Source organism: Rattus rattus, chromosome 14, assembly GCF_011064425.1.
Source record: "Rattus rattus isolate New Zealand chromosome 14, Rrattus_CSIRO_v1, whole genome shotgun sequence".
Taxonomy (NCBI): Eukaryota; Metazoa; Chordata; class Mammalia; order Rodentia; family Muridae; genus Rattus; species Rattus rattus.
Genome location: NC_046167.1, coordinates 78,430,203 through 78,565,178, shown reverse-complemented (window position 1 = coordinate 78,565,178; position 134,976 = coordinate 78,430,203). Strand labels below are relative to the sequence as shown.

Below are 134,976 nucleotides of genomic sequence, written 5' to 3'. Positions count from 1 at the left end.
CATAAGTAAAAAAACAATCTGATTGCTAGTCCTACAGTCGGAGCTGTAAGAACCCTGGACCATCTGTGCCTGACTCACTCCTCCCTCCCTTATATCCTCTGTGGGCCGGACTGCCCTGTCAGCAATGCACCAGCCAAGAGAGAAGTTATTTTTTACTATTAAAACTGCTTATCAACTGTTGCAGGATATTTGACCACACTGAACTCTGAGATTATGTTGTTTACTGGGGGAAAAACTGTTTCTAGTTGTGGTGTGGTTCAGCCTTATCACACACCTTTAATCCCAAACAATGAAGGTAAAGTTAGTTTGTGGAAGGAAACACTGTGTTTGAAAATGATACCTAATTGAGGGGTAGACAAAGTGACAAATCAGGGGAAGATTCAACAGGATATGCCCAACACTCAGGAGAAGAGAGAGAAAAAGAGGCTACTTAAGAGAGAGCGGCACCGAGAGAGAAAAAAGAAGTTTGGCAGGGAAAATTTTACACAGGCAGATTGAAGAGAGAACAAGCTAGACACAGGCGAAGACAGAATGATCCAGAGAATGAGAAGGAGCCAGAAGGTTGGAATAGATTGCCAGAGATAGTTTGAAGCAAAGAGAGAATCCAGAGTGAATCGGTCGGCTTGGAGAAGAGTTTGGGCCAGAGCAGCTGAGTTGAACCAGCCAGCCAGAGTACAGAAAGAGTGAGCTTATTCTGCAGTCAGTCTCAGAGGCAGGAAACATCTAGGCTTAGATAAGATTGTACTGAGGCTGCAAGCTTCCAGCACTAGGCCTAGGTGAGCAGACAGAGGCAGTAAACCTGGCACAGGACAAATACCAAGAGGTGAATCAAGTTACATGTATAGCCTTGCTTCCCCTTGGTTCCTCTGTAATTACATTTACAATTAATTTTCCAAGTCAGAAACAAGTCAGACTGCAATCTGATGCAACTGGCATGAACTGGTCTGACCTCTCTCTGGTGGTTCAGAACTCTGCTCTATGCACAGTAACATCCCTGAGGTCACCTATGCTGACTAGTTTTATGTCAACTTGACACAAACTAGAGTCACCTGAGTATCTGGAACCTCAACTGAGAAAACGTCTCTATAAAATAGGACTGTGGGGAAGGCTGTAGGGCTTTTTCTTAATTAGTGATTGATAAGGGGAAACACAGCCCACTGTGGGTGGGCCCATTCCTAGGCTGGTGGTCCTGGATGCTATAAGGGAGCAGGCTGAGCAGTGTAGTAAGCAGCGCTCCTCCATGGCCTCTGCATCAACTACTATCTCCAGGTTTCTGCCCTGTTTTCTCATGCCCTGACTGCCTTCCAGGATAAACTGTGGTATAGAAGTGTAAGCCAAATAGCCCGTCCTTTCCTCCTCAAGTTACTTCTCTCACGGTGTTTCACTGTTGCAGTAGGGATCCTGAGACAGCACCCCTGGGAGATTCTGCTCATGCCATGTCCAGACTTACGAGTTTCTGACCTCAGGGACAGTCTCCTTGAAGGTGGGTTCGGATAGCGGATAGAATGGCTCTTCTCTGTGGATAAATGCTTTCTTCCTTGAGTGGATTTCCACCATGGCAAAGGAACGTGAGCAAGGCCGGAAGGCCCACACGCCTGGTACTGAGGGAACCAAGCTGCGGTCTCAAAGTCAGCTGCACTTCTATTTTGGCGTCCAGGCACTAGCACGGATTTATGCAACTCTGAAATAGGAAGTCTACTTGGAAAGAGAGCTTTCAGAAAGAAGTGGAGCCAGAACTTCTTGATATCAACAAAGCTGTTGACGAAAAGCCTTCAGTATGAAGAAAGTAAAGCCGAGGGTTTCATGGAAGGGTCAACTTGCATAGACGCTTTAAAACGCAGCGAGAGCTCGTGTTCAGAGTGGTTTTCTGCTCAGAAAGATCATTTTGTATTACAATGGAATCAATTACTCAACCGTATCTTGAAACTTTGCTTAAAGATTATCTCTCCCAAATAAAAATGTTATAGTTTGGTTAATCAGAATATTTGAGTCTTTCGTCTAAATTATTGCTGGGTCTTTGCAAATATGTAAACAAGGATACTTGCTAAGGGGCCAACAGTTAAGAGAGTACTGTTAAAAGCGTTTAAGGATACTTTTGTGCTGTGACTTCTTTTTAAGATTTAGAACATAAAATTATCTTAAAGAATTCTGTTAAAAGTATGGCTTACTCCTAATATCAACAAAACTTTTTAAAATTAAGCTTACATCTTTAGAGATGGCTGAATGGTTTTCACCATAATAGAAAAATTAAGTGTAAATATGATGTCATCGTTATAGAAAAGGTCAATCGATACCTGTAGCTCCCTTAATACATCTTTTACCTGTTACAGGATGATTGATCACACTGTAAACCTCGAGATTATGTCATTTACTACAAAAACTAAATGAACAAAAAGGGCCTCTTTCTAGTGGTGTGACTCAGCCTCAGCGCACGCTGTTGATCCAAGAGCTCTCTGCTGGAATACTGCCAACAGGGTTAATAAAGTCAACCAGGGGTCAACAGGTGGAATGAGTAACCAGTCGACAGGAAGTGAGCATAGAATTTCTTTTTAAAGCCTGTAAGTAAGGGGGAGTCAGGAGGGTGGATAGATGCCCACGAGGGAGAAGGGAGAGACATTCAGTTCGAAGGAGGTTTTTTGAGACAGCATGAGAAAGGGGAATTTTCTAGGACTTCGGCTGAGGAGGAAGGCCAGCTGGGGGCTTTCTCTGTCTCTCAGCAAGCAGGCTTTCAGCATCCCAGCATCTGACTCCAGAGTCTTCATTGGTAACATCAAATGACTGAGAGTTTGATTAAAAACATTTACCCTTATTTAAATTTCTGCAGAAAACACTGATAGACTTAAAGCTGCTATTGTTAGTGTTAGCAATGCCTCTGGGCTCTGCCAACAGCCACCTAGCAACAGCGGCCATCTTTACTTGCCAGGTACAAGCCAGGAGCAAGGTGTAGAAGAAGGCCATGCTCTTCTGCTCTCTCTCTCTCTCTCTCTCTCTCTCTCTCTCTCTCTCTCTCTCTCTCTCTCTCTCATATTCTCTCCCTGCTCCTTCTTTACTCTCCCCCTCTGTTGCTTCCTGTTCCTGTCCTGCCCTTCCTCTCTTCTCTCCCCCTTCTCTCTGTCTCTACCCCTTTCCAGATCCCCTTCCCTTCCCCCAATAAAGCTCCTTTCATACTAGGCCTGTTCTAAGCCTAATTTTTCTCAGCATAGGCCCACCTAGATGCTCGCTCTCACCGTATTATACCATCATTTAAAAAAAAATATCCTTCGTACATTTATTCATTTTTGCAGAGTGCTTATTCTATTAATAGTTTTATTTGTTTAACTTTTTGAGACAGGTTCTAATGTAGTCCAGGCTGGCCTTGAACTTACTCAGTAGGCAGGATGACCTTAAACTGCTTCCACCTGCCAAGCAATGTGATTCCATACGTGCTAGCACACTAGGCTTCTTACATATTACTGGTACATACATCAGAGACAGTACACATGGTCATCCATTGGTATATACATCAGAGACAGTGCAGGTGGAAGGCAAACGTCACAGTGATGAAATGTTGACCTCTGTTGGCATTCATTAATATTAACCAGAAGTTTATGTCACAGCATTACTTTGCACTGTCACAGGTCACAGGCACACACATAACTTACTAACATACAGGACAGATCGTGATATCATAAACTATTCCTGAAGAAAAATAAAGGGCAGGTGGCTTGTGAGGTTGGAATGCAAGTGCTTTCTGAAGACTTGAAAAAGGGAAGGGATACATAGATGGATGATGGATGGACGAATGGATGATGAACAGATGGATGGATGATGAACAGATGGATGGATGATGAATGGATGATGGGTGGATGATGGATGGATGGATGGATGAGGGATGGATGTGTCCTGGCCCACAGGAATTTCATCGGAGACCCGAGAAAGGGAAGTGGGATGGATGGGACAAGAGGCATGAGAAATGAAGACAAGACAGTATTCTGATCAAGTCTCATTTAATCAAGTAAAAAGCACTTGCTTATAAGTAGAAAAATCACACAACACAAACTGGTTGTCAGGGTAACAATAAACATATGTCACATCAGAAACCAATGGCATAAGTTTTGATTTCCCAAAACTTTACCTACAATAAATTTCAATTTTCTGAAGCTTCTAACTAACAATAGAGTGAAATTCATTCTAGTGTAGAAGCAAGCTATCAGGAAGTCTTTAGTATTCTTGGCTGGTGGTAACCCCCACGTGTGCTACTTGGAAACAAGGGCCCATGAAGTGGACAACACATAGCTCAGGCAAAGAAAGGCATAAGCAGGCCAGGTGGCCCCTGACATGAATGATGGGTGGATGACAGATGGATGAATAATGGATGGACAGATGGATGAATGATGGATGGATAGATGATGGATGGACAGGTGGATGGATGGATGATGGATGGATGGATGGATTGACAGAAAGGAAAGAAACCTAACAACCTACATGGACTTCTGATGATGGTATAGTTTATATACATATAATCTGGTACACAGATTAATGTAACATGGTTTTAATATGTTGTTTTCTGTAACCCAGCATATAAACTTGCCTGTTTAATATGCATTAATATATAAATAATACAATCATATATTAGATAAATAATATATTATATATTATAAACATATTAATAAATAATATATTGTATAACTATATAATACATGAGCATATTCAAACCACCACTATATATATAAATAGAAACTTGCTGCTGTTGTTTCAGTGAATCACAAAGTGTACCTTTTACTTTGGGAGGAAAGGAAAGGAACATTGCAGTCATTGCATACAGAAAAAAATTACTCCAAATCAAGTCTTCTTTCCTTTTTTCAACAAGTTAGTTACATTGTTTCATTTTTTAGCACTAACAAATAAATTACTGGCAAGTCAGTCAGCCCTATCAACTTGGGACATGAAATTCTAATTATGTGGAGAGAAGAGTAAATATTTCAATATTGAATTTCAAATTTAGAGCAGTTATATGATTTGACTAAATTGTTCAAAGTAATTAGGAGCTGCCAGGCTTAGTGGCAAATGCTTGTAATGCTAGCATGTGAGCAGCTGAGACAAGAGAACTAGTTCAAGTTTGTGGACAGCCTGGGTTACTTAATGATGGAAACTGTCTCAACATCAAGACAGAAATAGACATTTCAATAGGGGTCAGGATAGAGAATACAAAGTAACAAATAGATGTGTTTCCCATTTTAAGGAGAAAAAAACTGGCAGGGCAACTTAAACCTTTGAAGCTAAATCCACCTGCCCATCACTCCTGTCCAAGATAAAAATTTCAACTTTTAAAGTCACCCTCTATATTAGTTACTTTTTATTGCTTTGAGAAACACCAATAACAATGTATAATTGAAGATGTTTATTTTGGCTTATAGTCCCAGAGAGAAACAGAGTCTATAAAGGCAGGGAAGACATAGCAGCAGGCAGGGCCATGGCCTCCGGAATAGGAAGCCGAGAAACCACACCACCAGCCACAAACACAAAGCAGAGAGCAATCTGCAAGTGAGGCCAGGCATGAATTCTTAAAAGTCCACCTCCGGTGATGTACCTCCGCCCCTAAAGTTTCCACAATTGCACCAAAAAGCACTAGCAAACAAGGACTTGGTGAGTCAATGGGGATGCTTCTCATTCAAATACCACACCTCCATTGCTTCCCTGAATATCGAACTGACCCATAATCACACATACATGCACACTCAAACAGCTTGCTGGTTACAATACCGGGAAGATAAAAAAGCAACCTGGGATTCTGGCTGGGTTACAAAGTGCTCACCATACAGGGGCCTGTGTTTGGTATGCAGAACCATGTAAGTTGAATGTGGTGCCAGGGTGGCAGACACAGACAGACCCTAAGGGGTCAAGTTCTGGGCCAAGTGAAAAACTATCTCAAAACAAGATGGATTGCTCTAGAGCAGGGGTTCTCAACCTGTGGGTCAGTATCCTTTGGAGTTGCATATCATGTCACCTGTATATCAGATATTTACATTAAGATTCTCTTTTTAAAGACACACACACACACACACACACACACACACACACACACACATTGTAGCTGTCTTCAGACACACCAGAAGAGGGCATCAGACTCTATTTACAGATGGTTGTGAGCCACCATGTGGTTGCTGGGAATTGAACTCAAGGCCTCTGGAAGAGCAGTCAGTGCTCTTAACCACTGAACCATCTCTCCAGCCCCCTACATTAAGATTCTTAATAGTAGCAAAATTACAGTTACCAAGTATCAACACAATAATTTTCTGGTTGGTGGGGATCACATCAACATGAAGAACTGTATTAAAGGGTCACAGTGCTAGGAAGGTTCAGAAAGGCTGTTCTAGAAGGAACAACACACAAGGCTGATTTCTGGCCTTACACACCCGATCACACAGTACAAATTTCACACAAGTCAGTGACAAGCATGGCCTCAGATCTGATTTAAGTCATTGTCATACTTAACATCATAACAGATACCTTTGTCCGCTCATGTGTGCAGTATGTGCCATGGTCAGAGATGTTATCCTCGAAGCCAAACTTTAAATAGATTGTTGCGATGCTGCTGTCTGTTGTGCAGCTTGACCATATCTGCAATGAACTAAAACCCAAAGGGTTGGACACACCTATGAAGGATTTCTTTCTTAATTAAATCACTTCAAGTGGGAAGACCCACTTCTGATCCGGATCTTTGGGGTGAGAAGATCCACCTCTATCTGGGCCACACCTCCTGCTGGCAGCCTATCTAAAGGACATGGAAGGAGCGAACTTGCTCTCACACTCACTGGCAAGTCCATTCCTTCACTGGCATTTGAGCCTACTTCTTCAGGATTCCAGAGTCTACTGAAGGTCATCTGAGACATCCGGCCTTGTTGTCTTAGTTAGGGTTTACTGCTGTGAACAGACACCTTGACCAAGGCAACTCTTATAAGGACAACATTTAATTGAGGCTGGCTTACAGGTTCAGAGGTTCAGTCCATTATCGTCAAGGCAGGAGCATGGCAGCATCCAGGCAGGCATGGTGCAGGAGGAGCTGAGAGTTCTACATTTTCATCTGAAGGCTGCTAGGGGAAGACTGGCTTCCAGGCAGCTAGGATGAGGGTCTTAAAGGCCCACACCCACAGTGACACACCTACTCCAACAAGGACACACCTCCTAATAATGTCACTCCCTGAGCCAAGAATATACAAACCATGACACTTGTGAACTAAATAACTACTGGATTCTTGGCACCACTATTGGTAAACAGTCGCTGTTGGACTAGCTGGACCACAGCCTCTAAGTCACTCTACTATATCCCTTTTTGATAGATAGACAGACAGATAGATAGACAGACAGACAGACAGACAGATAGATAGAGACAGGCAGGCAGGCAGATAGACAGACATACAGACATTCTATCAATTCTCTTCCTCTGGAGAACCTTGACTAAATACAATTTTATTAAGTAATTTCTATTTTTAGAAGATTTTGTTATTTTTAGTTATATGTATGTGTGTGGGCCTGTGTGTGGGTGTGCACATGTGTGTACAGGTGCCATGGAGACCACAGAGTATGCTATAAGGAGGCATCAGATGCCCTGGAATGGGAGTCACAAGCAGTTATTTATTAACTGCTCGACACGGGATCCAAGCTCGGAGCTCTGCAAGAACAGCATGCTTTGCCATCTGAGTCATCTCTGGCCCCTAACTTTTAATTTTTTTCCTAATTTAATTGCTCAAAAATATCTTGTCTTATTCTCTCATTTCCTCTGTTGAAGAACATGTAATTCACTGGACCCTCGAGCTAAATCAGAACTTTCAAGACTGATTCCAGGCAGGCAGTCTCTGCAAATTAACATAAAAAGCAAAAATAGGAAAACATTATACATATAAGTATATATGTACATACAAACATACAAACATACATACATACATACATACATACATACATACATACATACATACATACAAACATATTTATGTTGGCTGGCACCCCACAACAATATAAAGTCACTTTAGAAATGAATTCTGGGCTGACAGCATATGCAATCCCGATATCCGTATGGACTGGGGAACACGCTTTGTATGCTCTGCAGAAAAGTTCAGAGTCGGCACTGGCTCACATGTAATGGGGGAAGAAGGTTTGAAACAGCTTTTGCTGTTGCTCTGTTCTTGCCTTGGTGGTTGGGGTGGCCCCTCTTTAGTGACTTCAAGTCACCAAGGCCAAGCTGAGTCTAGGATTCAAATGGCAGTTGAGACCCCTGTGATGTGCTCCCTGGGGACAGTAGCCTCTAGCCCTTGCTTCTGTTTCTTTGTGTGGTTTCTTGCAACTTCCTGGGAGCTCATTCTCCTATTCTTCAATGGGAGCCAAACCCTCAGAATAATTACACAAACTGGAGTGTTACTATAATCAAACACACACTATGGCCATTTTAATTGTTAAAAGATAGCTATAGGCATTTATTTTTTGAGGATCTAAACTCTTAGGAAGGTGGAGACACTGTCTCAAAAAATTAATAAATTAATAGTAAAATACAGTGCATTGGCGTGTGCTGGCTTTGGAGAAATTCAACTGTGGTTCTAAATATGAAAAATACATGGACTAAAGGCTTTTGGAGATTTAGCACAGGAGCCTCCCACATGTTAGACATCACCATGGAGCTTATCTCAGGCTCCCCCAGGCGCTGGTCTAAGAGACTGAGGTGAAGGTGTTCTGTGGGTATCAGAACTCCGCTGTTCTTCAGAAGGACCTGAAACCATGGCAGCGGACATGCCCAGGGATTTGTGGGTACCAGGATGCTTGATGCCACGTGGAGTCACTGCATGATTAGACTGCAGGGTTAGTGAACATGACGAGGGATTTTCCCATCATTCCTGGGAGAGAAAGAGAATTACTAATGTCGACTTAAGGCTGCTTTTCTGGGGTTCGCTGAGTGTTCGTGAGTAAATGTCCTTTATGGCGTTTTGAATCATGACCTTCAGCTTTAAGGAATTTTTTTTCCTGACTTTTAATACAAACTGGATTGACTCTAAAAGTCACAAGATTGAAGGGTTCTAAGAACCCATCCAGTGGCATGTGGCTACATCCCTGCACATCTGAACACAGGCCTCATGTTCCCCAAGACCCACCGTTCTAAAATGCCAGTCAGACACTTGGTGCAGGTGGGTATCGGAGGGCCCTTGCTCCACAGATAGGATGATTGGGGAAGAAGTCTTCCTTTCCTTTTGGGAGCTTGTGGGAGAAATGAGGATGGCCTGGTACCTTTCCGATTAGGAAGAGATCTATGTAGTGAGAACTTTTGTTTCTTTGAAAACCCAGTTATGTTATGTGAATGCCTTTGTTTCAGTCCCAGGAGTGGGATACAGGTTGCTTCAGATTACACACAACTGCTATGATTTGTCTTGTGTCCTAGGAGGGGTGGGATTTTTGCCAGCTGCTGACAGTTTACGCTTGGAGTCCTGAGGACTCTTTACAGCGTGTAAATGCTGGAGCCCCTAGAGGGACTGCTGCCGCTCCCCCTGCTGTTTCCATTGCTGTTTTGTGATTGCTGGTTGCAGATATTCTGACAAGGAAGATTGGACTTGCCTCAAGGAAATCAGTGTCCCTAATCAGCAGGAAGCGGTCTGAAGAGGTGTATGCCCCCGTTCCCTTCTAGCCTTCTTTCTCTCCTACCTAGTGTTGTGGTGTTGAAAGGGATCGGAGTAGAATGAGGATTGGAAGGCTGGTAGATATAGGAACCCAATAAAGTAGCCCAAAAGTATGCCTACAGATGTAACCTAACGCGAGCAAATGGTAAGGCATAAGCCTCATGATTCTGTACTTTACGGCTATTCAATAGTGAAGTGAATGAAGAAATGAGTCAACTAAGGGTTAGGGTTTTTTTTTTTTTTTTTTTTTTTTACTTATTTATTTATTTTATTGGTGAGTAGATTGTCACTGTCTTCAGACACACCAGAAGAGGGCATCGGATACCATTACAGATGGTTGTGAGCCACCATGTGGCTGCTGGGAATTGAACTCAGGACCTCTGGAAGAGCAGTCGGTGCTCTTAACCACTGAGCCAACTCTCCAGACCAAGGGTTAGTGTGTTTAAAATTAATGTTATTCATGTACTGTGACAGGACATGATACATATGTTACATATGCACTGTGATAGTAATAACATTTTCTTTGTTTCTTTTCTTCTCTTTGAAACAGGGTTTCACTATGTAGACCTGGATGTCCTGGATTTGGTCTGTAGACCAGGCCCGCCTCAAACTTCCAGAGATCTGCCTACCTCTGCCTCCTCGGTGCTGGGAATTAAAGGCCCTTGTCACAGTGCCTAGTCTTGTTTATTTCTTAACTCCTTTCTTTCAAACAAACAAAAGAAGTCTGTGGGGTTTTTTTCCTTTGTTTTGTCCTTGGTTGGTTGGTTGGTTTTTTGAGGGGTGGTGATTAGGCATGCAGAGAGAGATATTTTTAACAACACAGCCTGTCTAAGATGCTAATATTTACACTGTGCACTAAAGAGAGAACCTACTATTTACTCAGTGAAATATTCATTTTAAGGTAAACGATTTCAAGGTTCTTAGGCTCACAGGTTTGCCTTGCTAATGTAAATTACTCCTTCAAGGACAAAAGAGCTTTAAAAACTTACTTTCCAAATTGTGCAACTTCTATTGATTTAAAGATAAAATTTCCCTCCTGTTGAAGCAACTCCAGTTTTCTAGACACACATTTTCTGTCTGGTCTCCGCTAGCTTTTGATAGCTACATTTCTGAGACACAGAAGGGGCTGCTGCAGCATTTGCATGAGAATATTGGGCCCTCCCCCAAATTAAACTAGTATGAAAGGCTGAATAGTTTTGCTGGAAGAGAAGACTATACCTTCCACATTTCCACTCCACTGTTTAAGTAGTTGTGAGCTGATTTTGTTGTTGGTTTGTTTCTTGAGACACCTAGCTATCCTGGAACTCATTCTGTAGACCAGGCTGGCATAGAACCCACAGAGATCTGCCTGCCTCTGCTGCTTTTGTATGTAAGTACTCTTAATAATAAAACCATGTTAATTATGTTTTTTTCTACTTTTTTTTTTTTTTTTTTTTTTTTTTTTGTGACAGGATTTCATGTCTGGCCCTCGTGGGCCTAGAACTCACTGTGTAGACCAGGCTGGCCCCCAACTTAACACAGCTCCTCCTACCTCCTCTGAGTCCTGTGTGCTGGGATTAAAGATGTGCCCAGCATTCTGGCGAGAGCTGCTATCTTTTTAATTTACGAACTTTGTTTCTCATTATCCATATGTGTGTATCAGGAGGAGTATGTGCTTGTGTGTGCAGGTCCCATGGAGGCCAGAAGAGGGCATCAGATAGTGTGGAGCTGGAAGTACAGGTGGCATGGGTACTGAAAACCAGACCTTAGCAAGAGCAGTGGGTCTTCTCTCCAGCCCAAACTAGGTTTCATAAATCAATATTTTATTGTAATAGTAACATCGTAGAAAGGAACGTGTCCCAGAAAGAAATGGAGACGGTACCATCATGCAGGCAAAGGCTTTGTTACTGTGGTAGCAACCCCTGCTTGTTCTAAAGGCAAGCTTCAGGCTGTCCAAGGATAAGAGTCTGTCCCTCATAGAGTAGGGAGAAAGAGGTGCACTGCTGGGGTTTGAATTAAGGTTGTGTGAGGATATAGTAAACTGTGACATAGGCGTGGGAACACACAATGTTTATATTTCTCAGGAAGAAATTTGGAATGCTAACAAGTGTGGAAAGAAACACAGGCATGCTGGTGACCTTCTTCAGGTTCTAGACAATAGTTAGGGTAAATGTCGTCACATCTCAGACGTTTTTCTGAAGAAAAATACCATTGTTGGGCTTTATACAACCTTGAACATGCCATCTGTGACACAGGATTCCCACTGACATGGTAACTCTGTTATCAAAGGATGTCTAATAACTAAAAGGCGCCTTGTCACGTCCACTGTACTTGAGTCCTGGGCCACCTCGAGTCTCCTGGTTTTCCTCTTCAGCTTTTCTGGACTAATCAGGAGAAGCAACTTGGCCAACCTCTTGCAGGACTAGGCAACTAACTGGCTGAAGGTTGGCTGCTGTCTACCCACCTAGACCCAGTTCTGCTGTGGCAGGTGTTAGACAGTCCCGCAGACATTTCTAGCTAAGATATTCTGGAAGAGCACTAGGTCTAGTTAGTCCCCTAAAGGCCCTGACAGATATAGCCTGCCTCTGTTTACAAGTTGCTGTCTGCCAGAGCCTATTCCCAGAAGGAGTGGTCACGGTGGTGGTCTTGGCTCTTTGAGGAGCTGATGGAGACAGGGTGTAGCCTGTATATATATTCTGGGCTAATCAGGAGAAGCAACTTATGATATATATATATATATATATAAAAATATAATGTATTCCTATTTAACAATACAATTGAGTATGGGTCCCATTTGTTTGTACTCAAGTATATTATAAACATAATGGGCACGGAGCTTGAAGTGTTGGGGGGTTTTTCTTTGTGTGTGTGTGTGTGTGTGTGTGTGTGTGTGTGTGTGTGTGTGTATGTGTGCAGTGTGTGTGTGTGTGTGTGCACTGTGTGTTTACATGCTGATTTCTGTACCCAGAGATCTGGTTGCAATTCTGACTTTAGCTGATTGGTCAATAAGGAGCTAAACAGCCAATATCCGGGCATGAGAGGAAAAGGCTCTTGGGAGCAGGGCATATATATATATATATATATATATATATATATATATATATATATATGAGCATGTATGTGTGAGAGGTGAGAGAGAGAGGGAGAGGGAGAGAGAGATGGAGAGAGAGAGATGGAAGGGGGGGTACTGTCCTCTCGGGTGGTGACTGAGGGAGCTGCCATGGGCACACGGATGAAGAAGGAAGACATGAGACTAAGATGATAGGTAATGGGCCACATGGCTGGGAAGCAGGCCAGACCAGCATAGTCAGGTTAGAACCACATAGAACCTACCCTACTACAGTACCTGAAGCTTTTGATAATATCAAGGTGTGGCCTTGCTAGAGTAGGTGTGGCTTTGCTGGGGTGGGTGTGGCCTTGCTGGAGTAGGTGTGGCTTTGCTGGAGTGGGTGTGGCATTGCTGGAGTGGGTGTGGCCTTGCTGGAGTAGGTGTGACTTTACTGGAGTAGGTGTGTCACTGTGGGCGGGCTTTGAGGTCTCAGAAGCTAAAGCCTAGGCTCAGTGAGTGGCTCTTGGATTTCCTGCTGCCTGTGCATCAAGGTGTAGAACTCTCAGCTACTCTCCAGCACTGTGTCTGCCACTGTGCCACCATGCTTGTCCACAGTGATAACAGACAAAACCTGTGAACTGTAAGTTATGTATTAACATCATTTTGTTTTATTATTTTATTAATTAAATATTATTAAATAATTTAAATAAAATTAAATATTTAGAAGAGTTTAACTTCACTTCACAACAATAGAGACCCTAACTAAGACAGCCCATATAAAGAGCAAACATGAATTTATACAGTGAGGATTTGGGGTACAGAAAGCCCCAAGTAACTATGTGTTGTAGACCTAGACACAGTCATGTAAAAAAACTCTTAAGATCTCCAGTTCACGGGACATTGGCAGAGCTGAGTCCCTGGATGGGCCAGGGTGAAGAGGGGTGACAAAGCTCTCCTCATGAGGCCAGGTATGACCATCAGTGTGTGTGAACACTAGAAGCTTCAGCTTCCTTCTCCTAGGTGTCTAGGCCTCCTGTGAGGCTAGCTAGCCCCTCCCCGGTGCTGTACCATAAACGCATGGAGGCTCCGGGTTGCAGCAGGTTGGAAAACTCCCAGCTGCTCCCAGCTTTACTGCGTGTGCCCATGCATCCATTCTTTCTCCACCTCCTCCCGGCTCCGAGCCAGGGTTCTAAGACTCAAGCCACTGGGTCATGACATAGGGGTCTCATACAAGCCCCTTCGTTTGGTTCAATTTATTCTGAAATATATAATTTTATATCTTATCCGTGCTGACAGTCATTAGAAGGGTGTCCCAAATCCTTAATGCCCAAAGGACTGCATTTAAGGAAACCTAAAACATTTTTTCCTCATCTTTGCTGAACAATTGTGAAATGCAGATGCTAAAACACGATAGCAGCTTTAAAAAAAAAAAAACAAAAAACACTCAAGCTCATTCAGTGAGTCTTTAAAGTGACAGCTTCATAGCAGTCTTTTCATCCATATATGTTTAAAGTGGGGCCCACAACTGTTAAATATTCCCTGAATGTGACAAAGTGAAGTACTAAACCCCACTCTTGTATGGAGCCAAGTAAACTAGACAAGAAGTACTTAACTATGGACGTTCAAAACATTGAAGGAGTCGTGCGTTATGTCATCTTGCAGTTCATAAAACTCTTGACTCTTACAACCCTGCAAGGGACATGGTCTGTCCCTTGCTGGACTTGGGTGCAGGAGAGTCCTAGGCAGGAGAATCACAAGTTCAAGGATAGACTGGCCTACACAGTAAAACCATGTCTGAAAGTAAAAAAGTAAAAAGACTGGAGATGCAGCTGAGTGATGGACACGGCACAGGTGAGGCTGTGCCCATTTACAGAGGGGCACCGCACAGGTGAGGCTGTGCCCATTCACAGCGCACCAAAATTACAAAGTTTAATAAGTAAGAACACTGGGATGTAGTGTGTTCAGACACAATCACAAAAACCAGGTATCTTTTCAATGTGGAGGAGTGAAAATGTTAATCTCTGTAAGAGACACAAGGGCAGAGGGAATGGGAGGAAGAAAAAGTACACAATACAGTTGAAGAGATGGGCAGAAAGAGGGACTCGACAACAGCTACTCCAAAAGGATCAGGTCATTTGCAGGACACATCTGCACCACTGCACACTCAAGAACTCACAGAAGCATATCTAGAGATGGAGGGCAGGCTGAGGCTAACACAGGAATGTATGCTTAAAAAGCACAAGATCTGACTTCTTCCCAGTTTCGTGGAGTTCCCTTTGCCTCTGATCAATCCACTGAGAAGACTGAAAGGTGAAGTGAGTAGAGGGAGTTATGGCAAGATCTGGCATGGATGACAAAAGGATAGTCCCAACTAAACAGTACCTCATGCAAAAGAGAGTTCAGCAAAATGTCAAAATGGAATTCAGATTTGCCCCCCCTCACGTCCCAGATTTGTTCCACTACTCAACAGCTGGCAACTGGCAGAGTCTGAGAGCAGGGCTGGGTGGTAAAGCTCTAGGAAGCTCACTAAAGCTGGGCAGTGTCCAGTTTGCACAGCCGTCCATGAAGGCCCTGGGTTATAGACACTCCTCTCTGAAACTAAACCAGCTCATGGAAAACGGCCCAGACAAATCCAGTGATGTCAGCATTTGACAAGTCCCTGCTAGGAACACATTTGAAAGCCAATGGTCAGGACTAGAGCAACCCCTACTATGAAAGAGACGAAAATACAGTTGGCCCAGCATAAACAGGGACTCCACAGCCATGGATCCAGCTAAGAATTGAAAAAATCCACAAAAATATTTTGAACATGCATAGAATATTGGAGTGATCCCTCCCAAAACAATACAACAAACTTTCAGAAGACATTTACATTGTAACAGTTAATGTATTATCTAGAGGTGGGAAACTATAAAGGAGGGAGGTAGAGATTTATCTTAGTGTAGAACACTTGTCTCTAGATTAAATCCCCAGGGAAACACACACACACACACACACACACACACACACACACACACACACACACGCAACATGCACATGGACACATGGCTTTATGTCCTCTTATTTTAAAAAGATCTATTTAGGTGTCTACTTGAGTGTACCGTACCTGTAGCTGGTGTCCTTCTGGGCCAGACTTACAGGTGGCTGTGCTGGCCCCAGTGGGTCCTGGGGACGTAATGGAATAGGAAGGAAGCACTCTTAACCTATAATCCATCTCTTCAGTACCCACCCCCCATGAATCTTTATAAAATTAGTGTTTGCCGTGCCATTATATACAGTACTGAACACGTCAGATGAACCCTGTTCACATTTTTCTAAGTTTCTTCTGGAGTCTCAAAAAAATCGTTAAATCAGGATCTACAATTACGTGGAGGCTGAGGATATAGCCCAATGATAGATTATTGCTTGTGGACTCTTAGTGTTAGGTCTCAAACCTGGGACAAATGCTAACTGAAGTGCCTATTTAACCTATAATAAGTGGACCTGAATGCTAAATTTCTCCTAGAATCCCAATCTTCTACCTTGTAGAAGCTATGGCTGGCATACCTGGCCCCCTTCCCTAAAGTTCTCCAGCACAGGGGCTGGGCTGCACTTCCCCCAGCTGCCCTTCTCAGCCATTTTGGATACCTGGTTCTTCTCTTCTTTCCCTTCTGGCCCTTTGGTCTCCTGGCTCGCCCCTCTTTTCTCCCTGATCTCACGTGGGCTGGCTCAGGGACGCTCCTGTGGCTATGCTGTCCTCCATATCTACAATAAACCTTCTACACCATACTTAGGACCAGTCATGTCCTTCTTAAATTTATTTTATTTCTCATTAATCCAGGGCCTGGGTTCCTTTCCTAATTCCACCCACACCCACACCAAATCTACTTGATGTCTGGTTTATTAAGAAAAAACTAAAACATTCGAGTTTGGAAGAAAATTGCTAGCTCGATGGGAATGTTTTATTATTCTTTCCTTTACAAAGTCCTTGCTCTCTAAATGCAAAACATAAATACAGTTTGCACAACCACAAAGCAGCAACATGGCGGGCTACTCTACCCCCTCCTCCAGCGCCGCCGGAAGCTCCACCCCTCCCTTCACCCTTGAGTCAACTTTCAGAGTTTCCCTGGAAGCCGTGCCGGATGAGGCAGGCTGCAAGACCCAGGCCCCGCCTCTCTCGGGTCCCGCCCACGGCCCGGTCTCGGCCGGAGGGGAGGAAAATGGAGCACGGCTTCCGGTCTCGCGATGTGTTATAATCCCGCGAGAAGAGAGGACGCTCCTCCCCCCGGAAACGGCGGCCTAGGTGAGAGAGGGGGCGTGGCCGATGAGCGGACTCCGGAGAGTCTGGGGGGCGGGGACGCGCGCCCAGGGCTCACGCATGCGTGCACGCGGCTGGCGGGGCGGGGCTGAGAGGGGAGGAGGGGGCGGCGGCGGCGGTGGCGGCGGAGGTAGTGGTGTCGGTGTCTTTAGCTTCACGGCGCGAACGGTGCGTGCTGGCGCGGATGGTCGTGGGGAAGTACCTGGGGTGACCTGTGCGGGGCTGGCACGGTCCCGCCGCCCGCTGTGGCGGATATCAGGGAGCGGGCACTGGCGGCCGGTTCCTCGCCGCGCCTCGGGTCGGAGCCCGGGGCGCGCGCCGCGATGTCGGGCTGTGCCCGTGTCGCCCGGGCGACGAGGGTCGCCTGGTGCCGGTTCCCCGCGAGGCACGGCGTAGACGGGTTCCCGCCTCGGCCGCGTTCGCTGCACGGGCCAGGGTGTGCGGACGCGCCTGCAGGGCGAGGCCAGGCCCGGGTCCTGCGAAGCCCGCTGGGTGAGGGATCCTAGGCTGCTGCTGAGCAGAGAGGGTTTGCCCTGGTTCCCGGAAGCCCGTGTTGACAGCCGGGGTCTCTGGAGTGGAGTCTTGGGCTGGGATGCTTGAAGATCTCTGAACTAGTTGGAAGAAGCTGGGAGTCTTGGCAGGTGCGATCGGTTTAACGTGAGGTCTGATTGCACAAAGCTAGGTGGTTTGTTTTGTATGCTTTTGTTTGTTTTGTTTTTGTTTGTTTTGTTTTTGCAGGATTCAAAGGAGTTCTGCCTACAGAGTTTAGGATGTCTTTCACCCAACACTTGGGGCAGTTTTGCAGCTCCTGTCCCAGTCAAAGCTATATCCTCTGCCTCACACCAGTGTTCACTTTACAGGCATAATGGTTATGAAAGCCGCAGTAGATGATGACGCTTCGGGATGGGAGCTCAATGTCCCTGAGAAAATGGAAAAAAGTAGCACAAGCTGGGTGGACATAACCCAGGACTTTGAAGATGCTTGTCGAGGTGAGTTTGAATTTTGGGGGCTTTTGGTTCAAAGCCCGGGGCAGGATAAAGTAAAACCAAAATAGTGTCTTCTCAACTTTGACTTAATAACAGCGACAACAAAAAGCAAGACAGTCTTGTGACTTTATCAGATTTATGGTAGTTTTGTTTTTGAGAAAGTCTCCCGTAGCCCAGGCTAAGAAGGGATTTTGTGTTGTGGAGGATGACCTTGAATTTCCTGTTCCTCTTGGATACAGATTACAAGCCAGGAGTACAGTGTCAGGCTCAGTGTTGATAACCGTCCTGTACTCTGCTCTGTGTTTTTACTCTTGGTTTAGAGCAGATGTATATTGGGTAAAACTTTAGTACAGATGTTGAAGTTTTTTTAAGAAAGATTTTTATTTATGTATTTGTACATTGTGTGAGGGTGCACACGATTGTGTGCACGTGGATGCCAAAATAAGGCATTAAATCCCTTGGAGATGTAGTTATAGGCCTTTTCAGGAATCCTGGCTTATGCTGGGATTTGAACTCTGGTCCTCATGATTGTGTGCCAAATGCGCTTTGAGCCATCCTACCAGCTCTATCTTTCCAGCTCCAGGACACGGTTGTCTCCTGAAGTCTTCTAACTTGAACAGGTTAGGTAATCCATGACAGCAGGTATAGTAGTGCCCGTTTTTAATCCCAATGAGACAGAGGCAGAGGCAGAGGCAGAGGCAGAGGCAGAGGCAGGTGCATCTCTGAATTCAGGGCCAGCCTGATCTATACAGTAAGTTCCAGAACAGCTAGGGCTGTACAGTGAGAGTGAGACCAAAAAATAAAAAGGAGGAAGAAAGGAAAGAAGGCAGGTAACGTGACAATAATGCCCTCCTGTACAAATACTTTATTGGGCAAAAGAATTTTTGTGCGTTTGAGATTTAAAATTGGTGATATCCTGTTATTCTCTTAAGATTCTTGGTGACTTCCCATTGGGAGTAGCATAAGGCAGACTCCTCCATCATGGTTTCCTAAGCTCTGCTTACTGCTGACGTCAGCTTCCTGCCATTGCCCTGTCTTTTCCAGTCCTCTTACTCCCAAGGACCTGTGTGAACTGAGCACCCCCCCCCCCATTTCGAGTTACTTTGTATCAGACCACATGTATCACTTTTGTACTTTATGTATCATTCCTGTAGCTGTAAGCAGATGGCCTGGAGCGTCATGGTCGGCTTTACCTGCCATGACATAAGCTTGATAATGGCAGAGACCATGTGTACAACTGTAGAATGAAGAGCTGTGTGTGGCACGCAGTAGGTCCCATGGTTGGTAATAACTGGGCTTAGTGGCACAACTTGGTAGTGCCATTAGAAGTCCTAGCTACTTGGGTGTTTGAGTGAGGAGAATCATTTGAAGCTGAGAAGCTCAAGACCGTTCTGAGAAACGTAGACTTCCCTCTACAATAAGCACTCTCCTCAATAAATGTTTAGAGAAGTGATATACATGAACATGTTTATAGTTTAAGAGAGAGACTGGGGGCTGGAGGGATGGCTCAGCAGTTAAGGGCACTGACTGCTCTTCCAGAGGTCCTGAGGGGTGAGGATCGAGGGAAGGGGTAGGATGGGGTGATGATCCAGAGAAGGGGAAGGGAAGAGTAGTAAGTTCGGACGGGAAGGCACTCACTCCTGATCCACCTGCTGGCCAGCCAGGTCTTTGGGAATAACAAGGTGGCTTTGAATACTGCTTTGAAGGAGAGGAGTGAAGACTTGGCATGGTACCTGGTAGAAAGGAAGCCAGCCAGGATAGAAACCATGTGCCTCTGTCCCTTTGACAGTTCATTCTACATGTCCACTTAACGTTTGTCTCGGTGAGGTGTGGAAGAAGCTTGGGCGAAGTCTCCCCTCTACGTCTGCTGTTCTGTATGTCTACCAGGAGGAGAGCTGTGTCATGTGGTAGTTTTTATGCTCAAATGTTCGGGTGAATAAATGGTTCACGTCTGTCATTGTGTGCTTTTTGTTTTTTTAAGTAATCTATATTGGAGGGTTGTTATCATGGACCTAAGTGGGGAAGGGGGTTGTATCTTTAAAGAAAAGCTTCCTTTCTGTAAGTGAAGATGAGGAAATGACCGTAGATTGAGGTAAGCCATTTGAGCCAGAGCTCCTTGAGGATTTGGTGTTTTCGTGATCCTGAATAATTCTGCTTGGCTACATACAGAACAGTTTAGGTGAGAATCTTCAGTGCCGTTGTTTTTGTTTTGTGGGTTCGAGCTTGTTTTATGGACAGTGGGAAAGGTTTTGAACCTGAGAGTGAGAATGTATTTTTCTTGATGTTTATAATTTAAAATTAGCATACAGATAACAAGTTTCCTTATCTCATTTTCGTATATACTCTTCCTCTCTCCCCCTTCTCCTTATACCCCAAGTTCTTCTCTGTACTATCCTGTCACTTAATCCTGTCACCCTCCACACCTCCTTCCTTCAGAGCCTTTTTCTGCCTTTTTGTGGGTTCTTTACTCTTCCATGACCTCCACTTGCTTCCACATAAATACACTTATTAAAGTTACAACCTAGGATCCCCATGTGAAACAGTACTCATGGTATTTGTCTTTCTGAGCCTGAGTTACCTCACACAATTTATTTTCTACTTTCATCCATTTCCCTATAAATTTCATTTTTCTTTATGGCTGGGCAAAACTCCACCGTGTGTATATATCACATTTTCACTGTTTGCTCATCTGTTGTGGACATCTATGCTGCACCATTCATTCCGTTGCTGTGGGAGTGAGTTGTCTCTAGTGAGACAAGACCTTCCAGTTTTATGCCCATATTCGTGCAGAAGGGTAGTGTGGAGGTTCTAGATTGCTTTATTTATGTATTTTATTTATTTATGAGAACCTCTCGATGGTTTCCATAATGCGATGCAGTGTTCAGTCTACCAACAGTGAGCGAAGGGCCCTGATTCCTTCAGTCTGACTAGAGTGATGCATGTGCAGAGCAGTTTAATTCCATTTCCTAGCTGATTAAGGGTGCTGAGCATTTCTTGTACCATTATTGACTACCAGGGTTTCTTTTCAGAATGGTCTGTTCAGTTCATTAGCCCATTTGTTGTCTGACATTTTATTCTTTTGGTATTTAATTTTTGGAGTTCTTTATTTCTAGATATTAGCCTGTCTGAAGAATAATTAGGAAGAGTTTTCTCTCCTTTCATTGGCTGTGTTCCCTCTGTCGATGGTGTCTTCGCCCATTCTGAGGCTCTCTTTTGTGTGGTTGCTGTGCTAGTCAGGTGGTTTTTACCTGTGCCAAGATCTGGGGTGTCTGCCCCTAACAGTTTTAGTGTTGCACATTTTGCAGTAAGCTCTTCAATCTACTTTGAATTGGGTTTTGTACTAGTTGAGAGATAAGCATTCAATTTCTTTCTTTTGCAAATAGTTGATTCGGCCAATGTCATTACTACATAAGATACTTTTTTCAGTGTATGTTTTGACACCTTTGTTAAAAGTTAGGAAGCCACAGCTGCAGCTCTATCTGTAAGCCAGGCTGGCCTCGAAATCAGATCCTCCTGCCTCTGCCGTTTACTTGGATTAAAGGCATGCCACCAGCCTCTCTGCCTGCTTTCTTAACAGCACCAGCTCCCCAGGGTGCGACTGCCTATGCCAAGCATTTCTGCAGGCCCAGACCTGTTTGTGAAGGTTTGAGTGCAAATGGATGATGCATTTGTGTTGTTGTAAAAATATTAAAAAAAAAAAAAAAAAAGTAAGGCTGTCTTTTACCTCATTAGGTTGAGCACCGAGGTGTCCCAAGATATCTGCTGGATATTTTGGCAGAAACACATCACAACTCTGAGGTGGCCCAATGTCTCCAGTCACCTCACACTTTCCTACACTCAGACCGTCACATAAAAGAACACACAACACAGTAACCTTTGGCCCAATTGATAAGATATAATTGCCCACCTAGACATAAGAGCCCAATACACAGCCATCTCTTAAGACCATTAATAACAACCTGTAAATACACAGAGCGTTATCTTAATGTCAGCTTCCATTGTTGTCCCTCGGCTCCTCTCTCTCTCCCTCCTGTCTCTTTCTCCTTTCTGTTCCAGTCTCCTCCTCTTCCTTCAAACTTCTCTCCCGCCCATCCTTCCTTCTCATCCAATGACAGGCCTCCTTCTATCCTGTACCCGTCCCTCACCTGTATTTTACAAATTCAATGGGGAGAAGGTTCTGGTGAAGTCACCTGAGTCCTGAGCACATGACTAGGCATGTGGAATTAGCATCAAAATACAGATAACTCCAGGGCAATCTACAACTCATTTGAATGGTTGTTTCCAGTTGGTGGATGGTTTAGGAAGGATTAGGAGGTGTGGCCTTGGAAGGAGTTGTATCCCTGGAATGGGCTTTGAGGATTCAAAAACTCCCAGTTTAATGCATCATTTTTATGTTACCTTGGTCATGGTGTCTGTTGACTAGTTTAATATTAACATGACACAAACTAGAGTCAGCAGGGAGGAGGGAACCTCAGGTGAGAAGATGCCTTCATGAGATCAGGTTTTAGGAAGCCTGCAGTAGCTAAGACATGTCAGTCTTGTTCTGACATTATTGAAAGGTGAATTTAGTCGTCGTATTCTGTTGATTTCTTAATTATTATTCTAGCATGCTCATTCTTCTCCGGCCTTGTAAATAGCTGTTTTTCTTTTGAGCCTAAAGGATTCCTTCAGGTATCTTCTCTAAAGTTGTCTGGGAGGTTTTAAATTCCTTTAGTATGTTTTTATTACAATAAAAGGTTTTTCTTTCTCCTTTCTATAACACAGAAAGCATAGTAGACTGTTAGTAATTTGGGCTGGTGGCTGTCGTTCAGATCTTAAAACTCATCTTTCCAGACTCTCCTGGCTCTTAAACCCTCATGTGATAAGCCTGCTCTTTGTGGGGCCAGCATTTATGTGTGATGTGGTGCTTCTCTCTCGACACTTTGAATATAATTCCTTTGCTCTGTATACTTAGAGTTTCAGGTTCTTTTCTGGTCTCGTCTTTTTTGGTGTTCTGTGTTAGATATGGATTAGTGTATCTTTTCCTAACTGGACAGTTTTGGTCCTCTGCAAGAGCACATGTGAACTCCCACATGTCAGAGTATACACAGGGAGGTCAGAGTGTATGTTGTGGGAGGAATTGGTTTTCTTCATCACATGGGACCTAGGGATGGGACTGAGGTCGTCAGGCTTGGCAGCAGGCACTTCCACCACTGAGCCAGCTCACTGGCCTGTTTTGGTTTTTGTTTGTTTGTTTGGTTGGTTGGTTGGTTTTTTTTTTAAATAACTGTTAGGATCCTTTTCAAAATATTTTATACGTTTTTATAATGAGATTTTATTTTTCTATGCTCAGAAACGGTAGATTTCAACTTTTAAAATGTCATACATCTCAGAAGAGTCACTTGTACTTTCTTCTATTTACTACTTGTAAAAGTCACATTTGTGTTTTTGTGGGGTGTGTGTGTGTCTGTGTACAGATTGCAGGAATCAATTCCCTCCTCCTACCATGTGGGTCCTGGGGATTGAACTCGGGTCATCAGGCTTGGCAGCAAATGCCTTCCTTGCTGTCCAGTTCCTCCACTGATATTCTCTTCTCTGATCCACTCTGTCTGTCGGTGAGCTTCTTGTTTACTGTATTGTGGTTTTCATTCCCACTGTTTCAGATTGGTTTTTCTACAGTAGTTCAGTATCTCTCTGCTGAACTCCCGGGTCACATTCTTCATCTCCTTCCTTCCTTCCTTCCTTCCTTCCTTCCTTCCTTCCTTCCTTCCTTCCTCCTTCCATTTGTGGTTTGAATATTCTCCAAGTCATCTTTGAGTCCCCTAGGGTTTTATCCAGCTCACTCTTACTGGGTGCCATTACTGTGGGGTTGGAATTTTTGGAGGAGCTATGTAAACTATGACTGTTAGAATTGAGGAGTAAAGAGAAAGGGGATAAGGATGACAGAGAGAGAAAGAAAGTGTGTGATGTGCATAGTAAAGTGGGAAAAGAACAGCTCTAATACTGAGTAAGGTGCAAACAAGAAAACCGACATGAGAAACATGTGATCCGGACCAGCAAGTTGTTCTTTAGTGACAGGGTTCTGAGATCAGAAGATAAAGAAAATAAAGTAGCTAGGAAAGTTGGACTTACTAAGTATAGCATCTGACACACAGTTTCCAGGGGGACAATTGGACAAAGTCAGCAGGAAGGTAATCAGGCAGTGTGACCCAGAGGGAGCACAGGATATCTCAGTCAGGTGGGCCACATTTCTAGGGCTCCTTGAGACTAATGACCACACCCCTCAAAGAGTTTCCAGGATCCAAAACCATAGCTGCCCAAAGCCCTGTCTCCAACGTGTTCCTGGTATTAGACAAGGAGCCAAGTTCCTCCTCATATATCACGGCTTCAGGAAAAGTCCTGGCCTGGCCTAGCCCTCAATACACATGCAAGAGTGAGATGAAGTCCTAGAGAAAAGAAGTAGGAAGGGTTCTTAGGACACAGTTGCACTGATGAGAAAGGTAAGGCTCTTTGATCCCTCCAGCCCCAGCAGGCTCACTGGTGCAGAGTGGAGGGTCAGGAGTGGAACCTTTGTCTATAGCCTCCTCCTTTCCTGTGCTCCTGGAGTGTGGAACAGGAGACTTGTGGGTCTTTCCTGGTAGTTCCTGTAGAGCCCTACACCCCACCAAGTCTTCTTCTGGTCACTGGGTCTGAAGGTTCGAGGAGCCGCGGGTGCTTCCTTTGTAGTTTCTCCTGCTTTTCCTTGGAAGTTTCCACTTTATCTACACCCCACCCGGCCCCACCAGCTTCACTGCTCACCTTGGATATTCCAGAATAAAAAATAAAGAGAGCATTTAAACTTAACAACATGGTCTAGTGGTGGTTCCTGCCTTCTATCTGAACATGGAAAGCACGTAGGCTGCTTTAGAAGCATTGTCAGTCTTACCTGCATTTCACTGGTTTGGGGTGCTATATGAAGGTTGGATTTAGGCCATCTCTGGTTCATTTTAAAACTGAAGTTTGGGGCTGGAGAGATGACTCAATGTTAAGAGCACTGACTGCTCTTTCAGAGGTCCTGAGTTCAAATCCCAGCAACCACATGGTGGCTCACAACCATCTATAAATGAGATCTGATGCCCTCTTCTGGTGTGTCTGAAGACAGTCACAGTCTATGTATGTATGTATGTATCTATCTTAAAAAACAAGCCTGAGGTTTGAAGATGTTGTCTCTTTCCCCTCCCAAAACCCCAGTTGGCCTCTCAGATGCCATCTCTCCCTCCCCTCTTTTGTACTGGGGTGGAGCCCCATCCCATGCATGCTGGGTGATTGCTTTACCACTGACCTTAATCTCCAGCCCATGAACACTAAGTGGATTAGCAGTTTACTCAAAGTGTTTTGTACACTGAATCTTGTGATGTGACTTTGACATTGTTCCTGTACCAGCAAAGGTTAGATGATGGCCCTGTGTGGTTTAGAAACAAGTGAGGTAGCAGTTGTTTCTGTGACAAAGTTAGCCCAGTGTGGTGAAATATTCTAGTATCTTTAAAAATGATTTTTAAGTCTGTAATTCTTACTGGACTATTAAGATGGTTGTTTGCTTGCTAATTGTCAGTCTTGTGGGTTTTTTGGGTTTTTGACCCACTTCATAATGTTCTTGAGAGCCTCACTATGATAATTGAGTGGCTAGCCAATCCTTAGAAAATGATTTTTAAAGCATGTTTCCTCTTAGTCTTGAAACTTAATTGTGCTATTAAAGTACCTCTTCTCTTTGCTTCTTTTAGAGCTGAAGTTGGGAGAACTGCTTCACGATAAGCTGTGAGTATTTGTATAGTAATAGGGTAAGACTAGAATCTTTTTTCCTTGGGTAGAACATTCTTTGAAGTCCAAGTAAATTTATGTTTCAAATGAGTTATAAATACAGTTTCTATTTCAGTTTGGGTGAGCTATCTTGAGTCACTGACTTGGATAAGATATGAAACTTCAGACTGTCAGGACCCTTTTATGAAGATGGACAAGCTGAGCATGGGAATTTTGAAGAAGGCTATCAGTTGTATGTCTAGTGTGGTGGATTTATCAATGACTTAGTGCTGGTGTGGAATAAAATTGAAGATCTCCAAGCAAAACAAAGGAAAGGAAGTACTGGCCTATATTTACACCTCACTATGCTCCTGTAGACACGCTGTGCCCAGGCTACTTTGTGGTTAGGACAACATAATCTCAAATCTTGGAAAGTGAATAGCTGTAGACACTGTTTGCTGGAGGAGCGAGGAGAAGCTGAAATTGGCTCTTAAAGCCTTAGTGTGTTCAGAATCATCTAGAAAGCGTCAGAGATGCCTGGCTGGATCTAGTTTCATCTAAGTGAGCCGGCTTGAGACAGTCAGAATCTCCAGCAGCTTCCCAGGTCACACAGTTGCCTGCTGGTCCACATGAGGAGCCTTGGCCAGTTCTGCAGCTGCTTTTTCTCTGTAGCTCTGTAGATATCAAAGGAGAGGTTTCGTTTGCTTATTGTGCAGGTTTAGAACTTTAATCTGATTTAAACATTTGGATTTTCCTATGGGATAAGTGGTTTTTCTCAAAAGCATTGGCTGGTGGTTTCCGTTAGTGTGAAATTACTTCTTTTTGCTTATTTCCCACAGAACCTGTTCCTAGAGTGTCCCCCTAGTCTGTGCACTTTAGAATGTATTCATCCATTCTCACTGCACTATTTGGCAGTCATGAAGCCATATTGTTAGATACTGTCGTTGTTGAGACACTCTTGCATGCTTGAGTGCTTTCCCGTTCGTGAAACAGCACCATGGTAGCCCATGCTTTCAGGCTCTGGTCGTGTCGTCTTTGTTCACTGGAAGCAGGCTGCCAGGGTGTCTTTTGTTTCTATTTTTCAAGACAGGTTTACTGTGTGTAGCCTGGTGGTTGTAGAGCTTGCCCCGTGGAACTCAGAGATCTGCCTGCCTCATAAAGGTGTGCACCACTGCCCAGCTTGTCACCATATCTTAAACTGAATATAACATTAGCACTGTGGCCAGGGGTCTGTCTTCAAGAAGTTTATTTTCTTTTAGAATTTGGATTGAATGCAAGCTCTTAACACTGCGTTACATCCCCAGTCCTTAAAGCTCTCTTTCTCTTTTTTTTAAAGATTTATTTATATATTTTATATATATAAGTACACTGTTGCTGTCTTCAGACACACTAGAAGAGGGCATCAGATCCCATTACAGATGGTTGTGAGCCACCATGTGGTTGCTGGGATTTGAACTCAGGACCTCTGGAAGAGCAGTCAGTGCTTTTAACTGCTGAGCCATCTCTCCAGCCCATCGCAGTAATTTCTAATCAGTTTTCAGTGTGTGATAATTATCTTTGTCCATGGTAAACAACCAGAAGTTCTGGATTGTTTTGCACTATGTAATTGCTAAATTTTGAACTACATAAATCAATTATCATTAAACTATGAAGAAATGGAGCCAGAAGAGGGAAGATGGGTCGTTTGGTAAAGCGTTTGCTTTGTAAACATGAGGACCTGGGTTTACTCTTCAGAACCAGAACCCTGTAAAATCCTTGCATGAATTTGTAGTCTTAAAATGGGGAGGCAGAGACAAGGGGGTGACTGGGATTGTCGGCCATTCAGTTTCATTGGTGAGCTCCAGGCCAAGGAGCGATGTCTCTCAGGATCACTTATGCACATGCAGGCATGCATGGGTGTATAAATATGCATACACACGAATGTGCATAACATGTATGTTACACAAGCATTAATACATACAAAAACATACATGGAAAATGAAAAAAGTTGCACATAACCTTCTGAAAATCAAAGGAAGTTGTTTAAGGAATTCCTGTTGTTTGACAGGAGTGGCCGGTCCATGTACTGTTGAGGGCGGTGTCAGAGTCTGAAGAGCACAGGACAGTTTGTACAGTAAGGTAGTGAGATTTCGTGCTGATGATTAATTGAAACAGTTTTAGAAAATCATACACATAATACAGATAAATACATGGGATACTGTAGTTGCTAAACATTCTGCGATAATGTTTGTACAGCTGTAGAGATCTGTGTTCAAAAGTAGCTTGTGGGCTCATGTACTTGTAGGTTTGGTCTGTTTGAAGCCATGTCTGCTATTGAAATGATGGATCCCAAGATGGATGCCGGGATGATCGGGAACCAAGTGAATAGAAAAGTTCTCAATTTTGAACAAGCCGTCAAGGTAGTCATTGTATTTTTTGTGTGTCTCTGGCTTTTAAGAAAATACCTGTATTTAATGTTATAATGTGCTTAATACCAAAATTACAAGGCTGTTGTGCTGTATTTTTACAAGGGTCTCAGAAGAATCAGCATCAAAAGCAGGCATGATGGGACACTCATTGTCTCAGCCCTTAGGAGTGAGGTGGGAGGGTCAGGAGGCCAGCCTCAGTTACACTGACTTTGAGATCACACTGGGGTTCGTGAGACCTTGTTTTGGTTTGATTTTGTTATAATATTTAGTTATCAGTATCAATGAAAACCTAGAAATTAATGATGTGAGGTCCTCATAATAAACTTGCTCTAAGTTGTCCATTTGTGTATTCTTTGAATTCATTTTGAAAGTATTTGAGTTTATGTTCAGGGTGCTTAACTCAGACTACATTTTCTACTGTTATATACTAAGATGCTGAGGTAGGCGAATTGCTGTAGTGTCTAAGTTACAGAGTGAAGCTGCTTCAACCAGAGAACAAAAAGTACATGAAATAAATAAACAACACTAGTTTTGAGCCAGTAGGTAGCATATGCCTGTCATTCCAATGTGGGCTGTGTAATTTCAACTGTGCTTTAGAAATGCTTAGTCATTTGGCCTCCCTCCCCCTTCCTTCCTTGAGACGCATTGGAATTGAACTTGCTTTGTCTCTCATTAGGACTGTGAAGTCCTCTCCTGACTCCACAGGGCTGGGCTGGGTTGCTGTAGACTTGAGCACCACCGAGCACCACCGAGCACCGCAGATAGCTAGGAGAATCTTGCCTTTACCATAAAGAAAAGGCCTTGATTGCTTCCAATATTGATTTTTCTTATTCACGATGTAAGGCATAGATCAGTAAGGATCCATTTAAGATATGCGGTTTCTTCACCTGTGTACTAGAGTAAGCGTGTCAGAGTAATATGTCGACGTGCAGGCCTGTAAGCTCAGCTCTTGCGAGGTTGAAGCAATAGGATTGGTCCCCGGTCACTCTGGGCTCCAGTGCAGCCAGAGCAAGAAATGGGATTTTGTTCCTAAGAACAAAACGTTAAGTTGGTGTTTTGGTTTTATCAGATAGGTAAGTTAGTGTTTTCTTTGGATTATTGTTATTATTGTTATTGTTACTATTTTTAACACCTAATTTTTTTTTTTCCGGAGCTGGGGACCGAACCCAGGGCCTTGTGCTTGCTAGGCAAGCGCTCTACCGCTGAGCTAAATCCCCAACCCCTTTAACACCTAATTTTAAACTCGAAAACAAAACTATACACACAGCTTGCTTTATTTAACTTTGTGTTGTTTGTCCTCTCCTTCTTAGGATGGCACCATTAAAATTAAAGACCTCAGCTTGCCTGAACTGATAGGAATAATGGATACCTGTTTTTGCTGTTTGGTAAGAAATAAAACGAGACTGTTGGTTCACTAAACTGCGGCCTACCTGAGTCTTTGAATTAAAGTGTGTGCACCGTGGTGAACATGAAACAGGGCAGTGCCAGCCCTCAGAAAGCAGACATAACATTCACAGGCTAATAAGCCTCGGGAAAGCACAGCCCATCTTCTGCCTGTTCTGCTAAGGGGTGCTTTGTTTCTGTGAGGAGAAGATTGCAGCCATTATCCACAGCACCTGCCTTGTTTGCAGGTTGCCAAGAGAAATTGTCGTAAGGCTCCCTGAGGTGAGCACAGCGGAGCAAAGGGAAGTGTAGACTGGCTTTGGAGATGTGCTTGCTGCCCTCCAATAAAAGTCATGAACTGGCTGTCCTCTCTACAGAGTATTCTAGTGATTTCTCTGTGCTGGATATGTTTCTAGGCAGGGTTGTTTAATATTAAAGAAAAATCGTAACTTTTTGTAGGACTTGTTGATTTACCATTGTGCACACACTGGTAGTGGAATTTCAGCTGCACTTGCACCTGACTGTAGACCAGGACTCTTCATATTTGAGGTTCCAGCATTTTATTATATTGCCTAAGGCTACATTGCTGACAGAGACACAGCCAGAGTTTTCTATCTAGAAAAGATTTATTGCCTTTTAGCAATATACTATTCCTAAAGGAGTACAGAAAGTCAGGAAGGATCGCCAGGAATAAATTTCATTGTGGAACTGTTTGCTTTTGAATGCTACATAGTTCTCTACTTTGATTAAACACTAAGATGTTGTAGACTGGAATATTAGGCTTAAGAATGCTTCTCATAGATGGTGAAGCACTTGCAATGCAGACGGAGCACTGTAGTTTGAGATCTGAACTATGGGACCTGTAGAGCACTAGCTGCACGCTTCCTGCTTTAGAGCATTTAGTGAAAGCAAGTTCTTAGTTCTGTCTTCTGTGACCTCCTTTTTGATGATCTTTTCGATCTTATGATTAATTATACATATATGATCTAGGACTCACTGGCTCAGTTTAGACTTTGCAAATCCTGTATCCTACCCTCTCTCAACAGATCACATGGCTCGAAGGCCATTCCTTGGCACAGACGGTATTTACATGCCTTTACATTCATAATCCAGACTTCATAGAAGACCCTGCCATGAAAGCTTTTGCTCTGGGAATCTTGAAGATCTGTGACATTGCAAGGGAAAAAGTCAACAAAGCTGCTGTTTTTGAGGAGGTGAGGAGTGCAGGTGCTCCTTGGTCTTTTTTTACTCTGCTGTAGATGAATGGCTTGTGATACATTTTCTGGTCCACATGTGTAACTGAGGAATAGTTATCTTAAAAATTGCTTTTGCCATGTGTTGCACATGTCTGCAGTCCAACCTCAGAATGCAGAAGCAGAAAGGGCCAGCCTGGGCTATACAGTGAGCTGCTGTTGGAGGAGAACATTGCTGCCTCTGGTGGCAACACCTGTACGTTCCAACTGTGGGGAAGCTAAAGCAAGGGGAATCTCAAAGCTGATGTAAATACTGACAGTATATCAGCTGCATTGCAGCTCTCCTCAGGAAAGCTTTCATTCTCTGCTCCTGTTCACGTTCACTCAGTCACTTCCTTCTGGCCGCATAACGTAAAAAAGGCCAAGTTTACGGGAGGGTCAGGAAATAGCAATGTGCAGTGTAAGGTAGGAGTGCAGGCTTCCTCCTATCTGTTCTGGGTATCCCAAGGAAGTGGAGGGGAAGACTTCTCGTAAGAAATTAGGGAGCGAGTCCAGCAGTTAGAGAGTGTGCTGTTCTCATAGAGAATTGGATTGCTTCTCCAACACCCACATCAGGCTCATACCACCTATACTCATGCACACACAGAAATAATTTGTGAACTGCTTGGTTTTAGATGGTTTTCTTTTCTGTAATTATTCCTGCTTTGTTTAGCTCCTATACTGTATGTGCTGTGTTGCTGTAGAATTATTAAAAAAAACAAAAAAACAAAAAACAAAACAAGACCAAAAAACTGTCTTTTTTACCCTCACTAGGTCCGGCACCGTGGTGCCCCAAGATATCCTCATCTCAGTCAGCAAAGCGTCTCACCCACTTTGCTCCATCCCACATCATACTGCCAAAGGCTTCTCTCTGATCCTGGCAACAGTCTCTCTACTCATCTAGTTCCCAAGGCAGGTTGCCACCATGCCAGAAATATATATCCCAATTATGTAGTGGACTAGTGTCTCCAGCCACCACATACTCTCTTGAAATTAAATCGCCACATGAAAGAACACACGACCAATAACCTCTGATCCAATTGATAAGATATAATTTGCTCATCTCGACACACAAAGCCCTGTACACATTCATCCCTTAAGAATATTCATAACAGAGGTTGGGGATTTAGCTCAGTGGTAGAGCGCTTGCCTAGCAAGCGCAAGGCCCTGGGTTCGGTCCTCAGCTCCGAAAAAAAAAAAAAAAAGAATATTCATAACAACCTGTAAATGTGCAGAGAGGAATCTTAACATCTGCCTCCATATTCTCTTGGCTGCTTCTCCCCTCCACGCTTTAGTCTCCTCCTCAAAAACTTTTCTCCCACCCATCCTGCCTTCTCATCCAATGACAGGCCTCATTCTATCTTGTACCTGTCTTCCCCTGCGTGATGACATCATCCTACAGTGCTAATATGTATTTCTGTACTGTATGTGCTACACTGTATGTACTATATGTACCACACTGTATATCCTTTAATGACACTGTATGTACTACATTGTATGTGCTACACTGTATGTGCTGTGTGCTACACTCTGCTGTATGTGCTATACTGTATGCGCTGTGTGCTACACTGTATGTGCTGTGTGTGCTACACTGTATGTGCCCTGTGCTACACTGTATGTGTTGTGTGCTACACTGTATGTGCCGTATGTACTACACTGTATGTGCTGTGTGTGCCACTGTATGAACTGTATATACTACACTGTATGTGCCATGTGTTCTACACTGTATGTGCTATGTGTGCTACACTGTATGAACTATATATACTACACTATGTGCTGTGTGTACTACACTGTATGTGCTATGTGTTTTACACTGTATGTGCTGTGTGCTATACTGTATGAGCTATATGTGCTACACTGTATGTGCTGTGTGCACTTCTGTACTGATGAGCTATATGTGCTAGCTCCTGTGAGCTTTGAAATCTCCCCTAAAGCCTGGTCTTTTCCTCAGTTCATTCTTCGTGTTATCATCAACTGTTTTCCTAGAAAAAAGATTACCTGGTCATGATCTCGCTGTTTCAAAAGTACATTAAATGAAGTAATAATACTTGTACATAGCTAACAAGTTACAGAGCTCATTGGACTTAGAGGGAGTAGTCTTTGCTCTTTGTTTACCATTCTTCAAGAATAGTTCTAGAAGGCTTTTTATGTGATGGAAATATTCTGATTTTTAGGTTCAACAGTTTCACATTTTAGCATCACTGTACGAATGCATTATTCTGTTGCATTATTCTGTTGCCCTAGATAGCGATTTATTTGGGGGAGGTCATTATTGAGTGCCAAACAGGTTATGGCTGTCAGTATTAATGACAGGTAAGTCCACATATATCCTACACTTTTCATACAAAGATTTGTTTTTCTTTGTTAGGTGATAGCTGAGTTAGGGTTTCATCACTATGAAGAGACACCATGACTGTGGCAACTCTTTGAAAGGAAAGCATTTAATTGGGGCTGGCTTACAGTTTCAGAGGGTTGGTCCATTATCACGGCAGGAAACATGGCAGCAAACAGGCAGACACAGTGCTGCAGAGGAGCAGAGGCCATATCTAGACCCACAGGCAGCAGGAAGACAGAGTGACACTGGCCTGGCTTAGATTTCCCAAACCCCAAACCTACCCACTGTAACAGGCTTCCTCGAGCAAGGCCACACCTCCTAATAGTGCTGCTCCCAGTGCGTCTGTAGGGGTCATTTCCACTCAGACTACCACGGGCAATAACTTTATTCATTTGCTTAGGTTTCTGAGCAGTCTGGGATCTACTTTACTGTCCGGTGACAGGTAAAGTCAGTCATTCTCATGTTTTTGCATGGGAAGTTGGATTTTTTTTTTTCTTTCTGTGAGGTTGGTTGTTTCCTAGGTGATTGCACAGTTGTCACTGCTCTCCTTCTTCTTCTTCCCCCTTTCTCTGGAGAATTCTGAGGACTCTGTGCTCTTTGTTCCGCCCTTGTTATCTAGATCCTGTGCCCATAGGGTTTGTAGTGAGAGTTTTGGTTTCTTTAAAAACATAGAAACATAAGAAATTGTTTTCATTTGAATACCCAGTGTGGGATGTAGGGCTTCTTCAGATTGTCCACAGCAGTCGTCTATGATATGCTTCTTGCTCTAGCAGGGGTCTGATTTTGACAGCTCACAGATAGTTTCTGTGATTGTATGACGTGGAAATCTGGGCACTCTTCAAGGGCATATAAATGCTAGAACCCTGAGAGGCATTGTGGGTTGTTGGGTGGATGCTGTTGGTTTCGGTTTGTTAAGTAGTCGTGCGCAAAGAAGAAACAACATGAAGAACTTAGATAACCTAATAGCAAAGACAAACTCACCTCCAGGATCTCAACACCCCGAACAGTAGCATCAGCCCCGTTCCCTTCCTACTCTCTCATACCTGATTTAGGGGGTTGAAAGGGTGGAATAAGCGTGGAAAAAATAGGAACCCACACAGTAGCCAAAAGTCGGGTTACATTTGTTGTTACTTTATTGCTTGGCCGAGAGAAGCATCTCTAGTTTGGGAAGAAGCTCCCTGAGGTTTGCATGGTGTGAAGTGTTGTCTCCCAGGGTGCTGCTAACCGTGATGGCAGACAGATTAGACAGTAGAGATGGCATGCATGCCCCTGGTGATTCCAGAGTTTTATGTTTTACAGGCTTCAGAAGCGAAAGTTTTGCTTGTTGGCTAACATTCCTTAGACGGCTGTGTGCTAGTGATCAGTGCTGTTAGTGAGAGCCTCTCTTCTGATGCTGCCGTACCTGCCTACTTAGACAACTGTGTCCTTTAGAGCCATGTCGTTTGATTTTCATTCAGGACTGAGTCATTGGTCATGTCAAGTTTTTACTATTATTACCCTCTTGCCCTTTTATTTAAATTCCATCTTTTCATAAGGTGAATGGAGGAAAACAAATTTATACTAGCAATCTCTGCTTCCAGTTCATGACTGTGAACTTGCGGTGAACCCTGATACTGTCTAGAGATCATGGCCTTTCACTGCTTCTTCACCCCGACTCTCCCCAGATGGCCAGTGCGTTCCTGTCTTCACTGTAAGCACGACTCCACACGTTTCCTCCGCCCTGAAAGGTTTCATCTTCTGGTGGTCTGGACACCATGCTTTCATCTTGTGTTCTGCTGTGTCCTCTTGTATACTAAAGGATGTGTGTATTCATGAGCCATTGTGTTCTAATTGAAGATAGATTTAATTTTCATGCAGTATACTCAGATCAGGGTTTCCCTTCATCATCTCCTCCCCAATCCTACCCTGTACTCACCCTTTCAACTATAAGCCGCCTTTCTCTCTTTAGAAAACAATTTAAAAAAGACAGACAGAGCAGCAGCAACAACAAAAACAGTAGAACAAACACAAAATCAGAAAACATACTAAATAAAAGATAAATAAAATTTTTTTTAAAGTGGCCCAGACAAAGCATTATGAGACCAAACATCTCCAAAAATACTAGGTTTGTGTTGATCATCTACTGTTAGGCATGGAGCCTCCCTTAAAGTGTGGTTTGTATTCCTAGTCAGCTTCTGCTGGAGAGAGAACTAATTTTCCCTTGGCAGACTGTCAGCTGGAGACAGCTTTGAGGTTAGGAATGGGGACTTGTGTCCACATTCCCCTCTCAGCATTGGGACCTGTGCAGGCCCTGTGCATGCTTCACAGTGTCTGTGAGTTCATGTGTGTGTCAGTCTTGTGTCTGGAAGACAGTTTCCTTAGCATCTTCTGTCCTCATTGGAACTTAACAGTAGTGCCCTGTGTGCTGAGGGGAGGGTTTGATGATGACATCCTGTTTAGGACTGAGTGCTCCAAGGTTCTGTGGGCCCTTTCTACTCCTGATTGTAATCTCTCCTATCTGTATGCTGACTCTAACCCTTGTCTTAGTCACAGGTGATGCTTGGCCGCGCTGTCTCCCTAACTCAGCACACAGATGTGTTTTATGCTCTATCTCAAATCTTAGCATCAGTTTGTCCTTCATGTGCCCAAATTTGAGGGGTTTTTTTTTTAACCATCAGATTGTTATGATGTAATTATATTCACTTTCTCTGGTACTTTTTTCTTTATTGAGTCAATAATTCAATAAATCCAATCAGACTGAGCCTTTCTTCCTGTGAAGCTATGATATCAGCGTGGTGATCAAAGACCTCAGAGGCAAGGGAGACCGGAGGGAGGAAGGAGAAGAAAGGAGAAGCAAAAAGACTAAGAGGCTAAATAGAATTAAAGCCTGTCTTCTGCTTTCTATCACCGCCATATAAAAACTGCCCTGTGGAGTAGTTCTGTTTCTTCTGTTGTGGTCCTTATTCAAGCTCCCTTTACTCCCTGCCTGGATTGTGGGTATAGTTAGTTAGGATGTGACTTTTTTGGGATTCACTGATTTTTGTCCGTAAGTCCACAAAACTTTCAAAACAAACATTTTAGTGGCTGCAATTTGTTTATGTGTCTCCCGTGGCATCAGTGCCCTAGTGACTCAGAATTAGGTCTGGTGAACGATTCACATGTGGTCACACAGAGTCTGCCATGTTCCCCTAGGAAACACCTTCTTTAAGTCCTTAGGCAAACTGACAGTTCATGGCTAAAATCTCAACAGCTTATTTGTGTGTCTGTCTTTCCACAGTAGACCTACTTAGTTTTTTAAGGAAGATTTTATATATAGTAAGTTTGAAAACCTAGACTTTGCTTTTGAAAAGTTAGGACACTGACTATACTGGCCCTGTATCCATTCGTGGCCTCTGTGAAGTAAATAGCTATTTTCACAGTCATCACTACTCCTGAGGTGGTGCTGCCCAACAGTAGGCTGGGCCTTCTCACATCAACCATTAATTCAAAAAATGTACTACAGTCTTGCCTACACGCAGATCTTACAAAAGCACTTTCTTCCCAAGTAACTATAATGTGCAGAGTTGACAGTAAACTAGTCAGCATTGAGGGGAGGAACTCAAGGAAGGCAGGAACCTGGAAACAGGAGCTAAAGCAGAAGGCATGGAGGAGTGCTACTACTGACTTGTTCTCCTTGGCTTGCTCAGCCTACCTTTTTTTTTACAACCCAGGACCATATCCCAGGAGTGGTAATAATACACAGGAAGCTGGGCCATCCCACCTCAGCCATTAACCAAACAATAGACCATAGACTTCCTACAGGCCAGTCTGATTAGGGCATTTCCTTCACACCTAAGTCTGGCGTTGTATCAGGTTGACAAAAACCAACCAGTACAGAATCATTCATCACACACATTGAGCCATAAGAATGTTTGTGCCAAACCCTGTGCTAACCCCTGAAGGTGAAGCAGTGAATTAATTAAACAAGACCTTAATCTCGTGGATATATTCTGTGGACAACGTAGTTAATGTGTAAGTAAGTACAAAGAGAATGTCATGTGGTAATAAGCTCTGTGAAGAAAATCCGTGGGTCAAGCAAGTGTGCTAAGAGGATGCAGGAGCCCAACGGTGGAGGTGCAGTTCTTTAATCCCACCAATGGGGAGGCAGAGGCAGATGGAGTTCTGAGTTTGAGGCCTATGTAGTATGGTCTACAGAGTGAGTTTAGGATAGCCAGGGCTATGCAGAGAAACCCTGTCTTTGTGAGGGTAGGGGTGGAGATGCAAGAGAAAGACTGTCCGTTGAGGAACCGATGCTAAAGGCTAGGATATAGTAAGGGATGAGCCTTGAAGATAGTTGTACAGACTTTGGAGGTGGTGTCAGCCTGTACGAAGTTACTGTGAGCTAATGAAACCACGCAAGGGCTTTTAAATGGATGAGCAGCATGTTCTGACTTCTGTAGCAATTCCTCTGACATTTGGTAGTTGAATACATTGCAGCAAGGACTAGTCTGTGGACGATGGCACACACCCTTCTTTCTAGCACTCAGGAAGCAGAGGCAAACAGCACTGAGTTCTAAGCCAACCAGGGCTACTTAGTGTGTTGTCCCTGCCCCACCAGCACCAATCTGTTGAGGTGGGGGTGGGGTGGGGTTATAACAAGTGGAGGATTCGTCTAGTCAACAGGGATGAGAGGTGGTGGTAACTTAAACTAGGGAGAGATGTGAAGGGGTGAGAAATGATTAGGCTAAACTTGGAAGTCAGACATGTAGGTTTTCTTATGCGTAGGATGGGGAGGTGAAGGGTGGAGCCCACTTGATAAATGTTAGGGAAGTGGGCATCAGGGCTTCTTTCCGGACAGTTGTAAAGCTTGGGGAGTAGAGGTCCATGTGAAAGTAGAGAGGGTGTACACTGAACTTGGAGGGCAGACTGGCTCTGAAACTCACCGTAGCATATACGTCATACACTACCCAGTTTTACAAGGCAGGAGCATAGTTTGGGTATTTTCTTTTTCTCCCGAAGGAGTGTTTCTTTCTTTCTCTGAGGTACACTAACTGACATGACCTCAGTGCTCATTGTTGTTACTCAGCATCCCAGAATTCTGCCCATCACTCACTCGGGCTTCTCTGTATATTTGTAGAGATTACAATGCAGGGGAAATACTCTACCAGATAATGTTAAATTCATTCTTCAACTGAGACAGATCCCTTAATTGTCTCATCAGTGAAATAATTAAACATTTTGATGGGGGGGGTCTGGAGATCCGTGGCTGTTTGTTTGTTTGTTTGTTTAACCATGGACTATGAAATGTACTTTGCTGTTTCTGTAAGCAATGCTGCTTGAGAATGCCTTCTGTCTAGACCGCCAACGAGCTCTAAAGGCAAGGACAGATAACAGTGTCAGGGTGTCTGATGTTATGCTTACAGGGAGGAGGGCTTAGCTGTGTAACGGCTGTGTTGAAACAGTCTGGATGGCATTCCGTTTCTTCTACAGAGTGAGTTTGTTAGGGAAATGCGGTGCTGCTATTAAAGAGCATAATTATTCTTGTTTTGTATAGGAAGATTTCCAGTCAATGACATATGGATTTAAAATGGCCAACGGTGTGACAGATCTTCGAGTTACAGGTATAAACTATTGACTACAATAATTTGTAAGTTTTGCATTTTGATTTGTTTTAAAGCTTACTGTTCTCATTCTAGGGATGCTCAAAGATGTGGAGGACGACATGCAAAGGAGAGTAAAGGTGCGTCTTCCTGTGTCTCCTTTTCTCTGGTTTCAGGCTTGTGTTGTTTGTCTCTTAAGACTAGGTTTGTATAGCTCTGGCGGCCTGGAAGTCACTGTGTAGACCAGCTGTGATTGAACTTGCTGAGCCTGCTTGCCCTGCCTCATTGGGGCTAGGCTTAAAGGCGTGCACCAGCAGGCTCAGCCAGGCTGGGTTTTAAAAAATGATAGTTTTTAATGGTGATAGTGATTTTTTTCTTTTTAATTTTTTTTACCTTTATTATATGTACATTGGTGTTTTGCCTGCATGTATGTCTATGTGAGAGTGTCAGATCTAGAGTTACAGACAGTTGTGAGCTGTGGGTACTGGGATTTGAATCACGGTTGTCTGGGAAGTAGAAACCTACTTTGCTTCTGTTATTTTATTGTTTTGCTTTTGTTGTTTTAATACCTGTTTCTTTCATGATCTTTCTAACTTATATACAAATATATGCATAAAACATTCATACGAAAAAGAAAAATACTAGACACTTTTTTTTGTCAGATATTTTCCTGAACATAGGTTCTTGTTCCAGTTTACCCCATAACGTAACTTAGTTCTTTCTTTACTCACTTCTCTGGGGCTGTATTTGTCTTAATTTGCTTTATTTTTTAATTTTAGAGTACTCGAAGTCGACAAGGAGAAGAGAGAGACCCAGAAGTTGAACTAGAAGTAATTGCCCTTCCTTTCTGTAGATGACAGCAGAGCAGCCCCTCTCTCAGTGCCGGAGCTCCTTGAGCTGCATTGTAATTCATGGAAACCCCTTTCAGTGTTTCTTTAGCAACTGAATGTTGTAAGGCACTTAATTCCACTTGTATTTGTATATTTAGAGTGGTAATACAGATATCCAATATCTGATTTCAAAACTTCAGTGTTCCTGGGAGGCAGGAGCTGGAAAAAAAGATCACTTGTAGATCTTGTTTCAAAACTTAGTAAACATCAAACTTTTCCATATTATCAAAAGTTACTGAACCTCTTAACTTTTGTAACTGCCAACTATTTGTTTTTTAAGATAATAGTATAAGTTCAGACCCTGGGTTAAAGGCATTATGTTGTTTTAGAGTACAGTACAGCTTCTGTTCTGTTTCAAAAGAGTAGACTTTGTTTACACCGGGTTTTGGTGGCTTGTTCTGTAGGCATTTTAGAAACTGAGGAGAGGCCTGTTTACTGCAAAGACTGTTTGCTCAGGCTCGCCTCTTACCGCATTCCCTTGTCTTCCCAGCACCAGCAGTGCTTGGCAGCGTTCAGCAGAGTGAAGTTCACCCGAGTACTGCTGACAGTGCTCATAGCCTTCACTAAGAAAGAGGTGAGAGGATTGCTGGAACTGGCTGGTACTGGGTCAGTTGTAGATGGTGTGTCCTTCCTGTTCTCATGGTTCTGTGTACTCACACCACAGCCATACAGATGCTTTTGTGAAACGTGACTATAGCTTCACATCCTTCCTATTCTGGAACACACTGAGGTCTCTTGTGGATAGAGAAAAACTGTTTCAAGTAATTCTTAGAGAAAAACTGTTTCAAGTAATTCTTTTTTCCTGGATTCCCTCTACCCCATAATTGTGAATAACAGTAGATTATTGGAATCTTCCCTTTTTATATTTGACTGTATGTCTGAGTTTTTTTTGTTTTTTTGTTTTTTTTTTCTTGGAGACATGGTTTCTCTGTGTAACAGCCTTGACTGGCTTGGACCTCATTCTGTAGACCAGGCTGGCCTCAGACTCAACAGTCTGTCTGCCTCGGCCTCCCGAGTGCTGGGTTCAAGGCATGTGCCACTACGCCCAGCTGTTATTTTTTTAAACACATCAGAAAAGGCACAGATTTGAGGAGGACCTTTGTCTCCTGTTGAGGATTTGAGTGTCCTGCAGTGCTGCATTAAGTGAACAGTCTGTGAGGATCCGTGCATGCATTGGGTCTTAGTACTGCTGTAGGATCTCCTCTTGTTTGTGTATCTTTCAGTGAAAGTGTGTAAGTGTTTTGGTGATTTGTTTGCTAGACCAGTGCTGTTGCAGAGGCTCAGAAACTGATGGTCCAGGCGGCAGACCTTCTTTCTGCCATTCACACCTCATTGCACCACGGCATCCAGGCTCAGAATGGCACTACCAAAGGAGGTAATTCTCCACCTTTGCTTACTTGTATTTTCTTAATTTCTGTCCAAAACATGTAATACAGTTAGCTCTGACTTTCATTTAAGTCAGACTGCCTGGACTTTGGGATGTTTCGGCTGAATACTTGTGCTTTTGACTTGTTTGCAGATTTAGTCCGCTGAAAACAGGAGGTAGAGCTTGGCCTTATCTTGTATCTAACTCTTGGCCTGTATATGACCCTGTCTTGTGTCTGCGCTGGGTGGGTGCCAGCAGTGACTTTGTTGTTCCTCCTCCCCTTCCTTTACTTGTTGAGACCCATCAGAGTCGCTATGCAGTTGCTCACACCATGAGGCCGACTAGTGGTCCTTCACAGCCTCTCTCCACACTGCATGGGGATTATGCACGGGACTCTGAATACTCATAGGAAAAGAGTGCTTGGCATGTTGGTGGCTTTCGGATCTTACATGTGAGATGAGCTTCAACAGCAACACTACACATCTGCTGACTCAACACTCTAGAGTGTGCCACAGTACTGAGTATCCTGAAAGTCCACGAGATGCTCTTTGTAGTCTAGACAAATTATCGACGTGTAAACTACTCACAACTCTGGTTTTTGTTTTTGTTTGTTTGGTTTTTGTCTTTTTTGAAGGGAGGTGGTGGTTTTTGAGAAAGGGTTTCTCTATACAGTCCTAGCTGTCCTAAAACTCACTTTGCAGACTAGACTGGCCTCAAACTCACTACCACTGCCTGTCAAAATTATTTTTAAGCAGTACAAATATGTATGGGATAATGATATCCCTGCGCGAATTATAAGTGGGAACAAAGCCTTTCTGTTTTCTCCACATAAAATGGTAAAGACAGTAAATGCACTCAGGAATGGAATTTGTTCATGCTCTCCCTACATGGGATGGGTTTGTAAAACAGCTCTCCTAGGACTGAAGAGAGAGATAGCTCACCAGTTAGGAGCTCACACCTTGTGAGCTCCTTAGGAGCTCTAGTCTTGGGGAGCTGACACCCCTCTTCTGCACAAGAGAGGCAGTGCACACACATAGCACATAGGCATATAAGCAGATAAAACACTGATACACATAAAACAGCTCTCAGAGAGTCAAAATGCCATCAGAGTTTTCCGTTGAGTCTTAGGAAACCCTGAACTCTTGCAGTGCTCCCTTGGGACTGTATATTGTACAAAAAGGAGGGGGGACAAAACTTGGGGCAGACGAGAGTGAGAGAGATGGCTCGGAGGGTAAAAGTGCTGACTGCTCTTGCAGAGGATCTGGGTTTGACTCCCGGCACCTTACATGGTGGCTCACAACTTCCTGTACTTCCAGTTTCAGGGGATCCAACATATCTTCTGACTTCTGGGCTTCTGAATACATATGGTTCACATAAATTCATACAGACACACATCCATACACATGAATAAAATATGAGAAATACTTTTATGATAGTAAAAAGTCAGGCTGTATTTTCCATAGAAAATTGAGGTGACAATACATAGGATTAATGTACTGAAGGAACAGTCACACATGATGTTGGAGTGAAGGAAGGGAGCAGGTTCATCAGGAGGTCGTAGGAATTAGAATCCTTAAGAGTTGTTAACTGATGGAGGGAAGACTAGATGAGGCACCACAGTGAGACATTAGCTGTCGTCAGGGTGGTGAGGCTAAGTCACTGTTTGCTGAGAGAGGTAGAATCAGGAGAGAGGCAGTGGTGGGGATGAGAGAGGTAGAATCAGGAGAGAGGCAGTGGTGGGGATGAGAGAGGTAGAATCAGGAGAGAGGCAGTGGTGGGGATGAGAGAGGTAGAATCAGGAGAGAGGCAGTGGGGGGGATGAGAGAGGTAGAATCAGGAGAGAGGCAGTGGTGGGGATGAGAGAGGTAGAATCAGGAGAGAGGCAGTGGTGGGGATGAGAGAGGTAGAATCAGGAGAGAGGCAGTGGTGGGGATGAGAGAGGTAGAATCAGGAGAGAGGCAGTGGTGGGGATGAGAGAGGTAGAATCAGGAGAGAGGCAGTGGTGGGGATGAGAGAGGTAGAATCAGGGGAGAGGCAGTGGTGGGGATGAGAGAGGTAGAATCAGGAGAGAGGCAGTGGTGGGGATGAGAGAGGTAGAATCAGGAGAGAGGCAGTGGTGGGGATGAGAGAGGTAGAATCAGGGAGAGAGGCAGTGGTGGGGATGAGAGAGGTAGAATCAGAAGAGAGGCAGTGGTGGGGATGAGAGAGGTAGAATCAGGAGAGAGGCAGTGGTGGGGATGAGAGAGGTAGAATCAGGAGAGAGGCAGTGGTGGGGATGAGAGAGGTAGAATCAGGAGAGAGGCAGTGGTGGGGATGAGAGAGGTAGAATCAGGAGAGAGGCAGTGGTGGGGATGAGAGAGGTAGAATCAGGAGAGAGGCAGTGGTGGGGATGAGAGAGGTAGAATCAGGAGAGAGGCAGTGGTGGGGATGTGCCTTTGGGGTGGTGTGGGATGCCAGGTACAGATGCCCCCTGCACAGGCGCGAGGTGAGAGGAAAGCTTGTGGGGTAAGGGTTTTCATCCAAGAACCAGCAGCTGTGTCCGACACATACAAGAATAATTCATACAAGGAACTGCTGGGAGGGAAGCAAACCCAGGCTTGGGGAGCATGCGCAAGGCTGAGGGAGACCTGAGAGCAGCAAAGTGCTCCTCAGGGTATTGCAGCCAGCCAGTCTTGTTTCTCATTCTTCACAGTGCAACGTGAAGCCTTAATTTTCTCTCACTGACATCTGAAACTGTATTCTAAGGGTGCGGCTTGGTCGTTGATGAGCAGAGACTTGGATCTAGATGGTGTAATTGCTTCTTGGGGGCTGTGTATCTCATTTCAGATTCCATGTTGGGAAAGAGCTGGAGTGTACACTAGTGTGAACAGTGATAGTGTAACTATGATTCTACACTGGGATTCTCTTGTCTCCTCTTGTAATCTTCTCCATTAAAAGACTTGAGATGAGTCACATGGTGCAGTATAAGGAATAGGTGTGAGAGTGGACGGTGGCCCATGAGATGCTCGCTTCCGTCTGTCCTCAGGCCTTCGGCTTTGCTGTGCGCTCCAGAGCAGATGGTTTGCTTTAGGATCTTTGTTCAGTGCAGGGTCAGCATCTGTGCTGTCCTGACCCTTGCAGGACGGCTCAGGGGTGCAGATCACACATTCTGTTGTACTCCACAAAGTCTCCCACTAGAACTGGCTAGCAAATTATTCATTAGTGGTCATCCAGACAGCTCCAGAAGTTAGACGTCCTCTCAAAGTGGAGCTCTGGGTCATCTTGGAACCCAGGCCTTTGTTGAAGTCCTGCTGCTGCAGTCTTCAGCTCTAACCTCAGCCACCACCATGGGGCTGGGAAGTACACTCTGAATCTCATTAGAATTATGCATACATTACATAAATTAGCTGCAAGTTTTAAAATTTACCAGATTTTTGTGATTAGAATTTGGAAATGCCTTTAAAAATTGGGTTTTATATATTTAATAGTTTTTATTTTAAAAAAATGGAAATGTTACTTTCCTCTTTCTGTTCTTTAGACCATCCAATTATGATGGGTTTTGAGCCCCTTGTTAACCAGAGATTACTTCCACCCACCTTCCCTCGCTATGCAAAAATAATTAAAAGAGAAGAAATGGTCAACTATTTCTCAAGATTAATAGACAGGATAAAAACTGTCTGTGAAGTCGTGAACTTACCAAACTTACATTGTATCCTGGTGAGTATAAAATGATGTTCTGGAACTTTGGTGTAGTGATAGACTTGTCGCTCAGGGGACTGACTGGCGGACGCATGCACGCATGCGTGTGTGGACATAGGAAAGAGTCTTTCCTTTTAAACATCATAGGGGGCATTGACTTGGGGCCTGGAATGAGCGTGTCTAGTCCTCTATTACCATGCTGTGTCCCCAGCCCTGTAAAATGGTTTTTACTTTGAAATAGGCTGTCTTTGAGCGGCTCAGGCTGACACTGACTGGCTCTGTAGCTCAGCAGGCCTTGAACATGTGACTCCCACTCCAGCCTCCCGAATCACTGAGACTTAACCTGTCCTGCCTTGCGTAGCTTTTCCTGCTCCTCCATATGAGTGTGGGGCCATGGTGCTTGGTGCCTGTATATCGTTCTAACGAAAGAAAACTAATGTACTTTTTTATCTCAGCATTACAATGTAGATATGCATTATCTACATATTGAAGACATATCCTAACCATAAACTTATATAGTATAATTTTTTTTAGTTTATTCAGATCAAATTGCATTTAGGTAATTTTCAGTGTTTTGCCTTTATAACCTTCGTGTGTGACGCTATAGAACATGTACTTTCTTTACTGAGTAAAAACATCTGTATAATTGGAAGCCGTCATACTTTGTAACATGTAGGAAGAAGAACAGAGCCAGAACTCCAGGGTGAGAGGCAGGAATCCCAGCACCAGGAAGACCAAAGCATAAGCAGCTTGGGTTATGGGCTAGCCTGGGCTGTGTAAAGAGACCCTATCTCAAGACAAAGCATAGCAAGCAGCACTAAACAAAAAAAGGTTTGCTTTGAGAATAGTGTTAATACAGCAGCTGGTTCCCATATATTTCTACAATATTGTATGCATAAATCAGATTTTTTTCTTAATACTTAGGCCTAATGCGCCCAGTATTCCTAGTTTTTTGTTTTTCATATATTTATTTGTTGCTCTTTCTCATACACATTGACTAGTGATGATCAGTTTAACTTCGATCCGTCATTACATCGTCTCTCTGTCCCTGTATCCAGGGTAACTCATTCCTAGAGCCAGTGCAGCAGCAGAGCAACCGCTTGGCTTTCCTGTCCTCCATCCCAGACAGACTGACTGGCCTCAGTAGAGGGAGCCAGGCCTGAGCTGTGGAACTGTGGAGAGCTAGGAAGGAAGGAGGGAGGGAGGGAGGGAGGCACGGCCGGACAGGGCTAACGGTCTGTCCCCTGGGACGCAAACCTGTCACTGTTGAGGTTGGGTAAAGTGCAGGGCGGTCAGAGGTGCTTGCTTAGAAGCCAGACTGAAAGGTACACGCTAGGCTCAGTGAGAGACCCCATTTCAGAAAGTAGGGTGGAGAGCCATCAAAGAGGAACTCCAGTGTTCTCACCTTCACACGTATTCACAGCTGTGTGCACACTCGCAAACACCTATACACACATGCATTCACACATACACAAGAGTGTATTTGTTGTATTATTTATAACTTGAGAAACAAGAAACATTTTAAATATTCAGTGGTGACTATCCGTCCTGTGAGATGGGTAAAGTAAATGCCATTTAGCCCCAGAACAGTGGGTTTCATGAATGTCAGTATTGTAAATAGTACTTTAAAAAAATATCCCTAAAAAAATAGCCCGGCACGGGACACACGCATGGAGCCTTATATTTTAACATGCCTTAGGCAGCACAGTAGCTGGGCAGCTGCCTACCCTCCATGTTGTTGGAATCCACTTTCCCATCTATAACCCAAGTCATTACTTACTATGCTTCCTCTGGGCTGGGCTGCTCTTAGCTCCAGCCAGGCACCCTCTGGGCCATGCTGTCTTAGCCTAGAGGCCAGGGTGACTCTTCTAGCTTCTCTATTCGTTGGCTGCTCTGTCCCCCTCTCTCCTTCATTGAGGTCTCTAGCCCAGGAAACCCAAATCCCACCTATGTCTCTTCTTTCCAGCTATTGGCTGCTGGCGTCTTTATTTACCAATCAAAATTAACTAGGGGCAGAGTCCCTCACTGTCTTACTTGCAGACTCCCTTGTCTTTGGGGCAAACAGTTTTGGGGGTTGTAAATTAGCTTGTATCAGAATACAAGCTCATTAGGCCAACCCTCTACATGTCGGTTTTATAATGTTTAAGGGTATACGTCCACTATGTGCTCCTACACAGAAGGTAGACTGTGGTAGAATACCCACTGAAACATGTGGAGTGTACACATGGTGTCAACACAAACTAGAATCACCGGAAAGGAAGGAACCTCATCTGAGAAAATGCTTACGTTAGACCCAGCAGCAGGGCATTTTCTTAATTAGAGATTGATGAGAGAGGACCCAGCCCTTTGTGGGTGGTGCCACCCACGGGCTGGTGGTCCTGGGTTCTATAAGAAAGCAGGCTGAGCAAGCCAGGGGAAGCAGGTCAGTGAGCAGCACCCCTCCGTGGTCTCTGCATCAGCCCCTATCTCCAGGTCCTGTCCTGCCTCCTTCAGTGATGGACTATGACGTGGAAGCATGAGCCATATAAACCAGCTGGCTTTGGGTCCGGTTGCTTCACCGCAGCCACAGTGACCTGACTGAGACACATGGAGTATAAGTAGCTGAAGAAAAGCAAGGCGTGTCCACACGTACAATTCAGGATGAAGAGGTGTCAGCAAAGAACTAGAACGATTGTTTGTAAAGACTGAGTGTAACTGAGGGTAGAGGGTTGTTTATTTTCTCTAAAAGGAGTTGACACTACAGGAATGCACAGTGTTTCCTTCTAGGCCTCACAACCAGAGGGAATAGCAGTTAAAGGAGAGAAAGCATTGCTTAAAGTAGGCGGGAGTTAGATGACTACCCTCCCTCCCATTCCAGTGCCATATAACTATCTAACAATTTCAGATACTAAAATTCATACATAAAAAAACTGGTAGCTTCAGAAAAATGAGCTAGAAAATTAGCCAGTGTTTCTCAGTCTGTAAGTGTAATGGGTTTTGTATATTTTCTTGTCTTTTTCCTCCTATAGGAACCCATATTTCTTGGTATTAATCTACTATGAATCCAGTTACCTGGTTACTAATTCTCTTCCTCTCTCTTCCTCCCTTCCTCCCTCCCTTCCTTCCTTCCTTCCTCCCTTCCTCCCTTCCTTCCTTCCTCCCTCCTTCCTTCCTTCCTTCCTTCCTCCCTTCCTCCCTTCCTTCTTCCTTCCTTCCTCCCTCCTTCCTTCCTTCCTCCCTTCCCCCCTCCCTTCCTCTCTCCCTTCCTTCTTTCCTCCCTCCTCCCCTCCTTCCTTCCTTCCTTCCTTCCTTCCTTCCTTCCTTCCTCCCTTCGTCCTTCCTCCTCCTTCCTTCCTTCCTTCCTTCCTTCCTTCTTCCCTCCCTCCCTCCTTCCCTCCCCTCTCTCTCCCTTTCTTCCTTCCTTTCTTCCTTCCTTCCTCCCTCCCCCCTCCCCTTCCTTCCTTCTTTCCTTCCTTCCTTCCTTCCTCCCTCCCTCCCTCCCTCCCTTCCTTCCCTTCCTCCCTTCCTTCCTTCCTTCCTTCCTTCCTTCCTTCCTTCCTTCCTTCCTTCCTTCCTCCCTTCCTTCCTTCCTTCCTTCCTTCCTTCCTCCTTCCTCCCTTCCTCCCTTCCTTCCTTCCTTCCTCCCTCCCTTCCTTCCTTCCTTCCCTTCCTCCCTCCCTTCCTTCCTTCCTTCCTCTTCCTTCCTTCCTTCCTTTTTAGGGTGTGTCTCTGTTGTTACATGCTGTGTTGTCTGTGTGGGTGTGTGCACATGAGCGTATGTGTCTGTGGAGGCCCGAGGTGTCCCCCTCTGGAACTGGAGTAAGAAGCAGTTGAGGTTGTGAGCTGCCTAATGTGGGTTCTGGGAACCATGGTCAGTCCTCAGCAAGAGCAGTGCATCCTCTAAACTTCCGGACTCTTTCCAGCTAGCATGCACACTCTCTTGTTTTAACTGGGAGCTCACGTTCTGTCCTCAGTTGTTGTTAAGATCATTTTCTTGGTGTACAAATGGAATGTGATGAGCACATTATTCTTTTGTTTGGTTCCTGAAGAGGTTTTGTAGATTCTAAAGTTAATGTATTGGTATAATTGGACATTTTCTATATAACTGTTCTGTAATTCTTTATCTTATTTTAATAATAGTAGAATATTATTTCCAAAAATAGATACTTTATATGCAGACATCTTTGGCTTTTGTTTAATCTGTTAATGATACCTCTTTTTCTCTGTGTATCTATCAGGATTTTTTCTGTGAATTTAGTGAACAGTCACCATGTGTTCTTTCAAGATCTCTGTTACAAGTAAGTTCTACTATTTTATTGATGAACAAAAAGCAGATGCTCTTAGAGGTGCTGCAGTGATAACTACATTGGGTTTCATTTTGTCTTCGCTTGCACTTGATGTGCGAGTCCTACACTACTGAGCTGTGCCCCCCCACTCAGGGAAATCCTGACAAGTGTACTGATGGGCCACGAAACAGACCTCAGAAGCTCTACAACCAGAAAAAAACCTTCCAACTTAAGAAATAAAAGGACAAATTGAGTGGGAAAGAAAAGGAAATAGCAAAGGTCAGAGCAGAGATCAGTAAGACAGGAACCAGACAGTAGAGAAGGCCAGTGCACCTGAAGGCTGCTTAGAGACAACAGGAAGATTGGATAATTATAAGAGTAATGTGAGGGTGTTGTGCAAGCTATAAAAGCCCTTAGACTAAATAACATGCGCTGTCAGGACAGGCTCCTAAGACTTAAGCATAGTGTGAGCAACCCTGCATCTGTTGAGTATATTGAAATCGTAGTCAAAACCTTCCAACAATGACGATTCCAAGCCAGTTCAACATAGTCCCTTTCAGAAACTAGAAAGGACAGAGCAGTTAGGGTCTGAGGCCAATATTAACTCAGCAACAAAGCCAAACTGACATCACAAACATGGGGCACCACTGAAGTGTCCCTCAGAACAGAAAGTAAGCCATGGCAGACTGAAGCCCGGACTGTAGCGAGCTCTGATTACTTCATGACCAGTGGGTTAGTCCCGGGGATGAGACCAGTGGGGCTCAGCATTGAGACTTCACGTACTTTACCATCCGATTGGAAAGCTCAGTAAATTAAGAAAAATGTGTTAATTTGTGGTTTTAAAAACCAGAAGTAGAAGATAACACTTTTAATAAAGGTCTGTACAGAAAATCCTACATAAGGACAACAGAGTTTCTATGTAGAATGCCAGGGAGTCTACAAAGAACGTGTTAGAAAGAGTGGACGAATTAGTAAGATGAGTGTAAAAAGTGATTTCCATGCACCTACAGTAAACAATGAGAGTTTTAATCTAGTGCTGTCGTGCCAGTGAGATGACTGGGTGAGCAAAGGTGTTTGTCATGCACACCGGGACACTCGTTCCATGCCCAGAACAACACAGCTGTCCTCTGACGTCTATACTTGGGTCATGTGTTTTCTCTCCTTTACAACCCAGTTGTCGTCACCTTTGCCATGCCCTGAATACCCCTCCTCCTAGTCCTAGCCTAAAAATCCATTCCCCCCATCATCCAGTCCCCTTCTCCTCAGAGAAGGGGAAGACCCCTTTGGGTACCACCCTATTTTAGAACATCCAGGCACACTAGGCCTAAGCACATCCTCTCCCACTGTGGCCTTACCAGGTAGTCCAGTTAGGGGCACAGAATGCAGTGGTAGGCAGCCTCCAGTTGATAGCAGACCCACATGACGACTAAGGTGCACATCGGCTACAAAGCTATAGGGAGCCTAGTCCAGCCCTGCGTGCTTTTCGGTTGGTGGCTCTGTCTCTGTGAGCCCATACAGGCCCATGTCAGTTGACTCTATAGGTCCCCCACTCACCCACAAGGTACCTCGAGCACTGCCTGCTATTTGGTTGTGGGTCTGTCTGCGTCTGTTTCTGTGTGCTGCCCCATGAAGCCTCTCAGGAGAGTTGGACTCTCTTTAAAGTTCAAAGTGCTGTGTGCAGCAGCATAAGTGAGAAGCCTCAGCTCGCACAAGAGAGCCTCTGCTTAGGATCGAGACACCAGAAACATGTCAAGTCGGAGGAGACAGGAACCTTTTTATAAACTGGAGGGATCGATGTTTAAGTCGTTACATTTCCCCAGACTGATCTGTACATTGGTAGTAATGTCATTCAGAACGACAGTGTGAGCTTGGGTAGCTGTCAGACTCTAAACTGTCTGTGGAAAAGATGAGGAACTCAAGGAGCAAAACCAGTCTTGAAGGGGACAAAGAATGGGGAGAGGTTGAGGGCTCTCCCACACTGCAGTATTGGCAAGTGATTGATGAGTCGCTGCAGCTGGTTAGATGGGTCTGCTCGAATATAGGCTTCCACTATATAAGCTCTTACTGAGAGGCAAATGTCACCAAATAACTGAGTAGTAGGATGGGCAGTATTTAGCAGAGGTCTGTTGTGATCCCACTACTTCAGCTCAACATTATCCTTCTTGACTTGGGATATTTACACTTTTACATGCTATTTAATCTGTATCAAAATGTGCCTTGAATAAAGAAAGATTCGTGAGGGCTGGAGAGATGACTCAGTAGTTAAGAGCCCTGGCTGCTCTTCCAGTGGACCCAAGTTGGACTCCCAGCACCCACATGTCAGCTCTTAACCATCTGTAACTCCCATCACAGAAGACCTGACTCCCTGTTCTGACCTCCACTGACATGCAAGCATGTGTGTGGTACAGACACACACATTCAGACACACAGCATAAAAATTAAAAGAAGTAAGGATTTGCAAACTGATTTATAAAAAAAGTGTCTCCCTGTTTTTGTATTTTAAGTCGTTTATATTCTGTAGTATTTACAGGAAGTGCATGTTTCAGTGTGATGGCTGCATATGGCAATGGTAGTAATGCACGGATATGTCTGATGCTTATTTTAAGACTACTTTCCTCGTGGATAACAAAAAAGTCTTTGGGACTCATCTCATGCAAGACATGGTGAAAGATGCCCTCCGGTCCTTCGTCAGTCCTCCGGTGCTCTCCCCCAAGTAAGTGCTACCAGACGGGCTAGGTCAGCTACTCTGCACCTCTTAGAGATGAAGGCCTCTTAGACCAGTCTTCATATACACGTGTCAGTTCTGTGCAGATCGCTCTCCTTGTCATAGAGGCTGGGTGAGGGCATCAGCCATCATCTGAGCTGTTTTGTTTTGCCCTGTATGACTAGGGCTTTTTTTCCCCCAACAGTGAGGAAAGCACTGAGTCTCCATTTCACACAGAGAACCTCGCATTTGTAAAACCATGAGAAAGGAAATGCATTTTCATACATGGAATGGTGACCAGTAGTTTAACTTTCTCACTGAGTTGTTGAGTAAGTCAAACCCATGACATGTAAAAGTGTGGTCATTGTTTATGTCTGGGTTTCTAGGAAATAGGTCAGTATTCATGTCAGTGTATTTAGAGATGTTGCCAGGAGAAGCCAGCAGTGCTGTAGGCCAGCAGGACATGGAAAGGAAGCAGCTCGGGCGTACCGTGCACTCCACTGCCGTTCGTTCAGGTCTGTGGGAAGCTCTTCATATAGTGTAGGTTTCAAGCTCAGGAGTTCCTCCCAGGGATAAAGGAGGCTGGAGATAACAGCTGCCATTCCCCTTCATGTTCATGTTCTGTTCATGAATGGTCTTTGTGACTGCCTAGAAAGCTTGGTGTGCTTTGGTCTAGACCCTTGTCCTCTGCCTGCGCCTGTAGCCTCCTCTTACTGCTTTTGCTGTCCCATCTGCCTCAGTCTGCCTGGCTTTCTTGCTGTTTTGGAAGTGTGTGGGTTCTCTCACCTGCTGGTCTTTACAAGGGGTGAAGGATGGGGGCCATGGTGCTCTGCAGCCACTGCCTTGTCTGTGCAGTGTCTCCCTCGTGTGTGCCTCCCTGGGCACCTTGCTCCAGTTAACGCCTACCCTCAGTCCCTGTTTCTCTCAGTTTCCTGCTTTGTTACTATGCTGCTCTCTCCAATTAGAGCACAAGCTTCAGAGACACAATGTGAGGGCTACAGCTGAGGCTGGCAAGTAGTAAACACCCAGTAAATGTTTGCTGAAGGAGTGAAGAAGGGCAGGGTAGATGGTGTAGGCTACACTCACACATCTTGGATGTTCAGATAAGGTTTGTGTTGAGTGGGAAGCTACTCAGGTATTTAAGAGGGAAATGGAATATAGAAGGAGGGGAACTGGTGATGAGAAAGAGTGGAGAGCTGTGTATGCGGATGGGTGAACGAAGGGCAGGGCAGAGACAACGCAGATTTGGTGATGTAGTGATTGAATGGGGGAGAGGGAGAGAGAAGAGGAGAGAGAGGAGAGTACCGCACATCCTTCCTTTCCTGCTTTCCACTCTATCCCTGTGAGACAGTCTCTCATTGAATCTGGAGCTCTCCATTTTTGTCTAGGTTAGTGGTCAGCCAGCCTCCAGACTTCTATTCCCAACACAGGGAGTGTGAGTAGCCATGCCTGGCTTTTGTGTGGGTGCCGTGAAACAGCACTCAGTCCTCATGCTTGCCCAGCAAGCTCTCTTCCTGCTGAGCCTTTTCTTCAGCCCCTTATGTAGTTACAAGAGCTAGATCAAATTCTAAAAAAACTATAAAATTTCCACTTCATCCAATACTGATATAGGAAGAAATAAAAGCTCACATTGGGACACTATGACCAGTAGGAGTTGTTAAGCTCCCCTGTGACAAGTGATGAATCTCACATTAACTCGAGAGGGTGTTTATTGGCCAAGATAGTTTTCCTCTGGATTGCTCATTCAGATCCTCTGCTTCCTAACCTCTCTCAGAGTGGCTTCCCTCCATGTTTAAACGTGGAGATTATAGGGAGGTGATGTAGTGCACCTGCTGGTACTTTTCCTTAGACCGCTTGCCACATTAACACTGCCTGTGATGGGAAACTGGCCTGCCAGTCCATTTGTCTGCTCCTGTCCGCTCCGTCTCCTGGGACAAGCTCCTAAAGATGAAGCCTGCTCATCTAGGCTGTAGAACCCTGTCTCTGACGAGTGTGGCAGATTCCATGTTCTTCCCTTCCCTCCTTTAGTCTCCGGTCACTGCCCTCATCACTGCTTTCTTTTCCTTCCCTATTCAGAAGTGACTCTGACTTGTTTCCAAGGGTGTGTGTTAAGGATTTAAGCTTTTTCTGCCCCTGGGCTCAAAAGTTGAGCAGGGACTTTAGGAGTAACTTCCTTGATGAAATGTTTTAGAATAGACTTTTGACATTGTTGCCTTCAGAGAGATTTGTTTGAAACATTTACTTTAAAAATGAGCTACTGTAGGTGAATATAATTTTGCTTTATATTCAGTACTCTGTATTGCTTTCTAAAAATAGTATAAAATTTTAAAAAGGTTCAAAGGTCGTCTTTTAAGTATTTAAATTTTAAGTAAATACTGAACAACTATTTGTTGTTTGTTTATGATTTTGCCAAATTATGATCAGATCTTGCTTGTAAAGTCTACTGTTTAGTTTTATTTATTATATGGTTAAGTGTGTAACTGATTTTCGAGTCTGTAACATACATAAGAAAAAAATCCTATTCTTCGAATTCAGTTGGTGTCCATCTGTTCAGTTGAATTGGGTTATTTGTTTCTCTCTCCCTAGATGTGCCTGATTCCAAACTGTATGTGACTACATATTCATGGATGGGTGTAGGTGCGTGTGCGTGTGCGTGTGTGTGTGTGTGTGTACGTGCGTGTATGTACGTGTGTGTGTGTGTGTGTGTGTGTGTGTAATAATTCTGAGTGAAATTCGTCTTCCAGATGTTTTGTATGAAATCCTGTTTTGTGTTAATCTTGGCTGCTCTATCCATGCAGCTTCCTGATGAACAGAGTTAAACTAGGACTGTGTTCTGTCCCACGCTATGCTTAATGCTTTGTGCACCACCATTTCATGCCGAATATTACCAGCCCTGCTTTCCTATTAACGTTTGTCTTGTTTTTCATCGTTCAAATCTCTGTATGTACAAATAAATGTTAAACCTGAAAATTGAAAGTAGAAAGACCAAATCCACAATCATCCAAACAAGCTTTTAGAAAGGTGCACCCAGAACAGGCCATCCAGCTGTCTACCCTAAGTCAGGGTGTGGAGGGCAACCCCAGACACTGAGGAAGACATATTTTTGCTTTGCTTTGCTCTGTCTTGCTTTGCTTTGTTTCTTCAAGGTAGGGTTTCTCTGTGTAGATATGGCTGTCTTGGAACTCACTTTGATCAGGCTGGCCTTGAACTCACAGACCCCCCCACCTCTGCTGTGAGTGCTGGGATTAAAGGTGTGTGACATGGTTCAGGGTCTCAGGGGTAGAGGGTTTCCAAACGCAGGACTTGGTGCTGAAGTAGGTGGTGTTAGAGCAGCAGAGCATGAGCATAACAAACTAGTCATGATGGCCTCCCGGAGCAAAGGCAGGCGGCTACTCCTGAGCTGGGAACCCTGGTGGGTGGAGCAGGCCCTGAGGTACATCCTAAGCAGCAGTGAGCCTGGCTGGGCTTCACCATAGGAGGCTAAGGTGGAGGCAGGCTGGCCCTTCTGCAGACCTGTCTTCTTGTCACTTCAGAAGTGTGCTCTGTGCTCTGCTCAGCTGCTTGTTGTACTGTTTATTGAAACATGGTATTTTACTAATTCTTCTGCTTACTGTTTATTTTCTTTATTCTACTCTTTTGTTTTCTGGGTTGATGGTGCTGTTTAATTTCCCGTTTTCTTTTCTAGTTTGGAAGTTCTAGTGCGTTCTCCTCTACATGAGTGTGCTGCTGTTTAGGGCAAAATGTCTTTATCTGTGTCTCTTCAAGAATCATGTGCTGGCACTGCAACCCTGTGTGTGACGCTACTGTGATCAAAATACAGAAACTCCAGGGCAACCCACAACACTACTGAGGAGAATGGGGCCTTTGAGAAGTAGCAGTCATCAGGCTGTCAGGCTGTCTGTCATGTGAAGAAAGACACAGGGAGCTGGCCCTCTCTGCTGTCTCCTTCATTTTGGAGGTGATGGTGTTTGGCAGGCGCTTGAGTGGCTGAGATGGCCCCTGCATGGGTAGAGTTTTCGAATGGACCAAGCAGCTGAAAGGGTCCTAGGCTTGGGCCTTGTGAGTCACACTGAATAAACACATTGGAGGCAGCGGTGGCAGGGGCGGGGGGGGGGGGGCGGTATCTTCATGTATGTGAGTGAGTACACTGTAGCTGTCTTCAGACACACCAGAAGAGGGCGCCAGATCCCACTACAGATGGCTGTGAGCCACCATGTGGTTGCTGGGAATTGAACTCGGGACCTCTGGAAGAGCAGTCAGTACTCTTAACCCCTGAACCATCTCTCCAGCCCTCTTTTTTTTTTTTTTTTTTTTTTTAATGGAAGCAGCAGTTCTTCTGCTGTTTGTTCTAAAATTAAAGAAACTAATAGCTTGCATTACATTTGTGCCGATTTTGAAGTTAAAACAGTACTTAAAAAGTATTTTTATGGGGGTTGGGGATTTAGCTCAGTGGTAGAGCGCTTGCCTAGCAAGCACGAGGCCCTGGGTTCGGTCCCCAGCTCCAAGAAGAAAAAAAAAAAAAAAAAAAAAAAAAGAAAAGTATTTTTATTTCATTTAAAAGTACTACTAAATAAATCCATTACATGTTAACGACGTGAATAACATGGAAAATACATATTTTTGAGTTAGAATATTAAGAAAATTATCTTTATTTTGGCAAATCTAAAATTTTCTCACTAGAAATTGGCTGTGTTATCTGCTTCCTATCTGCTTCGTGTCACAGCCAAAAAGACCTTGGCAACAGAACGTGGGTGTGAGAGAGGGGCGTGTGTGTGTGTGTGTGTGTGTGTGTGTGAGAGAGAGAGAGAGAGAGAGAGAGAGAGAATATGAATATGAGAATACAACAGAGGGCAAATGAAATCTTAGGATTTGGTTTTGAGACAGGGCCTCCTGTGTAGCTTTGTCTGTCCTGGACTCACTGTGGAGATCAGTGAGATCTGGGACTCAGACCTGGAGACCCCTCCCCCTGCTCTTGTCTCCTCCCCTGCCCCCCTCATCCTTTCCTCAGTCTGCAGCTTAGACCGATGGTTCTTTTAAAGCTATTTATACATTTGACACTTTCATTTATTTTTCTCATTTGAATCTTAATATTTTTTCAAAGGTAACCTGTGTCAAACTGTTTTGTAGTTTTCAAACAGTTTCATGTAGGCTGCGTTTGAACTCTCAATCCTTGTGCCCCTACCTCTCCAGTGCTGGGAATACATTCCCATGCAAATGAGCATAACAGTTAGATGCAAAACTTGAAGTTTTTGAAAATCCACACTGTAACATTCTGTGGTTTTCTTGCTGTTCTACAGTTGGATGTCCGTGCTTTATGTTTTGCTGTATTAAAATTGGTGCTGTATGGCACCTTTACTATGTCTCTGCATGTGAGCTATATACTTACAACCATACTTCTGAATCGTAAAGCTGCATGCATCTCAACTTCGTTTTCTCACCTTGCCCTCCAAAGTGATTGAAGCGATGTCATGCTTCTACACTGTAAATATCCAGGTGTGGGTGGCACACACCTTTAACCCCAGCATTTAGAGGCAGAGCGAGGGGATCCCGGAGTTAAAAGCCAGCCTGCTCTACAGAGTGAGTTTCAGGATAGCGAGGTTTACAGAGAAACCTTTCTTTCTTGAAAAACAGAATAAATAATAAACAGTATAAGTAGTGCTACTTCTCTCACAGTCTAGCCTTTGGTAGTCTGACACACACACCGGATCTTGCAGAGGGCACTAATCACTAGTGTGTCTAGCTTGTTTTGAGCCCTCTGTTGAGCTCCTAGCATGCCTGTCTCTGAAGTGCTGCAATCTTGTCATTTGTGTGTGACACTTCTCTCATCACCTACACTGTACAGTGCTTCTCGTATTATCTGCCTCATGGATATTGAGTTCACTCAGGTCTGCTCGCAGCCTTCAGACCACTGTTTGTGCCACCTTTGCAGATCTGTGCAGACTAGGAATGCACAGAACACTGAATGCTACTTCAGTACAAGCTTCTCACACTTGGTCGTGAAGCCCTGAGAGTTCTATAACTGATTGTGGTTGTCACAAAACACTGGAAAGCAGGAAAAGATTATACTCTACTAATAGATACCAAACATGTGACCAGAGAAAACTGCAGAAAACTGGCCCTGTGTCCTCTGCGAACATTGCTTTTCACTTATTGCCCATGGTGTTAAAAACTTTCTTGGAGTTGAGGGGGTGAACCCTATGCCATAGCATGGAAGAGGAGGTTCAAGAACAACTTGCAGGATTTGTTTTCCCCCTTCTCCCATGTGGGTTCTGAGGATCGAATTTAGGTTTACCCTCTGAGCCGTCTGTAAGGGCTAGCCTTATCAAATGGTCACCATGCATAGTGAGAATCAGCTGTGTGTAGGGCCAAGTTCATAGTGTGGCAACCCTAGCAGTAGTTCTGCTGCTGTGAACTATCAGACCAAGGGGAAACCGATACCAGGCTGCAGGAGGAGCTTAGTAGTGACGGTTTTGATTCGGGGTGTGTGTTTGTGATGGCTTTTCAACATGTAGACCACACTGCCCTTGAACTTACTGAGTTCCTTCTGCCTTTGCCTGTCAATTTCTGGGATTACAGGTGTACACCACCATGTCTAGTCATGGTAGACTTGGGATCTTGCATACACAAGGCCCTGCGTTCTATCCCACCATGTGCTGTTTTAATTCTCTATTTTTATTTTTCTTTGTAAGTAATTCAAATATTTCCTCTGGCTCTCTAGCATTTCTTTTCAAGATTTCAGGAGTTTTACCAGAATAGTCACATGGCTTTTAGCCAGTCTTACCTAGAGCTCACCGTTAAGTCTACAGATCGTATCATTTTCCATGTTACTGCTTGTCTGGCCATTGTCTTGCTTCTCTCCTTTTACATCACCTTCACTAGGACTTTTGTTGCTTTGGTAACACTGTGACCAGAGTAACCTGGGAAGTGAAGGGTTTATTTCCGCTTGCAACTGTCCGGTCACTTCCCATCACATAAGGGAAACCAGGGCAGAACAAGGCAGGAGCTGATGCAGAGAGGAAGTGGAGAACACTGCTCACTGCCTGCTCCTTCAGGCTGAGCCTGCCCTCTTATAGCACACAGGACCAGCCCAGGGGGCACCACCCACCGTGAGCTGGAAAAGGCCTACAGGCTGACTTGGTGGGGGCTTTCCCCAGGCAAAGTTTCATCTTTCAAAAGGACTTCAGCTCGTGTCAAGTTGGCATAAACCAGCAGCACACATAGCTGATGCCCTAGGTCTTCCGATCACCTCCAGGTATTCTTTGTGACTTCTGTGTCACGTCAGGTTCTGCTGTTGTCAGGCAGTGCCTTCTGTCTTCCAAAAGGTTGTTTGTGAGCATCTTTCTGTCAGCTGCTTAGATTTCAGCTTGAAGATCATTTAAGGAGCCAGAGAGGTTTTTCATTACAATTTTATTATTTGTCAATTAAAGACAGAGTCTTCTAGCTTCTTTTTCTTTTTTCCTTCCTTCCTTCCTTCCTTCCTTCCTTCCTTCCTTCCTTCCTTCCTTCCTTCCAATGAGTACTTGCCTTATTCCTGGTGTTCCGCTTTGCTACCTCCTGGCTGCCTGACCTTCTGTGTTGTGTGGTCAGGGCTCTGCTTCTCTTTGAGGCTTGTGAGATTGCTCATCTCTGTCAGAGTTCTATTAAGGCACCAGGAGAAAATCTCTTCTGATTTTCTTTCGTTGCCTCAGATCCCACATCACTGGTCTCTATGCACTTTGTCTTTAAAATCCTGGTATCTTTCAGCCTCTGTGCCTACTCCAGGACTAGGTGACAGGTCCTTAAAGACTGTGAGGAAGGGGCAGTTAGGTGAGGAGAAAAAACAGCACTTCAGAAGGAGAGTAGACAAGTCCAGTGTTTTCCAATCTCTGGTTGCAAATGAGGCTTTTTCTTGAAATTTAGTGCTCTCTGTAGATTATGAGAGGATATTATTGTAGAAGTGACAGATGGCCCGGGAGACACGGGCTTTAGATGTTCTGGTCTCACTACACGCATGTGTATACACACGTGTGCAAAGCACAGGACTATGGAATGCTTAACATCATGCTAGTGTTCCTCAGCCTAGTCATGGATTTGGTTGTTTTCTCTGTCAGTAGCATGTAGTAATCACTGCTTCTTTGTCTAAGCTACACAGTCTGATGTTAGTGACGTGAACATTGTTTTACAGGTGTTGCCTGTATAATAATCACCAGGCTAAGGACTGCATCGACTCCTTTGTTACTCACTGTGTTCGGGTAAGAACCGCAGTTTGGGTTGTTATGATGGCTACTTGGCAGATTATGCCGCTCAGTTCTTTTGTGTTATTCATTTCACATCTCTTGTTCTCATCTAGTGAATACGTTAACATTTCTGTCTCCTCTTACTGCTTGAGTAAGCGGCTTTATGGCCTGTACTCTTTACATGTTCAGATAACTACTACTGTTGGTGAGGACCAGAAATGAGACATTATAGCTCTCTTGTTCTCTAGTATGCTTTATAAATGGACATGCGAGCTTCACTTTTGGCCTTAAAAAGTTTTTTGTAACATTCCTATATGATTATCTTGGAACTGTGGTAATGAAAAGGATTCTATATAAATTAAGACTGTTAAACTTTTTTTTTTCCAGTTTGGGAAAATATACAGATTTGTAGATTTAAGTTACCAGTCATTCTTATTTAATTATATAAACACTTCTCTCAGAATAATCCATTAGGAAATTCTTTAGGGGCTAACTCTAGTGTATGCATGCACGTGTGCATACAAGTGTGCATGCAAATGTGAGTATGAAGGCTATTGTGTGGTGGAAGACTAAGAACACTAGATTTTATTTATGTAACATTTTATTATCATCAGGGGTATTGTTTTACTTTTTGAAAATTACCTCTTTAAAGAGTGAAATGTTAATGCTGGCTGAGCGTCACTTTTATGAAATGTGAAATACTTGGACTAAAAATGTTTCAGATTTTGGAATATTTGCATAGAATTTGTGGGTTGAGCATCCCTGTTTCAAAAACCTGAAATCCAGCATGTTCCCGAGTATGGGGTTTTAGTGTTATCTTGATACTCAGAAAATTTTTGAAAACTGGACTTGGTGATACTTGCCTTTTATGCTAACACTCAGGAAATGGCCAGGGGATCACCACTTCAGGATCACTCACCCTCAGCCACATAGTGAGTTCAAGGCCACCTTGGACTACATCAGACTCTGTCTTGATTTATTTATTTATCTAGTTATTTATTTCTAGTTATTTGAGTTTTCAGATGAGAGATGCCCTCTGTACCTCTTAACTATTCTAAAACAGTTGCTGTGGCAAAGACAGCCTGTCAGAGCTTACCAACCCAAGCTCTGTTCTGTTTCAGAGAAGCCAGTCACATTTCCTAAATGCAGGCTGCACACTACGTGTCTGTTGTTGGATTAGTATAGTGTCCCGGCTTCTACAGGATGCTGTGTTTTAGATCCTTAGGAATAGGAGAGCCAGAGGTAGGAGCCGTGACTCAACCATCACAAAAACATGAGCATTGTAATCTTGACTTACTTTAAAATAAGTAGAAGAGAAATCGCAGGACAATTATTGAATGAAGTAGTGTACTTTTTGCCATGGGAAATCATATTTCACAAAAAGCTACCTTTTTCCACCCACTTATAAATTCTGATGTTGACGTCTTTAAAAATGGGCACCTGTGTAAGAAGCATCAGCAGTGTAATTGTGCATGTCCCTGCGTGTGTGCATGCATTTAAACAAGAGTTAAGAACTTGGCATATTGTTTCTTTTCGGAAAAAGAAAGTTTGTGTTGACAGTTACTAAGTTGTCTGTGTGTTACAGCCATTTTGTAGTCTTGTTCAGATCCATGGCCATAACAGGGCTCGGCAGAGAGACAAACTTGGTCACATTCTTGAAGAGTTTGCTACCTTGCAAGATGAGGTAAGAGCCAGATGTCTGTCTGTAAAATTCACCAAGTCCTAGATTACGAGAACAGCAAGCTCCGTGAGCGCGCCCACCTGCAGTCACAGCTGGGGAGTGTGAGACAGCCTTTAGCTTCTGAAAAGCAGTTCTCTCTGATATAACTTAAGATTTAGCAGTTTTATGCTCCAGAGGAAAAGTGCTCTTGAAGAAATGGAAGAATATACTTTGTAAGCATCTTAAATCATGTCTTTGGTCATCAAGATAAATGTGTAGAGAACTGTGGTTTCAGGGCAAGTTTACCTGATGTGCAAGTTAAAGGTGACTCCTGGCCAGCAGTGGTTCCCACTCTAACACCACAGACCTGAGGTCACAAGTTGAGGCTTGTCTGTTTTAAGACAGGGCCTGTTTCCTCAGGCGTATTTTAGCCATTGGGCTCGCAGGATCCTCCTGCTTTGGCCTCTGGAATAGACTGATGGTGCTACGTGTTTACGAACATGTACCACCTCCTTGTCTTGCATTAAAATGAATGTTTATTTTGAGGAGTAATTTGGGTAAATGTCTAGTATTGCAGGGTAAGAACTTTGTAAACCTCCCCAGAAGTACATCTGAAAGGAATACTTTTTTGGAGTGTGGGATATATTTTCAAGTTTTCTCACTGTCTACATAATTGACCGTAATGTAACAAATTATTTTGACAGGCAGAGAAGGTCGATGCAGCGCTCCACACTATGTTGTTGAAGCAGGAGCCTCAGCGACAGCATCTGGCCTGTTTAGGAACTTGGGTTCTCTACCACAGCCTGCGGATTATGATCCAGTACCTGCTCAGCGGCTTTGAGCTGGAGCTCTACAGCATGCACGAGTACTACTACATCTACTGGTGAGAGCTCGGCAGCTGACGTGATGGGAGAGCGGGGCCTCGCATGCATCTGTAAAGCATACAGTTGGGTCACTGTGTGTGCGCACATGCAATCTCTGATCACACACAAAGCTTCCAGGAGGTGGTGTATGTTGACTAGGGTCTCCATGCTGGCTGCCTTGCAAGCCCTAGGTTATTTTCCTCCCTACCATCTCACTGTGGAACGGTGGTGTTAGGGAAGCCAGGGTCTGCATTTGACATTTTTAAAGGTCAGCTCTCGGGGTTGGGGGTTTGGTAGAGTGCTTGCCTAGGAAGCACAAGGCCCTGGGTTCGGTCCCCAGCTCCGGAAAAAAAGAACCAAAAAAAAAAAAAAAAAGGTCAGCTCTGGGGATTGGAGTTAGGTTGGTAGCCTTTCTGACCAGCAGAGCCATCTTACCAGGTCCTGGAATATTTTTCTTTTGGTCATTCTTACTGTAGTTGTGGCACAGTTGGTAAAATATTTTGAGAATTAGAGCTAGTCAAAGTATACATCTCTAGTGTTGTAACATTATACAAATTTTTCCTGTTGTTGAATATTTCTATGAAAAGTACTAATAAAAATAGGTTGATTCAGCATGTTCTATTTGCAGTGGTGGAGAAAAGAGAGCACAGTTTGCTGACTTACTTGTAAAGCACTAGTCCCTGGAGTGGGTATACTTGGTGGGACATAGTGACTGCAGGGTAGTCAGTGGGAGGTAATCCATGAGATGCCATCGGCAGGTTTCCCTTCAGTGGAGGAAAGATAGAGAATCCTATGAGGGGCTGTTTGAGGCCTTCTTAGACATGGAAACCTGTAGAAAGTACGCAACAAGCAAGTGTTGACCGGCACAATGATGCTCTTGAATCATCTTTACCTGTCAAGGGATGGAGACAGTTTTAAACAGTTCCCTGTTCATCAAATGCCAAAATTTGGTACGTTACACTTTGATATTGTTTGCTTTTTAAATTTACAGTTAAATTCATTTAACTGAATCACTGCCCTGAGAGAGGAAAGACTATTGAGGTCCTTAATCAAAATGCGCAGCTGGTGTTTGGAAGGGTAGAGCCCTGTCAGCCCTTTCCTTCACCCTCTGTCCGTCCTCAGTGTGGTGAAGGATCCCCTGCTGTCTCACTGTGGAACCTTGTCCTAGAGGTTGTAGACCTGACTGTGTGTTCAGTGGGCATTCATTTGTGTCCTGTGAAGTGATGCTGCACACTACGTGTTCTCCTGAGGAGCCTCCAGCTGCCTCTCGATGTCACGCACTCCTTCATGCATAGTGGATCACCTTTGCCTCCCCTGCAGGATCTGTAATGGTAGCTTCAAAATATAATACCGAAGGCAATGTTTAACTAGTTTCTGTTGGCTGAAATGTTCTGTTTTCAACAGCAAGATGGGCTGAGTAGGTAAAAGCATTTTCCACACAAGCCTGATGACCTGAGCTCAACCCACATGAAAGGGGGAAGGAGAAAAAAGACTTTAAGGGTATTGTAATTTGTATGTATGTAGGTAATTATCCAGAAATCTTTTGAAAGTTTTAAAATGGAAAAAGGAAGAGATCACTTTCAGTGCTCATTTTATATAAGACCTACTCTTAAACTGCCCCCCCCAAAAAAAAGTGTTTTCCAAATTTTAAAGTATTTGTCCATGTGGGGTTGAGGGCGTATTGGAGAATTTGCTTGTGTTAGTCTCTGAGGCCATGGCTTCAGTCCCTCTCATCAGGATGAAGTAATAAAACCTGCCCAGTATTAGTGTCGCTTGTGTTGTGTTGGCGAAGCTGTCTCCTTTGGCTCTCTGTCACTAACTGATCTTTGTGACTGTTAGGTACCTCTCTGAGTTCCTGTACGCATGGCTGATGTCAACCCTGAGCCGTGCTGACGGCTCTCAGATGGCAGAAGAGAGGATAATGGAAGAACAGCAGAAAGGCCGCAGCAGCAAGAAAACAAAGAAGAAGAAGAAAGGTGCTGTAGACCGCCCAGCCCTGGTTCAGACAGTGTCTCTCAGTTAGCAGGTGACAGCTGTGCATGTCACATCTGGCTTTGTGAACCGTGTTTAACCTGAAAAAGTCAAATGAAGTACCATTACCTTTGACAGAAAAGTCTATGAAGAGCTGCATGTGTCTGCTGTGCTCTCTCTCTCTCTCTCTCTCCATCGCTGCTGACTGGAGGAGAGACTGGATCCCAGCCAGCATTAGTGATGGGCCTTGCCTCTCAGTTCCTTTGTAGCTCCAGAGGGCCTTAAAGCAGGAGGCAAGTTGTACTCAGTTGTACAAGCAGAAAGGATGGGAGAGTGGCAGGGTCCATCCGAGTTGTGCTGTCATGCTGCGTGTGGCACAGCCATGGGAAGCAGATGTTTCAAAGGCTCTGCATTCCTTCTTGCCTAAATTCTTTAGTACCAGCTCCTTGAAGAACACAGTCGGTTGCCTAACTTCACTTGTATTGTAAAGTTTACATTAGAGAAACAAGAAGAAACACCAATTTAAAATGCTGTGCTCTGCTCCTTTTTTCTTTTAGAGGGAATCAGGAGGAGCTGATATGGGGAAGGGTAGGTGAGCTGGGGAGGACTGGAGGAGCAGAGGAGGAGAATCTGCAGAAGGGATATAATGCAGGAGGATACAATGTATGAGGATTGAATGCATGGGGATATAATGCACAAGGATACAATGTACGAGGATACAATGTATGAGGATATGCATGGGGATATAATGCACAAGGATACAATGTATGAGGATATAATGCACAAGAGAAAGCCCCACATCCTGCTTACTTACTGAACATAAACTTCACTTCGCTTCTCTAAGGTAAACTTGATAATACAGGGGAAGTGGGCTGAAGAGTTAGGCAACTGACCGTTTTCTTCAAGGAGCTGATATTAAAGAATTTTGGCAAGAAGCAATGTCAGGGGCAGGGGAAAGTATAAAAAAGTATTTTCTCTAATTACAGTTCGTCCATTGAGCCGAGAGATCACAATGAGCCAGGCCTATCAGAACATGTGTGCTGGGATGTTCAAAGTAAGTGGCGAGAATCACGTCTTCCTGCTGTGTAACTGCCATTCATACAGAACATATTTAAAATCCCCTCTTGCCTTGATTCTCACCAGATTCTGCTGCCATCTGTCCTGGTCCCTGTCTATCTGAGCGTCCCCTTTTTCCGTTCTCGTTGTATTGGTCACGTAGATGACACCTGGCATTCCTAGTACTGTAATACGTAGGAATGGGCTCCAGCATGGCTGGCGTGAGTGTCACCAGACATTTGTTTCAAGGTTCTGGGTAGTAATTTTTAAGTTGAACTGAGAGGTGACTCATCCAAAGTTACATAAACCAAGACAGGACTTTGGGAAAGACCCTCGCCTCTGTGATTCTGCATGCGGTTCCTTCAACATCTTTTACTTAGAGTCTCAAAGCGGTAACAGAAGCCTGTGATGTGGAAGAGTGTGTGTGATCCCACTGGGGTCATTAATCCCCTGGGATTTTTAATGATACATTAAAAAACATTTAATTAATGTATCATTTTCCTCTTCGTCCTCCAATTCCTCCCATGTATCCCTCTTGATTCCATGGCCTCTTTGTTACACACACACAATGTGTATATGTATATGTGTATGTATATTTTATTTTTGTACTAATGACAATTTTTGTTCTTTCTGTTTTCGCATTCCTCCCTCCTTTAGACGATGGTCGCATTTGACATGGATGGCAAAGTGCGCAAGCCCAAGTTTGAGCTTGACAGTGAGCAGGTCCGGTACGAGCACAGGTTTGCTCCGTTCAACAGCGTGATGACGCCACCACCAGTGCACTACCTGCAGTTCAAGGTGAGCCTGGTGCCCAAGGCCATGGTGATGCCCCACCCTGCGGACCGCTAAAGATGGTAAAGGTGGAGAACGTTAGTCTCCAGTCCTTAGAGTAATTGAGATATGGGGTTCACACACACACACACATACACGCACACACACACACACACACACACACACATACACACACACACACACACATACACACGCACAGGTTAAGAACCCTGTCCCATGGGTACAGACTGAGATGTTCTCAGCATTTGCTTCAGAGTGTACAGATGGCTATTCAGTTAGAAGGTTTATATTAAACATATTGTGATAAATAATTCCTTCTTTTTAGGAAATGTCTGACCTCAGTAAATACAGCCCTCCTCCTCAGCCTCCAGAGCTGTATGTGGCAGCTAGTAAGCACTTTCAGCAGGCAAAAATGATCCTTGAGAGCATCCCCAATGCAGACCGGGAGGTAAGACGCACTACTGTACTTCCAGGAGCCATGCTTGGGGAAGCAGGCATCCTGCCACGGGGTGTTAACCTCAGGCAGTCAGCCGGGCAGTGCTGTTAACCTCAGGCAGTCAGCGGGCAGTGCTGTTAACCTCAGGGAGTCAGCCGGGCAGTGCAGTTAACCTCAGGCAGTCAGCCGGGCAGTGCTGTTAACCTCAGGCAGTCAGCCGGGCAGTGCTGTTAACCTCAGGCAGTCAGCGGGCAGTGCTGTTAACCTCAGGGAGTCAGCCGGGCAGTGCAGTTAACCTCAGGCAGTCAGCCGGGCAGTGCTGTTAACCTCAGGCAGTCAGCCGGGCAGTGCTGTTAACCTCAGGCAGTCAGCCGGGCAGTGCAGTTAACCTCAGGCAGTCAGCCGGGCAGGGCTGTTAACCTCGGCAGTCAGCCGGGCAGTGCTGTTAACCTCAGGGAGTCAGCCGGGCAGTGCAGTTAACCTCAGGCAGTCAGCCGGGCAGTGCAGTTAACCTCAGGCAGTCAGCCGGGCAGTGCTGTTAACCTCCTCAGGCAGGGAGTCAGCCGGGCAGTGCTGTTAACCTCAGGCAGTCAGCCGGGCAGTGCTGTTAACCTCAGGCAGTCAGGCAGTGCTGTCAGCCGGGCAGTGCTGTTAACCTCAGGGAGTCAGCCGGGCAGTGCTGTTAACCTCAGGGAGTCAGCGGGCAGTGCTGTTAACCTCAGGGAGTCAGCCTGGCAGTGCTGTTAACCTCAGGGAGTCAGCCGGGCAGTGCTGTTAACCTCAGGCAGTCAGCCGGGCAGTGCTGTTAACCTCAGGCAGTCAGCCGGGCAGTGCAGTTAACCTCAGGCCGGGAGTCAGCCGGGCAGTGCTGTTAACCTCAGGCAGTCAGCCGGGCAGTGCTGTTAACCTCAGGGAGTCAGCCGGGCAGTGCTGTTAACCTCAGGGAGTCAGCCGGGCAGTGCTGTTAACCTCAGGGAGTCAGCCGGGCAGTGCTGTTAACCTCAGGGAGTCAGCCGGGCAGTGCTGTTAACCTCAGGGAGTCAGCCGGGCAGTGCTGTCAGATTACAAGAATTTCAGGTAGGTCTGTTCAGCTTAACCGGTTTAAGTCTCTTCCCTCCACCCACAGGGTCTCACTCTTTTGTCCAGGCTGACCTCTTAACTCCTAGTAGTCCTCTTGCCCTCTGCCTTCCTGGTGTTAGATTAGGTCATGATCTATAATACCCAACTTCCATTATAAATCTTAAATATGAAAAATTATGTATCCAGTTACTATAGAACATTCCATGCTGGATCATCTTGAAGCAGAAGGCTATTGTAGTAAAAGACTGATCTACAAGAACTTTGAAAGCAAACATAGTTTAAGCATTTGATGGTTAAATAGTTTGCACTATCCCCAGTGTAACTGAAATACATCTACTGCACAGGAGTTAATCTTGATGTGTCTAAGTCACTGGGGGGTGGGGATGGGGGTGAGCTTCTTGATGTAACTCAGTGCAGAATGATTTAGCATCGTCTGTCAGAAACAAGCAGTGCTGGGCTCAAATGGAGTGTGCTTGCCTGTCACACAGCCTGGCGTCTGTCTCTAGCACTGCAAATAGACACATGATGATGTAGATGAGTGTCAGCATAGCAGGCTTTAACTGCAAACAGGACAGACGTAATTCAGTCACCAACAAGGTCAAGGAGATTCAGGTAGCAAGGGTTAGAACTGAGTAGTATGCCGCCATGTCACTGAAGGTTGGCAGAAAAGACTGGGTGTTATATGTGCTCACTTCCATTACAAGAGAATTCATGACTGTGCCTTAGGCTCTAAGGAGACTTTGAATGCCTTGGAGAACAGAGCAGGAAAAAGATGCAAACATCATATTCTAGTGGGGCGTGATGGCAGAGGCAGAAGGATCTCTGTGAGTTCATGGCCTGCCAAGGTGACATAGTAATAAGACTCTGTCACAAAAGGAAAAAAATATGTCTTCCCAGCTAATAAAAATGTTAGTTACAAAAATTTGAGAGAGGTTCAGTAACAGAACATTTCCTTCATTTATTCAAAGACTTATCAAGCATCCATTTTCCCAGCAGAAAATAGTTGGTCTGGAGTTGGGAGGGTTGGGAGGAGTCATGGTATATAGTGTACAGAGTGTGGAGCTCCGAAGAAGTGGGTCTGGCCGTTTTCCATAACCCACTTTAGTGAGTTCTAGACGGCAAAGTAGGCCACACAGATGTTCGGGGATGACAGACGGGGGCCACATGCTGGACTGTTTGGACAGCAGCCCCGACAGCTCTGACTTGTGACAGGGTCATCCTGCTGTTCTGCTAAAACCGACTCGTGTAGCAGAGGTGGGAGGGGGAAGCCGTGGGCAGTGGTGAGGGTGATCGGTGCTGATGCTTCTCCTTGGATTTGTTGACTTGAGGGTTGGATGTGGGACATGGGAGGAGACAGGGATGACTTGAAGGGTTTTGGCCCGAGCAACGGAATGAATTGATGTGCATGTTGCCACAGTCTGGCTTCTGACATGTCAAATTATCATCATTATTACTAGTTTTACACTTAGACTCAAGGTCTCATCCGTAGCTTAGAACTACTTCCAGGCCGCCCTCACCCAGGGCAGACCTCTTGCTCAGTGTCTCAGGCTGACCCTCTGTGTCTCCCTTTCCCATTAGATGTTTAAATGGAACTGCTGCTCAAGGCAGGCGGATATCTGTTCTGGGATTTCAGAACCCATTCTGCCCTTGTGTATTTCCACAGTGGTCAATAGCGAAGCAGTGGGAACTTGAGGGTTGTGTAAGGGAAACCTAGCAGTTGGCTTTACTGTGATTCATGTGTTCACAATGTTTAGACTAGAAACTGTCAGAAATGAGTTAATACTGCAGGGACTCAACTACCTGTCAGGAGCATTTCTGAGCTCTCCTAAGAGGGGTGCAGTGAGAAGTGCAGAGCTAGGCTGTTTCCTGCCTGTGGATCCATGGTTGTATGTGCAGCACAAGACTGCATTGACTCTGTCCTCAGAGCAGTTTTTATGGGGGGAACCATACCTTGGCTTCTAAGAGGACGGTGTGAGGAACTCACTGAAGAGAGCTTTGCTGTCAGGGGTGAAGCTGCTCCCTGAACACCACTGTGCTCTGGCTGCAGGGCAGGTACTGACTGAGGGTTCCTAAAGTGGGGGAGGGGAGGGGCGCCTGCAGTGTAGCAGCCACACCGTTCTGGCAGACACTTAGCGCCTGCCCTGATGCTGATCCCTCCTGTTTCAGGTCAGCAGGATCCTAAAGGTTGCCAAGCCTAACTTTGTGGTTATGAAGCTCTTAGCAGGAGGACACAAGAAAGAGTCAAAGGTGAGTGTGTGTAGGGAAAGGGAGTGCAGAGTTCCTGTGTGCTGTCACAACAAAGTCACCCTAAGAGGCTTGGCCACCACGTTTCCTCCAGACGTTTGAGACTTAAAATTTCTTTCTTTCCCTCCCACTCCCACATACATCACTGCTCAGCTTTTAATGCAGGTGCCAGGAGTCAGGCCTTGGGTTCTCATGCTCGCACAGCTTGCACCACAAACCTGGAGCCAACCCAGTCAGTTCCCCAGTCCTGAGACGCAAACACTGATACCATGTAGCACTCATATGGAAGGTCTGGTCGTCACAGGCGGCTCTGATGCAGTTTGCAGCTTTGTGGCATCTGCCTGTTATGATGGCCTCACCTGTTAGCCTCAAGCTGACCTGTGTTGCCTTCCTGATCTGTCTGAGCACCTTGTCCGAAGTCCATTTTCCTTTAACTTTCTCTGAACTGGCCTGGGTGTTTTCTGATGACCTCTTAAAGGAGAGACTCCGTCCGTCCTCATTTCCTTCCCTCTGACTGCTCTGCCGTTACTGAGACCAGCAGTTCCTGTTTCTGAAACACGAAGTCTGCAGGAGTTGTGTGCGCTGCGGCAAACACGCATTCACTGACTTTCTGGCTTTGCTTTCAGGTTCCTCCTGAATTTGATTTCTCTGTCCACAAATACTTTCCTGTTGTGAAACTGGTTTGAAAGAGACTGCAAAGATGACCATGTCTGCTCTGGGGTACACCAGTGTGCCACATACGGTGACATAAAGTGGCTCTCTCGAATGACAGCTTGTTACAGGAAGACTTCAGTATCAGTACAACACCCTTACCTGGGGAACGAAAACTGCTGTTTTAAAGTGGTTTGTTATACTCCATGGGTGTGACGGGCTGGAATGCATTGGTGAATGTTACATGGTTTTATTACAGACTTCATTGTAAAACTTTTTTAATGAATGATTGTGTGAAATAGTGTTTGTAAAGGTTAATAAATTTCTTGACAAAAAAAATAAATGCACTGGTACTGCTCTAGGGCTGCCCTGCTGGGGACCAGTGAGAGAGAGCACCACCACCATCATCCACCATCACCATCCACCATCCACCACCATCGCTACCATCCGAGCAAGCAGTGCCAGAATCACCCAAGCCTTAATCGCAGCACCTTGGCAGCAGGACCACACTTCAGTTAACCCTCAGCTATGTACTGTGTTTGAGGCCAGCCTGGGCTAAATGAGATTGTGTCTTAAACACCAAACAACCCCAGAAATTTAAATTTCAAAACATGAGGTTTATTTAAAGATTTAGATTCTGGTCAAATTACAAGTTGATTTTGAGGCAAGAGGATCTCTAAAGTGCGTGAGGATTGTGACTGTTGTGACACAGTTGTTAGGGTCTGTAGTCATTTGTGCAGTTGATGAGAAACCCCGTCACACTGCAGTGTCCGCTACTAGTGTCAGCCAGCATGCAGGAGTGTGCAGGCCGCTGGCTTTGGGTCTCATTTGACCATGGTGTGTCCCTTTGTTCCCATTGAGATCTGTTCTTGGTCCACCAGCCTGTGGGGTTTCCCTTTTTATATTTTAAAGGGGCAGTGCTTCCAGCAGAGTAAGCTACCCTAAAATTCAGTCTGGCTTTGTGGTTTGGCCTAAGCCTAGTGGTAGTTCATTTGGCTTACAGCAAGAATGGTCCTAAGGTTTCAGTGGCCTAACTCTAGTGTGACACTGTTTGGTGGTGAGGGCGCAGCCTGGGGCCTCCCTCACACACAGGCAGAAGCTCTCACGGAGCTATGCCTTGCCCAGCCCCCTGACAGCTTCCACTCCCCAGAAATACTCTGAAGCATGAAGCATGCCGGACTCTGCTCGTTGAAGATGCGAGTGAAGGCAGGCGTTGCTTACTCCTGGCCAGCACCAGGGTGGTCTGCTCAGCTGTCAAGCATGGCTGTTAGGCAGACTGGAGTTTTAGAACCCAGAAGGCAGAGTGTGGTCCTTACCTATTTGACTTGTTAAAAAGGAAATCAGCACAGCTTAGCAGTATCTACACTTTAAACAAGAGTGAAATTAAGGCAGAAAACAAGCACTAGAAAGCACAAAATCTTGAGCTTGGACCTAGGAGTGGGAAAGGTGTATGGTACGAACACTATGTCTGAGGCTCTGGCACGTTAGTAAGTGTAAGGAAGAAAAATGATGTGTGGCATTGGACAGTACCCATCTGAACATGGGGTTATACATGAGGTCTGGGTGGAATGGACACTAGATCTGCTTGGCTTTGCAATAAGACACAACCCAACCCACGCCTGCCACGGGGGTTTAAGTGTGTGCTTGTAAAGAGAGGCATAGTGGGGATAGGACAGCGCCTAAAGGCCACCCTGGCAGGCCCTAGTCTAACCAGACTTCTGGGTCAGCCCAGCCCTGTGCACTGGCCCACCATCAATGAACTACAAGCCTTTCAAACCTAACACTAACCTTGTGTGGCTTTCAAACGCTGTATAAACTATAGGGGGAACAGCGCCCGTGTTGCTCTTGCTTTTGTAGGTGTCCAGCTTGAAATCTGGGCGTCCTTCAGCAGTCAGCCCTTCTTCTTGGACACCTGTGTAGACATAGGTGTCTGGGCCTCTGCTCTGACTGCGCAAGCAGCCTAATGAAGGCGCTGCCCTTAGTGAGATGAATGACTTACTAGAAACTCTTTGCCCAGTCAAACAAAAACAGACCACAGGTGCTCACACTGGAGTAACTTAATAGTGTTCTGTACGTCAGAAGAATAATGAAGCTTATTTTAACCAGTCGTTTTAAACAACAACTCTCACTGACATTTGAGACAGGGACTTTCTTGCTCATCAAGCGTGGAAGTGGACTCAATGTATAGCTCTAAGCTGGCTCAGAACTTGCAGCAGCCTTCCTGCCTCAGCCTTCTGAATCCTGAAGTGAACCAGGAGTAGTAGTCACCTTCTAATTACTGGATTTATTTTTTTTTTTTTTTTTTTTTGCACAGAACAGCTTTGTGCTTAGGGCCTGTGAACACTGACTGTGGCGTCTGTGTTGACAGTGAGCTCTCCAGGCCATTGATGGGGGAGTCTGTGTGCAGCAGTGTTGAGCTGCTCAGTACCATGGACAGAAACGGACGAGCACTGCACTCAGCCTACTGTCTACACTGCCACCTACATAGGACAACATCATTTCTCTTTTTGGTGTTGACCTGGCTCAAGAAATACCCGTTAATCAAGAAAGCTTGACCAACTTTGACACCTTCTGTAGACACTTTGAAAGTACTCCCAAACTGACTGAGATGGTGCCATTATTTTTCTTTGCTAAAATGTACTGATTAAACCCCACAGCAGTGATTGGTCGATGTCCGTTTTACTTGGTACGTTTCACAGTTGTGTTACTGGTGAATCTCCATAGACCTCTCTTCAGGCTTGCTGAGGAGCATGAACTCCTACTTCATTTAGAATGTGACTCCGCTTTTCACCCCCATCAGGTAAATCTATTATGCCTCTCTTCTGAGCTTCAGCATTAAGAACTAAAAACGCAAAAACAATATTTCAGTATTAGGCATGTTGGGGAAATACTGTGGGCAGGTCTCACTTCGTTTCTACGGTTGTCACAAAGAAAACTTCACCTTCCACAGCAGCACTGCCACTTGGAATTGTTCCCATCGAGAAAGCAAAAGAAACCACAGGACAGTGAACTGTGCCACAGGACCGAGTTGAGTGGTGAGATGGCACAGCCCCATGCTCCGTGGCCTCCTTGAAAGGGCAACACCACTAACACACAATCCTTCCCAGAGCCTCCTGAACAAGTGGGACAGCAAGACAGGACACAAGGCGTCTAGCTACGGGCAGCTGCTCGCTTACAATTCCCAGAGCTTCGTGTTTATAAAAGACCTGAAGAGCGCTTGCTCCCAGAAGTTAGGCACGGTGTAGCTAGCGCACACATCTCTCCTGGAAGACAGTTAACTCTAGTGCTCAAAGCTGCAGCACCACAGGAAGCGAGAAGCTACCTGCAGAAAGCTCATGGGTTAAAGAGAAGATGCCTAAAATCCACAAAGAAGCATGTAGATTGGTAGACACTAGCTGTGCTGTATCAGCCCAGAAAGGCAGTGTGAAGCACTTGAGGTCAGTAGCACAGTGCTGCTGATGTGCGCTCAAGGAGTCAGAACCGAGAGGAGCCTCGTCAAAGACATCCTGCCTGAGCTGTCGAGGGCTCACACAGCAGAAAACTGGCTCAGAGGCAGTCAACAGAGAATCTAATGATTGTACCAACACCTAGTGTTGTTGGAAAAGCCCTAACTACTACAAGCAGGCCTTGTGATTTCTTGGGCATCTTGGCTCTAACCCTGCTCACAGGGGTTCTTCTCCCTGAACTGCCAGCTACCTCCAGCGTTATCAGTACTAATTAAAGGCAAGACAAGAAGAAAGGTGCCGGTTCCCACACACCACTGCTCTTACCACTTAGATTCCTGTCATCCCCTGCCAGGGCCGCCTGCTTCTCCCGCTCGGGCTCTGCTTCATTCTCATTCAGGTTGTAGTCATCGCCTAGATTCTGCTGGTCTCCCCCTGTGAAACCAGCAGGCCAGACACACGTGTCACTGGAACACCAGCACCAGGTCAGGCTGTCACCCAACCTCAGACGCAACCTGACTGATGGCACACGCTCCCAGTACAGATGCCCTGGAGAGGACCCAGAAGTGCCCCTCAACACTGAAGCTAAAATTCAGCATTGTTGACTGAACCCTCACACACACAAGCTGTGGTTCCAACGCACACACTCCTCAATACGCCATCATTCAGTCTGAAATTTGAGACACTAAGGAAAAGCAGCACTATCTGAGGAAGTAGGCTAATGGTGGAAACTACAAGCAGTGGTGGCCATCTGCGTGGCGATCTGCCAAGCACCCGTCACAGCGTGTCATACCCCCGGAAGTCCCACTGACAGGAACTTGCAAGTTAAAAAACTGCCCTTCCTGTTCTCCTCTTGACAATGAACAACAAATGCAAAGGAGTGGACAGGGCCACCTGGTAAGACATAACGATGTGGGGACGGGACCTGGGAACCCAGAGCCAGCCACCCCACCCACCTTCCTCTGCAGCACGCTGCGGCTCCTGTCCGCCACGGACAAGCTGGTCACGCTGTGGCTCCTGTCCACCACGGATGACAAGCTGGTCCCGCTCAGGGAACTGAGAATCCTCCACAGGCCTGGCTAACTGGGCCCCTGGCACCTGTATGTTCTGATCAAGTTTCTCGGCTCCCACACGTGTGCCATCCACTGCCGCCTGCTCTTGGACGGAGGCTTTCATCGGTCGCAGACCATGCACCTCACTGGCAACCTGAATCTCATTGGTTTCCTCTGCACACAGAACATAGGTGTGATAGGTAGTCTTGGGGGGACGGGCAGTTATTGTTTTGTTTCGTTGTTTTTTGATTTTCCATGACAGGATTTTTCTTTGTCTCACTGGTGGCTATCCAGGAACTTGCTTTGTACACCAGGCTGGCCTTAAACTCAAAGATCCTCCTGTTTCTGCCTCCACAATAAGTGCGGGATTAAAAGTGTGCACCACCATGCCTGGCTGAAGGACCATTTTAACTAAAACCAAAGCATGGCTGAGCGTGGAATACACACCTGTCATCCTGTCGCTTAAGAGGTGGAGGCAGGAAGCTCAGTTCAGGACCCAGCTTTGGCTACATCGTCAGTTTGAGGCCAGCCTGGGAGACTCCCTCAGACAAAACAAGGGAAAAAAACCTGGTAACATTAACTGCAAAAAACACCTGCAGGACACTTGTGATCCCAGGGTTCAGGGGATGAAGGTGGCAAAGTCAATCAAGGCCTTAGCTACACAGTGAGTTCCAGGTCAACCTGGGCTACACAAAAGCTCATCTCAAAAACATAACAAAGTGTCACCCTTGGATCCCTAACACAAAGAGTGGCTGTGGGGTAAATTTCACACTTCAGGATAGCTGGGAACATGTGATCTCCACTACAGACCAGAGGCTTTGGGGCTGCGGGCCATCCTCAAACAGCAGGAGAGTGCCAGCAGGGTAGACACAGGTAGATTTCAGTGAGTTCCAGGCTAGCCTGGTCTACAGAGAGTTCCAGGACAACCAGAGCTACACACTTAAAGAGAGCCTTATCTCAAAACTAAACAAAACCCAACAAAGAAAATAACCTGGATTTGAGTATCCTGACATCCCTGAGGGCAGAGTGCCAGGCTCTGAGTCATTTCAAGCCGTAGGGGCCCAAGCACACCAGCCACCCAGGACTCTGTCTCTGCCCTTCAGTCCCACAGTTGCCCCTGGTACCCTGAATGAAGGACAAGCTGTCACTAAGACAGAGTGGGCCTGTGGCCCCTATCCCAGGGTCCCAAGAGAAAGTACACCAGCCAGCCGCCCAACCCTTCTCTGCTGCCTCAGGCCGCACTCAACCCTCTTGTCTGTCCTGCGGAGACCATACACCGCTGCGGGGCTTCAGAGAACATAAACCAGTGTCTCCTCTTACCCTTCTGCACGTGTGGCTTCAAGCCCCACACCTCTGAACTGGGGGCTGGTACTTGGGACTTGTTTCTGGGTACATCCCCTTCCTCTTGTGGCGTCTGCTCCTTTGGCAGGACTGTTTCCTGCAGCTTGGGCTGAGGCTTGAGGGCCTGGAGATAGAAATACCGAGAAAACAAGCACCGGACTAAAAGAGTAACTCAAACACCATCTTCCCAGGCATGCCCTGTCACATGGCAGAGATCAGTAAACTGCTGGGTAAGCAAGGGGGACACGTAACCATCCCGACAAGCCAACTTCCATGGCCAACTAATGTGCATCACTCAGCCTGCACTACCCATGCCCACCCTGTCTCTGGGACCTTACAGGCACTCTGCAGCACACAGAATACACCATCCTGTTACATGGAATAGAACTTGAGAAAATCACAAATGTATGGAAATGAACACACTCCGAGATGACCAAACAGAGATGTCCATTCCCTTGGGTTTCTCTCGGAAGCTAATTGAGGTGAAGGGAGGGGACTGGCCAACTTCAGTCCATTTCTGCCGTTTGTCCTATTTGAGAATCAGGACATAATCCAAAACACAGGCTAATGCCCACTTCTAGCCCTAAAGAATGATGTCTCCGCTCTGTCACATCTTACCAACCAATGATAGACAGCCTGCTTACAGCAGTCCTTTTACCGGCATGTCCTATCTCATGACCAAGAAAAAGGCATCCTGTGAGGCACAAACCAATCTGGTCAGAAAGGAAACATCAAGACCAGCCCCACAGTGACTGCAGACTTACTAGGCCATGGGTGTAGAACAGGAAGCCCCAGTGTGTGAAACAGATGTGAAAAACAGACAACCAGGCAGAGATAGAAATACCGAGAACACGATTCTGTGCACTCATAAAGTTTGTGGTGTGCTTGTGTGTACACGGGGAGGGACAGTCTCCCAAGCTGAGACATAAAAGTGAAATCTACGAGAGTCTGAAAACAATGGGACAAAATCCCAAGGCTGTGGGACAACTACAGAGAAGACCCCATATGGCCTCCCTGGGTCCCTCATGTTCTTTGTAGGTGGGCAGCCATCTATGGCAGCCCTCGTCTTGACAACTTCAGCATGTCACATGTAGGCAGTGGTCAGACCTAGATAAGACAAAAGTCAAGAAATGTCTAGCTAGGAGGCTGGAGAGATGGCTCAGTGGTTCAGAGCACTGTCTGTTCTTCCAGAGGTCCCAAGTTCAATTCCCAGCAACCACATGGTGGCTCACAACCCTCTGTAATGGGATCTGATGCCCTCCCTCTTCTGGTGTGTCTGCAGACAGCTACAGTGTACTCATACAAACAACAGGAAAATTTCTGAGAAAGCCAAAAAGAAGATATCTGCCTCAACAAGGATGCTCACCAACACCACATTCTAGGCGAAAACTGTACCTTAGCAAATTCACATTAGGAGCCATGGCGTGTCTGCTCTTCTGTTACAGTAAAATTAAACACGGAACTGGAAGCAGAAAGATAACTGGGAAATCTGTAAATGGGTGGAGATCCATACTTCTAAATAACATATGGCTTAAAGTAAAAGTCTCAAATTTAAAAACAATTTGACCATGCCTTTAATCCCAGCAGTTGGGAGGCAGAAGCCTTTGTGAGTTTGAGGCCAGCCTGGTCTACACAGTAAGTTCCTGGAGAGACAGAACTATATAGTGAGACTCTGCCTCAAAAAAGTTAAGATATAAATAAAATAAAAATGTCTTGGCAAATGTAGGTGAGGACAATTCGCTGGCATGTCTAGGCTGCAGTAAAAGCAATGCTTTTTAAAACGATGTTTGTAGCACTAAATTCGTACATGGAGAAAGGAAAATCTGGATCCAAGAATCAAGACGTACCTTAAGAAGCTATGGAACAAATTAAATTAGTCAATGAAATCCAAGGTCAAGGTAAGTAGAAGAAAAGTTAAATGAATTAGCTTATAACTTAATTAAATGAAAGAAAATCAACAGAAAAATCAGTGAAAGCAGAAAGTCGTTCTTTGAAAAGGTAAGGCTCTACTTCTCGGTAGAAAGTGGGAACATCCTATGCGCTCTCCACTGACCAGGTCGACCTTGGCCACAGAATTTACCACTGGGACATCAGTGTGCTCAAGCCAGACAGCATCGGCTTCTTCCGCAGGAGCATGAGACTTAGGACAAAGCTGCGCTTGGGGCCAGCATACGAGATTGGGTGTGGGCATCCTGGCACCAGGCTGTGCTCTGCTGTACCACAGGGAACCAAGCCCACAGGACAAAATGGTGAGGAGAGGAGGGAGAACCTCCTGGATGCCCTGGCCAGAGCAGGCCCTAATTACCTGCTGTCGTTGGTCATCTCTTTCAGCCGCATCTCTGGAAACTAATGCCTCATTTCGCTTTCTGACAACCTCTTCTATCCGTTCTTCACACTGTTCCTTCACCTCCTTCATCTGGCTGATACACTGGCTCCTGGTGAAGGCAAATGGAAGATGTGTGGATGTCCCAAGCACTCACCTGCTACCCGCTGATCCCATGCTCACAGTCCACTGCAGCAGGAGACAGAACAGCCCTTTCCCACCCAGGATGTGGTCCGAAAGAGAACGGCTAGGGCAAGTGTCCAGGTGCAAGTATTTGATGACAGAAGAAACCCGCTGGCAACCATACTTTAGACTTGTTGCATTGCATTAAACACCCCCACCCCCTTCTTTCCACATCAAAAAACATGGGCTACAGATACAAGTTCCTAAGACCCCTGTGACCTATTTCCTCATGTTCAGAGCATCTTCATCCTTGAGCTCCTTGGACCAGTCCTGTGGTGATTATGATAAACACCTCATGGGGCGGGGGGGCTGGGGTGCTGCACATTTCAGGATAGAGGTTGAGATGTTCAGCTCCAACTCCTGGAGGAGGGGCTCGATCATATGGCCAATGATGTCATCACTCGTGCCGGTGTACCGAGCATAACCACCGCCTGTACACCTTGAGCTTTGACAGCTAATCGGATGGTAAGAATACAGACTCGGGGATTCCCCAGGCTCTGTGGGAACTTATGCTCTGCCTCCTCAGACCTCGCCTGCTAACTACCATTGGTGGCTATTCTCCCGTGACACGCTTTGCAATGACACCCTGGTAGTAAGGAGCGCTGTCCTCGGCTCCGTGAGTGGCTCTGGTGAATTGCCGAGCAGTACATCAGGGAGCCCTGACTTTGTAAACTGACCAGTGTGTGGCTGGCTGGGGGACACTCGGGACTTGTGACTGGCCTGTGGAACAGTCTTAGGAGCTTGAGTCCTTAAACCTGTGGTGCGTGAATGAACTCTGGGCAGCACGAAGACTGACTGGAGGACACCTAGCTGTCAAAGACCTTCAACTGAGATGTCCTGGAGATCTGCACCACCTTCCACTTCAGCACTTCAGCAAAGGGCAGAGTCAGAGCTAAAACCACTCGCTTAGACGATGGGGAAGCCAAGAGGTGCTCTGTTGCCTGTTATAGCCAGGCCATAAGACAGACTCAAGTTAACAGAAGACTACACAGGGCCCACACTGGGCAGCCTTGCCAGAGTTGGAAGCATTTTGGAGCCTCAGTCCGTAACTTGGAGCATATCCTCTGGCAGCTCAAAGCATCATTGGATCACAACATTCCACACACAGAAGGCAATTGTGTGGTAACGGGAAACTCGAACAGATAAGGAATAAGCAAGAATGTCACTGAAAACCTTGCCGGGTCAGTCAACTGCAGGTGGTGGACTAGCGGGAAGGGGCTGGGACACAGTGAATGAGGAAACTTAGCTGTCTAAGGAATGGAGAGCAGGCCATCTACTCCCGAACCTTCATGCCTACAAGAGGAATCCAAGCTTCACCTGCTTTTGACTCTACAGACGTAAACAGGAAGGGCCTCCTCCGCCTCTCAGGAATGCAGAGGTATCCACGGCCCACATTCCAACTCAAAGGCAGCAGGGGAAATGAGCGACTGCTCAGTGTAAGGCCCAGATCCTGAGACACGATGTAGACTAGGTCAGCAGTGTAGACAGTGTTAGCTCCTGGGAGGTCATGCATGTGCCCGAAGCAGACCCTCAGGGACTAACTGGCTAAACTCTAGTGGTGCACACGCAGCTCCAGGCCATTAATGGCACTCCAGATAGTGCAGACTTTGGCCAGAGGACCATTGAGGGTCCCTACAGCCAGCAAAGGAACTCATCACTGTGATGGTGTCACTGCAACGTCCCAACACCAGCATTTGCCAGCTGCTCCCCCATAGTGTGAAGATGAGTCAGAGATCAAAAGAGCAAGGAGGGCTGCGTTTATGAGTGCAGTGATCACTCGAAGAAGATGCCTGCTGATTCCCAGGAAGCCACTGACTTGTGCACAAGAAAGCTTTCCTCTCCACTTGCAGCCACCTCGGCGCTCCTGGAAATAGACAGCGCTGAGTGCGGGTGTGCCTGGATGGGCTCTCAAGTCAATGTACAGTTTTATGCATGTTATGAATTTATTAACAAGGTGTTCACATCTTGTCTCTAGCTCACAGACACTTGAGGACAGCTGTCTCTGGCTTCCGTCAGTTCCTGGCCGTTACTTCCAAGAGCTTCCTGCATTTGCAGCAGGGCCCTCAAGCACAGCCCATGAGACAGAAAGACCTGCTACCTGCTCACCTCTGTGAAACAAGGTCTCTGTGGAAGAACTAGGAAGTACTGTATAGCGATCTGAGCTCTTGGGAGGAGAAAGATCACGAGTTCCAGCCAGTCTGAGCTCTACAAACTTGAGGCTAGCTTGGGCTACACAGGGAGACCCATTTCAAGATGAAACTAAAGAAATCAAGGAATTTAGCAATGTACATCTGGTGACAAGCTAAATCCATGCTGTCTTGTAGAAGGATCAAAGCCCAAGTATCTTTTAAATGATGAACACTCTGTAGCTACATGAATTTGGTGTGTATGAGGTAAGTAAGTGAGAAAATACGAATAAGCGGGTGGCTACAGTCCTGCTCCCTTTGATCATTCTTCTCTAAATGGGTGGAAAACTAAACAGATGGCGGCCATGTGATCTCTCCTTTACTGTTGTCTCCCGGGGGCGTGGCCTACCTTTAAAGCTTCATTGTTCAATTAAACAACACTGTGTAAATGTGTTCTCATGGCGGTGAGCTTCCTGCCACACCAACATCCAGCCCAGCCCATCAATATCTTGGCACAGTATTCTAGGCATGATTTTAGCTCGTGCTTGACATTAAGAAAAGTACTTATTTTTACGTGTATGTGTGCATACCTGAGTGTATGCATATGTACCATGTGTGTGAGGGAGCCCACAGAGGTCTGAAGAGGGTATCAGGTCTCTTGGAAATGGAGTTACAGATGCTTGGTAGCTACCGTGTGGATGCTGGGAACTGAACCTGGGTCCTCTGGTAGAGTGGTCAGTGTTAACCATTGAGCCACACCTCCAGTTCACACATTTTTAACGTGTTCAGATTGCCAAAGTGGTACAACTGTGCTTTCATTTACGATGACATAAATGTTAATGTATCATGACAATTCAGGTCCTGCTGAGCACTGCTTGGGTGTATGTGTGTGCACGTGCATGTGTGCATATGTGTGCATGTACACAAGTGTACCTTTCCTATTCGCTCTGTATACTGAGCCCTGCTGGCTTACACTTTTATAAGGTTTAATCAGGTAGCACGCTGGTTTCTAAAGGACTTGAGTCCCAGAAGTTGGAGTCCCTTCTCCCATGCTACACATGACAAGGTATCACCTACTTCCCCACTGGGCCCCACTCACAGGTCATAGGAGAACTTCTTCTCCAGGCTGGTCTGGTTCTTCTGGAACTGGAAGATGTCCTGCTGCAGCCTGCCATAACTCTTCTGCAGTGCCTTCAACTGGTCTAAGCCAAGAAAGGACAAGTCACCTCACTGGTTTCTGTGGCTATCATGCCACTCAGACACACAAGACACAGAAGAACTCTGTCTCAAAAAACAAAAACCACAGCAGAACCACAAGCCGGCACGACTGTCACAGAAGGCAGCAGGGAGGAAGTGAACGGCCCCGCCCTGCCAGCACATCACCAATACCAGAACCCCCACAGAAACCTGCACCTTGAGCCTATTAAAAATGTCTATTAAAACTTATTTTGATGACTAGCTTTCCTATGTGTGTGTGCTTGCACCACTGTGCATGTGGAGAGGTCAAAGGCCAGCCTCTTCTGGCACTCGTGGATTTTGGGATCAATCTCAGGTCGTCAGGCTCAGCAGCAAGTGCCTTTCCCTGATGTGCCATCTGGCCAGACCCAACATGTGCCTTACGCACAGCTTGAAGATAACTTTATACAAAGTTTTAAATAACTTTGTGCCTTCTGACCTTGGCCTGAGGTCAGGTGTGGGGCTTGCCACACGTTGGTGCCAGACCAGAGTCTTGAGTATTGGGTACCACTCGTCCAATATCATCACTTAATTGCTGGTGGGGACTGAACCTAGGGTCTCGCAAACACTACACAAGTACCCCATCCTCAGCACACCCATCCCAGTACTCCTTAAAGATCCATAAACCAAGGGGCTGAATTATGTCCATCATAACTTGCCGTGTGCACAGTAATATTTTATAAGGACAGCTGGGTAAATAACACATTAACGATGGCTCGATAACTTCCAATACCAGATTACAGTGACAAAGCCACCTGAGGCCCTTATGGGAGTCGGGCCAGCCTGGCTCTTCCTTAAAGCGGCTGCTGGGCTGGAGGGTGGGGGGTGGGGTAGGGGGCTTACCTTGAAGGTCTCTAATGAGCTTCTCGCCTGTGGTGATATTATTCACTAAAACCGCCTGCAAGGAAGACAAACTTGGAGTCAGAAGCTCAGCTGGGCAACTCCACCTTCAGGGCACGAGTCAGAGGAGGGAACAGCACCTAGACAGCAGCCGTGCAGCCAGGCATGGGGACCACACTGCGCTCTGCTGTACTCTCCATCCACAGCGAAGGAAGCGCTTTCCAGCCACCCAGGAAGGAGTAACCAAACCAGTGCCTCAATCCCAGTTCCCACACATCCTTCCCTGCCAGGCATAGCTTCTTCCTCTTCCAAGCCACAGACTCACTCAGCGGCAAGCTACTCCTGTCACAGCCCCCACGCCCCTGACACAAGGTAGGGAAGGGACAGCACACAGTGAGGACTCTGGGGCTGACAATCCTGGCTACTTCATACATGCGGTCACTCACTTGCACTAGGAGCTGGACAGGTCATCATCCCATAGCAAGAGACAGGCACCTAGGCCTAAGGGACAGCTTGTTGACGTGGCTTAATCGCAGAAGTGCTAAAGAAGAAACAGACAAATGCTACCATACCAGACACATGACAGAGAGCAGGCTCTCAGCAGCTGCCCTGCCAGTGGCTAGGAACCTGAGCAAGACAGGTTTTATGAGCCACACCCGTGATACTTAGTTTTTGGCATTCGCGTGACAGGATGAAAGAACCCCCAGAGACACGCTAATAATGTGCTTCCGAGTATTTATCCTGCTGTAGAGAACATACGGGGCACGCTCCTGAGTCACAGCGGAGCCTAGAGCTCTGGGCCGTCTGCTCTTAGATTACAGAGCTGCCATGAACAGCTGAGAATTACATCACTGTCTTCCCTGGGAATTACATCACTGTCTTCCCTGAGAATCACATCACTGTCTTCCCTGAGAATTACATCACTGTCTTCCCTGAGAATTACATCACTGTCTTCCCTGAGAATTACATCACTGTCTTCCCTGGGAATTACATCACTGTCTTCCCTGATTCTGGGGCTTTCAGATGTGGAAGCGAACTAGGACCCCCCCCATGTCCTAGGATCTCCAGTTCACAGGAAATCTGCCCCAACCCCCACCTCCAGCCTCCATAAGCCCATGAGGGGATGGATTTCCCTGACAAGCCCTCTCCCACACATCTAATGGGTTTGATCTCCGTGGATGGCCCAATGCTTGACAAGCAAACACAAGGAAGGAGGGAGACACACACTAAACCTCAGAGCGACACAGACAAGAGCTACTTGACTCACACACACAGATGGACATGCTTGGTAGTACCATGAAAGTTTCTTACTGTTATCATCTCCAACAGAGGAATATTCTACTAGTCAACACACTGCTCAAAACAGATATTTGATCCTCCGCTGACAAAGCTGCCAGGCCTCCCTCCTCCCTCTCCCACGTCCTCTGGAAACCCCTCTGATACAGCCGCTATAGTCCCTGAGGCCTGAGCAGAGGAAAGGTCACGAGTTACACAGCCTCCTGAGCAACGCAGGAACCTGTGCAGAGATGAAATGCAGCCAGGCCCAGTGCTTGCTGGGGAGTAATTTGGGCAATGGCAGAGAAGCCCCCAAAATGGTAAAATTCCCCTACCATGAAGAGACTTTTCTAGAGATGAGTTTCTTTTACACGGATGTAGAGAGGGAGAAGAATGAGGGATAAGAGGGTGCGCTCTGATAATAGGACTTTCCCAGCTCAAAATTCCTGCTGCTCTGGGCAAAAGGAGAAAAAAGGCAAGCATTTGCCAGACTGCATGGACTGATCTGTAACAGGATCCCACAATCTCCCTCTGAATATACATGCAAGAGAATTCAGAAAGAATCCTGAGGCCTTATCTACGCACCCACACTCACTGTGGTAAGTCCCACAGTCAAGAGGCGAGGTCACCTCAGAGCCCATCACTACAGACACGTGGAGCATTACTTAGAAAGGAGGTCCCAACCCATGCTACAACACAGATGAACCTCAAAGACCTGGCGCGCGCGCGCGTGTGTGTGTGTGTGTGTGTGTGTGTGTGTGTGTGTCTGTCTGTCTGTCTGTCTGTCTGTCTGTCTGTCTGTAAACGCAGGCTAGTCAAAAAAGGAAAATGTTGACTGGACTATACCCACAGGAGAAACCTCAAGTGTCCGGGGAGGGCTGGGGGAAGGGGAAGGACAGTCATGTGGTAAGTGTAAGTCTCCAAGACAAAGAGGCCCACTATACAGCAAGGGGAACTAAGGCCCTTTGCTGAGCTCACCCTCAGCTGCCTCGTTGCCTCTGATGGCCTAGGAACCGTGTCAGCCTGAGGATTTCCAAGGCACTTCTGCTTCCACGCGGCTTTTATTCTGCCAAAGATGTCCTCCCGCCCTCCCTGAGAACGTGAAGACAGAGCCAGAAAATGCCACCAAGGTTTCTGCATATAATTTTAGACCTATAGAAAATGTTGAATTGTGGTCAGGAGGACTGGAAAGGCTTCCGAGCTTGTTTGCTTTGTCAGGGGTGTATAACATACTAGAACAGAACACGCGGATTGGTCACCTTCCCTGTGACATTTTCATACAACCACGTAACGCACTTGGCTATATTCACCCCACAGTTATTTTCAAATAACACTAGGTTCTACTCTTAACAACCAGTTTTTCCTCATATTTTGATTTCGGGCGACTCTGGGGTATCCCTGTGCAGTGTCACTGGAATGAACTAGAAACTAAACTGTTAATCATCCTGAATACAAATTTATCCCAGCCGTTCTAGTCTGAAGACAAGTTATTTCTGCCTTAGAGCGTTGGGAAACTAGCTCAGCGTTTCCCAGTAAGCTTTCAAACAGCGACGAGGCGGAGGGCTCAAAGTGGGTGGCAGATACCAAAGGACACCGTGCAGCTCCAACGGGAGCAAAATCACAGACACACGAGTCAACCAGTAACTCCTGGTGGGAGGGACGGGGAGTGACTGTTCCCCCAGAGTGTGACGGCCGCACAGTGTTATAAATAACAACAGCAACAGCATTGTCTGGTATATTAAAATGTATCTGCGCTCTATAGGTGTTTTGCCTGCTCATACGTATGTGCACCGTGCGTGCACAGTACTCACAGGGGTCAGGAGATGGTAGGGATCCCCTGGAGACAACGGAGCTGTGTGGGTGCTAGAAACTGACCCAGGTCCTGTGCAGCCTCCCTAGACTGCTGTGCAGTCTTTCTGGCCTCGTGACACATTTTTAAATGGTCAGGATGGTGAGTTTTGTGTATTCTTTACTTCAATAATGCCGTTTTTTATTTAATGTTGTTTGCTTGAATGTATCTAACTTATTGCTTCAAGATCTAATTTACCCTAAAAAGTACTCAGGAAATAGCCTACTGTCTTTAGGATAAACCTCGGATCTTTAGACACTGTGGTCATGGCACACCTCACCCAGACAGTTTAAGACCCTAACAGGCGCTCGGGGCCCGGGACAGCACAGAGCCTGAGTGAGAAAGAGCAGGAAGCTGAGTGGCAAAGAGTGGACAGAATCTCAGGGACCCTCAAGCACTCCATACACAGCTCCCCAAAACCAGAGTGGGTCGGTCACTGAATGCATGTTCCCAAAGAAACAAGAACGCTGTAGTGGGACAGCTGGTCGGTGCTGACAAAAACTCTGTGATTAAGCAAATTCACAGAAAGGTGAGAGATACTGAATGCTTAGCAAAGAGGTCGCTGGGTTTCCAGTGTGACAGTGGGTTTTCAGTGTGACAGTGGGACCAGCAGGTATTTAACGAAGCAGGCTGTAAACAGGTCAGTGCTTGGTGTAACTTCCTGCTAAAATCGAGAGTGGCAACACACAAGGTTTTCCCAGGAAACCTGGAAGCAAAGGCCTCATGAACAGAGACCCCCGCCTTCCCCCTTCTCCATCTCCCAGGACTCAGCAGACAAAATGGGGATTCCTCTCTCTCCAGCTATTTCATCACATCAATCCTCCACACGAAGACAACAGTTCACCTGGGACTCCCCGGCTTCCTCTTCTCTAGGAAAACTCTGAGACTCGTGTGCTTCTGTCTCATCAGCCTGCCTCTCCAGAGAGGAGAGTTATCTTTCGTGATGAACTGTGTAGTGCTTTCTGTCACTGCGACCCTGGATCAGGTGGTAAGGAGCATGGAGAAGCAGTTCACAGGCACAGTGACCAGAACAGACACCAGGAGGAGGCAGGGACTAGTTGGTCCCAAGGAACTGTCTCGTCACATGACTTTTCTTGGGAAGACATGAACAAACTGCTCACTTCCAGCAGTCAAAACATGAGTCTAGCTAGGCAACCTACTCAATTTTACTCGGGGTGATATGGATATGGGTGAGAAGCTACTACAGGAGCATGACTAAGAGAGACTGCTGGTATCAGTGGAAATCACCTCAGCATTCAGGAAAGCAGCGTCCCCAGAGCTCCCTGCTCACCTTGCAGGCAGCTCTATTAAAGACTCTCACAACTCCTTCTTGTGGTGTAGCCTAGGATAAGTTTCATGATCATTCTGAGCCTCCTTGGTTAGTCCTCGGTATTGAGCATTCCTTTCCCCTCTAGGAAGGGGTGGCTCCATTGGAAGGAAACAGCTCTACAGATGACCCCGGTGACCTGTTTCTACAACCAAAATAGCATGCTAGCTGGGGCCAATCCCACGACAGGAGCCTGTGGAGACAAACCACAGTGAAAACCACCCAAGGAACAGGAAAGGCCCTCCCCCTCCTCCACAGCTGAGGCTGAAGAGGTTCCTCATGGAGAGTGTTAGCCTGAACCAGCTCTGCCTACAAATCTACTCTTCCCACATGCTCCTTAAAACCTCTGGCCTTCATGACCACACCTTTACCTCTATACAGCTGTACTATTCTAAACACCAAGGAGCTGAACTCTGGCTATGCTGAGAGGTGGGGAGACAGACAACTGGAAAAACATGCTGATCCTTTGACTAACGGCCCTCTCCAGGATCTCCTTCATGCAGCAGGTATGCATGAGATGTCCAAGTGAACAAGTGCCAAGGGGAACGGCAATGACTGATCTACACTCCGGCTTCTGGCAGCAAATAAAGGCACTCACCATCCGAGCTGTGCCCCTGGGGCAGAGCACTGCCTCCAACGTGTCAAGGACAAAGGGAAGCAGCTGAAGCAGGACACCATCTATGTAGGAAACACCTGCTGCATACGGGGCTGACCACACAAGCAAAGCAGCTCCTGCTAATGCATCCTGGGTCTTTTAAGGAGGAGAGCAACACCCTTCCACCTTCAGCTAGGCTAAACAGGGAGGCTCAGCCTACAGTTCAGTGGAGGACCAGGGTGCCCCAGGATCTTTCCTGCAGACTAAGGGCTGCAAGGAGTCCCCATCCCCAAGGTAAGGGGTGGGGGAACTGTGGGAAGTGAGCCATAAGCCAAACCTGGCTTCTGGGAACCAAGGATCATCAGGAAAGGGACTATGCAGGTGCTGTTGAGAGGAGGGAAGGAGGCAAGGGTAGGTGGACAGACGGATGGAGGGATGGATGGATGAACAGGTGGATGGACAGATGGATGGACAGAGGGATGGATAGATGGACCAGATGGACAGATGGATGGACAGAGGGATGGATAGATGGACCAGATGGACAGATGGATGGACAGAGGGATGGACAGATAGATAGATGGACCAGATTGATGGCCAGACGGATGGATGCATGAACCAGATGGACGGATGGTTGAGGGGATGGAAGGCAATGTGATGATGGCAGTTGTTGCAAAGCCCATTCCCTGGCAGAAGAGTTGAGTGGCTGAGAGGGAGTCTAAGCCTCAGAGAAAGGGAAAGTAAGAGCTTCATACACTGTTTTATAGGGGCCTGGGCCGCCCCTTTCCCTTACAGGTCCTATTTATATATACCTGCCCTGGTGCGTTCCCCATGTTTCTCCTTGCAATGTCCTCTGCAAACAGGAAGCTACCATCTCAAGGAACCTGTCTTGGCTTTCCTGGTCTACCTCTAAGGCCCCGTCAGGAGAAAGAGAACAGGGGATCAGCTGCACACACGCGCCTCCCAGGCTCCTAGCCCGATGGTCTCTACAGGTAACTGGGGTCAAAGAGGACCCCAGATCAGTCATCAGTGCCTCACTAGTAAGTGAACTGAAGACAAACCACAGCCCCCTCTGCCCTTGCCCTGAAGCGATGCATACTCCTACAGCACACCCAACCTCTCAGACTAGCCCTCAGACCCTCTCCACCTCCCCTTGCTAGGCACTGCTCCTGGTGCTGAGGTATGAGGGTAGAGCTGAGGCTCAGTTCTAGGACTGCAGCTCTGTCCACCACAATAGCAAGGACAGAGAATCTCATCTCCGCCTTGGAAGGACGGCACGCGGGCACCAACAATTCTGAATTCTTCCTGCCTTGCTTTGGCCAGGAAGCAGAGGCCAGGCCAGCATCTGTGGGCTGGAGGCCTGTGGCCATAGGTTTTCAGCCTCACGACAAGGACACTGGTGACCGAAGAATCCCTACAAGCTCCTGGGGTGGCCACATGGTATTGTCCCCAAACGGGAATCTTGTCCATGTTTTTTTCCCATGTAAGATGTGACATCTGTACTCATGTAATCTGCGCCTGAGCTAATCACAGACAAGCTGGTGAACGTTCCAGATAGAATAGCAATGGCAGACTAATTCACTTCCCGCTGTAGAGTAGTAAGCCAGTGAATTTAACCGACTTACTTATGGAGTCAGGGATGAGGGCTGCGTGCATGAAAACCAACAACTTAAGGGAGGTATGCCATTACACAAGAGGCTCCCCACCCTCCAGTAGTCATTAACTAACCACTTGCACAGCCTCAGGGAGGGCCTGCCTGGTGAGATGCCAGTGAGCAGCCAATGAGCATTTTGCTTCTATCTAATGCAAAATGGCAGCCAGCTCAATGAAGGTGTGGGTTTCAAGATAGCAGCTGTCATGCCCCGCCTGGAGGTCAGAGTTTCATGGCTACTTAACAGGGCCATGACCAACACTCCTAATGATCCCACTTGTGATAGCTAATACTGCCTGTCAAGTGCAGAGGACCCAAAATCACCTAAGAGACAAACCTCTGGGCCTGTCTATGAGAAAGCTTCTAGATGGGGTCAACTGAAACATCAAGGCCTGGCCAACATGACAGCCGCCATGATGGACTGAGCTTTAATTGTGAGGCAGATAAGCATTTCTCCCCTTCTGTCACAGCCTGAGAAAGGAAAGGGTCCACCATGGGTTCTAAATACCGAGTAACTGCAGACATCCACGTGCCAAAATAACACGTGGGAAAATAACATCAAAGAGGGTCACCGGGGTGCTCTCTCCTTTCTTTCCGAGCTTCCCACCAGAGGCTTACCTGTGGTGTTAGGAAGTATAAAGAGAACTGTGGGCATGTCACGTGGAGCCCTGAGCTCCTTTAAATAGGTTTGGCCCCCACGGACTCATGTGTTTGAATGGTTGGCCATTGGGAGTGGCACTATGAGGAGGGGTGGCCTTGCTGCAGGAAGTATGTCACTAGAGGGTGGGCTTTGAGGTCTCAGAAGCTCAAACAAGTTTTCACTTCCTGCTGCCTGCTGATCTGAATGTAGAACTCTGAACTCCTCCTCCACACCATGTCTGCCTGCACCTCAGCTATGCTTCCTGCCATGATGAAAATGGACTAAACCTGTGAAACTGTAAGCCAGCCACAATTGTATGTTGTCCTTTATAAGAGTTGCTGTGGTCATGGTGTCTCTTCACAACAGTACAACAGTACAACCTTAACTTATAAGACAGACCCCATGTGACCAGCATGCCCACACTCATAGGTTTGATGACAAACACAGGGAGCAAAGGATAGGAGACGATGAGAGACAATTACAGCTCACTGAAGCAATCTTGGTGCAGAGAGGACAAACAGCGCCCAACCTCAAGGGCGAAGCCTTTTTACGGTCAATCCTTCCACAGCACTGAGCAGTGTGCACCCATGGGAGCCTTACTGCCTACAGCAACGTGAGCCTCCAGGTCTGGGAGTTAAATCTATCCCCTTGCTTTAGAAAGTGTCTATCACAAACATATTCGTGTTCCGTGTCTCTTGAGGCAGGATCTCTCTCTGTCACCAAGGCTACCCTAGAACTCGAAATAAAGATGAAGCTGGTTTCCAACGTGCAAAAGAACCACCTGCCTCTGCCTCCTGAGGGCTGGGATTACAGGCGTGTGGCAGGCTGTAACAGAAAAAGCAACAGAAAAAGGACTGAGGCGCAATGCAACCTAGAATAAGAGAACAGCACCCCTGTTTGTTCAGCCACCAACCAGCATAGCTAACGTCATTGCAAGACACCATCTTCCACGACATAATCCAAACTGTATTCAGGTCTTCAACCGAGCTGGTGTCTGGTTGCTCCCCTGAGGATAGTAAGGCCACCGAAGAGGAGAACCGAGTGCAGGGGACACTCAAAGAGCACATACCCGACGTCACGTTACTTTGTGGGGTGCCGATAACATGAGTTAAATTATAAAACTGTCTGTGAACCTAAATCAGATCGGCAGGTTGCGAATTTCCAACCTAGTATTTGCAGTGGATCATACTAACCTGCTTTCACTCCACCACACTCCTCCATGGCAGGCCTGCCAATCCCTCCTACAATCCTACCCCAATTCTCTCCTGTAGAATCTACTGAACTCCCACCTAATTGCAACAAAATGGCTTTTTACCTCAGGCACTTCAAAAGCCACCTGACAGGAGAGGTCACCTTTCTCCCCTGCTGCCCACCTGACTGGTCTATTTAACCTTCAAGTCTGCAAACTTCTGGCCACCCAAGTCCCAGAGTTCGAGCTCCTTCTCCTTCCTGGTTTAGCATACCCTTTGGGAATGAGCTCCTCCCTGCACTGTAACACTCCCCTCTTCTCAGGACAGCCATTAGTGACCCGCCATCCTGTCTCACCCACTTCTATCCCAGGCTCTTCCAAGTGAGGTAAAAACAGAATGCTTCGTGGCACAACGGCCCTCAGACCATGCCCAGCTGTTTGGTAGAGGATGCCCTGGACCTGCCTTAGTGTGTGCTTCGGTACATTTTATCCAGCCTTCCTTCCTGCATATAAAGTCTGGGAAGCTCAATTCCACTTTCCACAGTCGTTCCCAGTAAGGCTTTGATACCAGCAAGAAGCACTCACGTGGGTGAGTGGTTCCCCCACAGAAGCAAATCTGTCTGGATCATTTTCTGCTCCTTGTAGTCACTGGTTCACCACAGTGGACTGGGGTGGTTTCTATTTTGGTCTGTTGCTGGTTCCCTGTCTGGGACAAGTAGATAAGCTATCTCCAGAAACAGTGTCACTCAGGGAGAAGCCAGGGAGCTAACAGCACTTCAGTGCACCCTAGGTCCTGTAAGTGACTCACCCAGCCAGAGGCCCAGTCTTTCCACCCCCCCACCCCCCCCCTGGTTGCTCCAGATTTTGCAGTAGCTGGAATCAAATCCAGTTCCTACCAGGAGCTGTTCATCTGCCAGCTCCTCTTGCACACAAAGCAAGGAACAGGCTTTGGCAGCTTCTTCTCAGACCTGCTCAACAACTTCATTTCCATCACAAAGGAAATGCACTCTAAGGATTTTCTTTGTGCCCCTAGGGCAAATTAACTCACACACAAAAAGTGTAAATGTCAAGGCAGACACACAGCTGCTGGGCCAGCCAAGCAGAGGATGCCACAGACACTGACAGAAGCTATTTCTGACTAAGGTTTGGCGAGCAAACATTAGCAAAATGGCAGGAAGATCTGCGTTTGTCCAGACAGTGCTACTTGGTAACCAAGGATCTCCAGCCTCTTCTTCTAGGGGGGCCAGACAGTAAATACCCTGCCCCTGAGCCAAGACCCCAGGACATTATCAGCCCCCAATCAGTCTTCGGACAGAAACACAATAGAATGAATTCAACCAACCTTAGGAGACAATGCAGAGAAGCACAAGTGAATATTTGCAGGCTTCTGTCAATGATTAACCGCCCCCCCCTTCCACTCCCAAGCTCCGTTGCCTCTCACAGCTTTAGAGACTTGTTTTAAGCAGAATACAGGCTCCTGCCTACAATCCTAACACTCCAGCGGCTGAATTGAGGACCATGTCCCAAGTCTAAAGAGAAGTAAATTAATGAATAAAGACAAATTTGTTTTATATGTACCCATATATGCACCTGTTAAAGGAAAATGCTGAGTTGGGAATCATGGCTTATGCCACTAATCCTAGTACTTGGGAATCTGAGGCAGGAGGATTGCCGTGAGTTTAGGACCAGCCTGGGCCACATAGTAAGTAAGTTTCAGGTCAGACTACCTCCAAAACATGGGGCTGGAGAGATGGTTAGCAGTACAGAGGACTTGCTGTGCAAGTTCAGGTCCCGGTAGCCATGTGACAGACAGGAGGACTGTGGCAGCCGGTTGATCTTCAGCCTAACTGACAAGCCACAAGCCCAGGACAGGAGAGACCCTGTCCCTAAGGTATAAGCAGAGGACATCGACAGAGGAGGTCACCCCAAGCACTCCTGTGGCATCTGCTCTGCACCCACAGAGACATCCGTGTGCATAAACACATTTTTTTTTCTTTTTCTTTTTTCGGGGCTGGGGAATCGAACCCAGGACCTTGCGCTTCCTAGGCAAGCGCTCTACCACTGAGCCAAATCCCCAACCCCCGCATAAACACATTTTTAAGAAAAAGAAAACTCCACTAAGAAATGAGGGCCGCCAGCCTTAAGCTATGAGAGTGGACAAACTCTCTGGGTTTAAGCCACTAACTCTGTGGCCATTTGATATGGCAGATCTAGCAGACACAGGCCTAAGGTCTTCTTCCTCTTGGCACCTGGCCAGCGAGAGGAGGTTGGGCAGGTGTGTGGGAAAGACAAGTCCTGCTGTTGCAACCCAGTGAGCTCTTGGGTGACAGGTGCGGTTAATGGACCCACGGCCAAGACCTCAGATGACGGTCAGCAAAGCCTTTGGGAACCCCAAGCCCCAGAGGGTATAGGAAAAACAAACTGTTCCCACAAAGCGTGTTCTACAGGGATTTAACCACCACTTCAAAGTAACCTGAGAGGCAGGGACAGAAGCCAGGCTGTACCTGTGTCCGTTCTCCTGAATCAAAGGCACAGCTCTGAATTCAGAACAGTGCCCTGAGTGGGTGGCCACAGCTCGGTCTGGAAGCTGTGCTGGTGCCTGGGCCTGAGATGTGGCGGGTGAGCCAGCCCGACAACTTATGATTAAAAGTGCTGTGATGGCTGACGATTCTGAGCAAATACAGAGTGTGTTCTTGTGAAGACTGAGACAATAGAGTTTTATGACTGAGAATAAAAGAGAGCCCTACATGAAGCTGAAGGTGCCCTAAAAGGCTGGACCACACAGACGCTGCTTGAAACACCTATGCTGCGTCAGCTTGAAGGGTTTAAATGGCCCACTATGGGGAATGGCTGCCCACTGTGGGGAACGGAGGCCCACTGTGGATAAACTGAGAAAATGAATTAACACAAGAATGCTATGATATCACCCAAGGGGTAGTGGGCTCTTTTAATATGGTTTCTTCAAACTGGATGATCCTTACACAACAAAAATGTCCTGTGGGATTTTCTTTCTAAAGACTTGCCACTGAACCTGGGCACCCAGCATGCTTAGTAATCACTGTGCTGCTGAAACGCATTCCTACCCCAGCTGAAGACTTTATCACCTTCCCTTACTTGCATGCCAGGCAGCTCTAATCCAAAGAGCAGTAAAACCTCAAAGACAGACGTGTTCTAAGGTGGGATTTACACTGGCTTCAAACTCCTGGGCCCAAGAGATTCTCCGTTGCCGGGGCGATAGGCAGGCATGCGCCCTCAAGCTGAATGCAGACCTCTCACCTTCAACGAACTCTGAGTTTGGAGGCTTTCGGTTTCCCAGCTGTTCAGCTGGGAAAGTCTGTGCAATATACATGTACGGAATTTAAACATTCAAGACTGAAAATGCTCCTTTCTAGTCCTGAGCCATTTTAGAGAAGGGATACTCAACCAAAATGATTCAAAGATCACAGTCTCCGGGATATGGCTCAAGTTCTCAAGACGGGGAATCCGGGTTGGTCAGTGCCTGGGCCAAGGTCCAAATCTGCTCTCGGAGCACGGCCACCTATCTATGTGAGTGATGGCAACGTGGGGAAGATCATCTATGGAGGACGGATTAGTCGAGGCTATCAGTAACATAGACACGATTGTCTCCCAACAAACTGCCCATCAGCCAGCTAGGATTTGTCCCTCCCTCCACACTCCCTCACACCGCCGCTGTATGCTGTCTTCTGTGTTAACCCCACAACTCATTTGGGAAAAGACTTCTGCATCTAAAAAATTATGATCATCCAAATATTTGAGAGAGTCTCCCCTTCCTCCAAAACTGAACGGAGGTTACCTAAAACACAGGGTCATGGGCTTCCACTCATCCAGTAACCAACTAGAGCTTCTTATGAAGTGTCAGCTAACATCATGAAAGACCTTAAACGGTCTGGCACTATTTCGGGGACTGTCATGGCTTGAATATGCTTGGCCCCAGGAGGGGCACTATTTGGGGGTGTGGCCTTATTGGAGTAGGTGTTTCGCTGTGGGCTTTAAGTCCCTCACCCTAGCTGCCAGGAAGCCAGTCTTCTCCTAGCAGCCTTCAGATGAAGATGTAGAACTCTCAGCTCCTCCTGCACCATGCCTGCCTGGATGCTGCCATGCTCCTGACTTGATGATAACGGACTGAACCTCTGAACCTGGAAGCCAGCCCCAGTTAAATGTTGTCCTTTATAAGAGTTGCCTTGGTCATGGTGTCTGTTCACAGCAGTAAAACCCTAACTAAGACAGGAACTAAATAGTTCTAACTTAGACGGGAACAGTGAGGAGAGAACGAAATATCAACAGAAACTAAGGGCCAATTGATGTGATGTCGAGGGGACTTTGGGACCAACATGATAGGTCATGAAAATGGGTTTCATGATGCTGGAGAGCAGGCCTCAGTTAAGAGCACTCAGGGCTTTCCACTAAGACCTGGAGTTCTACTCCCAGCATGCCCATGGTGGCTCACAGCCATCTGAACTGCAATTCCAGGAGACCTGACAACTTCTTTAACCTCTGTGGGCTCCAGGCAGCAAGAGACACACAAAGATACACACGGGCAAGACGCTCATACAGACAGAACAAAATAAAGCTTAGAAAAACAGGTTTCTGGGGTTGGGGATTTAGCTCAGCGGTAGAGCACTTGCCTAGGAAGCGCAAGGCCCTGGGTTCGGTCCCCAGCTCCGAAAAAAAGAACCAAAAAAGAAAAAAAAAAAAAAAAAGAACCAAAAGAAAAACAGGTTTCCTATACAGTCCAGCCAGTCAGCACCGGGATTTCTCCTTGGATCTTCCAGGTTCCTTTAATTTACAAGGACAAAGTTTACCTTGGGAGTCAGTGCAAACATTGACATATACGCCCTTTTTATATATATATAAAAACGGAAACAATGGAGTCACAAAGCAAATTTAACACATGTAATAACACTCAATTATTTTTCATTTCTGGAGGTGGGCAGAACGTAGTAAATTCCTGTCACAGCTCGATAATGAATCTAGACTGTGCTTGGGAAAACTCCACAAGCATCAGACACTCCAAGAGCCCAGGGAGCAGGGCAGAACAGCTCACAACAGCCATCTGTCCACGGAGGGAAGCTGAGAACCAGGAAGGTCACCTTAGTGGGGAGTGCCTCATCAAACATCAGCTTAAGGAGGGTGTGGCTGTCCCAAGGGATGAACTAGACATGGCCTCAGCAAGGAACTCAAGAGGAAACTGACCACAGGGTGACAGAGGCCTGGGCAAACACCTGAAACATGAATGAAAGCGTGTACTGTTTTTGGATGTGTGGAAGTCCAGCAATGTTCTTTGGAAGGCTAGATAGTCAAGCTCACGGCACCAGCTTTAGAGGTAGGAGAGAAAGAGGAAGACTGAGGAGGGCCGGGCACAACCCAACTTTATCAATTATGATGACGCTTTTATGGTATCTGGGGGCCAGGCCTGGTACTTTGTACACGCCTTGTGAGCGCTAAAGTTACGCTTTCAGTTGTGCTTAAAAGATCTATAAACGAAACAAAATGCTTCTATCCTGTAAGCCCCGCTCGCCTAGGTCGGATAACTCCTGGGATGCTGGGGGTTATTGATCACACAGCAAGCCGAGTGTTTTCTCTTCTGCAAACAAGGTTGGTTGCTCCAACTACACAGGATGTGCCTGATCACACAGAGGTGGGAGGTACGTCTCGATGTATGTTCACCCCTGGTTGGATGAAGTCTAGAAATACTTGGCTTTGTGGGTTCTGCCTTTATAAGCACCAGACTAATATGATTTGTAGCCATTCTCTGGGAATCTGAGGTATAGATCTGGTAAGTGTCCATTGTCCTGGTCGGTACTTAGCAAAACTTGGTTCAAATTTGGCTTAAAAATTACGGTAGTAGTCTCATTCTTGCCCAGGGAGATTAACAACCTGTAATGCCACCATTTGGGACGCAGAGGCAGGAGGACACAGAATTCTCAGGTGGCCTAGGACACAAAGACCCTGTCTAAACGTGTAACATTTGAGTGGAGCCCACACGTGTAAGATTACCGTTGGGTCCTCCAGACACGGAGCTTCTCAAGTGGAACCTCCTATTTGCTCAGTGCCCTGGTCCATGTCACAGACTCCTGAGCAAGCTGGTGCTTCAGTGAGAAGGACCCCAAGACCCACCTCATTCAAATCTCAGCAGGGCAGCAATGTGGATGAAAGGCATAAGGTGAAAAAAGGGTCTAAGCTGTCATGGCTTCCGCCGACCCCAGGAAGTGTGAATAAACACAGTCTGGTTCAGGGGCTCGATTGGTGCCTCAGCGATTAAGATCGGTGGCTGCTCCTACAGGGGACCTGAGTTCAGCTTCCACCACATACAGGGCAGTTCACAACCATCTGTAACTCCAGCTCCAGGGCATCTAGAGCCCTCTTTTGGCCTCTTTGGATACCAGGCACATACAGGAGCACTTACGGGCAGGAAAAACATTCATACACATAAACTAAAATATGAAAATCTTTTTTTAAAAAGTAGCTTAGTTCGACATTTTTGTCAACTCGTTTAAAGGAATCTTACTGGCTTTTACTCTTAAATCATTCACGCAGAGGAGGGAAGGGAAGTGGCAAGTTACCCCCGCCCCCTACTCAGTTAGGAAAAGTTAAAAACGCTGAGAAGACCCTGGGTCAGCTGATCACAGTGTTTTGAGCAACTAGATAAAATGTGGGGACACGGGAATGCGTGAGCAATCTTTCAGAAGTTAGTCTTTGAGCCCTGATACCCAGAGAGTCTGGGACAATGCATGTATTGCTTTAAGTTTTCCGCCATGAGCTCTAGGGTTAAGTTCAGACCACACCATGGGCATAAACAACAGAGACTCTGATAGACTGACGAAAGCCCGGCAGCTGAACAGCAAGCTGTGAGACTCTCAGGGGAGCTGACGCTGGCCAAGGGTGTCACCTTTCATCACCCACTCTGCTGGGGAAACGCTTGGGGCCACTAGCACTTCGGATCAAGGTTTCTCAGAGTTTAGCATCTTTCCACGAACTTAACTCATTCATACCTGTCCCTAAATCCACACCTGTGTGAGTCAGGTACTTAAAAGTCCCAGAACGTAGCACACCTCAGATATCAGACGGTACCCAGCCATGCATGTGACCCTCACAGAGAACGGAAGGAAAGCCAGCACCCCCTGGAACACGACTCCCAAAACTTCAGCCCAAGACTGCTTCCCTACCAACTTAGGCCAGTGAATACTGAAGTCACTGAACATACTTGACAACTTAATTAGTTACGATTAAACCCTATTTGTTGGACCCTCAAGCCACCGTTCAACCATTAAGCAGCCTCACGTGGCTAGTGTGCTGCAGGGGGGCTGGCTACTCAGGAAAGGGCAACGGGGAAAGGGTAGGCCTTGCCTTCTCGTCCTGGTGTAACTTGTTGACATTCTCCAGCTGGAAGCTGTGGCTGGACTGGATCCTGTCAAGTTGCTCTCGCTGCTTCTGCAGTTCACCCTGAAACTCGTTCTTCTTCAGCTCTACGGCACCTCGCTCTGCGGCCGCCCTGCGGACCCGGCCTTCCAGCTCTACGATGCGTGTCTAGAAGAAACCCACAGCTGTGAAGATCCAAGTCACCCAGCTGAGACACTACCAACTCCCTCAGCAAAGGTGTCACAGGACCAAAGCTTGCGGCCCAGCAGCCAATGACCTAGCCATTGAGGGAGGGGTGGGCATATTCTCTGCAGGACAAAGTCAGGCAGATCAAAGACAACCGGGAGACTGTCATTGTTTCATGGCTTAGGTGGGGTTCCTACTGCCTTGATAAACACCACGACCAAAAGCAACCTGGGGAGGAAAGGGTTGATTTGGCTGAACCATCCCAGTCACACACAGCCCATCTTTGAGGGGAGCTAAGGCAGAAACTCAAAGTGGTAGGAATATGGAGACAGGAACTGTAGCAGAGACCACAGAGGAGTGCTGCTTACTGATTTGCTCCTGCTGGCTTGCTCCATAGGCTTTCTTTCTGTACGACCGCCCAGGGGTGGGTGGCATGTTCTGTCCGGTCAATATCTAATATCTGCACAACCCCACACTGGGATAGGCTTACTCACATCAGTCACTAACAAATGCCCACAGCGTTTTCTCAACCGTGGTCCCCTCTTTCACAGAGGACTCTTTAAAACAAGCAGCCATGGCAAACCCAACCAGGACGGCATGGCCTCATCTACGATTGGGAACCTAAAATTACCACCCACGTGACCCTTGGTTTCTCCAGTGAACTGACAGACAGGAATGGACAGTGTCCAGTTCACCTCTGCCAGCCAACATTCCAGTTCCTCGTAAATATTGAACCGGGGAGCAGAGTGAGGTCTGACCTGCGACTCAGTAGTCACAGAGCACGCAGTACTGGGCTGGAGGGAGGGGCCTGCTTGGGGGAGGGGAGTTGGTGTGGAGAGCTAAGAATACCATTAGCACATGCTGTCAGAACCCAAAGTATTGGCTGACAATAAACAGGGATCCCATGGCACTGCCCCCTCGGCTGCTTTAAACATTTAGTACTTGTCCATCCACTCTAAAGAAACGAAATACCTGGAGTTCCACGCTTCTGGAGCTGGCAATCCAGTAGTTGAAGCCGAGGACGATGACACAGGCCACCAGGGCAGCCAGGATAAGGGGTGGAGACTTCATGCTCCGACGCCCATTTCCCAATCCCATCATCTTGGAACCAGGGCTGAGAACCTGCCAAATGAAAAAACACGAGTTTCCACACTGAGGCTAGCATCCCCGAAGCAGACCACAGCCATCTTGGACAAGAAGGCAACCACGTGAGCGCTCTCTCTCTCTCTCTCTCTCTTTCTCTCTCTCTCTCTCTCTCTCTCTCTCTCTCTCTCTCTCTCTCTCTCAATCTCACACACACACACACACACACACACACTGAGTGGGGGGGAGAGGGAGAAAGAGAGAGAGAGAGAGAGGGAGAGGGAGAGAGAGACAGAACCATTCATGAAGAGGATATACCAACGCCCAAAGCCCAAAGGTCTAGGCGCCAGAATGGAGAGCCAGTACTCGAGGGTGAGGCCTGTGGCTCGGCACCACACAGGGACCCAGACACAATAAGCTGAGAGTCCTCAGCGTGAAACCATAGCTCTTCCACCCAGTTGCTCTCTGCGTAGTGGGCACAGCATCTCCACTACTCATGCTTGCAAACAGGAATGGAGACCCTTGTTACCTTGTTTCCATATCACGCCTTGTTACCTTGTTTCCCTATCACGCCTTGTTACCTTGTTTCCCTATCACGCCTTGTTACCTTGTTTCCCTATCACGCCTTGTTACCTTGTTTCCCTATCACATGAGAAACCCAACATTTTTCAAGGCTTCCAGAGAGGCTTTAAGTTGGCCCTAGGAAAGGGAGGCCTTGGCCTTTTGCCCTCACAGAATAGCTGCCATCCAGCAAAGGAAGAATACCAGGCTAGAAGTGAGTGTCACTGCCCCAACAGGAAGCAGAGAGGGACAGGGATGGGAGGCTGGCTAAGATGAGATAGGACCCACGAGAGCCTGCAAAAAAAGTCCTATGAAACCAGGAGTCAAAATAAGCCTTTCCTTAAATCCATTCCATCCAGAACTTTGGTTACAGGGACAGGAAAAGGATAGACAGGTTGGTGACAGACAGCAAGTCTTCTCTTTATTGCAGGTGTCCTGATGTCTGTTCTCCTTTGAGTCCAGTGTCTGCTGAGACAGAACTGACAGTCATCCCTAGAGCATGGCTTGTGAGTGTGACCCCAGAAAAAGGAACTTTCTCAGTGTGGCCCAGAGCATGACGGCCTGGGAAGGTTTGCAAACCGCAAAGTCCAGACGACCAGCCTGCTGATGGGAACAAGGGCTTCAGGTAGGAATGTGGCTATGCAGGAGAGCCCAACATGAGCTGGCAAGGCCACACAGCGGATCACTGAGGGACAGAAATGGAGAGAAGGGGCCAAGATGGGTGAGGGCTGCAGCTTGTATCCCTTGCTTTTCTTCCCCCACTGCAGACTTTATAAAATCTAAACCACCTAAACCCTGCAAACCTCCCCGCCCCAGGCTCTCCTGCAGTAAACACTCGAGCCATCTCTGACTTTGGTGGTGGGAGTGGGAGAACAGGTCTACTATATAGACCATGCTAACCTCTGAGAGAATGGGTCTACTGTGTAGACCAAGCTGGCCTCGAGCTCTTAAGCCTCCAGTCCCAGCCCCCACAACTGGATAAAAGTCTCCACAAAACAGAGAAGCCACAGACACCCATGGTGGGCTTTCAACTACCGACTTTACTATATTTAAAAAAAACATTAAGAGATAAGTTTGCTTGTTTTTAAAGACAGGGTCGCACTCTGTAGTTCCGGCTGGCTTTGAATCCTCTGGGATCCTCCTGCTGTAGCCTCCCAGGGCTGGGCTCACAGGCCTCAGTGGCTACTAGAAAACAGAAAGGCTTCTGAGGGCGCAGCTCAATGCACCGTACCAGCAAAGCCCTGAGTTAGGTGCTCAGCACCCAGTGGACGTCCCCAGGTAACCCTTGTTGTCGCTTTTGTTTGGTGTTTATTATTGTTGTTGCTTAGATGGGGTCTCTCTGTGTAGCACTGGCTGTCCTGGATCCGTAGTAGACCAGGCTGGCCTCAAACTCAGAGAGATCCACCTGCCCCTGTCTCCCAAGTACTAGCATTAAAGGAGTATGACACCACACCTGGCCAGGTGTGAGACAGAGGGAGGGGAGAGACTACGACAGCAAGTGACCTATCAAATTCATTGTCACTTTCTAAAACTTTTCCTTTTTTAGGCCAGCTGGTGGTGGTGTACACCTTTATTCCAAGCCTTTGGGAGGCGGAGGCAGGTGGATCTCTGGGAGTTCAAGGTCAGCCTGGCCTACGGAGCAAATTCCAGGGCAGCCAAGTTTACACAGAGAAACCCGGCTTCAAAAAAAAAAAAAAAAAAAAAAGATGTTTTTCTTTTGCACAGAATTTTTTATCGTATAGCTAAATACTTGTGAGCACTCAGATGAGAAGAATCTGGATAGCCTTGCTTGCCGTTAAGTTTTCTGTCAGCTTGCCCCGGCTCTGGACGTCTGGGAGGAGGAACCGAGTAAGAGCAATACCTCCTTCAGATTGCCCTGTGCATGGCTGTGGTACATTTTCTTGATTAATGATTGATGTGGGAGCTCAGCTCAGCTCAGCTCAGCTCAGCTCAGCTCAGCTCAGCTCAGCTCAGCTCAGCTCAGCTCAGCTCAGCTCAGCTCTGCTCTGCTCTGCTCTGCTCTGCTCTGCTCTGCTCTGCTCTGCTCTGCTCTGCTCAGCTCACAGTGGGCTGTTCCACCTTCAGATAAGTGGTCCTGGCTTGTATCAAAAAGCAAACTGGGCAAGCCATGGAACGCAAGCCAGTAAGAGGCGTTCCGATGTGCCCTCTGCTCTGGTTCCTGCTCTGGCTTCCTTCAGAGATGAACTGGGGCCTGCAAGTCAAATAAAAATGTTTCCTCATCAAGTTGCTCTTGGCCTCAGTGTTATCGCAGGAGCAGGAGCCTGCCTAGGTCACAAAGTCACCAAATCTCAGTCACACCTCTGTCCTACCCACAGGATGGGCTCCACCCAAATCCAGCGGGCAAGCGGGCAGCTAGTTCAAAAGCCACTGAGATGAGCAACCTTCCTGCATAGCATTGGTCTCGAGCCGTCCCTGAGGCAGAGATCAGCAAGCTGCAGCCCACAGCTGACAGCCGGCCGTTTCTGTATGCACAGTTTTACTGATGTGGCCATCTTCCATAACTGCTTTCCAGCTGTAAGGCGGAAGTGAACACTTAAATCAGACACCTCTGAATAGGACCATTGAGGGGTTTAAACATTAACGATCTTTAAACTTAGTCACAAACTTCCTCTCACGGAGGCTTAAGGTTAAGTCCACGAAGTCTGGTTAACTTCCTTTTTAAACTCACCAGGAAGCCCAGAGGCTACCTTCCTCTCACTTCCTCGTCCCCAGCTGTAAACACTGTGCTTCCCCCAATGCTGGGTGTTTATAGTTTCTAGAAATGCTAAAAAAGAGAAAAAAAAAATGGCCACACAACTGGACGTGGTGAGGTATGCCTGGCACTCCAGGTCTCAGGAGGATGAGGCAGGATTTTATGAATTCTAGTCTAGCCTGGGCTACTGGGGGAGTCCCTTTCACAAAACAAAACAGCCCCCACCCTGTATCCATAAGAAAGTTTTAGTAAACACAGTACTGAACTTTACTGGCACACTAGTCCCTTCATGCCAAGAGCCTTGGTGGATACCCGCTTCTAGGATGATGGTGCCATCCCTATCATGGACGGCTTAGTGTCTGCAAACATCCTGTGCTTCTCACAACTCCCACGGTGCTAATGCTGAGTCCTCCAAGGAGCCTGTGCTGCTTAGAAAAGGACATTTAAAAAAAGAAACGAACAAAAAAAAAAAAAAAAAAAAAAAAAAAAAAAACCTGTGATCTTTGTGCATTGCCTGGCTCCCTCAGAGGTCAGAGAGGACATCAGATGCCCTGGAACTGGAGTTAAGGGTGGTTGTGAACCAACATGCAGTGCTAGAAACCAAACGCAGGTTCTCTGCAAAAGCAACAAGTACTCCCAAGCACTGAGCCATCTCTCCAGACCCAGGCTAACAGCTCCTCAGCGTGGTTACTGGGCCAGCATTAGAGCTGTTGGAAACGCAAGTTTTCTGACTCAAGGCAAACCCATGAGATTCCAGGACTCTGGCCAGGACATGGAACCCAGAGATGTGGCTGGAGGCCACACCTGTTCCTGTTAGCTCCCTCCAGACAGGGTCAGCATGGCATCTGGTTAGCCACCAGAGAAAGTGACCCATTTATCTTTGAGGAATATTTCTATTCCCCTGCCCATTTGGGAGTTGAGGTTTGGTTCGTTTTCTTAGCTCTTTCGTGGCCTTCTGGCTTTCTTCAAGAGATACCACCGCTGCCGCCTCTCTGTACAGAACAGCCCGTCCTCCCACCCCTAGCCTACGACGGTCTGTCCTGTGTGTGTGCGCGGGCAAAAACTGTGACATTGCTCTGTTTAAAACAGCCATGTGGGGGTTGGGGATTTAGCTCAGTGGTAGAGCACTTGCCTAGCAAGCACAAGGCCCTGGGTTCAGTCCCCAGGTCCAAAAACAAACAAACAAACAAAAAAAAAAAACAAAAACAAAAACAAAAAAAAACAAAAACACACACACACTAAAACAGCCATGTAGTCTGAGGTTCGTCTCTGTCTTGATCAGACCCTGCACACGTGCGGGCAAGGCTAACGGGCTCATCAGAATGAACCCAGTGCAGCCCTGTCTCTGCAGGAGCTACAAAAGTGAAGCAGGAAAGAGGGTGAGGGATGTAGGGGGTAACCTAGTAACCTAGTAACCTAGTAACCTGTCTGCTATCTCAGTACCAGCATCAGGAGGAGGAGACACTAAACACCAGACCCCCAGTCCTGCTGTCAGGAAAACCAGACAAATCAATTATTTGACTAGTAATAAAATCCTGTCCCTGCAAGAAATCAGCGAGGCAGAAATTTTAAAAACTGGTAACAGCCAATGAGCCATCTTAAAGCCTCGGCTTCCCAAATTACACTCCTCAAGGCCTATAGCCCTGGCCAGTACCTTATGGAGAAGGATCACCCAGCTGAGCGTACCAACTCAGAGAATCACTAGCAGGAGTAAATCAGTGTTAACCTAGGGGGAAGATAAGTCACCAGCGTATGAACCATAGGGTGAAAAGTTACAGAGCAGCCAATAGGGAACGTTTCTGGTTTTGCTGGGGGAAAAAAATGTTCTTTTATGACATCCAGTGCATGAGTATATTTTCCAATATTACAGACAGAAAATGCATAAAAGCAAGGCCACAGATAAGTTATATGATGAAGTGGAGTCCCCTCCCTGTTATTCTGTCTCACTGCCCCTCGGTGAACACGCTTCTTAATTCAAAAGTAAAATGGTGAAAACATACAACGTAAGAGAGAAAGACTGAAACTCCAGCAGACTTAAAGCTGCATTCCGCAGCATTTTACAGCCACCATGTTTGGTACAGCTACTGCGCTGTGTGTACATCATCAAGTAGAGTTGGTCCCCTTCACGACAAGGCTGCCTTGGCTAGACTCTGCCACCCAAAGAACAAGCAAGGTGGCTGAGGAAGGTCTCCAGCCCAGAGAGACAGAAAAATCATGCCACTCGAGTTCGGTAACTGAGAGGGTCCATTTCTACTTCAAACCTCCAGGCCAATCAGGAAGGACAACCCTAGGGTCCTGGTTTGCTTTCCACTGCGGGATAAACACCACAACCAAAAGCAACTTGGGGAGGAAAGGAGTTACATGTGACATCTATGTCCATCGCTGAGGGAAATCAGGGTAAGAATTCAGGGCAGGAACTGATGCAGAGGCCATGAAGGAATGAATGCTGCTTCCTGGTTTGTTCTCCATGGCTTAGTCAACCTGCTTTCTTGCCCAGGGATGGCCCCACCCATGGTAGATGGAGCCTTCCCACATCAATCTTTAATGAAGAAAATGCACCCCAGATTTGCCTACAGCCCAATCAAATGAAAGTGTTTTCTCAGTTGAGGGTCCCTCTTCCCTGATGACCCTAGCTCGTATCCAGTTGACCAAAAACCAACCAGCACCTCTGGGGTCTGTTGTCTGAAAAGACTATCAGGGAAAACATTCACCTTCAAGGGAAGGTTTAACCACAGACCTAACGGAGAATGCTCCCACCCAGCTTCCTGGGGATGAAATGTAAAAAGCGAAGGAACAGCTGTCTCCTCTGGGCACCTGCATCCCAGAGGGTATGGGAGATGCTGTGCTGAGTCAGGGAGGAAAAACATTGCCATCCAGTCACAGGGGACACACACACACACACACACACACACACACACGCATACACACACACACACATGCATACACACACACACACACAGACACACACACACAGACACACACACATGCATACACACACACACACAACACACATGCATACACACACACATACAGACACACACACAGACACACACAGACACAAACACACAGACACATACACACACAGAGACACACACAGACACACACATGCATACACACACACACACACAGACACACACACACACACACACACACACACACAGACACACACACAGACACACACACACATGCATACACACAGATACACACACACACACACACACACATGCATACACACACACAGACACACACACACACAGACACACACACACATGCCACACACACAGACACACACACAAACACACAGATACACACACACACATGCATACACACACACACACATACACATGCACACACACACACACACACACGCACACACAGACATACACACACACACACAGACACACACACACAGACACACACACACACACACATTGCACACAAAGCATCCACACTTCATTACTTCCCACCAAGTGTATTATAAAGCCATAAAATCCCGGCAGTATTATTATTACAGGTGGGTGCTAAAGTCTGCACGCCCTCTGTCAAAGTCACTGGTGTGCTGGCCCATGCACCGTGGGGTACACAGGCACACTGTAACTACAGGAAACCTTATGAAGAACAGCAAGCCTTCAGGACAGTCGTGGAAGGCCCAAATGAAACTTGTATAAGCAACACACAATAAAAAAAAAAAAAAGAAAAATAGGACGGGCAAGGCACAGGCTCCAAACACAAGCTGTACAAAGTAAAATCTGCACAATATATAAGCAGGCCCGACAGGAAATGCGCCCCAAATGAACAGAAAGGTCTGAGGCACGTCCTTTCCTTCTCTGACATTAACAGTAACCACAGCTGTCCTTCAGAAGTACCATGAGGTTAACTAGTTAGTGCGTGCATGTTATCCGCATAAAGGGAGCTAACGCAGAGGGAGGTGCAGAGGGGGACGCAAGCTTTGGGGATGAAAGGACTGATAAAAGAAGGGATGGAAAGAAGAGCAGACTGCAGCTATGGCCCTGTGTCTGTGACAATCTCTCCTGATGCATGGGTCAGGCTCTCAGAAGGTCTTGTGAGACCAGCACCTCACAAAGCATGAGAAGGCCTTTCCCTCTGGAGAGAATCAGGAAACACCCTAAAACTTCAAGCCAAGTCTCTCCCGACTAATTCCACCAATAACTTCAAAAACCTGGAAAGCAAAACTGTCTAGGATCCCCTGAGAAGGTTTTTAGGAGTGAAGCTGTCAACGGATTTTTTGTTTGTTTGTTTTTGTTCTTTTTTTTCCGGAGCTGGGGACCGAACCCAGGGCCTTGCGCTTCCTAGGCAAGTGCTCTACCACTGAGCTAAACCCCCAACACCTGTCAACGGATTTTTTTAAAGTGTTCAATACCACCTGCAGTTTCTGAGATTAAAGCTAAAGCCCGTGTGTGTGTGTGTGTGTGTGTGTGTGTGTGTGTGTGTGTGTGTGTGCTATATATACATTTACATGTTGATGTGCACACATGAGGGCCCTTCCGTGACCAGCATCTTCCCTAGGCTTTCAGTCTTTGGGTGAACCTGGATGCCACTGATTCAGCTGGTTAGCTGGCCAGACCCTCCAGGGCTTCTGTCCTGTCTCCCCGGCTGGGGTCACAACACAGGTCAGAGAAGTCCCAAGACTTTATACACACCCTGGCAGCATGTTAGGACCATTCTGCCTCCCTTTATTGTTTTCTTTCCCCAAACTAGAAATGCTTTAAGAGGAGGAGGAGGAGGAGGAGGAGGAGGAGGGAGGAGGAGGAGGAGGAGGAGGGGAGGGGAGGGGAGGGGAGGAGGGGGGAGGGGGAGGGGAGGGGAGGAGGAGGAAGAAGAAGAAGAGGAGGAGGAGGAGGAAGAAGAAGAAGAAGAAGAAGAAGAAGAAGAAGAAGAAGAAGAAGAAGAAGAAGAAGAAGAAGAAGAAGAAGAAGAAGAAGAAATAATAATGGATGGCATTTTTCATGTTAGGTCTTACAGTAAATGAATCTTTAATTTTTCTTAAGAGAAAAACAAAGCAGATGTGTAAAGACACTAGAGCCTCGCTCCCTCCCCTCACTACCTCAGGACTTCCAGGGCTGCTCAGAGGCCCAGACTTCCTGCAAGCTCCCTTCCCTGCCTTCCAGAGGCCCATTCCCAGGTTATCTTTACTATTTGGGGTACTTTCACAGGACAGAGGCAGGCCCTCCCTGCTGGAGGTGGCTGTGAAACACAAAGAGCTCACAGCTCTTTGTGCCCTACCCCTAAAAGCAAACAAATGCAAATCCTTCCCATCCCCCACCAGTAATTAAAAAGACTGGTCACCAGTAATTAAAAAGCAGATGGACTTCAAGGTTTAACAGCCAAAAAGGGTCGCGGCGTGTTGGCGTGTCCGTGTATCAAACCCCATCACCCCCGCCCCTGCCCCAAGCTCCTAGGCAAACATTTCTTTCATTTTTTTTTTTTTTTTTGCTACAAAACTCATTGATTTAAATGTGCAAAATTGGGTTGGGGATTTAGCTCAGTGGTAGAGCGCTTGCCTAGGAAGCGCAAGGCCCTGGGTTCGGTCCCCAGCTCCGGAAAAAAAATAAATAAATAAATGTGCAAAATTGTACAAATGTGCAAAAGTGTGCAGAACGTAATAATCATTCCTTAAGAGAGAGAATTAGGCTTAAAATCCAACGTATTTTTCTTAGCCTTTCCTAAGAATTCCACTAACAATTTCAGGAGCGCGTGCCCTGACAAGAGTCTTCATACTGACTACGGCTTTCTATTTGTAAAGGAAAATGACTCTTGCAGTAGCTGGGACTTGGTTGAACGCCTCTCTAAGATGAGTAGCAGAGGCTGCGATGCCCGGTGGCACCGCTTGTGGCTTCCCAGGCCTCCAGCCCTCACCTTCGGAAATACAGTTGTCCGAGTGACCCGCGCGATGGCCATTCATACAGGCTCAGCCATTGCACTGCTGCTAAACAGCTCATCAAACCTGTGTGCACTTCACCCCCGCTCCTAAAGAACGAACACTCCTCGGTATGTGAAAAAGTGTTAAGGACCCGAGACCCCCTAACCACACAAAGAAAGCCTCAAGCCTTGAAAATCTAAAAGAAAAAAAAGTTAGCACACTTTGAGACGATACCTGGAAACGGCTATCCTACAGTGACTTTCCCGACCTTGCTATTCTTAAATTGCTAGAAAGAACTCATCAAAAACTGGGATGGTTTCCAACCTTGTTTCACATTTTTCAAAAGCAATCTTTAACAATTTTAAATACAGTGTAGAAAAGAGTATCAAAATCCCAGCGACTGCTTCCAGAACAGACCAAAAGTTGCTCGGGTGTTCTGCCCTGCCAAGGAGCATCCTAGAAAGCCGGCTGCAGCTGCCGGTGACTGGGGACCGACCCTGGACCCGGAGGTCTCGGGGGCCACTTTGCAGGGTCTGCTCGGGAGGGAGGGGGCAGGAGGAGGGGGAGACAAAGGAAGGCGAGGACCAGGGAAGACAGTCAGAGGAGAGAAAGAGGACGAGGAGGGAGGGACAGAGAAGCGGGGGAGGCGAGGGGAGGAGGCGGCCGCCGAGAGGCGAGAAGCCGGAGCAGAGAGGCGGGCGGCGGCTGCGCTCATCCCACGGGAGAGCTCACCTGCAGGGCAGCGAGGCGCTCGGTCCGCTCAGCCGCGCGGTCTCCGCCGAGGACGCCCCGGGCGAGCAAGCGAGCGGGCGGGCGGGCACTTCCGGCGGAGCCGCAGCCCTGGTCCCGGCCCCTCGGCGCCGCCCTCCTCCGCCTGCTCTCCGACTTGCAGTCCTCCCTGCTTGCCACACTGCAAACGGTGACCCCCAAGGTAGCCTTAAAGCAGAATCTTTTTTCTTTCGGGACAGGTCTCACTATGTAGCTCAGGCTGGCCTCGAACTCCTGGAGCCCTGCCGACCTCTGCCTCCGAATTCTTAACTCTGGAGGCATTTACCAATCTTTGGTTATTACCATGCTCCTAAATTCTGACCCTGAACACTAGTGTCATCCACACGTTTTAAGCCTCTCCTTCTTAATACATGGCTAGGGCTGACAACAGTTGAAGACTCTTTCAAGGCTTCCCAGTTTTCCTCCCCGCGTAAGGAAGCCTGTTCTTCCCAGAGCATTTCCTGAATACAAACAAACAAACAAACAAACAAAATCTCTTGAGCAGTGACTGGAGTCACAATCACACCTGTAATTCCAACGCTGAGATGGAAAATGTTCTCGGTTTTGTTTTTTCAAGAGACAACTTGTGGTCATTTGACTGAGATCCCCACCACCACCATTACCTGACCTATTTGAAAGTTTGCTTCCTGGTTGATGAACTGTTTAGGAAGGATTAGGAGGTGCGGCGGGCGGGCGTTGTTGGGGTAGGTGTGTCACTGCTGGTGGGCTTTGAGGTTTCACAAACCTGTGCCAGGTCTAGTCTTCCCAGCCCTCTGCCTCCTGGTTGTGGATAAGATGTAAGATCTAGGGTTGGGATTTAGCTCAGTGGTAGAGTACTTGCCTAGCAAGCACAAGGCCCTGGGTTCGGTCCTCATCTCTGGGGGGATGAGGGGGGATGTAAGATCTGCAGCTCCAACAGATGCCTACCTACTGGTGATAGTCATGGACTCACCCTCTGAAACTAAGTGAGCCCCCAATTAAATCCTTCCTTTTTTTAAGTTGCCTTGGTCATGGTGTCTCCTCACAGCAAAAGAACGGTGACTAAGACAACTAGACAGGACTCTCAGAGCATAGGGAAGTTGTTAACAACACTCCTACCCAGTGGTTTATAATTAGAAACACCAAGACCTGTGTGGGCGGAGGAATTTTCTGAAGCCTTGAGGGTATTAATTCTGGATCAGCTTCCTAGGCTGTGTCGCCTTCTGAGGAGTTCTTCCCAGGGTGTTCTCCCTTCTGAAGGGGCTCTTGGTCACCAAAACAATACAGGTAAGTGTTGCTGCTGTTGATGGCAAGCCAGAACCAAACTTTAAGAACTGAACACGGCACAGTGTGGTTGCAGGACTTGGAGAAATCAAATGGACTGAGCAGGAAGTTCCCCAACTGGTTTTTACAGTGCTAGAAGGCACTACGCAGGCTGCTGAAGGGGAATTGTCACACCAGGCTAGGCTGGGGACTCTGTGTACCATGCTGTTAGTATTCCAGGCAAGATGTCGTACAATAGCGCACAGACTGTTCTGGATGCCTCCAGCGGCTTTCCCATTGGCTGGAAGTTTACAAGAAGGAATCTGACGCTTCAATTTCAAAGATGTCTTGAAGCAGCTTAAGCCCAGCCACAAATGAACAAAAAACCTACAAGGTCATGCCTCTCAAAGGTTCAAAATCGGGTGAAAGCCTAGAGATGAATCCCCTTGGGGTTTGTTGAGTAAAAGATAGACTGCGAAACCAGGATAACTTGTAAGATTGTGTCTTTGTTATTTCTCACAAAGCAGGGCGCCTCACTTGTTAGTTTGTAAGGTAGTCTGCGCTCAATCCCAATCCGTGGGCCTGCCATTCAAGGCTGACCCCCAACTGCAAATTTGCAATATAAACTACTTGGACTTCAATAATCTTCATCTCTGCACTCTTACTATGAAGTGAGACTCATGGTTCCTCACAAAATCCAGGTGGCAAAGCTACTGCTGTTGTTGAACAGATAGGAAGCACCTGTCAAATGGCCTCCTGACTACACCTGTTCCAGCCACCAGCCGCTCCCTTCGGGGATTGTCACCACAGATGTTTATATTTGTTGAAGATGCTGGCATGACTGTTGCTGTACCATGATGGTCCAGTCATCAGGAAGAAATCACCAGTTATCCGTATTGGCCCATCGGAGGTTCAAGGGATGCTGTGGAGGGGTGGGGGGAAAGGCTGGAGGAGCTGGAGGAAGGGGCAGACAGAAAACACCGTCCTGAGAGCAGAGCGGCCATTACATCTTCACCAGGACAGCTGTGAGTACTTGACAGTGCTGATCGATTAACGTTACCTCATAGAGGGGGAGGCCCTTGGTCCTCACCTGAGATAGCAACCAGGCCTTCCTATACCCCTCCCCTTACTTTGCTCATGATTTGAATGTTACCTCAGGAAGTGCTAAAACATATAGACTGGAGGAAGTCAAGGAGAGGGGGACTCCATTCTTGTGCAGCTATGGGACCTGTCACCATCCACACTAGGGTGAGACTTTTCAGTGCTGAACTGTGTTAGCAGCACCCATCCACCTGCCAGGGAGCTTGCTACATTGTTCTCTGAGTAAGACTTTGAAAGAAAACTGACTTTTCCTCCCCTACCAGCGGTTAAGCTCTTCAGCCAAGGAGGACTAATGTGACCCCCCACCCCCATTCTCTTTGGTCTGCTGACCTCGTGTGCAGGCAGCCACAGATGTGTGAGTTAAAGAGTGCCGTGACCCCCGCTTGTCCAGAAAACTGTTTACCCTCAAACCCCCCCCCCAGCCTTTGACCTTAGAATCTGACCACTCTTAGGAGTCTTGGAGGACTGGGTGTAATATAGATGTTTCATTTATGGCCCAGCGCTGCCCAGATACTTATTCTCTGAGCATTGACCAGTTCTGGGACTCTGTATTAAACATCGCCCACTGCACAAAGATGATTCTAGATGCTTCCCTGATGAGGCTAATTCAGTGATTCTTAACCCTGCTGTTCCCAGGTGTGTGTGACTAGGTGCTGAGACATTTGACGGAACTAGCTTTGTCTTTACTGAGAACCAAGTGTTTTCTGGTTTCACTGGGGTTTTCCTTTGTTTGTTTGGTTTTTTGTTTTGTTTTGTTTTTTGTTTTTGGCAAAAAGACTTGGTAAATGTCGATGTATATCTATATATTGTTTTTCTGTGTGCTTTCAGTCTGTGTAAGTGTTGCTCTCAACCTTCTTCTCACGCCTCTGTCTCCTTCGTCTTCCCGTGTCAATTGCTGGGTCCCAGCATCCAAGTGCAGCTGGCTGCCAGATGTGTTGGTGGTTTGTCTTCACAGCCCTGATCTGTCAGTCAAAGCAATGTCTTTCCCAAGCTGAGGGATGGGTGGTCTCTCAGCTTTCTCTTTCCTGGCTTAACACATTGTCTCAGGGTTTTACTGCTGTGAACGGACACCATGACCAAGGTAACTCTTATAAGGACAACATTTAATTGAGGCTGGTTTACAGGTTCAGAGGTTCAGTCCATTATCATCAGGCCAGGAACATGGCAGCATCCAGGCAGGCATGGTGCAGGCAGGGCTGAGAGCTCTACATCCTCATCTGAAGGCTGCTAGCAGAATACTGGCTCCCAGAGAGCTAGGACTAGGGTATTAAGCCCACAGTGACACACCTATTCTGTAGAGGGCCGCAATAACATTCGCCACCACTAGATGGCGCTGGCTTCCACTGAGCCCCACGTGGAAGGCCAGGTCAGTCAAGATGGCGCTAGCCTTTACCGCGCAAGCCGGCTCCCTATCGGGAGATTGGCTGTGTGCGCATGTGCAAGAGTGCCTTCATGCCAGGTCTTTGCCCATTTCCGGGGCGTACCTGATGAGGTCATGAGTAAGCAACCAATCAGGTGTGGGTGCGTGCAGGGGGATAAATAAGGGCGCCTGGCAGTATGTGGGCTTCCACCATGAGAGAGGAATAGACAGGAATAAAAGTCACTCATAGTAAGAATTTCTATGTCTCGCGTGCTCCTTGCCCGGCGGGGAAGTCGTGATGGGACATTTGGTGCCAAGAAACCCTGGATAAAAACATCGCTGGATTGCCAGGGAAGCCTCCATTTCGTGGGAGAAATTCAGAAGCTATGAGTGGGGTAAGACCCTGAGAGACCATGGCTAGCCTTGATCCGCTCCAACTCTTACCACTGCGGACCTTGCAGGTGCCCGCTGGGGTTGCTCTGGCAACCCTCGGCTTTTTCTATTGACCTTTGAGTTTCTAGCTACCACCAAAGCTTCAGAGGTCGGCGGGAACTGCTCAGTTAAAACAACAAAGCGGAGAGCGTTGGGGAAGGAAAAAGATGGTCAGAAACAGGGGGTAGTGAAAAGTTGCAACGAAAAAGGAAACTGATCGATCTCAAGTAGCAGTCCCCTCAATTGGAGGTGAAGTTGGAAAAGAATGTCGGGAGAGAATAAAAGAGGAGGTAAAAAGGAACACAGTATGTTGGCAGAAAAACTTTGTCTTGGTGCTTATAAAAGGTGTACTTAAGCTCCGAGCCGGGCTCTCGGGAAGCCGTGGCGTCGTGCGCTATTGACCCAGCGACAGCTTTGCAGAGTCATGCTGATCAGATTTGATCGAGGCAGACCGCCTGAAAATTTATTCAGGAGAATCAAACAAAAGGACATCTCAGTGCCCGTGCACAGCCTGATGGAGTTTATGTAATTGGGTTGTGAGTAAAAATATTCAGGGCTGTGCTTCACTTCCATACCATTGACAAATGTCGGTCGTGCCGCTCAGATAATATATCTTAGTATCTTACAGGAATTGGGTTTCAACACGTTGGTGGACTAGTCCAGGAATTGAGACAATCCATCGCCCATATCAACTCCACCCGAGTGGATAGTCACCGTGGACACCATCTGGTTTTTTCCCTCTTTGTCTATTGTTTGTCTCTGGTGCACCAGGATGTCTCCATGTCTGTCAGTTTATGTCTGTGATTTTTGTTTCTCGTTGTTTAAATGTTTTCGTTTCATGTTCAAAAAAGAAAAAAATGGTAAAAACCTTATCTGCCGGTCGTGCACACCTTGACTTGGTTTTAACTCGTTTCAAAAGGGAACAAATGAATAGAAAAACAGTTTCAATCAGGTCTTTAAAGCCCTGTGCCTAGAGCCAGGTGTCTAGATTAGCTGGAGGAGCTGCTTAGAAGCTGATTAAGCGTCTACACGGGCTGATCTTAAAGGTGCTAACAGCTTCTCAGCTTCTTTGGTACGAGAGTTGATAGCTGTTTCTCTTAGAAAAATCCCTGACTGGTTAATTGACTCAACAGGTGACAAGGTGCATCTCTTAAAATCATAGCTAAAAAGGTAAAAATGGTGTTTGATATGTGTAGCCACTTCAATTTTGTTTCTCATTGGTTTTAAATGTATAAATATGCTCTGCTTGCCTTGGTTGTGGACTATTGGCTTTCAAGTTATTGGATATGGTTAAAAAGATATAATATTGGTAACAGAAAGTTGGCTTAAAACTGTAATTTAGATGAAGTAATTCTAGATACACGTGACATTGGGCCACCCTAGTGAGACAGGTCTAAATTGAGGTAATGTTTTTATGGAATTCTTATGCTAGAAACCAGGCTTCTAAAAGAATTTAGGACATTGTCTCGAAAGGTATTGGAGACCGCGCCATTGTGCGTTCAAATGTAGAATTGATAGTCAAACTTTACAACATAATAGATAGACTTGTGGTGCCTTGGTGACTAGATTGTTGTTGGGGGTTGAGTTTTGCTTTCCATAGGTGTGGCTTGCCCTGAAGTTATCTGTATTCTAATGCTAATTTCCACTGCCCCAAGAACAGCTGCCTAGTCACATACTCAGAATTCAGGTGACTTTCCAAAGCTCTGGCGGTGCTCTGGTGTTACAAAGAGATTTAAAGATTGTGATTAAAGATTGTCAGTGTTACATTGACTAACTCAAACTTATTTGTAATTAAGAAAAAAAAATCAAACAGGTAGAGATTGTTACAAGATTTAAAAGGATTGATGAGGTTTTAGAACTTGTGAGAACATTACAGCTTGTTTGCTTACTCCAACTGCCATTTCAAGATAGATTTAGAGGATTGTTTTTATACAGTTTGTTTACATCCTGGCGATTGTGAGTTTTTATTTTGTGAGCTTGCTTATAATTTTAGAGAGCCCATAGAGTGATATCATTAAAAGTGGCTAATAGCCTTATATTATGTAATTTTATTTGCTTCTTCAATGTAAGAAGTTAGAACTTTGAATCTTTCAGTGTATATGAAAATTTTACTACAAACTTTTGCTCTCAAAATGAGCTTTAATATTTGGGGAGTAGCATGTTAAAATACTCAAGAAAAGAATATTTGAGGCTAATTTCAAGATTCTAAAGATATGTTAATTGGATAAGTACATAACATTAAAAGAGGAATTAGGTATTTGTTATGAACATTGGAGATAAAACTTCAGCTGTGTTAATACAAAATTATAGGCTAGAGTCATAGAAGTATTTTAAAAAGAAACCTGGTGAAACATACCTTAGTCCAAACAACAATATAATTGGTTATTACAAAATACTGATATTTGGCCTATTACATATACAAATTTCAGACAAAATTGATAACTTTACTCCTTACATGCTTTTGTATTTACTGTAAATTTGTACATACAACCCATAGAATATGCGCTTCCGCTGTTTTTAAAATGTTAAAAATCAAGCTTTCAATTCATATACTGATAGCCAAGGTGTGGCTTGTGGTTTTACAATTGATTAAAAGGTTTTATCTTTTTAGATACTACTAGCCCTCAAATTTTACAATTACTTAACGCTTTATTGGAGACAGGTTTTCTACTTGAAATCAGTGAGTGATTCCAGTGTAAATTGTCTGACAACTCACTGTCCTTTCAGTGCTCTGGCTCAGAGAACTAAACAAAACCATAGACCCAGCTCTTTGAAAATGATAATGGAGTTGATAACACACCCTCACGAAAAGAGGAAGACTCCATTTGCTTACTTTCAACGCCCAGCCTCACCCTGCCAACTCAGATTTCTAAATAAGACTAAATCTGGACCTTGTTTACAGGATTTGACATTTCTAATTAATGCTTATGTTTAGGTAAATAAAGTTTGTGAGGTGCTGGAGAGATGGCTTAGTGGTTAAGAGCACTAAATACTGTTCCTTTATAGGACATTTAAGAACTCAAACTGGATTGCCTAGACTCCTTAACTAGGGAGGACAGATACCAGACAGATTAGGCCTTACATAAGAAAAATTAGTAAAAAAAAAAATCTCATTCTTTATATATCCAAAACAATAATGCTAGAAACAATAATTTGGTATACAAGTCAAATTATAAATACAAGTGCTCAGTGTCCTCAATTTAATCCTCGAGGACTTATCTTAATAAACAATATTTTAATAATTTTAATAAATAAATAGGGGGAGATATCCCTGAATGCTAATAATACTCCTTTTATTTCAATTTTAAAATTTGGATGCCAAAGTTTATGACACCCTACAACTAGGCATACTCCTGCCTAGGTGAAATAGAGAGATCCACATATTGACATGATCCTGTCCAGATATTTTATATGGGGAAGAGGGAATGTTTGTGTTTTTTCTACAGGATGCTACAAGAGTGTGCCAGCTGCCTGGGTGGTTGCTGAGACTTGCTGATCCTGGTTACATGAAGATTCAGCTCGTGGTTGGTCCCTAGAGTCATTCCCTCTGCCCTGAAAGGAAGGCGGAAGATCCCCCCTTCACCTTTTGTCATCACAGAAATCTTGCCGTTGCTACAGTCAGTGTTACCGCTGCGTGTGTTCCCGTCCCACTGGCCCTACGCTCAGACTCTGTACACTGCTGCTTACTGATTCCAGCTGTTACCCCTGTCCCTTCATTTCCCTGGTGACTCTTGCTGCCTTAACTGGTAACTGGTGTTGCCATTTTACAGACTGTAGCTTCACAAAAAGCCACCTGTGTAAAGCTACAGTGACTGGAGAACTCTGTCCTGGTCATACAGATCTCAGAATTTGGTTCCATTGTCTGCTGGTTGTTCCAGAGAAAAATGACTGATCCTGAACTGTCCTGGAAAAGACCTTGACACTTTCGCTGCTATTGTAGCAGCCATTACAGCTGCAGACATTGTGTCTGCAGTGTCTGGAGTTATCCTCCACCAATCTATTGTTAGACAAGTACAGTGGGTGAACTTTCTGGAGTAGTTACTAACAATTGGGAATTCTAAATTTCATTATAGGAGTGGCTTGACCATGGCCCTTGGTGGCAACAGCTGAGGAGGACCAAATGAGGTGCCCACTACTTATCGGGAGTGGCTCTGTTTGATGCAGCCCTATGCTGTGGATCAGTATTCATACCATGGTTGGTTTGCAAACTCAGATCTCAACTGTAATGTGACAAGGCCGTTATTCACTCAAGCACTTGTGGCCATTGTACAAAAGGGCCTCCACTGAATTGGTTATCTTGCTCAGGACTTACTCTGTATCTGAGTTCCTGCTCCTGCACCCCAAGGACCTGTGGGTCCATTTGCACTGGGAGGAGAGGGTTTCTCTCTGTATTCTGAGTTCTCTGCTCTTGCACCCCAAAGATCTGTGGATCATTGCACTGGGATTGAGAGAGACTCAGTGATTTCCTTTGATCAGCCCCTGCACATCGCTGAGGTTTTCCTCATTGCCGCGATATGGGTGATCATGACTGCTATAAAATTTATAAATAATAAGGGTGAGATGTGAGGGGGCTTGTAACATTCGCCACCACTAGATGGCGCTGGCTTCCACTGAGCCCCACGTGGAAGGCCAGGTCAGTCAAGATGGCGCTAGCCTTTACTGCAAAAGCCGGCTCCCTATCGGGAGATTGGCTGTGTCGCATGTGCAGAGTGCCTTCATGCCAGGTCTTTGCCCATTTCAGGCGTACCTGATGAGGTCATGAGTAAGCAACCAATCAGGTGTGGGTGCGTGCGCGGGGGATAAATAAGGCGCCTGGCCCGGCGCATAAGCGGGCTTCCACCATGAGAGAGGAATAGACAGGAATAAAAGTCACTCATAGTAAGAATTTCTATGTCTCGCGTGCTCCTTGCCGGCGGGAAGTCGTGCGTGGGACACTATTCCAACAGGACCATACCTCCAAATAGTGCCACTCCCTGACCCAAGCATATACAAGCCATCACACACATCATTATAAATGTACTGTCTTTAAAAAGCACCGTTTCTGCTTTAGTTTGGTTTTTTGAGGGAGTCTGTGTAGTGGCTGACTTGGAACTCACTGTGTAGACCAGGCTTGTTTTGACTAAAGTCCTGAGATTAAGGTGTACACCAAGGTGGCCCAGCCCCAAACAACACATTTATTTGCAGCTCTGTAGGTTGGAAATGTCACAGGGTTAAACTAAAATCTAGTTGTCTGCAGGGCTGCCTCTCTTTCTGGGCTTTGGGGAAGGAAGAGTTATGGCCCAGCCTTCTCAGCTTGTAATGACTGCACGCATTCCATATTGGGTCAGTAACATAGTATCCCCCCCCTCCCCCCGCGCCCCGGTCCCCCGCCCCGGAGCTGGGGACCAAACCCAGGGCCTTGCGCTTGCTAGGCAAGCGCTCTACCACTGAGCTAAATCCCCAACCCCTAACATAGTATCTTTTAACCCTGCTTCCATATTGGATCAGCAACATAGTAACTTTTAGCCCGGCTTCCACTGTTCGGCTGTTTGTGGAGAGGAAGGTGTTACCACCATTAGGACTCCTACGCTTATTATGTGACCCCACCTGGATACTTCAGAATTCCTCCCTGCCCCGACTGACTCTTCAACATAAGATTTGCAAAGTCCCTCAGTCAGGCAAGGAAGCCATAGCAGGTTCCAGGACACCAATAGCTTTGAGAGGGCATTTTCTGCCTACCACAGACACATAACTTCAAACGGTCCATTACTCCGTTGGTAGAACATACCCAAGGATGTGTTAGAATTGACAGGTATGACTGCAGACTCTTCAGAAAGACCCCATTCTCTCTTTTGTCTCCATGGGACATCTGTGGGGCTGGTTCCTATTTACTCCAAACGAAGCCTGGCTTTTCCATTTTGGCCTCAAAGCCAGAGCTGAGAATATGCTAGAACCATACTGATTGCCCAGTAGAGAAACAAATGTGCACTTCTGCTCAGGAAGAGGACCCTCCAACAGACCCCAGGACTTGTTTAGACTCTAAATGAAGATCCCAGAGGGAGGAATCTGATTTATGTGACCATCCCCCACCCTAGCACAGGAAATTTCTCTAGTCTCTGTATAGAAAAGTGGCCACTAATCCTCATTAAGACTCTGTACTGAGGGACCTTTGCAATGAGATCAGGATGCCCTTAAAAGAGGAAGGAAGCAGGCAAACAGGGGAAAAAAATTAGCAGATATGCTCCATTTTGTCACGAGAGATCCAGAGAAATCAAGAAGGTTCAAAGGACTGAGTAGCACAGAGCTGTCCTACGAAGAGAAACGGAATACAGCACGGGTGATACTTAGATTTACAAACTTACCTGAAGGAGAAGTCTGAACAATAAGGGTTTGAATGTGCACACTTGTGGTTTGGCTCTATAGAACCATCTGGAAGACTGGTGTGTCAAAGGCTGTTTCCATGCAGTAGTGTGCAGAGGTGGGGCACTCACCAAGTGATAGATCATGAAGGGTCTGACTTGGTCGGAGAGCTGGTGGGCTCTTGATTAGATAGTGTTATTGGGAGGTGATGGAAGGTTTAGGAAGTAGGTCCCCTTTAAAGGTTCTGTCTGGTCCCCAGTCCTATATTTCTGTCTTCTGTCTGCATGAGGTGGGCAATTCCTCTCTACCTTCCCCTCCTCCCATAATATTTGTTGGTATTCCTTCTATGCTCCGCCCAACAGTTACCTAGCAACATCCAGGTAAGGCCTGGCTTTCTATAAAAGGGACTGTTTGACCTCTCCCTCCCTCCTTCTCCTCTCCCCTTCCCCCTCCCCCCTCTCTTCAAGGCCTTTCCCCTCTCTCTCTCTCTCTCTCTCTCTCTCTCTGTGTGTGTGTGTGTGTGTGTGTGTGTGTCCTTCTCTGTCCTCTCTCTTTCTCTGCCTCTAGTCCCTTCTCGACCCCTCTTCCCATGCCCCCTTCCCATGTCTAGTATTCCATACTAGACCTTTTGTATGGCTGGTCCCTAGGGGTAGGGGGGAGATACTTCAGCATGGACCTGCTGAGGTACCCCCTTCCCCCTGCACCATACCACACACCTTATAAAACATATTCTTGGTTTTATAAAACACATCATTTGGAGCCATTACTCGGATTTACTCATAGGTTCACTTTTCCCACCACCACCACATGAACATTCCAGCCGTTGGCTCTCTAGACCTATCCATCCAAACACCGGCAAATTGGTAACTCCTGCCCCCCAATGGTCAGCATAAAAGGCCCCTGGTCTCAAGGGCAGGCTGTTGAGCTCTCAGCCACCCTCTGGTGTCCTTAGGGATGGAGGTATTCACAATCATGGCTGGCCCTCCTTGCTGACCTTTTCCCTTGGTAAGCTCTCTTTCTCACTACTAGAAAATCCTAGGCCTAGGTAAACCCATTCTCCTGCTGTTAGGCACTGGCCCCAGCTCAGCCCCTAGGTGACCTCATGATGACCTGATAAATCTAGCCCGGCTGCCCATTATTAGTTATTAATTTATCATTATTAATTTACCTTGGGACGCCGAGATAAGACTAATAACTTCTACTCTCACCCAAAGGGAATGGCTTTACCACTACCTCCCAGGCTCCCTACTGGGACACCTCCTAGTCTTAAAGGCTTCCAAATTCACATGCTAAATTTGGCCCCAATACCCACTAGATAACTTTAAATGGCCACTTAATGGCATGGGGCGGGGGGCTTTTACAACTATTGCCATCGATCCAAAAATGGAAGTTTTTCTTTTTAATATATGCTTTTCCTCACCTTCAATCCAAACCACTTTATTCCTCCACTCACTGTTCCCTCTCCTTCGACTCTAACAACACTCTTCCAGATTTTGTTTTGGACTTAACTCATTCTCTAGCTCCCCGCGTGACCCACCAGCCTGCTGGAGCCCCAGAGGCGGGATGGTACAGCTCAGGAGGGCTGCTCTGGAGTAGAGTTGATGTCAGGAGGTGAGTGGAACAGCTGTGGGGACCAATCTTGCACCCTCCCCAGAGCGCTCACTCGCTTGCCTGGCGATTGGGTTGCTCGCTCTACACTCCAGGATTGGGTTGCTCGCCCACTCTCTCCACTGCCCAGTACCTTACTCTGCTGAACCTGCGCTGCCAGCTGCTTGCTCCAAGGAGCTGTGCGCTGCTCAGACCCACAAGGCAGAGGGACAGGGAGAGAGCTTCTCACATACACATAGTGCCCTGTGCGCCAGACAAAATGCCCTCTTTGTCTCTTGATTTGTCTCTGCTGATAACATAACCACACTCTATAGATAAATGCTGTTCCATTCTAAGGGATAACAAAAGCATAACTTTACTCCGCAGGAGGAGCTGTCGCTTCAGCACCATTTTAGCTAAGGGTGGTCACATGACTGCCTGTAGCTTCAGCTACATCTTGGTTAAAGGCAGCCTCATGACTATCCTCCATCTTTATTATGGGCAGTCCCCACTTCACCACTGTCTTTAGAACATCCTGACTTAAAAGGGCTCCAAAGACACTTTTCAATTAAGATAAGGTTTTCGTATGACTTCTATTCTGCCTTGGTAAATAATTTTAATATTGGTTTAAAGATTTACAATGGTAAAAAGGTTAAAGACCACTGCCTTAAAGATATGTTTAGCCTTGGTTTTCCTGTTGTTATTTAAGATTTATTTTTTTATATATGTGAGCACACTGTAGCTGTCTTCAGACACACCAGAAGAGGGCATCAGATCTCATTACAGATGGTTGTGAGCCACCGTGTGGTTGCTGGGAATTCAATTCATGACCTCTGAAAGATCAGTCAGTGCTCTTAACCACTGAGCCATCTCTCCAGCCCTGGAGTTCTGACAAATTAGCCTAACCCTAATAAAACATTCCATGGCAGGATCCACTTTTATAATCACAAGTTCTAATTTTAGGTTTTCTTCCAATATCTTCTAACTGCAGACTTAATAAAGTGTTTCTCTTGCTAAACCTACACTGTCAGCTATCACAGTCACAAATTTAACTTTCCTTTGGTTGTCTTTTAACCATAGACTTAAGGTGTTTCTCATATTAAACTATGTGATCAACTATCATATTCACAAGGTCATCAACATTTTTTTAGTTTCCTTTCATTGTCTTTTAAATGTAAACTTAAAAATGTTTCTCACTATGCTAAATTTATATTATTCTGTCTCCTAGCCGGTAGATAAAAAACCCTTCTTGCTCCTTCTGCTTCATTAAAGATTTTTTTCCTTCCTTAGGCTCACCTTAAAGACTGTTCATGCTGTTAACAAGTTTATCTCTTTTATAAACTTATAAGCTCCAGGAAATGTACCCAGATCTACCTCTCATGACCAAAATGGAGGGATGTTGCCATTCCTTCTATGCTCCGCCCAACAGTTACTGTCGACCTCTCCCTCTCTGACTCTCTTTAACTCTGACTTTCTATCCCTTTTTCTCCCTGATCCCCTTCTCCCTCTCTCCCTTCCCCTTCCCCTTCCACATGTTCTTGACTGGTCTCTTCTTTCTCTCTCTTTCCCCTCTCTCTCTCTGCCTCTACTTCCTTCCCAACTCCCATCCCTATGTACTCAAATAGACTCTATTCTATGCTAGACCCTTTGTATGGCTGGTACCTCAGGTGGAGGGATGACCCAGCATGGGCTAGCTACCCCCTCCCACTTGCACCACACCACGCTCTGTAGTACATATCCTCGGCTTTATAAAACACCTTGGTATCCTTCCATGTCACGGCCCATGCAACACAGCCACCAGACCACTGCAGAATGAAGACTGTAAAACCATGTGCCCATAAGTTCTTCCTCCTTTAGATATCTGCTCTTGGGTTTTTGTCGCAGCATCAGAAGTCCAACACAGATACAAAGATGGGGCCAAAGAATGGTTGTTGTTTTTTCTTGGTGAATGATTTTATTGTGCTTGTAAAAGAATATGCCCTTGGGTTGGGGATTTAGCTCAGTGGTAGAGCGCTTGCCTAGCAAGCACAAGGCCCTGGGTTCGGTCCCCAGTTCCGAAAAAAAGAAAAAAGAAAAAAAAAAAGAATATGCCCATGCTTTTCTGAGATGTACAGTGAATGCATATGTATAATATTCTTAGACATGAGGGGCAAAAATTGATTAAAATATGTATGTCAGCAGACACAGCAAAATGTGGATGAAACAATGGTCTAAGAAATGTTTGTTTGGGGGTTGGGGATTTAGCTCAGTGGTAGAGTGCTTGCCTAGCAAGCGCAAGGCCCTGAGTTCAGTCCCCAGTTCTGAAAAAAAAAAAAAAATTAAAAAAAAAAAAAAGAAATGTTTGTTTGTTTCTTTGTTTTGAAACAGGGTTTGGTTTCTCTGTAGCCTTGGCTGTCCTGGAACTGCTCTGTAGACCAGGCTGTCCTTGAAAATTCCCAGAGATCTGCCTGCCTCTGCCTCCCAGGTATTAAAATTAAAGTCAAGCACTGCCAGTAACTGGCCACTAACTGGCCACAATGGGCTAAAACCTTAATGGCTTAAAATTGATGTCACTTGTATATTATACAATTTTGTCATTTTTTATGAATATTTGCATTATGCAATTTTGTTGACTTTATTAGTAAGGGTTTTACTGCTGTGAACAGACAACACAGCCAAGACAACTCTCATAAGGACAATGTTTCATTGGGGCTGGCTTATAGGTTCAGAGATTCAGTCCATTAGCATCAAGACAGAAACATGGCAGCTTCCAGGCAGGCATGGTGCAAGAGGAGCTGAGAGTTCTACATCTGCATCTGAAGGTTGCTAGCAGAATACTGACTAATAGGCAGCTAGGACAAGAGTATTAAAGCCCATTCCCATAAGGCCACACCTACTTCCACAAGGTCACACCTCCAAAGAGTGCTACTCCCTGGGCCAAGCTTATACAAACCATCACATCGACTTTTATGTATTCAAGAAAGAGGGCTGGAGGCATAGCCCAGTCAGTAAGGGATTCCCATGTAAGCATGAATTCTTGAGCTCAATCCTTAGCACCTATGTTTAAAAAGGAAGGAAGGAAGGAAGGAAGGAAGGAAAGAAGGAGCGGACTGTGGGAATAGTAATCACACTTACATAGAGCCCTTTGTGCTGTCATTGTTTCTGCTGATGCAGGATCTGACTACGTAGGTCTGACCGGCCCAGAACTCAAGAAATCTGGCAGCCTCTGCCTCCCAAGTTCTGATATTACAGTCACATGCTGCCATTCTCTCTTTGAAAATTACAGTCCTGGGTTGGAGAGATAGCTCAGAGGTTAAGAGCACTGATTGCTCTTCCAGAGGTCCTGAGTTCAATTCTCAGTAACCACATGGTGGCTCACAACCATCTGTAATGGGGTCTGATGCCCTCTTCTGGTATGTTTGGAGACAGCGACAGTGCGTTCACATAGATAAAATAAATCCTTTTAAAAAATAAAAATCGGGTTGGGGATTTAGCTCAGTGGTAGAGCGCTTGCCTAGGAAGCGCAAGGCCCTGGGTTCGATCCCCAGCTCCGAAAAAAAAAAAGAACAACAACAAAAAAAAAATCCAGTCCTACTATGCGTCTTAATCTGTCTTCACACTTATTTTCTTCCTGTGATCTTGAGCAGTGGGTATCCAGGTTTGTGCTACTGTTCTCAGCTTAATCACATTCTAAAGTTAAATCCTAGGTTATGTGCTAATAAACATGATGAAAATATGTACCAAGATCATGTATACATATAAAATTGCTATTTTACCTGTTCTGTTGTATCACTGGCATTTCTCCTGGGTTCTTCTCATCGTCCTAGCTTTACTAGAATTTGTTTTGTTTTATTCAGAGTGGATTAAAGACAGGAAATACTGTAAGGGCCTCATATATTTAAATACATTTGTATAATCTCCAGCTCTTTGAAGAGAGTTTGGCTGTTTGAAAGTTGACTTCCCTCAGTCTTTGTAGTATGAGACCTCTGCCTTCCAGTGTTTAACACTAATTCAATTCCACTGTCCATTATGTATTTGAGTGAACTCGCCCTTCTTTAATTCTGTTTCTCTCACTGTTAAAGGTTCTGCAGGTCTGCTACAATGTTGCCAGGGCAATATTCATTCCTAATTTCTTGCTAGTCACATGATAAGAGGCCTCCATCTAAGATCTCCTGTGTTTCATTGTTTCTGAACAATTGTGTAACTTCATTGTTTTCCCTTTTTTTCGTTCCTGGGGATTGAACTAGGGGCCTCGGGCATACTGGACAAGTTCTCTGTCACTAAGCCCTCTCTTCCATATCGTTTCTTTATGTCATATAAAAAAATGCTTAATGCTGAGTTAAGTCACTTCCTTTCTACTTTGTTATCGTCTGCTTTATCCATTCTTTCATAGCTTCCTTTACTATCTATCAACAGCCAGATGCTTGACAACAGCTTCCTCAGTCATTAGCAAGTCTCTTCAGATGTGTCTAGGATTTAGGGACTTAGAGTGGTTTTTTGTTTGTTTAAAAAATTATTTGTTCAGACACACCAGAAGAGGGCATCAGATCTCATTACAGATGGTTGTGAGCCACCATGTGTTTGCCAGGATTTGAACTCAGAACTTCTGGAAGACCAGTCAGGGCTCTTAGCCGCTGAGCCATCTTTCCAGCCCTTGTTTTCACTTTTAAGATTTCCAATTTGTTCCCTTTTCAGGTCATCCTGTTCTCGTTTTATGGTTGCTCCATCCTTCCTAACTTTGAGTAACTGACGGCTTTCACATTGATCTCTATGTTCATTTTTAATTTTCCTATTCACTGTGTTCTTCAATTCTTTTCATGGTGATGGCATCACTGTGTACTTAACTGTGGGAGGCATAGGATACTGAGGCTTCGGCCTTGAAAATGGGTAGGCACGAAATTTTTGTAGTGTTCTCAGCTGTCGCTGCTCTCTAACGCCAGGGTCACCTCTCGCTTGCTGAGCTCCAGATAAGGAGAAGGGGCCTAAGTAAGGAGGTGCCCATACCATGGCCCACACAAAGCAGACTGCCCGCAGATCCATTGGTGGTAAAGCACCCAGGAAACTTGCTACAAAAGCTGCTCTCAGGAGTACACCCTCTACTGAAGGGGGGAAGAAACCTCATCGTTACAGGCCTGGTACTCTGATTCCATGAAATCAGACGCTATCAGAAGTCCACTGAACTTCGGATTCCCAAGCTCCCCTTTCAGCATCTGGTGCCAGAAATTGCTCAGGACTTCAAAAAAGACCTGTGCTTCCAGCGTGCATTGATGCTTTGCAGGAGGCAAGTGAGGCCTATGTGGTTGGCCATTTTGAAGATACCAACCTGTGTGCTATTCATGCTAAACATGTAACAAATATGCCAAAAGATATGGCGCTAGCACACCACATACACGGAGAATGTGCTTAAGAGGCCACTATGAGGGGAAACATTTCATTCTCAAAAGGAAATTTTTTTTATTTCTTCTTCCTGTTATTGGTAGTTCTGAATGTTAGATATTTTTCCCATGGAGCTTAAAGCTACCTAAGTACATGATTGTGAGTAGAAACATAGGGGACAGAATCACATGGGCTGAAGAGTGGTTAAGAGCACTGGCTGCTCTTCCAGAGGTCCTGAGTTCAGTTCCCAGCAACCACATGGTGGCTCACAACCATCTGTAATGGGGTCTGATGCCCTCTTCTGGTGTGTCTGAAGACAGTACAGTGTACTCATGTAAATAAAATAAATAAATTTTTTAAAGGGTTTAAATTCCTTTAAGAAAAAAATCACATATTGGCAGCTTCTCCACGTTCATTTGGGTGTGACTTTTAATATACATGCACCGTGTAAAGCATTAATGCAAGCAGAATGCTTCCGTGAACACATTTCAACAGTTCAACTTTAAAACCTACTGAAATTTTCTAGACAATGCCAGAATTTGGATTTTTTTTTAAGTAAGTAAATTACATATTGACAGCAAAAAGTAAACAAACAAACAAACAAATAAACAAACCAGAAACAAAGAAACAGAGAAACCAAGGAAGAAAACATTGTAGAGATCCATTTTTGGTGGAGAGCTATTTCTGTGTATCCACCCAGTATTCCCTTCACCTGCTGTTCAGATGAGCATCAGACCTGTGAACCAGAGTAATGCCAGCAGATTGGTTGGACATGTTCCTCCACGCAATCATTTTAATGTAGGCTTTGCACGGACATTGAATAGAGAAGTGGGCTGTGTGCTTTTCCATCTCTTGTGTTGGTTCGGCAATCCCAAGCAGAACGATTCATATCCAGACTATTTCAGTACACTATTTTCCAGGTGAGATAAAGCTGTCCTTCTTTATCATACTCAGCTTGAGGGTAAACCATCAGAGTCTTGCGAACTAGAGGAGGGAAGATGAGCCCAGACATACGTTGGTTCTCCACGAATCTCTTCTCGCTGTTGTATTCTATGTTCAAGAGGGAAAGCCTCCTGGGCATTTTCCCCCACTTTGCAAGTCCCTTGTAATACCTCCACTGAAGGTCTGCCAGGTCTAGGAACTGCTTTCCTGGAAGGAATCATGTTTTAAAAGAGTCACACGTCAGCACAGGGCACAGGCAGAAGACATTTCTAAGGAGCTGAGGGCCCTTCATTCCTGGTTCTTTGTCTCTGTTGCTGTTTTGCCTGTTTGCTTGTTTAGAGTTTCAGTGGAATGCCAGAGACCACACAAGGAACACAACGGTATGTACAACAGATGCTGTTCGACTGCAGGGCTCTGAGTAGCCGCTCTCAGAATGGTAAAGAAAACATCAGGGCTATCGTGTCCTGTTTACAGTCACCTGTCAGACATGGATGTGAGTCTTGACCCTGGATTCTCATGTTTTATGCTTTTGTGGTTCTCAGGGTCGAACTCAAGACCACAAACATGCTAGATCAGTGTTCTATCATGAGCAACGGTCTCCTGCCCATCTCTGTGTTTCTCTGTATCTCTCTGTCTCTGTCTCCCCCGCCCCCCTCCAGGTTTGGTCTAGATAAATTGCACAGGCTAAATTGCCCATGTTAGCTTTGATCCAATGGTTGTCCTACCTCAGTCCCTAGAGTGGGCCTATACCATTCACAGGACGGAAATTCAAAAGTGTTTTCCTTGACTTCGTTGCCACCACAGGAAGCATCGACCTTAGCTACAAACCCTACACTGTGAGAGATTACCACAGGTCAGTGCTTCACACAGTCCTGTCTGGAAATCTGCTTACACTCTGCATCTCCCCTACCCCCACCCCCCAGGAGAGCCTCTTTTATTTATTACCTGGGTCAAAGGAGACTTGTTGGCTTGTTGGCTTTTCATCATAGAACAGCCTGCCTGGGGCAACAGAAGACAGGAGAAGTTTGCGGAATGTGATGCTTTGAATCCTTTTCCTGAAGTGCTGTGCTGGAAGGATCACGGGCAGTTCGTTGCTTAAACTGTGAGGAAAGGAGACTGAAGGAGGTGGGATGCCCACCTGGGCCAGCCTCTGCTGGGAGTTGTGTACCTGCTCCAGCGGAACACTGTAACCCTTTAACAGACATTGGTGAAGTAGATCTGACATAGATGGTGTCTTCCGCTCCTCTTTGTTAACCGGTATGGAAGGGTGGCGCTCATCCCCTTTTACGGTGTCATGGCTGTCAGAGATCAGGCCACCCAGGATTTTCCAAAGGACTTCCTGAGCTTCCTTAAACGACATGCCACAGATCTTTTGGAGATTAGATTTCTTGCTCTCCTTATTAAAAATCTCAAGTGATGCATATAATTCTGGTAGCTGTCGGGGTCGGGGAGAGAGAGGGAATAAAGTCATGAGACCAGTGAACACACAGTAATCTATCTCGACAGAAGCATTTGCCTTCACAAGGTGCCACTCTCTCAGCAAAATCAAATCAGTAGCAGAGTGTGGCACAGGGAGGAGGAAGCAGAGTGGCAGGGCTCACCGTCCGGAAGACAGGTTTAAGGCACATCCTTTGAGCCAACCGCTAAAGAAATAAGTGCTTAGGTTCGGACTTGGTGGCCTTGAGGCCTTTCTAGCTTAACCATCCTGACTGGTGTGCAAAAAGACGGCCGGAGTGGGCGGTGCCTCGTAAGACAGATCATGTAGACACCAGAGTTTTACCCCAGTGTCCAAGGAACTCAGAATGTTCCAGAATGCAAGGCAAAGGAAGCGGTTGTCAGAATGTCTTCCTGAGTTAAAAATGATCACATTATCAGACGTTTGGAAATAGTCGCTGGCAGAACAAAACTATAATTGATTCCTGTATAGTATGCCTCCCCGCCTAAAGTTCTATGTAGAGGGAATTAAAACCTTCCTGTTTAGACTATCATGTCTACAGATCAGGTCATTCTTGAAAGGTGTCTGTGGGCAATTTGGTTGGAAAGCCAGACCGTCCACGGTCTTAGGGTACAACCCAAGTTTATGTCATCTCCCTTGGGGTGCTGCTCAGTGGTAAAGGTTTGTCTGTCTATCATGTGCAAAGGCCTGGAGTTGATCCCCAGAGAGGACAGACAAAGAACAGAAAGAGCAAAGTAAAACCATGGCCAAGTGGGGCCTCCTTTCCCTCTTAGTCGGTTTATGGCAAGAAAAGAAGAGAGGGAACTAAAACCAGAATGTGTCTCTCTTCAGACAAGGTTGGACAGCTATGTCTTATGCTAACAAAAAAATGTCAAGGGGGCTAGAGAGGTGGCTCAGTGGTTAGGAGCACTGGCTGCTATTCCAGAGGACCTAGGTCTGGTTCCCAGCACCCACATGCTGACTCACATCAGTAACTCCAGTTGCAGGGGATCTGATGCACTCTTCTGGCCTGTGGTGCCCATAAGACATGGCACACCCCCCACCCCACCCCACCCCACATACACTCCTGCGCGAGCGAAACTCCCGTGCCCCAGGCACATCTGTGTGCATTCATGATTCAGTCTCATCTGATTCTTATGTAAGTTGCCTGTGTGCAATGTCATGGTTTCTAAATTCATACCGAGCATCGGTGCAGATACAGGGATCCTATGCTGCCTCGGGTCCAAGTGTGGTGTCTGGAGGAGGACATTGTGCCAAGATCTGAACCTCCACGTTCCTGAAAATGGGACAAAGGAGAAGGTCAAAGGTCAAAGGTCAGGCAGAGTGAAAGGGGAGGTCCTGTTGTAGTGTCTTGTTGCTCAGCAGCATCTTCTGGGTGTGACGGACGGGACGCTTTAACGTCCTACCATTTTGTGCTTAGCTTGTATTCTTACTGGTCCATGTTAGCCAAGTTGGTCATGCTTCACGCGGCCGCCTTTGTCTTAGCACTCCGAATTCCCATATGAAATAGGCGCTAAGCTTTCACCTTAGCCCGAAGAATACTGCATGGATGGCTTTTGTTTCTTGCCTAATAATTTTGACAGATTGTATATCACCTAAGGAGAAGATTCACTTGCCTCCTTACCCAGAAAAAGTATTCATTTAGGAGGAAAAAAAGCTGATGACCACCACCACCACCACCACCACCACCACCACAACAACAACAACAACAACTGAACATTTTAAAGAAAAAGAAGAAACTCTGACCATTTCGTTGGTGGAGTTGAAACAGCCCCAGAATTCACACAGTTCCTATATCAGTAAGTTAAGGACGCACCCACATCTGACTCGGATGGGGACTTCTGTGTGGCGTCCACCGCTAACGAGTGGCCCTGTGTGAGTGACATGGTGCAAAAGGTGACACCTGGGCCTTTGGGGGCTTTCTGGGCTTTTTCTCCACATTTTTAGAAGCTCTGTGCAGAGATGGCTTTTCTTCAGGAGAGTCCAGGGGGTAAGAAACCCAACTTGGTTAACTTAGCCTCAGACCTGCTCCAGATGACTAGAACCATTCGAATTGAGGCCAAACATCACCCTGCTGGACCCTTCATTTGGGGAGATTCTTACGTAGCGATAAATACAGACTCCACAATAAGGAGTCGGTAGCCACGAGGAGCATGGAGAGGCCTGTGGTACTGGCTGTCCTGATGGAGTTGGGGAGCCTGCAGGTTCTGAGATAGGCTCCAGCTCCATGCTGAAGGAACACTCTGACATGGGGAGAAACATGCTGATGAGATTTTAGAGACTAAACCCTAATGTTAATTTTGCAGCATGGGTCCACCTGCATAGGAGATAAAGCCAGTGATGTATTTTCTATAGGAGAGAAGATGTGTGTAGTGAAGGACTGGCAGTTGGCTGAAGGACTTTTAGACAAGCCTGGATTCACAGACCAGGGCTCCGGCTTGGGCCTGTGTGCTGTCCACAATCTTGCGGTGTGCCTAAGGAAGTTTCTGACAGTCTGAAACGTGAGGCAGGGCATGGAGAAGAAAAGAAGGAAGAGAAGACATTGCCTGGTAGCAGGGGCTGGGGGGTGGGAGAGAACAGGAAGAATCAGAAGCAGTAAAAGCTCATGCTGTGGGATTTGCATGGAGCTGGGGGTGTGGCTCTGGGATAAAGCATGTGCCTGTGCCTAGCATGCACAGGGTTGTAGATTCGATCTCTGTGATGCAAATAAATAAGTTAGCTAATTAAAACTGGCAGGGGTAGTTAGGCATGGTGGTACACATTTACCACCATGACATTTGGAAAGCAGAGGCAGAAAAGTATGGGCTATCCTGGGGATACATAGCAAACCCATCTCAAGGAGTGTAGGAGGATGGAAAGAGGAGAAGGTGGGGGGTGGCGAGGAGCAGCAGCAGGAGGAGGAGGAGCAGCAGGAGGAGGAGCAGCAGCAGGAGGAGGAAGAGGAGGAGGAGCAGCAGCAGGAGGAGGAACAGAAGGAGAGGGAGGAGCAGGAGGAGCAGGAGCAGCAGCAGGAGCAGGAACAGGAGCAGCAGCAGGAGCAGGAACAGGAGCAGCAGCAGGAGCAGGAACAAGAGCAGCAGCAGCAGCAGGAGGAGGAGGAGCAGCAGCAGCAGCAGGAGGAGGAGGAGTAGCAGCAGCAGCAGGAGCAGCAGCAGGAGCAGGAGGAGGAGAGGGAGTAGCAGCAGCAGGAGGAGCAACAGGAGGAGGAGCAGGAGGAGGAGCAGGAACAGGGGCAGGGGAATGAGGAGGAGGAGCAGGAGCAGGTGGAGGAGGATGAGCAGGAGGAGTAGCAGAAGTAGGAGGAGGAGGAGTAGCAGCAGCAGCAGGACAGCAGCAGGAGGAGGGCAGCAGGAGGAGGAGGAGCAGCAGGAGGAGGAGGAGCAGCAGGAGGAGGAGCAGCAGCAGGAGGAGGAGAAGCAGCAGGAGGAGGAGTAACAAGAGGAGCAGGAGGAGGAGGAACAGAAAGAGGAAGAGCAGAAGAAGGAGGAAGAAGAACAAAAGAAGGAGGAGGAGCATGAAGAGGAGTAGGAGGAGCAGCAGAAGGAGGAGGAGGAGCAGCAGGAGGAGGAGAAGAAGGAGGAGGAGGGGGAGAAGGAGGAGGAGGAGGAGCAGCAGGAGTAGCAGCAGCAGCAGCAGCAGCAGCAGCAGTAGCAGCAGCAGCAGCAGCAGCAGCAGCAGCAGCAGCAGCAGCAGCAGCAGCAGCAGCAGCAGCAGCAGCAGCAGCAGCAGCAGCAGCAGCAGCAGCAGCAGCAGCAGCAGGAGCAGCAGCAGCAGCAAGAGGAGGAAGAGCAGCAGCAGCAGAAGGCGGAGGAGCAGCAGGAGGAAGAGGAGAAGTAACAGGAGAAGGAGAAGCAGCAGCAGCAGCAGCAGCAGCAGCAGCAGCAACAGCAGCAGGAGAGAGGGTGTATATGGAAACAGTCTGCTTAATATTGGATGCCAGGCTTCATAGGTGCTCTCCGGGGACTGTACCTGCTTAGGGATGTCTTGGTTGGATGGGTGGTGTCCTTAAGGATTGCCAGGCCCTCTGTGGCAGGGAGAGTTCATCCCAGCAGCGTAGGTTGGAACCCAGTTTGACCTTACACGTCTTTTCATTGTTCACAAATCATATTCCATCATGGTTCAAAGGAGGTAGCTTTCTCATGAGCGCTAGCTCTGGAAAACACAAGAGGAAGCTCTACTGTGTCACTCTCTTCCCTTGGCAACCTCTCTGGTCGATAGGCTAGAGACCCTCCATGATGGATAAGGGAGAAGGAAGATCCATCCCAGGTAATGGTAGTATACCAAAGTCACACCTAAGTATCTGTAGGAGCAGGGGTGGGAAGGAGGGAGGCCCCAGGGACTAAGGGCTAAGGTAGGGCTGCTGGTGGTGGCAGGGCAGAGGCTCAGCTGTGGATTCTACTTTCTCAAAGCAGCCTCAGAGGAGGCAGTGTGTCCCCATCCCTATAGATGGGATGACCCGAACATGGCCACCTGTCACCATATAGGTTTGAGCTCCTGCCTCTTTCTCATGCCTCAGTACAAGCATAGCCTGTCTAATTTACCACTGTTACCGCTCTATCATGATGCCCCATGACAATGTCAATCCCTGCATTACTGCTTAGTTTCCCGTGGTCCACCTTTGTGGGTAATCTCTGAAGTCCCAGGCTGAGTATCCTTCACCTGGTAGACCGCAGGCTCAACTGGAGTATGACAGTGCTTCAGTGGAGGGCAAGTAACTAAGTCACTGTTCATTGTGACATTTGGAGATCCTCAAGGTCACAGAAGTGGCTGTCTGACAGGGTGGGGTTAGGGTTTGGTAGAGTGGGAGGCGGAATAGCATCTCTTCTAAGAGCATTTAATTGCAGAAGTGAGATGGAGTCATTGAGTTTCCTCACTGTAGATTCTTCCCCGGCTCTCGATGCCAACAAGGGACACTGGAGCTCTGACGTACTTATAGGCAGCGTGAGCAGTCAGGCGAGGGGTGAGTCATGTAGCCATGTCCTGGTCTCTCTACTGGCAGAATCAATGTAACGATGTGCTATGATTTGAGTG

The 134,976-nt window shown here is 46.2% G+C and overlaps 3 protein-coding genes and 1 long non-coding RNA gene across 6 annotated transcripts; 1 reads left to right on the top strand and 3 right to left on the bottom strand.

The window, feature by feature from the left end:
* Window positions 1–17,045: 17,045 nt before the first annotated feature.
* Window positions 17,046–70,853, top strand: Naa35 (N-alpha-acetyltransferase 35, NatC auxiliary subunit). 3 transcript variants are annotated; one of them, XM_032885052.1, is made up of 23 exons: window positions 17,046–17,131; window positions 17,824–17,952; window positions 25,689–25,722; window positions 27,989–28,103; window positions 29,423–29,497; window positions 30,542–30,709; window positions 38,575–38,641; window positions 38,717–38,760; window positions 39,400–39,450; window positions 40,001–40,084; window positions 40,771–40,885; window positions 44,394–44,572; window positions 48,772–48,831; window positions 51,426–51,532; window positions 59,688–59,754; window positions 61,325–61,423; window positions 62,104–62,282; window positions 64,102–64,238; window positions 65,220–65,287; window positions 65,947–66,087; window positions 66,407–66,529; window positions 69,764–69,844; window positions 70,468–70,853. In XM_032885052.1, exons 2-23 carry the CDS (start codon window positions 17,829–17,831, stop codon window positions 70,525–70,527), a joined length of 2,178 nt encoding a protein of 725 aa, XP_032740943.1. In that variant the 5' UTR covers window positions 17,046–17,131; window positions 17,824–17,828; the 3' UTR covers window positions 70,528–70,853. The 3 variants fall into 3 exon arrangements, with proteins under 3 accessions (XP_032740943.1, XP_032740944.1, XP_032740945.1); XM_032885053.1 differs by lacking the exon at window positions 39,400–39,450; XM_032885054.1 differs by lacking the exons at window positions 17,046–17,131; window positions 25,689–25,722 and having other exon boundaries at window positions 17,867–17,952.
* On the bottom strand, window positions 58,991–63,745 carry LOC116883807. The gene is made up of 2 exons (XR_004385791.1): window positions 62,926–63,745; window positions 58,991–61,461 (listed from the first exon to the last, which is right to left on the bottom strand). It is a non-coding gene; the product is annotated as an uncharacterized LOC116883807 (long non-coding RNA).
* Window positions 70,854–71,094: 241 nt separating the features above from the next.
* On the bottom strand, window positions 71,095–110,201 carry Golm1 (golgi membrane protein 1). Its single transcript, XM_032885051.1, has 10 exons — window positions 110,096–110,201; window positions 100,098–100,247; window positions 98,928–99,107; window positions 83,040–83,094; window positions 82,060–82,162; window positions 78,634–78,763; window positions 76,308–76,452; window positions 74,892–75,161; window positions 74,263–74,370; window positions 71,095–73,334 (listed from the first exon to the last, which is right to left on the bottom strand). Exons 2-10 carry the CDS (start codon window positions 100,224–100,226, stop codon window positions 73,225–73,227), a joined length of 1,230 nt encoding a protein of 409 aa, XP_032740942.1. The 5' UTR covers window positions 100,227–100,247; window positions 110,096–110,201; the 3' UTR covers window positions 71,095–73,224.
* An 18,247-nt stretch (window positions 110,202–128,448) lies between these two features.
* On the bottom strand, window positions 128,449–131,194 carry C14H9orf153 (chromosome 14 C9orf153 homolog). Its single transcript, XM_032884258.1, has 3 exons — window positions 131,126–131,194; window positions 129,435–129,924; window positions 128,449–128,696 (listed from the first exon to the last, which is right to left on the bottom strand). The coding sequence occupies exons 1-3, from the start codon at window positions 131,192–131,194 to the stop codon at window positions 128,449–128,451; spliced, it is 807 nt and encodes a 268-aa protein (XP_032740149.1).
* Between the last annotated feature and the right edge of the window lie 3,782 nt (window positions 131,195–134,976).

What these genes read in the sequence shown, in the direction of transcription:
- Naa35 (XM_032885052.1), top strand. Translation starts at nt 17,829, where the DNA reads ATGGTTATGAAAGCCGCAGTAGATGATGACGCTTCGGGATGGGAGCTC. An exon ending in ACCCAGAAGTTGAACTAGAA is followed by an intron (nt 39,451 to 40,000) that starts GTAATTGCCCTT and finishes TTGTCTTCCCAG; the next exon opens with CACCAGCAGTGCTTGGCAGC. An exon ending in TTGCTACCTTGCAAGATGAG is followed by an intron (nt 61,424 to 62,103) that starts GTAAGAGCCAGA and finishes TTATTTTGACAG; the next exon opens with GCAGAGAAGGTCGATGCAGC.
- Golm1 (XM_032885051.1), bottom strand. Translation starts at nt 100,226, where the DNA reads ATGATGGGATTGGGAAATGGGCGTCGGAGCATGAAGTCTCCACCCCTT. An exon ending in AAGAAGTTCTCCTATGACCT is followed by an intron (nt 78,764 to 82,059) that starts GTGAGTGGGGCC and finishes TGCCTTCACCAG; the next exon opens with GAGCCAGTGTATCAGCCAGA. An exon ending in GAGATGACCAACGACAGCAG is followed by an intron (nt 76,453 to 78,633) that starts GTAATTAGGGCC and finishes TTCTATCTCCAG; the next exon opens with GCCCTCAAGCCTCAGCCCAA.
- C14H9orf153 (XM_032884258.1), bottom strand. Translation starts at nt 131,194, where the DNA reads ATGTCCTCCTCCAGACACCACACTTGGACCCGAGGCAGCATAGGATCC. An exon ending in TGTATCTGCACCGATGCTCG is followed by an intron (nt 129,925 to 131,125) that starts GTATGAATTTAG and finishes CGACCCCGACAG; the next exon opens with CTACCAGAATTATATGCATC. An exon ending in ACAAGTCTCCTTTGACCCAG is followed by an intron (nt 128,697 to 129,434) that starts GTAATAAATAAA and finishes GATTCCTTCCAG; the next exon opens with GAAAGCAGTTCCTAGACCTG.